At 34.0% G+C, this 144,179-nt stretch overlaps 2 protein-coding genes and 4 long non-coding RNA genes across 8 annotated transcripts; 2 read left to right on the plus strand and 4 right to left on the minus strand.

Annotated features, from left to right (window-relative positions):
- Positions 1 to 9,721: 9,721 nt before the first annotated feature.
- On the minus strand, positions 9,722 to 11,760 carry LOC133799674 (calcium-dependent protein kinase 1-like). Its single transcript, XM_062237672.1, has 3 exons — positions 11,650 to 11,760; positions 10,512 to 10,736; positions 9,722 to 10,119 (listed from the first exon to the last, which is right to left on the minus strand). Exons 1-3 carry the CDS (start codon positions 11,758 to 11,760, stop codon positions 9,997 to 9,999), a joined length of 459 nt encoding a protein of 152 aa, XP_062093656.1. The 3' UTR covers positions 9,722 to 9,996.
- Positions 11,761 to 57,245: 45,485 nt separating this feature from the next.
- LOC133801387 (uncharacterized) lies at positions 57,246 to 60,197 on the minus strand. Its single transcript, XR_009876855.1, has 2 exons — positions 59,836 to 60,197; positions 57,246 to 57,739 (listed from the first exon to the last, which is right to left on the minus strand). It is a non-coding gene; the product is annotated as an uncharacterized LOC133801387 (long non-coding RNA).
- Positions 60,198 to 76,988: 16,791 nt separating this feature from the next.
- On the minus strand, positions 76,989 to 78,617 carry LOC133801712 (uncharacterized). Its single transcript, XR_009876918.1, has 3 exons — positions 78,181 to 78,617; positions 77,764 to 77,872; positions 76,989 to 77,433 (listed from the first exon to the last, which is right to left on the minus strand). It is a non-coding gene; the product is annotated as an uncharacterized LOC133801712 (long non-coding RNA).
- Positions 78,618 to 82,255: 3,638 nt separating this feature from the next.
- LOC133802346 (uncharacterized) lies at positions 82,256 to 82,833 on the minus strand. The gene is made up of 3 exons (XR_009877251.1): positions 82,765 to 82,833; positions 82,639 to 82,672; positions 82,256 to 82,515 (listed from the first exon to the last, which is right to left on the minus strand). It is a non-coding gene; the product is annotated as an uncharacterized LOC133802346 (long non-coding RNA).
- Positions 82,834 to 91,897: 9,064 nt separating this feature from the next.
- Positions 91,898 to 99,662, plus strand: LOC133801124 (uncharacterized). Its single transcript, XR_009876742.1, has 4 exons — positions 91,898 to 92,509; positions 94,338 to 94,393; positions 99,274 to 99,518; positions 99,601 to 99,662. It is a non-coding gene; the product is annotated as an uncharacterized LOC133801124 (long non-coding RNA).
- Positions 99,663 to 102,263: 2,601 nt separating this feature from the next.
- LOC133801722 (uncharacterized) lies at positions 102,264 to 104,168 on the plus strand. 3 transcript variants are annotated; one of them, XM_062239983.1, is made up of 4 exons: positions 102,264 to 102,527; positions 103,349 to 103,423; positions 103,793 to 103,959; positions 104,099 to 104,168. In XM_062239983.1, the coding sequence occupies exons 1-3, from the start codon at positions 102,300 to 102,302 to the stop codon at positions 103,859 to 103,861; spliced, it is 372 nt and encodes a 123-aa protein (XP_062095967.1). In that variant the 5' UTR covers positions 102,264 to 102,299; the 3' UTR covers positions 103,862 to 103,959; positions 104,099 to 104,168. The 3 variants fall into 3 exon arrangements, 2 of the variants coding, with proteins under 2 accessions (XP_062095967.1, XP_062095968.1); XR_009876923.1 differs by lacking the exon at positions 102,264 to 102,527 and adding an exon at positions 102,655 to 102,687; XM_062239984.1 differs by lacking the exons at positions 103,793 to 103,959; positions 104,099 to 104,168 and adding an exon at positions 103,642 to 103,782.
- Positions 104,169 to 144,179: the final 40,011 nt, after the last annotated feature.

The raw sequence follows: 144,179 nt of genomic DNA on the forward strand, positions 1-144,179 counted from the left end.
GTTGGGTGCACACGACCCGCATAGAATTGTCCGTAAAATTCATTTATGAACATCTCCCAAGAAACAATACTTGTAGGAGGGAATTTGAAAAACCACTCCTGTGCAGCATCAGAAAGTGTTGCAAGAAAGATCCTGCACCGAGCGTCTTCGGACACTTTCTGAATGTCCATTTGTATCTCAAACTTGTTGACATGAGATACTGGGTCACCATACCCATCAAAGTTTGGAAGCATAGGCATCTTAAACTTGCTAGGAGTTTCTGCCATAGCTATCCTTTGAACGAAAGGAGTGCCCTTTCTCCTATCGTGATCGATATAAGACATTCTTCCCCCGACCAGCTGTTGCACTGCCTAGTTGAGGGCATCTATCTGGGCTTGCACGGCGCCAGGAATCGCCGGGGCCTCTGTTGCTAGAGGAATGTAATCATCGTGTCGTTCCCTGCTATCGTTGAGTACATCTCTTAAATCCTCATCTCTTCTCTGCTGCTCGCTGAATCTGAGCTGGTTGAAGACGTTATTTTGTCTGGGCTGCCCCCCAGCGTCACGTCTTTCAGGTTGGTCATCCCTAGGTGGTGGGCTTCTGCCCCCACCTCTTTCTTCATTTCTCCGACCGGCGTTTCCTCTGCTTGAGTCGACCTCATTATAACCATGGCCATCTCTGAACCTCGACTGGCCATGGTGGGATTGACTGTTCCCTCGGTTGCCTCCTCGGTCTGGAACGTCCTGAGCAATAGAGGGTGGCCTGCGTTGGTCGGTGGGTCCCCGTGCATTGTCATGCCGTGGGGGGCCCCGGACCACAGAGCCTGTCTCCGAGTTCCTTCTGTTACCAAAAGGATGCTGCCCTCTGCTCGGTGGGTTCGACTCTTTGCCGCTATGGCGTCTAGGACTGCAGGGCTGCTGCTCGACCCTATTCTGCCTTGACTGCGGGGGATTGCCGCGACCAGCCTGGGATGGAGGCTGCACTTCAGGATCCCTTAGAGGGACATCGTCTTGAGGCATTGGTGGCTGATCGGGCCTTTGGGGGCTCGAGGGCGAATCGGCGGGCTAGGATTAGGGCCCCTTTGGGGTGGCCCATTTGAAGGTTGATCAGGCTGCGATGCAGGTGTAGCCTGATTCCTAGCCAGCTGTAGGGCTGCTTCGAGGGCTACCATGGCTTCCCTCTGGTGACGATCCATCTCTGCCTGCCTTTCACTCAGTTCCAAGCGTTGTCACTCAATCTCTTGTTGCTGCCGTGCCACAATCTCGGCAGCACTTTCCTGGCTGGCCCTCAGATTGGCCAGTTTGTCCTGCAATACCCCCAGGGTATTCTTCAGCGTTTCGGAATCTAGTTCTTCCTCATCGAATTCCAGATGTGGCTCATCTTCAGTCACGTTTGGAGGAGGAGGCGATTGAGATGGTGCAGCGCTAGCTGCCTGTCCAGTCTTCTTTGTTGTTTTCGCCATTGATACTTCAACAATATTATATCAAGCTCTCAATGAAAGCACCAGAATGTTGACCCTGATTTTGGTCAACTGACACAGAGTCAAAAATGCTTGATGTGGACAAATATGTTGAAATGAGAATAATGACAAAAACAGTGAAGCACACAAGAATTTATAGTGGTTCGGCCCCAGAATCTGGTAATCACCTACGTCCACTTGAGCTGTTATTGATATAATATTTCAAAGGAGTGATCAAAGAACTAGGGTTCAATGAGTTTCACCAACCTCTGAAGAACAAAACAATATATCGAATGTGATAGCTCTAGCTCACTCGTAAATCTCTAATCTCTAGTAATTAGAAAGCAAAAAGTCCTTTCCTTGAGCTATCTTCTCATTATTTATAGGCTCAAGGAAGATTACATGAATTAGTTACATATATTCTTTCCTAATTAATTGGATCATCAGGAATTATTGGAGACAATCTCGGGATTGACTAAGATCTTTATAAAATTATCTTGAAATATGCGGAGTGTACGACCAGACTGGTCGTAGGAAAAACTCAACTGTTATGCATGCAATATCTCACTGGTCGATATACTAATAGAATTATGCCAGGTGTCAGCCACGTGTCCAGAAATCACTTGCCACGTCATCCGTGTTTGTTTTTTGGATAACAGTGTCCTATTTGTGGTGTCTCTGCTGAGAGTCACTCTCATCTGTTCTTTGAGTGATGTCTGTCGAAGAAGGTTACTGATTTAATCTTTGCTTGGATGGGATTTAAAGCTTGGCCTAATGAGTTTGCTGGTTGGACGGTTTGGCTTACTAGCAGAAGACCAGGAATCTTTTTTTCCATCATTAATATGATATTGGATGTTGTTATCTATAGCCTTTGGAGGAACCGAAACAGATGTATATATGATGGGGTTACTTGGACTTCTGATTGTCTAACCACTGAGATTATGACTATAATCCAGTACAGATTATTCATTGTAAAAAATAGAAATTTAACTTTACAGGAACAAAGATTTATAGACAAGATTACAATGTAATTAGATTAGGTGGGTTATTTTTTCTGTCTCTGTTTGCACAGAATTGGTGGGGTTAGTGCCTTGTTTAGTTGTATTGGTTGGTTGATTAATGAAACTCATTTCCTTCTTGATAAAAAAAAAAGATACATTTATTATTACGTTGTGGCACAGATTATAATTACGGACACATGTCATTCTGGAGGCTTTCTTTGCAATAATGTCATTGGGATACATCATAATTAACATTTGTGCTCCATGTGGTCTACCCTGAACTGTAGCTTTTAGGATGATACTACAAGAAAAAATGCTTTTAATAACACCGAAAATGTGTTATCAAAACATACCGTAACATTTTTTGATGTGTTAAGACCGACTATGTTATCGTAGGTCAGGGTACTTTACATAACACTTTATCATTGTTATACAGATGTGTTATTATACTGTCAACGATAACACAATTTGTGTGTTATTTTAATAAATAGATAAGTGTTTAATCATGTTATTTATAGTCGATTATATAACACATTTCAATACTTATAAATTTGTGTTATACTACACTTTAGTATAACACATTTTTTGTGTTATACTATACTTTAGTATAACACATTTTTTGTGTTATACTACACTTTAGCATAATACATTATTTGTGTTATACTACACTTTAGAATAACACATTATTTGTGTTATATAATGAAGTTTGCATAACACAATTCTTTGCATAAAAAGTGTTATTGTAATAGATATTATAACATGATTTTCGTATTATAACACTAATTTATTCTATTATATTTTAATTTTTTTTATATAATTAAAATTAGCTTTCTAATATATATTAGCATCATCAAATGAACTTGATTTTCAAATAACAAAAAGTAAAAACATTCAACATTGTATCAACAATCCACAAATTAGTTTAAAACATTCAACACTGTCATCAACAACAAAAGGTTCTTTAAGTATTCAAGGAGTCATAAATATTCAACATAGTAAAAAGTTACTACTTTCAACACAAAATATTCTACAGCTGCCCAACACAAAGCCTTCAAAATTAAGTATCTTTTTCTACTTCGCTTGTCACATCTGCATGAGAAAGTAGAAAGATAAGCAAAACAACAAGTGTGGTGGTCCTCGTAGTCACAGCATGAGTTATATCAATAAGATTGTCCATAATTTTTCAATCTATATCAAATAAATTTTATCATATAGATTATATACATTGGAACAAGCAACAAGCATCTTTCATTTTTATTCTTTTCCTTTCCAACTAGGGCTGCTAGCAATTCTTGGCTCAATTCAAAACATACCAAAAAAACATGGAAATAATTTGATTCCATTCTAATCCCAAGTAAGCTAAGTTGTCTAAACATGTTTTTTGTGGTGATAGGAGACCAAAATATCAGAGTATGCAAAACAAAAGATGATCAGTGATTGTTGAACCTTTCCAACAGCCTATAGTTCCAAAAAAATAAAATAATAAACATAATAATAAGAATAAGAATCAAACCACATTAAAACCAGCATTGTTTTTAGATTTCCCTATGAATTTAGATTTCACTACCTTTGCAGCACCAGTAGAACTAGGCATGATATTTTGTCCAGCTCCACGGCCTCCTCTCCAATCCTTCATTGATGGGCCATCAACAGTCTTCTGTGTTGCTAAACATTAGAAACAAGAGTCAAGTAACCAACTTGTAAACTATTCTCCTATTATAGAAACAAATAAAGTGAAAAACAAACCTGTAGTTGCATGAACAGTTGTCAGTAAACCTTCAAGAATACCAAATTCCTCATGAACAACCTGTGTAAAGTAATAAGAAAATCACTCACCGAATAACTAAAAAGCATAATAGCTAAAAAGCATATTATTCATAAATGTATATTAATTATTAATGATATCTAACTCCAACCATTCAATACTATTACTATAAAATACAAAAAAAAAAGTTTATTATATATTTATACTATTACTATAACTATATAATATATATTTATACGTATACTATTACTATATAGTATATTTATACTATTACTTGCTTGTCAACTTTAGGCAAACATATATTAGCAAAACTAGCTCACAAGAATAACAGTAACACAGTAAGAAGAATCAAATGTAATAATGCACAAGAATCTGAGATTACACCATAAGTCTTTATTAAGCATCAACAATCTGAGATTACACCCTATACACAGTTGAGAAGAACTAGCACACTCAAATTATAATAGTTCACACATAATAGAAGTTCTGAAGAAACTCTCTCACAAAGCTAGTTCTCTCTTTCTTAAAGTATAATCTCTAAAAAATATTGTATTATAGAATGAGGTATATGCCATTCTCTTTGGTTTTCCTTTGTTAAGATTTTTAGAGAACTTTTCATCCTCTGAAAAACAACTATCAGTATAATTTACTATTAACACAGTTAGAAGAATTGTCTATCAAAAAACTTGATCTTGAAAAAATATCCATAAAACAAATATTATCACTCAAAAGTTCTTAATTACAAGTGCCAAATGTACAACCACACATATTCTTTATCAACAATATTAACCACTTGTCAATTGAAAACATGCCAACAAATAATCTCATATTCTAGTTGTTGTATTATAAACCCCTGCAAAAATAGATTACAAACACACAGAAAAATGGCTAACAATATCAAAGACAAAGTCAGCTGACAGAAATTTAATCAAACACACCAGAAACGCCCAAGTTTTCTTTGTTCGGACTTAACCAAATCAGGTTAGTCCTACAGCCAAGGCAACAGAGGTCCTTAGTCAAATTCACTATCAAACATGAGATTACACACTCAAGGCACACAATGACAAGAAGTTTTCTCAAGTAAGTCATATTCTGTTATATTCCACACTAGTAGGTAAGACTATAGTCAAGTAAGTCAACTAGTCATCTCAACAAGTTTAATATCACTTGTATCAGCATACATAAAATAATTTATATTTAAGAAAGCCACTGTGCGGAATAATTAGAGTAAACATATCTTTCTAGTGTTGTTAGAAAGCTGGCTTATAAAGTTAGTTATGGTAGTTATATCCTACACATTGTATAAATGTTCCAGCTGTCTTATAAAGCTAGTTGGGTATTGTGAGGAAGAAAAAAAACTCAAGAAAAGAAGAGTGAAAACAGAGAAAAAAAAGCTGAGATGTGATATTCATTCTTGCAAGGTTGAGTTCTGTAATGGTGTGTGTTCTTTCTTACTTTCTTTTCTTGTTTCTTGCTATGATCATAAGGTGTTTGTGTGTGTTATTTAATTCTTTAACTGAGCTTTTTGTTTCTTATTGAAAACATTTGGAGGCTTGGAATTGGTGAAGTAATATCTAAACAAATGCATCAAGTTCATTTAATTTTTAAATGTAGAACATCATATTGCAGTTGATTATATATTTAGATAGGAAATAACTTGGCTTAAAATACACACTATATAATGCATAATCCAAATGCAATGACAAATGATGCCAAAGCAATTACTGTAGTTTCCACTGTCTTTTTACAGATCGAAACTTAGAATCAATAAAGAGATTGTCAAGCCCTTGGGGTTGGTTTTGGCTGTGGAGTAGAGTGGTGTCTAGCCAACACTCATTCGAACCACGTATGTATTTGTGTTTGTGTTCCTCTTTATGTTTCATTTCTGTTTTGATTTGATTCCTTGATTAAACCAGTTTTGTCTTTAAGATTGATTATTGATCAATTGTTTTCTGGTTTATGGTGTGTTGATTTTCACTACAATTTATCAAATATATATTATCATTAGGACTGTATTATTATTATTATTATTATTTAATTCATTTTCATTGGTGCATTTTTCAAAATTTGATCTCATTCACTAAACAAACAAAGGAAAACACTTTCTTAAATCTTAATTATAAGGAAGATCAATGATTTGGGTTTTGGAAAGATAATCTTCAGGATTACATTGACTAATACAATTTAAGAAAGATGAGAGAGAGAGAGAGAGTGACTTAATAAAATTTAGACATGAAGACTAGTAGCAAACACATAAGGAACTCTGAAGCAATATACAGAAAATAGATAACAAAATTAGATGCAAAATGAACAATAAAAGGCAACAACTAAGAGTAAAATGGGCCCAAAAAAACAGAAGTGATCTTCAATGAGAATATATTTTTTCATTTTCATTTTCACTATCACTAGTAGTATATATATATATATTTTGCTCTATACTATATAATGAGAATATATTAATAGAGATCCTTTATGTGTTTGTTTGTCTATTTCTTTTGATCATTATTTTTACTAGTAGATACTATACTGCTATATATAAACTATCATATTTAATGATATTCTTTTATTCATATATATATGTATATATATACCCCTGCAGCAGCAGCAGCTAGCTGCATAAGTGCAGTAGCAACAACACCCCACCACACAGCAGAGACACTTGTAGGTCTACTGATCTACTGGATAAATTTTTAGTATGTCTTCAAGTATTAAATTGTTGAATATTGTTTTCAATTGGGTCAGTTTCTGAGTTGAAAAAAATTCTGATACAGGGAGCTATGTCCCTTGACATGGGAAGACTATTCACATGATATGTGTTGACCCTTGTTTTGGTCAACTGACACGGAGTCAAAAAGCTTGATGTGGAAAGATGTGTTGGAATGAATATAATGACAAAAACAGTAAAGGACACAAGAAATTATAGTGGTTTGGCCCCAAGAATTGGTAATGACCTACGTCCACTTAAGCTATTATTGATATGAGATCTCAAAGGAGTGATCAAAGAACTAGGGTTCTCCGAGTTTCACAAACCTGAGAGAGATAAATAGTACAATCGTAATACAATAGCTCTAATTCCCTCGTAAATCTGTAATTTTAATTAAGAAAAAGCCAAAAGTCCCTTCCTTGAGCTATCTTTCTCTATTTATAGGCTTAAAGAGGATTACATGAATTTGTTACACATATTCTCTCCTAATTAATCGAATAATCAGGAATCATTGGAGACAATCTCGGAATTGATTATGATCTTCACAAGATCATCTTGAAATATGCGGAATGTACGACCATGATGGTCGTAAGGAATGTCTTACTGGTCGATACTCGAACAGAACTCTGCCAGATGTCAGCCACGTGTTCAAAATCGCCTGCCACGTCACCCATGCCTGTTTTTTGGATAACAATATGGCATTGGAATTTTCTCTTATGTGGTAACTTTTTTTACTACCACTTAATTGTTTATATTTCTAATGAAAATATATTCATATTATTTATACTAATAAGATTACTAATGAATGAAAACATGAACAGGTCCCAATAGTCCTTGGTAGCTTTCCAAGTACTGCAGTTCGTGGCCTCGTCACTTGCAAAAGAATTTTAGCAAGCGATAGAGAAACCTATAATATATATGCGCATATGGCACAAATAATTAATATTCATCATATATATACTTACTGTTAGCACTACAATACCAGCCACAACACCTATCCTAATATCTAGCATTTACTTACTGTTAGAGGAATAGTTCATTAGCTGAGGGTGGATTTATGCCCTTATCAATATGGCTCACCTGAATAGCACAGATCAGATGCATATTAAATTATTATTAGGCCTATTATTAAGACACTAAAAAGTAAACATATCAGATGCATACCTCTATGCTAACCCCATTACATCCCTACATGAGAACTCCTCCACCAAACTCAAAACACAACCCAAAAATAGAAAAACTAAAGAGAAGAAAGGGAAATTCCAGATACTAGCTGAAGCAAAGATGAAGGGAGAAATAAAGCATTGATTATTTTCCTTTTCTCATACGAAATTAAAATTTATTATTAAATGTATTTAAATCACGATAAAAATGAATGAATATTACACATGCTGTGAAGTTTCTATTTGAGAGAAAAGCTTATCTATACAGTTCCTATCTGAACACAATTCAAAGAATGAATCTCAAAGAATTGCAAAAGTTGAGCTAGTATATATATATATCTCACAATAAACATTAAACACGATCGACCGTTATCCAACTCAATCCAATTTCACACTAACCACATAATTTTGGACAACTACAAACCACATTTCTCAAAGCTGAGGAACACATTAGAGCCTAAAAAACTCACTCGGATATGAAAAATCAGAAAGTTCATTCAGAAAAATCTCATTTAGAAAGTTCATTCAATAGAAAAATCAGAACAACAATTTAAATGCAGATAATTCTCTCACCCAAAACTCTTTAAGAATGAAAGAAGATTCTCTTTAAAAACAAAGGAGCCAGAAAATTTCAACAGAAGAGAAAGTGCCCAGCACATGTAGTCTCTTAGCATTTTTCACAATTCAATCATGCGCCATTAAATTTAAAAGAGTCAATCCAAAAATAGAATCAGGTCTTGCTTTAAAATCTTTCCACAAGTTTTATGGAAAAGTAAAATAAAATGAAAGGCTTTCCAAAACAGAATCAGGTCTTGCATATGAACGTACCATACAACTCTACACCAAAGGCTTTTCATATTATGCATACACCAAAGGATTTTCATGTATGAAAAGTTAGAATATGATATTATACATAAAGCATTATTATACAAAAACCTGGCTGTTAGAAAGGAGAGGGGTCAATAAAAATCTGCTTAAGTTCATACGCCACGACAGAACCTCTTCCAGCCCTTCTTTCAAGCTTCTAGGGTTGTAATTCAACTCTACTTTGGCCTTCTCACAAGAATATGCCCACGAATGCCTTCATCACTAGCCAACTAAGCTTTGACCCAAAAATTTGAGTTTGCTACATATGCACCTAGAATGTGAGAATGGTTAGAAATTAAGAAGAATTTCTATTTTCATTACCCAGTCCCATTTTCATTCAATATGCCAGACAATAGAGAAAGTAGTTTCTTGAAAGTTTTAACTATATTGGTAGATATAATATTAGGAATTAAAGGTTGAGCAAATGTATATCTTGACGTGAAGAATTTTCTATTGCTGCTAAAATTTAAAATCTTATTCTAAGCTTGCTAAACTGACTTAAAAAGCAGGGTGAAAGAGGTCAATTCATCAAAAGTTTGCTGACACAATCAAAATAAAAAAGTAACATTTCAAGAAAAATGACATTAATAAAAATCCAAATGTTCCGAACTAAAACTAGACAACAATCTTAGGTACAAATCGAAAAATTGAAATGAAAAGTGAAAAACTGAAGATTCCAACAGCCAGAATGTGACTCAAAACAAATTAACAAAACAAACTAATAGTAGTACGACCATAGTTAATAGAAATCACAAGAGAAGTACATAATTTATTTTCAACGAGTTTCATAAATTAAACTAAAGGGTAAAGAATACAATTTTTTTTTTCTCTCATGGTGTACAAACTATGGTATGGCTGCAAAGGTCATTGCAAACACTAACAGAGTTCTCCATGAATTCAAAGAAAAGCATATATAACTGAGCCCTGGCTATACCTTAGGCCAGCATTTAAGCTTCTTCTTATTGTACAATCTTGATCTCTCAAGAAAATCTTGTAAAAAAATATAAAAAAAAATTTGAAGGATGAAAGAAATACGAACCTTGTTGCTAATTACGACACTAAAGTTTACGACCCTCTCTAAAAGCAATGCTGAAGGAATTTTGTAGGCCTTTCTTAGCAGGGCCACCAATAGTTCCTTTCTGCATCATCGCCACGAACTCGTTATAATCTATGTGCCCATCCTGCACGGAGAAAAAAACGTGGGAGAAACAGTAAGGTCTTGGAGATGAAACAAATAGAAGTGATAGCCATATCGAATTCAACCATGAATCACAAAAAACAAATGCAAGTCTTGAAAGAATGCAAGTTTCATTTTAGTAGACAGTAAGATGTTTAAGCCAAATTCACACTAGCAGTAGCAATTCAAGAAAAAGTAAATCCAACCACAGAAACAAGATCTTAAATTCTAATGAGTCCATCTTGATATTTTCAAAACAAAACAACTAATGGCTCAAAATAAAATTTGAATGATCATATGCCCTATGCAAGGAAAACAACTCTTTAAATCTCTGAATTTTAATTTACAGCCATTCAATTGGTGCAGTAACAGAATAATCATCAGAAAAATACTCACATTATCCTGATCAACTTCTTGCATCATTTCTTCTAGCCGGACGTCCTCTACACCAAACTCCTTGCAAGCATGTTGAAGCTCGTCTTGAGTAATGTAGCCACTTCCATCTTTATCGAAGTAGGAAAATGCCGCGAACAAATGATCTTCTCTCTCAATTTTGTTTAAATGAAAAGTGGCTGCTACAAACTCTCCATAATCAATTGTTCCACTGTTATCTACATCTGCCTGCAAATCAGTAAATAAGTTAAACTAAGAATATCTAATGTATTATTCTCCAAACAATTTATGAATTAGTTCTCTATCATATCCTTGAGTGATCACCATAATTGAAGAAGAGAATAGCATATTAAAAGGTGAGTAATCTCATTGCTTATGATGAAAGAATAATATTTCAATTTCAATGATTTCCTGCTGAGATTTGTCACCAAAGGTGAAATATCTTTTGAAGTAATTTAGAAATAGAACAAGAGTAAAGCAAATTGTCACATATAAGGATTTTTTATATAAAAAAAACATATATAATCAAGATTGAACAAATTTTCAACCTCTTGGTGCTTGGTTTAAAGTTGAAACCATACAAAGCCCAGAGACCATTATAAGGAAAAAGGACCTAAAAAGGCAACCCATAGTCCATACTAGTGTATATCTAATCTTAAAAATATATGCCATGATATACTAGCATATCGATCCAAACTACAGGGAAAATCTTTTTTAGTCCTAGATTTAAATCTTTTCATTTTGATCCTAAATTTTTTAAAAGTGTTCCCAATAGTCCTTATTAACATTAATTGTAAAATATAAAATGACGCTTTTAAAAGGCTTAGAGATCAATACTAAATATTAAGTTCTGTATGAAATTACAGCTGTGCCCTTAAATTAAATCTAACAACATGTGTGTTCAGGGGCTAAAGTGGAAAAGTTTTAAAGACAAAAACAATATATTCTAACGTTTAGGGTACCAAAAGGAGAACTTCACAGTAGTTTAGGTGTTTAGATTCATCTTTTAATATATACTTAGCTCTGGGAGAAGCATAGTTTTTTCAGCCTCTTCATTTGGAATCTTAATAAAAAGAACAAGGATATCCCATTTATAATAGTTTAGGTGCATAGAATCATCTTTAAACATATATGAACTTACTGCTTGCATTAAATCATAAATTTCAGATTCCTTAAGATTAGCTCCAAATCTTTTCAAACCAGCCTTAAGTTCTTTAAAAGTGATTTGACCACTACTGTCAGTGTCTATCATTTTGAGCATTTCTTTTAGGCTAGCAATTTATTCTTTAGATAAGCTCTCTGTAATTACCTGCCAAAAAAAGGGGAAAGAAATAAGTTGAATAATTACAAGTCATCTATTAATTTAATTTAGGTATATGACTATCAATTATTTGGCTTCAAACCATTCACTTATTTAATACATAAAGTGACTTACTCTAATAACCATTTTCTTGAGCTTATTCATTGCAGAGAATTGCTTCAATCGACTTAATATTGCAGAATCGAGAGGCTTGTCAGGAGCCACACCACCAACTTGAACCCAGGGATGGCCTACGAGACATATAAACAAAAGGTCATCAGTGCAAACAGAATGTTGTGCCTAAGAACACCTTGATATAGAATTATACATAAGCAAAAAAAATTATGACAATTGCTGAACAAAAATGATGAGAATAATTATTTATAAAGCAGCTGAAATGAATAACAGATGCTTTTCCAAAAAGCTTTGCTCAACAATAATTGCAACCCTTTAATTTCAGTAGCAACACAGGTCAAACACAAAAATTGTAATTATGAAAGCAAACCAGTGACAGAAACTCACACAAAACATCATGTGCAGATATCCACCTTTTGGGATCTCGAATAAGCATTTTCCTTACTAAATCTTTGGCACCTTCAGAAATACTAGGCCATGGGTCTGTTGAAAAGTCTAGGTCACCATGTAATACTTCTTCAAATATCCCTTGCTCACTCTCTATTGAAACCAAGGGGAAAGAAAAAAGGTCACAAAATACACATACAGAGACACAAATAGAAACACATATAATAAATACAACAATGACTAACAAGAATCCACTAGAGAAGAAACATAAAAAATGTGATGGGAGACATCAGGGCATTAATGGGATTACCAACTCCAAATGAATGTTATAATAAATTGTAACTGCCCATACAAAAACAAAGCCTAACCTTCTTGGAAACATTTTCATAGCTAGCTTTGCTAATGAGAGAGAATGCCAATATAAAAACATCTGCCCCACGATAACTCAAGGGTCTTAACCTGTTAAAGTCCTCCTATCCTGTTCCACATAAACAAATTTAGACCCAGAAAAGAAAATCTGTATAACACAACTACTTAAATTAAATTTTAATCACACACAGTTACCGACTGTATCCCATAATCCCAAGTTAACAGTGCTTCCATTCACAACAACATTTGCACTGAAATTGTCGAAAACAGTTGGCACGTAATCCTGTTTTCCACCAAAGAACAAAATGAATATGATTTCAATTGTAGAACAAGCCCAGAATTCGTCTTCCAAAACTTACAAATCAAAAAGGAAACCACCCTATTTTTTTGGAAATTTAAGAGTAGGGGATTGAAAACCCATAATCTTACCAACTAGCAGCACATTAATACAATTAAAAACAGTCTCAAAGGTTACAAAACCACAATCTAAATTTGGTCATTGGACAAAATGATATGCAATCGCATATCAGATAATCTTTCCAAAGAAAGATTAAACAACTAAAACCAAACAATTTTAGAAAGGGGACCAAAAACACATTCGAAGCTTTAGTTTATTTCTTGCAATTAAGGAAAGAAATTTAAACTGCCAAAAAAATAAAGAAAAAAAGAAAATCCAGGAAAGAATAAAGAAAACGATTAAAGGGGGTTGAATTTTCTCGAGCATTCTTTCCCATTACAATTCAAACCGAAGAACAAAAACTCAAACATGAGTAGAACAGCAAGCGAAGAAGGAAACCGAAGAACGAAAACAAAAGGCATACCCAAAATAAAGGCCTTTACTCAAATTCACAATGCACAAATCTAAGCCTAAAGAAAACCCTAAACATTTTGTCAATTCCCAAATCAATTTCTGAGTATGAAAAATTAAACAACTGTGAGAATAGAAATTTTAAATTAAGATGAGAAAGGGAATTGAAACGAACCAGATGCAGTAGCCATGGTTTCTCTTCGCAAAATAGTATCGAGCTTGAAGGTAGCTAAGAATTCGGGTTGATGATTTATGAGCTTTTACAATGAAAGAGGTTGATGCATAAAATATGGGACAAACGAAGGCGTCGTCAAGTTCAGAGTGAAAATGAGAGTCAAAGAAGTCGATGAGGCAAAGCCACAGAGATTGAGCCGAAGAGAAGTCGCCTCTCTGCCACCGCCGACGAACCAGAACTCCTTTATCGCCTTCGAATGTGGTGTAGCCCTTCTCATTTTTCTTTGAATGAAATGGGATTTGTCTTTCGTGAAGGGGAGTGAGAGACCGAGAGAGAGATAGGTCTCAGAGAAAGATGAAGTATGTAGAGAAAATGAAATAAAATGATAAATAAATATTTTATATACTTGGCGGAAAAATAAATGAAAAAGTAAACATATATGGCGCCTAAAATTTTAGTGAACCCGCCTTATAATTTTAACACATGCAGCATAATAATTTTTCATTACTGTTATAATTTAATGTTGTAGTAGTCCTAGTTTGTTGTAGTGGATGTCTATTGTTGCCCACATATTTATTGATACCTGGTCCAATATCTAGATCACTTGAGCTTATAAGGTGCATCACTTATTCTTTTGGCCACTCTGTTACACAATATGATCTGCTATTGATAAAGGGATACTTGGCTTATAAAGTTTATTAAATTGCATGACCATGTTATGTTAACAAGCTTAAGAATTGACTGCAATTTTGTAAATTAAATGTAGGTAAGATTGATGTCAAGAACTCCCTTTTAAATACAATTGCTGATGAAGTAAAATAAACTGAGGACATTGAGGGAATGGAGAAACCACATACCAAAACAACCTACAATATTGTTTGTGTTACTGCTGAAGCAACTCCTTATTCAAAGACAGGTGGATTAGGAGATGTTTGTGGTTCTTTGGCTATTGTACTTGCTTCCCATGGCCATCGTATCGTGGTTGTCTCTCCTGGATATCAAAATGGTACTGCTACAAACAAGAACTTTGTTGGTGCTGTCGATACTAGTTCTTGCACCGTATTCTTCTTTGAAGGAGGACAAGAGCTTGGCTTCTTCCATGACACTACAAGAAAAATAGTTTTTAGAGGCGGAAATATTACCGGCGGACTAACTCCGCCGGTAATGTGCAGAATATTAGCGGCGGAGTACTGGGTCCGCCGCTAATAATAAGGAAATCAAAATAAAAAACTAATTTTTTTATTAGCGGCGGACTGTTGCATTATTAGAGGCGGAATATCCGCCGCTAATACAAATGCCGGAGACTGATTTCAAATTTAATATCGGCGAGTATTTTACCGGCGGGACAATACCGGCAGACCCACCGGTATGTTGTATTACCGGCGGGATAATACCGGCGGACCCGCCGGTATGTTGTATTACCGGCGGGATAATACCGGCGGACCCCGCCGGTATGTTGTATTACCGGCGGGATAATACCGGCGGATCCCGCCAGTGATGTTGTATTACCGGCGGGTGATACCAGCGGAGCTGCCGGTGATGTTTTATTACCGGCGGGTAATACCGGCGGAGACCCGCCGGTAATACTATTATAATTTCTGTTAAGATTTTTCCCCACCCCATTGTCTCCCTCACCCGTTTTCTCTCCCTCATTCAAACATATTTTTTGATCATATCGTCTCAATCCCACGAGCCGCCACATCTCACCCACCGGCCGCCGCACAGCCTCGCGGTCACTGCCTCACCATCTCAGTTCAGATTTTATCTTCTTTTCAGGTATGTATTTTTTTTCGCATACCTAATGTCGAGTAGTTTCTGGAATCAAAGGGTACTGCTGCTCATTTCTTGTGCTTTATCAGGTTTGTTTGGTCGTTTTCCGAATTGGGTCTGTCAATTTTTAGGGGAAGCATTACTCTGCGAACAGTGTTGTTCATTCTTGCTCGTTTCTGAGGGGAAGTTGTTTTCTTCTCATTTGTACTGGTAATTTTTTATGTTCTTCAAAATTTTGTTTTCTACTTTATTGATCATGATCTTCTTTTCATTTATTAATTGTTTTTTGTTAACAAATCTCTCTACAATTTGGCATGTGTGCTTAATTTAATTTAAAAAATAAAGGTAGCTGTCCTTTATGAGCGACTTGTTACGCATATATTTCTATAGCAACTTGCTGATTTGATGAAATTAAAAAGAAAGAAACAAAGAAAAAAGCTCAAAACCTATCATATAATACAATTAATTAATATTGTATATTTCATGTAAAATAATACATGTATACATTATATATAATATTAATGAACTTGAGGAAATCAACAAACAAGTTAAATTAATGAAATGGTCAGCTAGGGAGTAGTTAAAACATTGGTGAAGAAAAATCATGTAGAAAGAACTACATAAGTACAGGTTATATTTATAAAGGTCATCTATTATTTACTTGCTAAGAAAAATGCCTTTATCGGTTTTAAAAAAACAAATACAGCCATATTTTACTTTATCTAATTGATTATTTCATTTAATTTTTCTTTCCCACTTATATTTAAGAGCCCACCATTACACATCAACCATTTTTTTTAATTTGAGCAGAATACCTCATTTGAACATATATGTTCGGTAAAATTTAAGAAAAGAATTAAAAAAAAAAACATTTTTAATTATTTATGGATTTATAAAAATTGATTGTGTGTATGTATTTTTATTTCAGACTTGGATCGTTTACAGTGTTGGGGTTTGAAGGTTTTACAGTGTTGGGGTTTGAAGGTTCTTTGAGGTTTTTGGCAAGTATGTATCTTTGTTTACTCTGTTTGGATAAATAGTCTGTTTGTCTATTTACTCTTTTTGTTTACTCTGTTTTTTGTTTATTCTATTTTTTATAAAATAAATTATTTTATAGTATTTGACTGGGATTTTTATAAAAAAAAAAGCATTGATAATATGTTTTTTATACAATTTACAGTTCGTGTTTTGCCGCTGTTTATTCTGCTAAGCTTGATAATGACATGAATATATTAATGGTTAATTATTATGAATGAAAGAGAAACTTGATAATGATGTTTTAGTCTTTTAGATTTGCATATATAAGCTTGATAATATTCTCAGACACTCAGACACTCAACCATTTGAGATAGCCTAACTTGTAGAATAAAACTCTTTTTTAATAATGTACAAATAATTTAAAATTTTGTAGGAAATAACTCAAAATTGATATCAACAAAAAATAAAACTAAAATTTTCGAAGTTAACAACACACAATTTCGAAGTTAACAAGAAGTTGATGATGATGAAGTTGACGAGATGATTCCCATAGTGGAGGACTTCCTCTTACCGACAACTGAGCAAGTAGACAATAGTGGCGCAAGTCAATATTACGACGAGTTATTTGAGGAGATTGAAGCCGAGTTGTATCCTGGTTGTGATTGGATTTCTTCCCTTAACTTCTTAGCTAAGCTATTACATTTGAAAGTTAGAGGGAAGATTCCTAACAACATATTCGATGAATTATTGAAGTTGTTAAAGATTTCCTTTCCGAAGGAAAATAAAATTCCATCAACGTACTACGAGGCTAAAAAGAGATTGAAGAAATTAGGGTTGGGATACGAGTCGATTCATGTGTGTCAATATGATTGCTGTTTATTTTACAAAGAGCATGCAAACAAAGAGGAATGTCCAGTTTGTGGAACTAGTCGATGGGTGACTTTTGAAAAAACTAAAGGAAAAAAGGTGCCGCATAAGGTGATGCGTTACTTTCCATTGACACCCCGGTTGAAAAGACTATACAGCTCAAGGCTTACAGCGAAGGACATGCTATGGCACCACACTGGGAAATCGAAAGATGATGGAGTGATGCGACACCCGGTGGATGGGACGGCGTGGAAGAACTTTGACGTCAATCATCCTGGATTTGCAAGTGATCCTAGGAATGTTCGTTTAGGCTTAGCTGCTGATGGATTTAATCCATTTGGCAACATGAACCTGGCATACAGCATGTGGCCTGTGGTGTTGGCGAACTATAATCTTCCACCTTGGTTATGTATGAAAGACAACAATTTGATGCTGACCATCCTTATTCCTGGTCCAAAATCACCGGGTAAGGACATAGATGTATTTCTAAGACCATTGGTGGATGAGTTGAAGGAGTTGTGGGCTAACGGAGTTGTTACGAGAGATAGTACGACCAACACTATGTTCAAGCTGCGCGCAGCCCTTTTATGGACAATCAATGATTTTCCAGCTCGAAGTAGTTTGTCTGGATGGAGTGGTTAGGGATACAAAGCTTGTCCTACATGTAATGAAGACACATCTTCCATTCGAGTGATCGGTAAGACATCGTATGTTGGTCACAGAAGATTCTTGCCCAGTACACATCGAATGAGAAGGAACACTGAGTTCGATGGACAAATTGAGAGAAGACGTCCTCCGAAACGATTTACTTGTGAGGAAATATTAGAACAAGTGAACAACCTTCCACCCCAAGTTCCTGGAAAACACTTGCAGTTTGGAGGTGTCAAACGTAGAAGAGTTGCGGAAGATAGAAATTGGAGGAAAAAAAGCATCTTCTACGAGCTTGATTATTGGAGTACAAACATTTTAAAACATAACATTGATGTCATGCATGTCGAAAAAAATGTGTGTGATAGTCTCCTCGGCACAATCTTGGACAATGATAAGTCTAAGGACACCACTAATGCAAGATATGATTTGAAGAAGATGGGAGTAAGGGAATCATTGTGGATTTATGAAGATGAGAGTGGAAAGTTGATGAAGCCACATGCTTCTTACGTGTTAACTCCTGATCAGAGACAACAATTTTGTCAATTTATTAAAGAAGTGAAATTTCCAGATGGCTTTTGTTCAAATTTGAAGAAAAAAGTAATAGAGAATGAAACAAATATCATTGGGTTGAAATCCCACGATTGTCATGTTATAATGCAACGATTATTGTCTGTGGGTGTTCGCAAGTTTCTCCCAAAAGATATATCGACCACCATTTCTGAACTATGTAGTTTTTTCAGGCAACTATGTTCGAGGACTATAAATGTTACAGATATGGAGGAAGCACAAAAAGACCTTGTTCTGATATTGTGCAAGATGGAGTTGATCTTTCCTCCGGCTTTTTTTGATATAATGATTCACTTGGTCTTACATTTTCCTGAAGAAGCAATTTTGGGTGGACCGGTATTTATGAGATGGATGTATCCTTTTGAAAGGTACATGAAAAAATTGAAGAACTACGTGGGAAATAAAGCTCGTCCTGAAGGGTCAATAGCTGAAGGCTATGTCGATGATGAGGCTATGACATTTTGTTCGATGTATTTCAAAGGGGTTGAAACTAAATTTAATCGTCTTGATCGCAATAAAGATGAGGTGTATGTCCCATGACACCTTACTGTGTTTCAATCTCAATGTCGTCCCCTAACAAAGGGATCTCTCAAGCCTCTAGATCTTGCGACTCGTGAAATGGCTGAATGGTTCATCATTAACAATTCACCCGAAATTCAGGGTTACTTAGAGTAAGTTTATTCCCTTTAAAGTGAAATTTATGTTTATTCCAAATTATTTTATCTAATAGTCAAAGCATTCAAATTTACAGCGAACACCTAGTAGAGATCAAACTGAAATTCCCAGATGGTGATCATAATCTTTTACAGAAGAAAAATTTTCGCCAGTGGTTTCATAAGAAGGTAAAATTGAGATTATTTTTAAACATTTATTATTGTAATGATATTTTTATCATTCTAATATAAGTTTATTAATTTATTTAGATATATGACTTGCACAAACAAGGATCTTTAGAGAATGGTGATGAGTTGCTAGCTTTAGCATCTGGGTCAGATCACTTGGCAACATACTACGAAGGTTGTATAGTTAACGGTGTTCGATTTATCGCTTATGACCGAGATCAAAAGCGCACCACACAAAATAGTGGAGTGTCTGTTGCGGGAACTGAAGGTTTTAACTATTATGGCACGCTTCAAGATGTACTGGTCTTATCTTTCACTGGTGCATATTCAGTTGCATTGTTTAGGTGTAAATGGTTTAACACTGATCCTAGCAAGAAGAAAACAATCACTGAAAATAATATCACCAGTATAAACGTCAGTAGTGAATGGTACAAAGATGAGCCTTATATACTTGCTAGCCAAGCTAAGCAAGTATTCTATCTCGATGATCTACTTAGAGGCCGACACTGGAAAATTGTTGAGGATGTCAATCACCGTCAAATTTGGGACATCAAGGATGATGAAGCTGATGCAGATGTTGATGTTGTACATGACATAAACTCATCAAATTTTTTGTTGACCGTGGATCTCGGTCAGTTGGTTATGGAATCTCATGAACCTGCAACATATATTGGCACTATACAAAATTCACCTGCTGATCAATTAGATGAAAATTTCATAAATGACGACTTAGGCGAAGAAGAAGTCGATGAAGAAGATGAATTGCTAGTTGATATTTGTGAAGATGATGTTAATCATGTGTCTCCGATTGATGTTAATTTAATTAATGATGAAAGTGATAGTGATTATTCTACTTAGTTTTTATATTTTTGTAATAAAGACAATTGTTTAAAATATAATATATGAGACTTGTAATCATGATGTTCATTTCCATTGGTGATATTTGATACTAACTAACAATTTAATACTAACTAATCATTTTTGTTCCTAAGTACAATGTCAGCAGATATAGCCACCTCTCACGGCGGAGATGGTGGAGGTCTAGACCCGCCAGATCCTAGTAGAGTACCCTCTTCCTGCGAGTCAGGTTAATAATAATTTTCAAATTTTGCTCATAGCTTGAAAGTCAAGCTCTACGAATGTTTAAATATAATATTAATATTTCAAATTTTGGTTATTCTTGAAAATGTGGATAGCTGAAGTGCCGAGAAGAAAGGGTCGTGGCCTGGCTAATTCGAAGCCACTTGAAATTCGAAGGCGAAATGCCGGGAAACCACTAGATCTTCAGCTTGATCCTAGGACGGACAAAGTGGTTGGCTTGGAGGACCAAGCTTTTGTCCGCGAGATAGGCCTCCAAGTCACTTTGTTGGTGCCAGGACATTACTTGGATTTCGCTGATGTACCTCAACAATTTAAGGAACAAGTCGTACAAAGGATGAAGGTACAAATTTAGAACAAGTCTTGTGGTATAGTTTTTTTATTAAAATCATTTACAAACTAAACTAACGTGTTATTTTTAATGTAGTATTTTTATAATGTTGATGGTCATCCAGAACTCGAGAGAGTTATGAAAACTATCTACACAGAGATGCACAAAAGATATTCTGAGAGAAAGAACATCAGACATACTCACTTCAAAAAATATTACTCTAATCCGGAAGATTTGCAGAGTGTTTTAGTTGCCCCACCTGACCATTTCTCCAAGGAGAGTTGGAAAGATATTGTTCAGTTGTTTTTTAGCCCAAAATTTATCGCGCGATCCAACCAAAACAAGAAAAACAGAAAAGAAATGAAGTATACATCGACGCAAGGCACAAAATCGATGGCAGCTAAGCGTCACCAATTTGTAAGTAAAAATATTAATTTAATTTAACAAAATTTTACATTCTAACTTCCTATCTCTAAATTTGTATAGGCGAACCCTGATGAACGTGTTATTGATACTTGGAAAGATAGCCATTTGAGAAAATCGACAAAAGTTTTTGTCAACGACACAGCTCGAGAAACTTTTGTAAGTTTAAACTTTTGTGTTATTATTTTCATTAAACTATGTTACTGATGTGTTTCTAACACTTTTTATGAACAGGAAAAAATGACGGAAGAGCTTGAGAGGGCACGACTTCAAAGCCAGTCTCAAGGACCGACGGAGGGATCTGAAACTGGATCTGCTGCTGAATCCTCGTCGATCGATCAGTATGAGATTATGAGTAAAGTACTTGGGGAGAGGTCTGACTTTCAAAGAGGAGTAGGTTACAGCAAAGGCAAAGGGAAAAAATCAGCTTCCAGCTCCACAAGTCAAAGTCAGTCACAGGCCCAACCTGCTCATACACCTCAGGAAGACATGGCTACTATGGCGGAAATGATGAAGTCAATGCGTGAAGAGATCCGGATGTTGAAATCTCAACAAGGTCCATCTGGTAATCCTCAGCATACCAGTATAGAAACTGAGTCGCGGTTTGAAAGCCTTCTCCAACAATATTTACCATCACAACCTGAAGGTGGTATATCTTCTCAAAGTCCACCTCCTTGGTCGATGCCACAACAACAACAACAACATGTGTATCCACCTCAACAGAATTATCCAAACACGTACGGACGTTCCTCCCAGTCCCCTCCTTTATATTACCCCGACGTCGCTACCGGATCTCAGACGTCACATCCTAGGCGTCGTGACTTCGGGGATTCATCGCAGCAGCAGCATCCACAGCAGATGTATGGTCAATTTGTGAGTCCGTCGCAGCAGCAGAGGTATGGTCAGTTTGAGAGTTTTTTGCATCAGTCTCCCTCGCCGCGACCACATGCTCGACAATTTAGATCATCTTCGCAGCACCACTCTACACAAGCACCACAGTTTGCTTCACCACCATTGCCGCGCCCTAATACTAGTGATCAAGATATTGATCTTAATGAGTATTTTACACCAAGTTGGCCAGATCAAAATAATAATAATTAGATTATGTTTTTTAATTATATTAAGACAATTGAAATTTTATTATGTTTATGTTATAATTACTTTATATGTAATTAAAATGAGACAATTTGTATTTTCTTATGTTAATTTTATGATTAATTACAATGTTAGTTTTGTTAGATGAATATTAATTGTGTTATTAATTATAATATATGTTAAATATTATTATTTTTAAATAAGTATTATATGTATATTTATTAAGAAATAAAATAAAATTAATTGTTTTATTTTAATATTAGTATTTTAATACCGGCGGAACCCGCCGGTAATAAACCGGTCAAAACGGTGTTAGCGTTGCACAATACCGGCGGACTCCCGCCTCTATTAATCCGCCGGTAATAGTGCAATACCGGCGGGTGGTGTCAAACGGTCGGTAATGGTGATAATACCGACCGTTTATTAATGGCGGGACTTTACCGGCGGATATACCATGTATTACCGGCGGGCTCCTCCGCCGGTAATAGTGATTTTTGTTGTTGTGTGAGTACAAGGAAGATGTTGACTGGGTAAGAACACTGCAGGCTTATATTAGGTTACTGATTTATTTCTATCAAAGCTATTCTTGTTTGGTTCTTCGCAACACTTTTCAATTGGGAGATTGTGTTTCATCATGATGAACTCTTTCCTTTCTTGATACATGTGTTTGTGGATCATCCAGCATACCATAGACCTGGAAATCCTTATGGAGATATTTATGGTGCTTTTGGTGATAACCAGGTATGCTTATTGTATATATTATTAGCTTAGTAGGAAAAGATCAATGAAGTAGCGTACTGTTATGTTCACCATTAATGATGGGTTGCATTCTTATTTGGTTTTACAGTTTCGGTTCACTTTACTTTGCCATGCAACATGTGAAGCTCCTTTGGTGATTCCATTGAGAGGTTTCACCTACAAGAAGAAATGTATTTTTCTCGTCATTGACTGGCATGCAGGACTATTCCAGTGTAAATTTTTATTACTTGTGCAATTGTTACATATTTCGCCTTAATTATTATTCAGGTTCTTCTTTGGATTACATATGAGGAATTCATTGTCATTGATTGGCATGCAGAGCTAAGTAGTGGGTATTATTGTTACAATGTTTCTATATATTGAAAGATTATATGCTCAATTATTATCATTTTTCCTTTTCATCTGTTATATATCTACTAAAAAATATACCAGAGACTTAACTCAAGTTTTACTGTTTGAATTTCTTACTCTACACTGTATGTTGGTCTTTGTTCTCTGCAATCATCTTTACTGTTTGTGTTATCTTATTGATAAATATTAAGTTTTGAAATTAAAAATTACTTGGATATTATTAATATGATCTTTTTTTTATTATAATTTTCTTATTTTTTATTTTAAAATAATAAATAGTGGTCACAAAAAATATTTTTATGTTTTAGTTTAGAAAATAAAAATAAAAAAAAATAAACACTCCAAAAAAAAATGTTTACCAAACATGTTTTTTATTTTTTTTATTTTTTAAACAAAAAATAAAAATAAAAGTTGCCAAATGTATTTTTATTTTTATTTTTATTTTTAAAAAACAGAAAACAAAAATAGTTTCCAAACACATATTTTATAAAAATCAAAAAACATAAAAAAAAAATATATTTTTATTTTTGAGTTTAAAATATTTAAAAACAAAATTTTTACCAAACACAACATATATTATTAATAACTACGGTTATTAATAATATACGCGTGCAAAATTAATAATATTAGGCGACATGGTTCATCGTATATATATACAATATGAACAATTACATTGCCCATGTAATCAATGGTATACAGGGTTATTATTACGGAAAATGATCACTACAACAAAATAAAGGTTTTATGACTATATTTGGGAGAGGTTGAAAGTCTACAATGTCTCCCAATTGGGAAGACATTGTAGGCGGGGTCATTGTAGGTATAGGTCTCACGTCTCCCACTGGGAGAGGTGAGAGACTTCCCACGTCTCCCACTGGGAGAGGTTGAAAGTCAAACGTTGACTTTCAACCTCTCCCAGTGGGAGACGTGGGAAGTGTTATATACATCCATATGTTCCGTATATATAACTACGGAACAATTAGTATATCGATTATTGAGGGTTATTACAAATTATAAATTTGTACTATTTATATATCCAATTAATGTATATTGAATATAATTTAAGATATATTACATATATCTTAAGGATAATATATCTATGAATATTAATATCAGTGTTGTGTCAATTATGTATTATTATCATGATGTAATTTAATATAACATTAATGTAATAACATTAATTACTATAATTATTATAGTAATTAATAATAATTTGTTAATGTAAGTATAACTTATTAACAAATTATTATCCTTGAGATATCTTAATTACGTAACAAGATAGTATATTGTTACGGAATAAAAGATACGAGACCCCAATTATAAGAAGATCATGTATGTGACAATGAGGATCTAGTAATATTGTTAGCTGGTAAATTATTATATGACCGTACATATTAGTAACAGATATCCAGTATTAATATATATCATGTCCAATACGGTATGAGAATATTGATAGACTAATATTCAGATGTCGGTTAAATGGTATACTAACTATAATATGTGTTTTCTGAACAATTATATATATATATATATTTATATATATAATAACTATATATATATAAATATAGTCAGTGGTATTATCTGGCAATTAATCCTAATATGGACACCACTAATCATCATATTGTAATACAATTGTAATATCATAGTTAAAACATTAGATTACCATATGAGTATATTCAACTTTGATTTAATATTGTAAATATTAAAATATGTGTTTAACTAATTATAACCTTACTTGTTAACTAATATAATATAATAGTATTATAGTGCATTTTTATTAGTATAATGACTTAAACAGTTTGTATTAATCACTACAAGAAGGAAGGCTTTTGCCGGCGCAATTCAGAATTGCGTCGGTAAAAACAACCTTTACCGGCGCAACCCCGAATTCCGCCGGCAAATGTCTATCGATTTTTTTAAAAAAAGATCATACACTTTTACCGGCGCATTTTACCTAATGCGCCGGCAAAAGTCAAACGTGTATTTTAACAAAATGCGCGTGTTCAAGAAGGTAGGTGGCTAGACTTTTGCCGGCGCGTTTCGTTGTATCGACAAAAGTCTAATTTTGCGTCGGCAAAAGTTGGACTTATTAAAATGGTGTCGTTTTGACGTAGGCATTTTGTACTGACTTTTGTTGACGCATTTTTAGACTTTTGCCGATGCAACAAAACGCGCCGGCAAAAATCATAACGATATCCTCAACCGCCCCAGCCCTTCTTCCCCATTTTTTTTTCTTCCTTTTCTTTTTTCTCTCTTTCTTCTTCTCTTCTCTCTGGTTTTCTCTCTTTCCTCCCTCACCCCACGAGTCCCATCACCACCAGCCGCACCCCGAGCCCACCCACCCTGAAGGCACCCCACCCCACTCGAACCCACCCACCCCGACAACACCCCACCCGAGCCCCCACTTCACCCCACCTGAGCCCCACCCCAACGCCACCGCCAGCCACCACTGCCGCCCCCCTCCTCCTCCAAGTCGCCCACTATAAGTTTTATAATATAGTTTTGTATTTTATTTTATTTTATTTATGTATTGAATTTTTTTTTGTTTCTATGGAGTCCCCGAGCCACTGCCGGAGTGGAGCCACTACCGGAGCAGTCAGAGCGGAACCACTGCCGGAGCGGAGCCACTTCACCCACTATAATATTTTTATTTTTTCTTGTTAATATTTATTATATTATATTTTGTGATATATGTGTTTTAGTTAAAGTATGAACTTAAACAAAAAATCATATTAATAATGTATGTTTATATTTTTAAATTGTTTTATATTAAGTGTGATATGTTTGTAAATATGTATTTAATAATTTTTTTTGTATTAATAAAAAAATCAGTTTTGGTATATGTTTTTTTTGTGGTTAAATATTTGTATATATGTAAATTGATGTATTTGTTAATGTATATATATATGTTTTGTATGATCTGGGAATATTCTGGTTATATATGTGTTTAATTTGTAGGTTTTTAAATTTTTGGGATAGTTTGAAATATAGTCGGTATGCTGCCCAAATGTTGTTAGAGTTAGTAAAATTAATAAAAGTTTAATAACTAATTAAATAAAAGTTTAAGTTTAATTAAAAAATACATCAAAAAAATAATTTTAACTATAATTTAAATAAAATAAAATTACCAATCATAATAATTTATAATTAATTTTAACATTAATATTGGATGTTTCGTAATTGAAAAAAGTTAAAAATATAAATGATTTAATAAAATATAAATATAATAAAATTGTTATTAATTAAGTAAATAATCAAATACAAATTGAAGAATTTAATAAAAAATTACAAAATGAAATTAATGTATAATTAAATTAATTTTAAAATAAAAGTAATAAATAAGTAAATGATTTAAAAAATTGTAATAATTAATTATTAGCTACATTTTCTTTGGTAATATAAATAATTATTTTTGCCAGAGAAAGGATATTATTATCACTTAGTGATAATTAGGGAGACAAACAGTCATGAAATATTTTGACTATCATTTTCCTCATTTTAAGACAATTATTAATATTTTATGAATTATTTCGCTTAAAGATGGCGAGCGATAGAAGCTCGATGAGTGCGGGGATTCGTTGGTCCCTGGAGATAGAAATGGTGTTAAGGAGTTCTTCGGGATCGCTAAAAATCAGGTGAACGATCGAGGTTTGGTTCATTGTCCGTGCAAGACATGTGGGAATGTTAAGTTCCAGCCTATAAATGCAATTTCGATGCATTTATTCAACAATGGCATCATACAGTCTTACAAAGTGTGGCATTACCATGGAGAGGCACTGCCGCCGCCACCAGATGTGGTACGAGATCAGGATAGAGATGAGATAGCGAATATCCTGGAGGATGTTTATGCTAAAGATGGCTTTCCCACTGGAAACTATAATGATCCTCCCCAGATGATGTTCAACATCGCGACAAGTATGACAATTTATTTAAGGAGATGTCAAGTGAATTGTACCTGGGTTGTCGAAAGTATTCCGCACTGAACTTCTTGGTGAAGCTGATGCATCTGAATGTTATTAACAAGTGCAGCAATCATTACTTTGATGGTTTGCTGGAATTGTTAGTCGACGCTATGCCTGACGAAACAATTTTACCTAAGTCTAACTATGAGGTGAAGTCAAAGTTACGGAGTATTGGATTGGGATATGAGTCCATCGATGCTTGCAGGCATGACTGTGCACTGTTTTGGAAGGAGAATGCGAATTTGGAATTCTATCCGGTTTGTGGTGAGTGTCGCTGGCAAGATAATCGTGGGAACAGGAAGAAAGTGGCACATAAGGTCATGTGGTATTTTCCGTTGACGCCGAGATTGAAAAGGTTGTATAGTTCAAGATATATTGCAGAGGATATGAGATGGCACCATTCTAAAAGGTCAAAGGAAGATGGTGTGATGAGGCACCTCGCTGATAGTAAGGCATGGAAGCACCTTGATGAGCTGTACCCATCTTTCGCAGCCAGACCTCAAAATGTTAGGCTTGGGTTGGCTATAGATGGTTTCAATCATTTTGGGAACATGAGCAACTCTTACAGCATGTAGCCTGTAATACTTGTCCCATACAACTTGCCACCATGGAAGTGCATGAAACCACAGTCATTAATGTTGTCTATTCTAATTCCAGGTCCTTCTTCACCTGGAAAAGATATCGATGTCTATATGAGACCTTTTCTTGACGAGTTGAAGGAGTTATGGGTGAATGGTGTCGAGACATGAGATGCATACAATAGTACCTTGTTCAATATGCGTGCAGCAATCTTGTGAACCATTAATGACTACCCAACTAATGCTATGATGTCTGGGTGGAGTACAAAAGGGTACAAGGCGTGCCCCACATGCAATGAAGAAACTCCCTCTCTAGGGATTAGAAGTAAAATTGCATACATTGTCCATAGAAGGTTTCTTGACATGGATCATGAATGGAGGAGTAAACGAGCACTATTCGACGGTAACAAGGAACTCAGGCCACCACCGAAAGATTACTCCGGTGATGATGTGTTGAAGCAATTAGAGAATTTGCAGATTAGACATCCTGGGAAACACAAATAATTTGGTGGTGTGAAACACAAAATGGCTCCGATTGAACTTAATTGGTCGAAGAAGAGCATATTTTTCGAGCTTGATTATTGGAAGGAATTATTGCTGAGGCATAACTTGGACGTAATGCACATTGAGAAGAATGTTTGCAACAGTGTCTTGGGAACTTTGTTGAACTTAGAGGGAAAATCTAAAGACACTGACAAGGCAAGACTTGATCTAGAAGACATGAAAATTAGTGAAAAACTCCACCTTCGCTAAGAGGGAAATAAGTGGAAGAAATTGCACGCCAGTTACACCCTCATTGTCCCAGAGCGTCGAGTTTTCTGTGAATTTATGAAGTCAGTTGAATTCCCGGACAGTTTTGTTGCAAACCTTTCGAAGAATGTCAATGTCAATGATGGCAAGATAACAGGGCTGAAATCACACGATTCTCACATGTTGTTTTAGTAGTTGTTGCCCGCCACAATTAGATCATTTTTTGTTCCTGAAGTTCGGAAGCCAATTATTGGGTTGTGCAGTTTTTTCAAAAAACTTTGTTCACAGAATTTGAATGTGAAAGACCTTGAGAAGATGGAGACAGACATTATCACCATTTTATGCAAGTTGGAAATGATATTTCCTCCAACATTTTTCGACATTATGGTGCATTTGGTTTTTCATCTTCCGAAAGAGGCAATTCTTGGCGGTCCCATGCACTTTAGGTGGATGTAACCCATGTTATATTATTTTATAATATAATGTAATATTATATTATATTATATAATATAATGTTATAGATTAAATAAATGTGACAAAGAGTGTCACATATTGTAACATATAATAGAGAGTTACAATATTTAGATATATGAGATATATCCAAATAATGTAACATATTTGGTGTTACAAATTTGTAACTTCCAAATATTACCCTTTATTGTGTAAATTTGGTGTTACACAATATTGAGATGAATTTCATAAAGCCATATGTGAAATGGCTGTTAGAGATATGACTTTAACCCCAATAATGTGTTTTGGGGGTTACAAAATAATTTGGGAGGGTTTGGAACCGTTTGGAAAAACAACACATTTTTAAGTGCTGAAAATGGTCAGTGGCCGCAGCCACTAAATGTTGGTGGCCGTGGCCTGGGGGATAGAAAGTAGTGGCCGCAGCCACAGGCCAAAACTGACCATTTTTTCAGTTTTTTCAATCTTTGTTGAACGGCTCAAAAAACCCAAATAACTCCCAAATCTCATATTTAACTCCATATTAATCCAATTAAACATTGGTAACAGCCATGGGGGTTGGTGGAATTTGAAATTCAAAGGGTGTCTCTAAACTCTATAAATAGGAGCCTATAGCTCACTTGAAAGACACAACATTTCTATCCATTAGAGCACTTGGCTAGAAACACCTTGAGGCTTGATAATTCCAGAAAGCATTTCCAAAATCTGAGAGAGATCCCTTAGTGCTTGAGTTAGGGGGAAATAAGCTTTTGGACAAAGGTTTCAAACCTTGTTCAAGTTGGTGATCCCCAACACTCTTCACTTTGGTTGTGTGAGTGAGAGTATCTTATTATTTTGTTCTTTTTCTTATTTTCTTCTATTATTTTTCTTCTTATTATTCTTGTTATATTTACTTGTATCTTTGCTTTAGAGTTGTAATCTCATCTACATCTTTCTTTCTACTACCTCAAGTTTATTTGTATTTTTTTGTCAAAAGTTGTATTTTCTATTTCAATCCTCTTCTTCTTCTTTCTCTATATTTATTTGTACTTTCAGTCATTGAGTTGTAACTTTATTTAATCAATCTATATTTATTTGTAATATATTGCCTAGAGTTGTAATATTCTTACCTATTTCCATTGAGGCAATCTATTTTTTCCTAACATTCAAAAGTTTATCCCTTTGTTTGTTTGTTTCAATGGAAGGTGAGACCATCAAGATAATGAATCAAGACCTAGTGAGGTTGGATAGGTTTGATGGATCCAATTTCACTAGGTGGCAAGACAAGGTGAGATTCCTTTTGACCACTCTCAAAATCGCCTATATTCTAGAATCCACTCTAGAACCTCTCCCAACGCCATCCGACAAGGACACTCCCAAGTAGGTGGAGAAAAGGAGGAAGAGAGAGGAGGACAATCTCCTTTGTAGGGGTCATATCCTCAACGCCCTATCCGATAGGCTCTATGACCTCTACACCGAGACCAAATCAGCCAAGGAGATATGGGATGCACTTGAGAAAAAGTTCAAGGCAGAAGAGGAAGGTACCAAAAAGTTTTTGATATCTCAATACTTCGATTTCAAATTTTTTGGTGACAAACCTATTCTTCCTCAAATTCATGAATTGCAAATAATTGTTAACAAACTGAAAGTTTTAAAGATTGAGTTTCCCGAGGCCTTTCAAGTTGGTGCTATAGTGGCGAAATTACCACTAACTTGGAAGAGCTATAGGAAAAGAATCCTTCATAAAAATGAGGATTATTCTTTGGAGGAAATCCAAAAGAATATTCGAATCGAAGAGGAATCGATATGTAGAGATAAACTTGTGGAGGGGTCTAATGGAGAGACTTCCAAAGAAAATGCGGTGTCACAACCAAAACATCCCAAAAACAAAGGGAAAAAGGGTAACGAGAAACCTTTGGGTCCAAAAACCAACCCAAACAAGTTTAAGGGCGAGAAAGGTCATTGCTTTGTGTGTGGGAAAAAAGGTCACTATCCTAGAGAGTGTAGGCATAGAAAAGACCAACAAAGACCTAAGGTGAACGCAACTCAAGAGGAAAACATAGTTGCTACCCTTAGTGAGGTGAATGCGGTCCAAGGCAAGGTGAAATGGTGGTGGTATGATACATGTGCCACCGTCCATGTCACCTAAGACAAATCATTGTTCAAGACCTTTGAAGAGTCAAATGGCAACCATGAGATTAAAATGGGCAATGAGGGAAAATCCAAGGTACTTGGCAAAGGTACCATTGAAGTCTTTTTCACATCCAGCAAGAAAGTTACATTAGTGAATGTACTTTATGTTCCCGAAATGAGTAGAAACTTGGTAAGTGGTGATTTTCTTGGAAAGCCCGGCATTAAAGCCGTTTTTGAGTCCGGTAAACTTATCCTTACCAAATCAAATGTATTTTTGGGAAATGGGTACTCTTGTGAGGGTATGGTTAAATTGTGCACCAATGATGTAACTTTCAATGTTATCAATAAAAATACTAATTATGCCTATATTGTTTAGTATGATTATTTATTTTTGTGGCATCTTAGACTATCGCATATGGGTTTTTCAACCATGAAAATAGTAGTAAAATGTGATATGATTGCATGCAATATTAAAAACTATGGTAAATGTGAAACATGTGTTAAGGCGAAAATGATTAAGAAACCATTTCCTAGTGTAGAAAGATCATCTAATTTACTAGATTTAATCCATAGTGATCTTTGTGGATTAAATGGTGTTTGAACTAGAGGTGATAAAATGTATTTTCTTACTTTTATAGATGATTTTAGTAGATATACTTATGTATTTCTTTTAAAGCAAAAGATGAAACTTTTGATGCTTTTAAAATGTATAAATTAGAAGTTGAAAATCAACTAAATAAAAATATTAAGGTGCTAAGAAGTGATAGAGGAGGAGAGTACTTCTCTAATGAATTCAATACATTTTGTGAAGAAAATGGTTTAATTTATGAGTGCACTGAACCTTATACACCACAACACAATGGTGTTGCCGAAAGGAAAAATATGACTTATCTAGAGATGATAAATTCTATGTTGGTGTTTTCTAAGTTGAACTTCAACTTATGGGGTGAAGCGCTCTTAACCGCTTGTCACATTCTTAATCTAATACCGATGAAGAAAAATGAGATATCTCCATATGAGTTATGGAAAGGAAGAAAACCCAACATAGGACACTTCAAAGTGTGGGGGTGTCTTGCATATTGCAAGAAAAATGAACCTAATAGAACAAAATTAGGTTCAAGAGCCATAAAGTGCTTTAGTTGGTTATGCCAACAATAGTAAAGCTTATAGGATATTAGACTTAAAGTCTAATATTGTGATTAAATCTAGAGAAGTTTAATTTTTTTAGAATAGGTTATGTGACAACAATTCTCAAGCTTCAACATCTCTAAAGGAGAATTTGTTATATGAGAACAATTCTCATGCTTCTACATCCAAAGTTGATTCTCAAGAGGAGAATTCTCGAAAGGATGTAAAGCAACTCTTTGAACCTAGAAGAATTCAAAGGCTTAAAAATCATAAAAGTCTAGTAGTGGATGAGATAAATTCTCAACGAATTTCATTCTACATGGTAGAAGGAAATAGAGAGGAAGTTATTAGGAAAATTCATATTGTACTTATCGTTGAGGATGATCCTAAGACTTATAGAGAAGTTATGCAATCGAGAGATAGTGCATTTTGGAAAGAAGCCATCAATGATGAGATGGATTCCATTCTTTCCAATAACACTTGGGAATTGGTAGACCTCCCACCAGGGTCTAAGCCAATTGGGTGTAAGTGGGTATTTGGGAGAAAATACCACACTGACAGCACTATCCAAACCTTTAAATCTAGATTAGTAGCTAAAGGGTTTAGGCAAAAAGAGGGTATCGATTATTTCGATACTTATGTGCTTGTTGCAAGAACAACTTCTATAAGAATTTTGTTCGCTTTAGCTTCTATACACAACTTGTATGTTCATCAAATGGATGTCAAAACGGCATTCCTTAATGGTGACCTCAATGAGGAGGTCTATATAGAACAACCCGAAGGGTTTGTCCTACCAAAATATGAACATAAAGTTTGAAGACTTGTAAAATCCTTATATGGATTGAAATAAGCTCCTAAGCAATGGCATGAGAAATTTGATCAAGCCATCATGTCTAATGGGTTTAGACATAACAATGGAGACAAGTGTTTGTATTCCAAAACTTGTAAGAGATATGTGATCATTGTTTGCTTATATGTGGATGACATGCTTATTCTAAGTAATAGCATGAAAGGGGTAGAAGAAACGAAGAGGTTTCTATCATCAACCTTCAAGATGAAAGATCTTGGAGAAGTTGATACCATACTTGGTATCAAAGTAAAGAAACATAGTGGGGGTTTTGCGTTAGGGCAAGCCCACTATGTTGAGAAAGTATTGAACAAATTTAACCATCTCAAGGTTAAAGATGCCAATACTCCATTCGATCATAGTGTAAAACTAGAGAAGAATGAAACAAGGGTGGTGGCTCAATAGGAGTACTCTAGTGCTATAGGGAGTCTAATGTACACTGCCCAATGTACTAGATCCGATATAGCATTTGCGGTAAGTAAACTTAGTAGGTTTACAAGTAATCCAAGTGTGGATCACTGGAAGGCAATTGGAAGAGTCCTAGGTTATCTCAAGAAAACCAAAGGACTAAGCCTTCACTACTCCAAATTTCCTTCAATTTAGAAGGATATGCATATGCAAGTTGGATATCCAATCTTGGAGACAACTTGTCCACAACTGGTTGGGTATTTACACTTAGTGGAGGTGAAATTTCTTGGGGTTCCAAGAAAAAAACCTGTATATCTCGTTCCACTATGGAAGCAGAGTTCATAGCTCTAGCTGCTACCGACAAAGAGGCCGAATGATTAAGGGATCTGTTGATAGAGATTTCCCTAATCAAAGATAATGTATCTACTATATCGATACATTGTGATAGCCAAGTGACATTGGCTAGAGCATTTGGCATAGTGTTTAATGGGAAGTCTAGACATATTAGTCTAAGACATGGATATGTAAGAGAATTGATTCAAAGAAGAGTCATCTCAATATCCTATATGAGAACAAGTGAAAATCTGGCGGATCCTTTCACTAAGCCACTAACGAGGGATTTAGTGGCTGCATCATCTCGAGGGATGGGACTTAAACTCCCTAAAGAGATTCACGATTGATGGTAACCTATCTTAACACTAGTTATTCAACTAGTGTTGGATTCAATAGGTAACAACAAGTGAATCAAGTGAATATTAGTTGTACTCAAAACAAGTCCCATCTGAGATATTGAGTACTTGTGTGTTACCAAGTTGAGGGTTAAAACTGAAAGGTTTTTTTAATAGAATTCAGTCTTGTGAAGACAAGTATTTTTGGTAAAGAAATACTGTAAGAATTCTACCTATATGGACCTAGGGGTGGTGCCACCTCTCAGGAGAATTGGAAGTATTCTCAAGAACGTCCATGAATGGAAAGGGCACATGGCCATTAACGGTGCAAAGCGAGACATAGAGGTCTCAAGTGAACATCGCAAATGTGTGTGTGTTATCACCGATTTGTTATCATGAAAAGATGGTTCAATGCTTAGTGCAACCAAATTTTCGATAAATTTTGTGATAATTACACTATAGTGAAGTTCAAGTTGAAAAACACTTTGCTTTATGCATAAATGCAATGACTCCTATAAGAGAGAGTTCTTATTTAATCAAGTGGGGGATATGTTATATTTGAAAATATAATGATTGATTAAATAAGTGTTACAATAGATAACTATTTAATCTATAATATAATTTAATATTATATTATATTATATTATATAATATAATGTTTTAGATTAAATAAATGTGACAAAGAGTGTCACATATTGTAACATATAATAGAGAGTTACAATATTTAGATATATGAGATATATCCAAATAATGTAACATATTTGGTGTTACAAATTTGTAACTTCCAAATATTACCCTTTATTGTGTAAATTTGGTATTACACAATATTGAGATGAATTTCATAAAGTCATATGTGAAATGGCTGTTAGAGATATGATTTTAACCCCAATAATGTGTTTGGGGGTTACAAAATAATTTGGGAGGGTTTGGAACCGTTTGGAAAAACAACACATTTTTAAGTGCTGAAAATGGTCACTGGTCACGGCCTGTGGGACCGATTGTAGTGGCCGCGGCCACTAATGTCTCTGGCCGCGGCCACAGGCCAAAACTGACCATTTTTTTCTTCATTTTTTTCAATCTTTGTTGAACGGCTCAAAAAACTCAAATAACTCTCAAATCTCATTTTTAATTCCATATTAATCTAATTAAACATTGGTAACAACCATGGGGGTTGGTGGAATTTGAAATTCAAAGGGTGTCTTTAAACTCTATAAATGGGAGCCTATAGCTCACTTGAAAGACATAACATTTCTATCCATTAGACTTGGCTAGAAACACCTTGAGGCTTGATAATTCCAGAAAGCATTTCCAAAATCTGAGAGAGATCCCTTAGTGCTTGAGTTAGGGGGAAATAAGCTTTTGGACAAAGGTTTCAAACCTTGTTCAAGTTGGTGATCCCCAACACTCTTCACTTTGGTTATGTGAGTGAGAGTATCTTATTATTTTGTTCTTTTTCTTATTTTCTTCTATTCTTTTTCTTCTTATCATTCTTGTTATATTTACTTGTATCTTTGCTTAAGAGTTGTAATCTCATCTACATCTTTCTTTCTACTACCTCAAGTTTATTTGTATCTTTTTGTCAAAAGTTGTATTTTCTATTTCAATCCTCTTCTTCTTCTTTCTCTATATTTATTTGTACTTTCAGTCATTGAGTTGTAACCTTATTTAATCAATCTATATTTATTTCTAATATATTGCCTAGAGTTGTAATAATCTTACCTATTTCCATTGAGGCAATCTTTTTTTTCCTAACATCCCATTGAACGTTCACTGGTGGTTTATAAACAGTATGTAAGAAATCGTGCACGTCCGGATGGTTCAATCGCAGAAGCTTACGTGGTCAACGAGGCCTTAACCTTTTTTTCAATGCACCTCCGAGGGGTTGAGACTCGATTCAATCGACCTGAGAGGAATGACGATCGCATTGAATCCCAACCAAATCGGGAATATTCTATTTATAAGGTTGTTGGTCATCCATTTGGTAAGAAATCAAGTATGCTCCTCAATCCGCAATTAAAGCAAAAGGCTGAGTGGTATATCTTGAACAATTGTGCCGAAATTAAGGAGTACCTTAGGTGTGTTTTCTAGTCTTTTTCAATAAATTTGTTTGGTTATGCAACTTACATGTTTTGTCGCCGCTGCATCACTAATCCACTTATCCTTCTTCTTGTGAAGGTGCTCGAATGTGTCGATCATGCTCGGGAGCTGGCCAGTAGATGGGTCCATCTAAAAAAGCAAATTATTTAAACATTGTGACATTTATAATATTTTCGTAAATGTAAGGATATAAGTTATTATAATTTACGTGATCATAAACATGGGCAACGATGGATTTGGAACCGTGTCCTCCTGGTATGGTCATTTTAGCTCGAACTTCTTTATTTTTCTTCGATATACGCTTCAAAAAGAAAACAGTACTCATTAATCTAAATTTTAATTTTATAATTAAAAATTAATGTAAAATCTACGGCATACCTGCTGAGAATCAGAAGCCCAAAAATCACACAGAATTGCCCAATCAGAAGAAGTAATCGACACAAAAGGTTTTGACTTCGCTCTCTCATTGTCCACCTCTCCTCCAACATCTACCCAGTGTTTCTTCATCGTGTGGCGCCAATCAGTCAGATGTTTTTGCATTTGTCTTACCATGGCATCATTGATTACTGGATTGTCTTCTGGATAAATGAATTTTTCCTAAAATCACAATTAAAATTGGAATTTGTTAAAATATTATGAAGATAGACAAAATATTTAATAATGAGTTATTAAAGGTTTAAAGAATGCTTACAGATAGTCTCTTTCGAATAACTTCGATATCAGCTGGTTTTACTTGTTCCCAAGCTAGTGTAGTTGTGGGTATGGTGCTACGCAAATAACGAGCCATGGAATTGTTGAACTACTTGCCGTACTTTTGAATAGCTTTTCCAGTTCTTTATCAAACTCTACTTTCAAATGACTAACTTTTTTGATGGCCAACTCCTTCTCGATATTGGCACCGTAATAAGCTCCCCTGCCTCTCTTGGAGCCACCACCTGTGTCATTACTTGTTTCGGCCATTCTACATTAAAATATTCATTAATTAACTAATTCAAATTATGTATGTCTGTTGTTTTTTGTTATAAAATTAACATTTATTCATTATGGTATTTCCAAACCTACCTTATTCCGACATAGTGGATCCCTTGGAAATAGTAAGGAGTCATGTACTTCTCCTCATTTTTTTAAGATGTTTCTCAAACATCTTGAAAAAATGAGGAGCAGTACATAAATACATTGGCTATCCCCAAGGCATCCACTAGGTGCATCACTATTGTTTTTTGTTATTAAATTAACATTTTATTACTTATTATCTTTCCCAACCTACCCTATTCCGACCTAGTGGATCCCTTGGAGATAGTAAGCAGACATGTGCGACTACCCATTTTTTCAACATATTTCATCAAATATATTGAAAAAATGAGTACCAGTACATGAATACATTGACTATCCCCAAAGCATCCACTAGGTGCGTGTGTACCATTGTTTTTTGTTATTGAATTAACATTTTATTACTCATTGTCTTTCCCAACCTACCCTATTCCGACCTAATAGATCCCTTGGAGATAATAAGCAGACGTGTGCGACTACCCATTTTTTCAACATATTTCATCAAATATATTGAATAAATGAGTACCAGTACATGAATACATTGACTATCCCCAAAGCATCCAATAGGTGCGTGTGTACCTATATCTGATACTATCATTAATTAATGATAATAAATAAAGTTTTCATTGAATTAAATAAAAAGTTACATACACTTGTTTAAATTACATATCACTGTCCTCATCATCACTAACTACAACATCATTACAAACATCACTATCACTATCACTATCAACTAGAACATTATCGTCATCCTCATCGTCTTCATACTCGGCCAACGTGTCGTCTTCAAATTCAACTTCATCATCGACAACAAATTCATCTGAACCTTCGCCAACCAAATCATCAACGTTGTGCACTTCAGTGACATTGACATCAACCCGATCATACTGAAGATTATCAAAAATTGGAAGTTCTACCCACAACTGAAATGAAGAAGAATTAACTTCTTGCAATATTGGTATATCATTTGTGGTCTCAGTATCATCAACATCGGAATTTGAGAAATCCCATATATTCCTTGGAATGTATTCATTAACGAGCCTCCAATCATCCCCATTTTTCACATCTCGAAGATAATACACCAACTTCGCTTGAGATGCGAGAACGAAAGGATCATCTTTATAACATTCTTCTTTCACATATACGCTCGTAAAATTGGATTCCACTTTAATTCAACTTGTATTGAACCATCTACACTTGAATAGGACAACACTGTAACCCATCAAGTAGGACAATTCAATTACTTCTTCCAAAACTCCATAGTAGTTCACTCCTTCCTCACTTGGCACCATTACACCGCAATTTTGTGTTTTAAGCTTCATATCATCACGACCACGAGTCACAAATTTCACACCATTCACTATCATCCCTGGATATGAATACACGGTACCGCTTGATTTGTTTGCGAGAGCATACAATTCATTATTCACTTCAGTAGGTGTTGACTCATGCAAACCGTTCACCTATCAACATTAACATTGAAAGTTAGTTTTGGATTGATTAAGTGGGGTTTCAGAAAAGAATTGACTAATATACATACTCTTTCTTTGAACCACTGAGGAAAATCAGTTTCTTGTTGAACTTCAAGATTCGAGCCCCCCCCCCCCCCCCCCCGTCTTCTTAATTCATCCATATGCTCACTACATATGAACAAAAAAAATTATGATTTTGGCATTTACTCGATATATAAACCAAACATCATTATTGAAAAAATACTAGAAAACACACCTAAGGTACTCCTTAATTTCGGCACAATTGTTCAAGATATACCACTCAGCCTTTTGCTTTAACTGTGGATTGAGGAGCATACTTGATTTCTTACCAAATGGACGACCAACAGCCTTATAAATAGAATATTCCCGATTTGGTTGGGATTCAACGCGATCGTCATTCCTCTCAGGTCGATTGAATCGAGTCTCAACCCCCCGCAGGTACATTGAGCAAAAGGTTAAAGCCTCGTTCACCACGTAAGCTTCTGCGATTGAACCTTCCGGACGTGCACGATTTCTTACATATTGTTTATAAACTCCCATCGAACTTTCAATGGGATACATCCACCTAAAGTGCACGGGACCGCCAAGAATTGCCTCTTTCGGAAGATGCAAAACCAAATGCACCATAATGTCGAAAAATGCTGGAGGAAATATCATTTCCAACTTGCATAAAATGGTGATAATGTCTGTCTCCATCTTCTCAAGGTCTTTCACATTCAAAGTCCGTGCACAAAGTTTTTTGAAAAAACCGCACAACTCAATAATTGGCTTCCGAACTTCCGGAACCAAAAACGACCTAATTGCGGCGGGCAACAACTGCTGAAACAACACGTGGCAATCGTGTGATTTCAACCCAGTTATCTTGCCATCATTGACATTGACATTCTTCGAAAGGTTTGCAGCAAAACCGTCCGGGAATTCAACTGACTTCACAAATTCACAAAAAACTCGACGCTCCGGGACACTGAGGGTGTAACTGGCGTGCGGTTTCTTCCACTTGTTTCCCTCTTTGCGGAGGTGGAGCTTTTCCCTAATTTTCATGTCTGCTAGATCAAGTCTTGCCTTGTCAGTGTCTTTAGATTTTCCCTCTAAGTTCAACAAAGTTCCCAAGACACTGTCGCAAACATTCTTCTCAATGTGCATTACGTCCAAATTATGCCTCAACAATAACTCCTTCCAATAATCAAGCTCGAAAAATATGCTCTTCTTCGACCAATTAAGTTCAATCGGAGCCCTTTTGCGTTTCACACCACCAAATTCTTTGTGTTTCCCAGGATGTCTAATCAGCAAATTCTCTAATTGCTTCAACACATCATCACCGGAGTAATGTTTCGGCGGTGGCCTGAGTTCCTTGTTACCGTCGAATAGTGCTCGTTTGCTCCTCCATTCATGATCCATATCAAGAAATCTCCTATGGCCAATGTATGCAATTTTACTTCTAATCCCTCCAGAGGGAGTTTCTTCATTGCATGTGGGACACGCCTTGTACCCTTTTGTGCTCCACCCAGACATCATAGCATAAGCTGGGTAGTCGTTAATGGTCCACAAGATTGCTGCACGCATATTGAACAAGGTACTATTGTATGCATCTCTTGTCTCGACACCATTCATCCATAACTCCTTCAACTCGTCAACCAAAGGTCTCATATAGACATCGATATCTTTTCCAGGTGAAGAAGGACCTGGAATAAGAATAGACAACATTAATGACTGTGGTTTCATGCACTTCCACGGCGGCAAGTTGTATGGGACAAGTATCACAGGCCACATGCTGTAAGAGTTGCTCACGTTCCCAAAAGGATTGAAACCATCTGTAGCCAACCCAAGCCTAACATTTCGAGGTTCGGCTGCGAAAGATGGGTACAACTCATCAAGGTGCTTCCACGCCTTACTGTCAGCGGGGTGCCTCATCACACCATCTTCCCTTGGCCTTTTAGAATAGTGCCATCTTATATCCTCTGCAGTATATCTGGAACTGTACAGCCTTTTCAATCTTGGCGTCAACGGAAAGTACCGCATGACCTTATGGGCCACTTTCTTCCCGTTCCCACGATTATCTTGCCAGCGACACTCACCACAAACCGGACAGAATTCCAAATTCGCATTCTCCTTCCAAAACAGTGCACAGTCATGCTTGCAAGCATCGATGGACTCATATCCCAATCCAATACTCCGCAACTTTGCCTTCGCCTCATAGTTAGACTTAGGTAAAATTGTTCCGTCAGGCATAGCGTCGACTAACAATTCCAGCAAACCATCAAAGTAATGATTGCTGCACTTGTTAATTACTTTGAGATGCATCAGCTTTACCAAGAAGTTCAACGCGGAATACTTTCGGCAACCCGGGTACAGTTCACTTGACATCTCCTTAAATAAATTGTCATACTTGTCGCGATGTTGAGGATCATCTTGGGGAGGATCATTATAATTTCTAGCGGGAACGTCATCTTCAGCGTAAACATCCTCCATGATATCCGCTATCTCATCTCTATCATGATCTCGTACCACAGCTGGTGGCGACGGCAGCGCCTCTCCATGGTAATGCCACACTTTGTAGGACTGTACGATGCCATTGTTGAATAAATGCATCGAAATTGCATTTATAGGCTGGAACTTAACATTCCCACATTTCTTGCACGAACAGCGAACCAAACCCCGATCGTTCAACTGATTTTTGGCGATATCGAAGAACTCCTTAACACTATTTCTATACTCCAGAGACCAACGATTCCTCGCACTCATCCAGCTCCTGTCGCTCGCCATCTTTAAGCGAAATAATTAAGAAAATATTAATAATTGTCTTAAAATGAGGGAAATGATAGTCAAAGTATTTCATGACTGTTTGTCTCCCTAATTATCACTAACTGATAATAATATCCTATCTCTGGCAAAAATAATTATTTATAAAGATATTTCCGGCTAAATTACTCAAACTTACAACTTACTAACACTTAAATGATACATGGCACCACATGATTGGTACACATTATTATTATTATTTTAAATAATTTTTCATAAAAAAAATCATTTTATATTTTTTATTTTTTTTAAAAAATCCAATTTATTGTTTTCCAATTTAAAGGTAACAAAAAATATTTTTTTTTTCATTTTTTACAAAAAAAAATCAAATTTGCTGCTTTTAATCAATTATTTAGGATTAAGTAAAAAAAATATTTAATCTTAAATTATTGCTTAGATTTTAAACAAAATTACTTAATCTTTAATTGCAAACAAGTAGACAAAATGATAAATAGGAAGATTTTAATAATAATAATAATAATAATAATAATAATAATAATAATAATAATAATAAATTAAAAAATTTGAGGATATTAACAATATAAAATTAAATTTTAAAAAAAATGTATTTTCATACTTAATCTTAAGTTGAAAAAAATTTTGAATTTTTTTTAAAAAAATGTAAATTTTATTTTTTTGTTAAATTAAAAAATATTTTAAGAATAATAACAATGTAGATCAATCATGTACTGCCACGTGTCCGTTGACTAGTCTATTTTAACATTTACTTATTTATTACTTTTAATTTAAAATTAATTTAATTATACATTAATCTCCATTTTGTAATTTTTTGTTAAATTCTTCAATTTGTATTGGATTATTTACTTAATCAATAATAATTTTATTATATTTATATTTTATTAAATCATTTATATTTTTAACTTTTTCAATTACAAAACATCTAATATTAATGTTAAAATTAATTATTAATTATTATGATTGGTAATTTTATTTTATTTAAATTATAGTTAAAAATTATTTTTTTGATGAATTTTTAATTATACTTAAATTTTTATTTAATTAATTATTAAACTTTTATTAATTTTACTAACTCCAACAAAATTTGGGCAGCATAACGACTATATTTTAAACTATCCCAAAAATTGAAAAACCTACAAATTAAACACATATATAACCAGAATATTCCCAGAGCAATATACAGAACATTCTCATAACATGCACAACATAAACCAAGATTAATAACATATATCAAATCTTTTTATATCATTTTATATCAGTAACATCAAAACAATTTATTTAATAAATATTTATAAACAAGTAATATTTAATATAAAAAATATAATATATTTTTTTTTAATATACATAATCTAATCTATTTTTTAATATACATATTAAGCATTAAAATTAAAAAATATACATACTCAAATCAAATTTTTTTAATAAATACTAAAATCATATTTTCTTTTTCATTATTAATCTCATTTTTATAAAACTACACATATTTATTTATTTTTTTAACAGAAAAATATAACTATAATACCAAATATCACACACATACATTTATATTAATCAATTTTCTAAAAAAATTTAACATTAAATAAACATATATACACACACATTTACACATATACATAAACATATATACACACACATTTACACATATACATAAACATATATACACACACATTTACACATATACATAAACATATATACACACATATACTGAAATGCATATATATATATATTCGGATATATAAATATATACATATACTCGGATATATAAATATAAACATATACTTATATATATAAATATATACATATATATATAAACTGATAAATATAAATTAATATATATAATCAGATATATATAAATATATATATATAAAACGAAATAAATATATATAAACCGAAATATATATATAAATATATATATAAACTAACCTTTTTAGACTTGTTTTACCGAGAGTAGCTACACACCTGTTTATATAGGGAGAGAATAACAAAAAAAATACAATTACAAAACAAAATATAGAGAAAAAAATCCAAAAATGTTAAAAAATCCCGAATACTAACTTGAGAGAGAAGCTTCACTAACCTTGAGAGAGAAGCCATGGCGGGATAATGGCTCACGGTGGTCGGAGAGTATATCACAGAGGAGAGAGAGAGAGAAGCTTTGTTTCAGAGAGAGAACTGAAATGGGGAAGAAGGAGGCTCGGGCAGCTGAGTATATCGTTATAACTTTTGCCGGCGCGTTTCGTTGCGCCGGCAAAAGTATTTTACTAAACCCTACACTCAAACGACGTCGTTTTAATTATTTCAACTTTTGCTGGCGCATTTTTTCACTTTTGCCGGCGCAACTAAACGCGCCGGCAAAAGTATACCCACCTACCTTCTTTGAAACGTGTGGAAATTTAAAAAACACGTTTGACTTTTGTCGGCGGGGTAGGTGAAATGCGCCGGCAAAAGTTTGTATGTTTATTTTAAAATCTGGTGACTTTTGCCGGCGCAATTAGGGGTTGCGCCGGCAAAAGTTATGACATTTTTTAACACCATACATTTGCTGGCGCAACCCCGAATTGTGCCGGCAAAAGTCACCTTTACCGACGTAAATTTGCTCCGGTAAAGGGGTTGATTTTTGCCGGCGCAATTCGTGAATTGCGCCGGTGAAAGTAATTTTTGCCGGCGCAATTACGAATTGCGCCGGCAAATAACTTATTTCTTGTAGTGTATGTATGTTTGGAGTGGTGAGTTTTGGGTTAATTTTGTTCTTGTTTCTTTTTTCTCACTGCCTCTCTCTTTCTCTCGCTCAGAGTTTGCTGGTCTCTGTTCTTCTCTCATGATCAGACGCCTGTTGGTGAGTTTAGGCTTATATTTTGGTTGCTTTGAGCTTTTTTGTGTGGTTTATGCAGTGTTTTAATTTATGGAATGATATATGTTAGTATTAATAATTTAATCTTATGCATGTATATGATGATCTCTGAAGGAATATATATATTGAACCTGAGCTTCTTTTTTTCTTTCTTTTAAAAAATGTTGGGTTCTGTTCTATTCAAAATCTATTAGATTTCTTTATAATTTTTTTTTTTTGCAAAGATAATATATTTGTTTCCTTGTATTTCTTAATTTGTCAAATAATGCATTGTTATACTTGGTGATTTTTGCTATGTCTCTCAATTAAACAGGTCTGGTTCTTCAAATCTTCTTATTTAGTTTTCCATTTTCCTTAATTGTTTGTGAATCCAATTTTAAGTCCAGCAAACAAGTTTTAAGTATCCTTAATATAAATAAATATATGTGTGGAATGTTAGAATATTATTTATTTGGTATATAAAAATCAACTAATTGATTTAATATATTAAAGTCAATATTTAATTTATTGACAAAATATTCTAATTAATGGTCAACATTGTTTATTACCTGATTTTGTTGTTACCCGATTTTTCATATCCCAACTGATTGAGGAAATATCTCAATCTATGGCAGAGACTCTGATGGTAAGTCTCACTCTATAAATATAGAGTACCGGTCCCCAAGCTCGCTGCTCATTCTGACTTTCAGTAACTCCATCTAAAAGAGTTAGTGAGAGCTTGGAAGCCCGTGTACTCGTTCTAACTTCTGTTCCTTTTCTTTTGTAGATCTAAAGCTAGATCGAGGTTATCAATAGCAATGTCTGGAGGTATACAATATTCGATCCTTCGTGTATATGTTCATTCTATATATTAATTCCGCCTACATGTATATAGAGTTGTTCATATGCCCACTTTCATATTCATCTAACATTTGGTATCAGTCGCCAGATTAATTTCTGCCTTGTTATTTTTGTATGCATATATACACATTTTTTTTTTTTATGATTTATAGATGTGCCTATGTCTTCATCTATTCACATATATTATATATTTGTGTATATAGTTTCCTATATTGTTGAAAATTGGAATTGTTAATTCAAATTTGTTTCTCAATTTTAGTTGCATTAGAAATCTTTGGTAAGTGTTTCTAATAATTTGTTATTTGAGAAACTAGTTTAAAAACAAAACAATGACCATATACATACACGTTCATGGCCTTAAGTTGAACTTATTTATTTATTTTTAATTCAAATATGTACTTTCGATCTATTTGAGTATTAGGACATCTTAAGATTATATTTTCTAATGTTTTGATGTATCAAAAACAAGTTTTGAAACTCAAAACAACTTTTGAAACCTTAAGAAGCCGGTTATAGTCAAATTTTTTATTTGATATTAATGCTTGATTTTAAGTTGTTATTTATAAAAAAATAAGGCTATGAATCTTCATATCTATGTATTTACATGATTTCTGGGCTTTAAAATCTTGAAATTCGACGTAAAAATGGGGTTTTCCAGCCGGGTACACAACTGGGTCCGAAGGACCCATTTTTCTGCAACCGGGTCAAAATGACCCGGATAGATGTTGAAGAAGGTGGAAAAACGACATGTCGTTTTCCACCATGCAGTGCCGAAAATGACCCGTCGTTTTACGGGTCCAACGACAATTCTAAGGGGAAAACGACATGTCGTTTTCCCCATGGCAGATTTAAAAAAAAAATTAAGAAAAATTGAAGAAAATTCCGAAAAATTACATTTTTTATTTATTTTTGGGATTTTATTATTTTCTTGATTTTAATGCTTATTTAGACACTAAATTTCCTTTTTTAATTCTTTTGCCAATTGAATTAAAACATATAATCTTGGTATATTATATATATAGAAATTAATTAAAATGTGCAATTACTTGATTTTGGTGTATTTATTGCATGTTATATTTATTTTATTCATGCAATATTAAATAATTGTGCTATTTTAAGAATGTAATTACTTTTTGTTTTACAATTAAGTTTGTACAATTATTTTATTAATTCACTAAATCAATATATGATTTTATTGTCTTATTTAGCATGAATATTTCTGCCAAGCATATATATGGAATTTTTGTATTTTCTTTCGTACATATAGTTAATTATGCTAATTGTATGATTATTTTGTTATTATTCATGCAAATTTATTTTAAGTATAATTATCTTTAATTTTATATGTATGGATTTATAATTTTAAATATATTATATATCTTCCATTATTGTGCTAGATATATTTAGATTATATTCAAACATTAAGATAGGTTGAATAATATATTAGCACATTAATCTTCATAATTTATTCATAAAATATTCATAAAACATTTAGGGTGAATAAAATTATGAATAATTCATAAACAATTTTGTGGTTGACATAAGAACGCATGAAACTGAGACAAATGCTCAATCTAGAACGGTTTTTAATGATCTTCGGACGACCACACTAGGAGCACTACTCTCTGTGATTGCCTATTATGTTATAACGAAATTGTTCTTAGGTCTTCCTAGAGCCTAAAACATAATGTCTAGTGAACCATATAATTTTACATAATTAGGGAGTAGCCACAGCATCTTTAATTATATAAAATTATATATTAATTTGAAAGGATCACATAATGGACAAAATTGTGATTGATTATATAAATATAATAATTTTACCCCACAGGGATTTTATTATATTTATATAATTAATTAGGATAATATATTAAATTAATTTTCTTAATTTACCCACAGGAGTTATGATAATTAATTTAATAGTTTTATCATAAAGTTTAAATAAAGATAGAAGTATCAAACCTTACTTTATCCCAATTAATTCGTTTGAATAATCTATCATCATTTACATCCAATTTTATTAAATTAAAAATTTAGCCCACAGGCAATTTTTGTTTAATAAAATTTCATTCTTCAGCATGTTATACATTGGTAAAACATGACTTCATTAAGCCTCAATCTTCTAAATCTAAGTTTGTAATCCTATTCATGCAGCTTCTTCATCATCCTCTAGTTTCGCTGAAATCCTTACCGAAATACCTGAGCTTAGGGGTGATAATTTCAAAATCTGGAAGGAACGAGTTCTTCTTCATTTAGGCTGCGCCGACATGGACTACGCAATAAGGAAGAACGAACCTGATGCAATCACTGTGACTAGCACTGCTGCTCAGATCGCACTATATGAGAAATGGGAGCGGTCCAATCGCCTTAGCATCATGTTCATCATGTCCAAGATCCCTCTAGGAATGCGTGGATCGGTGGAGCAACCTGAGAAAGTCAAAGACTTGATCAAACTGATCGATGAGCAGTTCGACACTTCGGACAAACCACTTTACAACAACCTCATCCACCAGTTCTCATCCACAAAACTCACTGGTGTCAAAGGAGTTAGAGAACATATTTCAAAGATGAGGGACATTTCTGCTCAACTGAAGAAACTCGATGTAGTCATTCCTGAAACCTTCCTGGTCCACTACATCCTTAACCATCTTCCACCTCAATATGGGCCTTTCAAAATTTCCTACAACACACATAAGGACAAATGGAGTATCAATGAACTGATAACCATGTGTGCTCAAGAAGAAGCAAGGCTCCTGCAGGAACAAGGTGAAAGTGCTCACATGGCCACCCAAGGCAAGAAACGCAAACCATCCAAGAAGGACAAGGGGAAAAATAAAGTGCCTCCCCAAGGCGATATAAAGAAGGATTCCATCAAATGTTTCTTCTGCAAAAAGAAAGAACATGCGAAAAAGGAATGCGCCAAGTTCAAGAAATGGATGGACGACAAAGGTAATCCAATTTCATTCGTATGTTATGAATCTAATATGGCTAATGTTAATATTAACACATGGTGGATTGATTCTGGATCGACAATTCACATTTCAAATTCCTTGTAGGGTTTACAAAACCTAAGGAAGCCAGTGGGAAGTGAGCAAAGCATCTTATCCGGAAACAAGATGGGCTCACATGTGGAGGCTATAGGAACGTGCCATTTAGTTTTAAGTAGCGGTTTTGTTTTAAAGTTAGAAAAGACATTTTATGTACCAAGTTTCTCTAGAAACTTGATTTCCGTTTCAAGACTTGTACCTTTTGGTTTTTCCTTTACATTTTCAGACAAATCTTTTAATTTATATAATAAATTTGAATGTGTTGGAAATGGTATTTTGTCTGATGGTCTTTACTGCCTTAATTTACAAAACAATACTGCTTATAATACTATGCACGTTCACGCTGGCAATAAAAGATGTGTTATGAATGAGAATTCCTCTACATTATGGCACCGGAGATTGGGACATATCTCTATTGATAGAATTAGAAGGTTAGTAAATGATGGGGTACTCAATACCTTAGATTTTACTGATTTTGATACTTGTGTGGATTGCATTAAGGGAAAGCATACCTCCAAGTCTAAGAAAAGTGGTGTCCATAGGAGTTCTGACCTATTAGAAATCATACATACTGATATATGTAGTCCAGACATGGACTCATATGGTCAGAAATACTTCATCTCTTTCATAGATGATTACTCACGCTACATGTATATCTACTTACTTCATAACAAAAGCGAAGCGTTAGATGTCTTTAAGATATTTAAAGCTGAAGTAGAGAAACAATGCAACAAGCAAATTAAGATAGTGAGATCAGATAGAGGTGGAGAATATTATGGTAGATACACTGAAGATGGACAAGCACCTGGTCCTTTTGCAAAGTTTCTTCAAGAAAATGGGATTGTTTCCCAATATACCATGCCTGGTACACCCGAGCAAAATGGTGTTGCAGAAAGGAGAAACCGAACATTGATGGACATGGTGCGAAGTATGCTTAGCAGCAACCCTAAACTTCCTAAATCCTTGTGGACTGAAGCTCTAAAGACATCCGTGTACATATTAAATCGAGTTCCAACCAAGGCAGTCTCCAAAACTCCTTTTGAATTATGGAAAGGTTGGAAACCGAGTTTGCAACATGTACGCATTTGGGGATGCCCATCTGAAGTTAGGGTATACAATCCACAAGAAAAGAAACTGGACCCAAGGACCATAAGTGGATACTTTATTGGTTACGCTGAAAGGTCTAAAGGTTACAAGTTTTATTGTCCATCTCATAGCACTAGGATTGTGGAATCAAGGAATGCAAAATTTCTTGAAAATGCCTTGATTAGTGGGAGTGATCAATCCAAGGACTTAGGTTCTGAGAAAGATCCTTCAGAACCCTCCACCTCAAGAGCAAGATTGATTGTGGTCGATAACACCCCTGCAGTCCAAATGGATGTTGAACCACCACAGCCAATTGTTGAAGATCCACAAGTCAATGATGAAGTTCAAATGGATCAAGTTATTCAAGAGTTGCCTATAATTGTTGAACAACAAGCTGAACCACCCGCTCCTCAAGAGCCTGCTGGTGTAGCCTTAAGAAGATCCACTAGGACAATAAAATCGGCGATACCTAGTGACTACATTGTGTATTTGCAAGAATCTGACTACAATATTGGAGCCAAAAATGATCCAGAAACGTTTTCACAAGCTATGAATAGCAAAGAATCGGAACTGTGGTACAATGCCATGAATGAAGAAATGAATTCTATGAAAAGCAACGGAGTCTGGGATCTTGTTGAGTTGCCTAATGGGGCGAGGGCTATTGGGTGTAAATGGGTCTTCAAAACAAAGAAAGACTCATTAGGAAACATTGAGAGACACAAAGCGAGACTCGTTGCTAAAGGATTCACTCAAAAAGAAGGAATTGACTACATGGAGACCTTTTCTCCGGTATCTAAGAAAGATTCCCTCAGAGTTATCCTGGCATTAGTTGCTCATTTCGATTTAGAGCTACAGCAGATGGATGTGAAAACTGCCTTCCTAAATGGTGACCTAGAGGAGGAGGTATACATGAAACAACCAGAAGGATTCTCCTCTAGTAATGGTGAGCATTTGGTGTGCAAGCTTAAGAAGTCCATCTATGGTTTAAAACAAGCGTCCCACCAATGGTATTTAAAATTCCATGATGTCATCTCTTCTTTTGGATTTGAAGAGAATGTCATGGATCAATGTATATACCAGAAGGTCAGTGGGAGTAAGATTTGTTTTCTTGTTTTATATGTGGACGATATTCTTCTTGCAACCAATGATAAGGGCATGCTACATGAGGTGAAGCAATTTCTCTCAAAGAACTTTGAGATGAAGGATATGGGTGATGCGTCTTATGTCATTGGCATTAAGATCCATCGAGATAGATTCAAAGGTATCTTAGGTCTATCTCAAGAAACCTACATTAACAAAGTTTTAGAGAGATTTCGGATGAAAGATTGTTCACCAAGTGTTGCTCCTATCGTTAAGGGTGATAAATTAAATTTGAGCCAGTGTCCAAAGAATGATTTTGAAAAGGAAGAAATGAAGAGCATCCCATATGCTTCTGCTGTTGGAAGCTTGATGTATGCTCAGGTGTGCACACGACCCGACATTGCCTTTGCTGTCGGAATTCTAGGAAGATTTCAGAGTAACCCGGGATTAGACCACTGGAAAGCTGCAAAGAAAGTTATGAGGTATCTTCAAGGTACTAAGGATTACAAACTCATGTTCAGACGAACCGACAACCTGGAAGTAGTTGGCTACTCAGATTCAGACTTTGCTGGTTGTACTGATTCACATAAATCAACTTCTGGTTATGTGTTTATGTTTGCCGGTGGAGCTATATCATGGAGGAGTAACAAACAGACCTTGACTGCTACTTCTACTATGGAAGCCGAGTTCGTTTCGTGTTTTGAGGCTACATCGCATGGTGTATGGCTAAAGAGTTTCATTTTAGGCCTTAGAGTTGTAGATTCAATATCTAGGCTATTGAGAATGTTCTGCGACAATTCAGCTGCTGTATTCATGGCTAAGAACAACAAGAGTGGTAGTCAAAGCAAGCACATCGACATCAAGTACTTAGCTGTGAGAGAACGTGTTAAAGAAAATAAAGTGGTCATTCAACACATTAGCACTGAATTGATGATTGTTGATCCTATGACGAAAGGCTTGCCACCTCATAAATTCAAGGATCATGTAGTGAACATGGGACTTGGTTCCCTTATGTAAATTTATTGTACAAACTGAAGTTATTATCAATGAAACTCTTATTTTGATGTTTTCTCATATTTATGCGCATCTTAATTTTATTTGAGAAAATTTTATCTTCATAGGACCTGAATAAACATAAGGTTTATTCGTTTAAGTATATAGCCACATAAATTACATTGTTATGTAATCAATATATTGTAATACATGGAAGATAATACTCGTCATAAAAAGAGGACCTATCGCCATGATTCATGTGTTTATTATCTAACAGGGATGATCGTCGGGCTTAAGTAATACATTAATTTAAATGTTGACCAAGTGGGAGAATGTTAGAATATTATTTATTTGGTATATAAAAATCAACTAATTGATTTAATATATTAAAGTCAATATTTAATTTATTGACAAAATATTCTAATTAATGGTCAACATTGTTTATTACCTGATTTTGTTGTTACCCGATTTTTCATATCCCAACTGATTGAGGAAATATCTCAATCTATGGCAGAGACTCTGATGGTAAGTCTCACTCTATAAATATAGAGTACCGGTCCCCAAGCTCGCTGCTCATTCTGACTTTCAGTAACTCCATCTAAAAGAGTTAGTGAGAGCTTGGAAGCCCGTGTACTCGTTCTAACTTCTGTTCCTTTTCTTTTGTAGATCTAAAGCTAGATCGAGGTTATCAATAGCAATGGCTGGAGGTATACAATATTCGATCCTTCGTGTATATGTTCATTCTATATATTAATTCCGCCTACATGTATATAGAGTTGTTCATATGCCCACTTTCATATTCATCTAACATGGAAGAGATTTACTTCAATTTTTTTTGTCTATGTACCTTTCAATAAGAAGTAACAATACATAATACATAAGTATACTGCTGTTTAAAAATAATATTATTCTCACTTAGTGATAATTAGACCCTTTTAGTGAAAAGTGTAAAGTATTATCACTTAGTAATAATATTCCCAAATAGGATAGGTATGAATCAAATTAATTTGATTAATATTTTTTTATTATGTTTAAATTTCGTTTATTCAAAAACCAACTTATATAACTCTTTTACATGAAATTTCAACTCAGAATATGAGAAATAGAAAGATGGCACCATTTGAAGAGGGGCAACTCTAAGTCAATCGTGATTTTGAGTATGAGAAGCTGAGAACAAAATGATTATTAATTCATTTTTGGTTTTAGGTAGGGTAAGTTGAGTGTTGATAGTTGGTAAAGTGTAGCCTTTTGCTAGGGTGGAGAACTGATTTTAGTCAGATTCTTTGGTTTTAACACCCTAATCTTGTTGTTTGCTGAATTTGATATAAATCTGAATATGTTTAAACCAGCTTGTATGCTTGTTGAACTTGACCTCGATCAGGTTGGTGATATATGTAATAAGCCAGCTTTGATGGCTCTTATGCTTGATCCTACCACAAAACTCATTAGGATTTAAACTTTGTTTATTTGTTTTACCGAGACAAGCTTGGAGATAATTGTATTTACATCCATCTCAGTTGCAATTCTAAGCTAAATCCCTATTTTTGTGGTGCTTCTCTTTTTCTCACAGGTATCCTATATAATATATATATTAAGTTTCTTTTTTTCAATGAAAAGTTTGTTTTGCCTCTAGTTGTGGTACGGCTCATAGATGTACTTGTTGATATTGTTGTATGTGTCTATATTTGATTATGTATAAATCTTGTTTGTTATATTTTGTTTGTTATGTGTTCTTATGTGTGACAATGTATATATTGGCTCATGAATTCTGATTTTTTTTGTGCTGAGATTTTGTTTGTGTTTTGGGGCAAAATATGTTGTCATCTTGCAATTTCTTTATCTGGTAACAAGACTTTAATTTGTTTATATTGTTTCTTTAATTTTTATTGTTGTTTCTTTATTTTCTGAAATTAGTGTTTTGGTGAAAATAAATAGGGGTATTTTGTTGATTTAATTTGGTATTAAAGAAAACAATTAATCAATTAACTTTTATTATACTCATATTTTTTAATTTTTAATTTATTCTATCTAACAATTGAGCGATCATAAAAGGTTGAAACTGTGGTTTTTTACTTTAATACTTGCATTGAGCATAAGTGACATAACTATTTTGTTGAAATTTTGGTTTTATTTTTGGATATTCTGTTTTGGTCGGACAAGAATAAAGTGACTACACTTAGTGCATTTATCCTAGAAACTTTTTAAATTATGGAGTGTCTTCTAGGTCCAATTTTTCTTCATATGAACTTGAGTATTTGGATAGAAAGTAGGTTGTATATGTTCTGTTTTTGTATGGTTGGGATAATAATTTTGACTCTGGTTTATAGTGATATTCTTGGACAATAGAATAACTTAAATTATCAAAGTTTGATGCTTCTAGCAATGGCAAGTGTAAATATATATATATATATATGCATAATTCATGTTTGTTTTCAATTTCAAAACCAAGAGCCACTGAGTGAGAAAATCTACCTTAAAGTGCTGAATTTGAATAATATTTGATAATTTGAATCTAATTATATGTTTATTGAGAATAAGTGTATGTAAATGAGGCTCTTTGATTCTCTGTTTGAGATGTGTTTTTTATTATATTTCAATTATTTCCTGGTTTAATTTGGGATAAGTTAAAATACTGATGCCAAAATGAAATGATAAACTTAGAAGAAAATGTAGAAGAAAATAAAAATAGTAGTGATAGTGAATATTATAGTGAAGATTATGTTATTTTTACATTGAAAGATTGTTCAAATGTATTGAATTTTTACAATATTTAAATTTGATTGTACAAATTTATCAATGAATATATATCATCAAATTTATTAGATATGTCTTTTGCGGTTATGCAACATCATGAAGGTGATGGTGGGGCAGATCCTCCTCCAGATCCAGCGTAGATACAGGCTGATTGTGAGAGAGGTAACACATGCAATTATTTTTTTGCATGAATATATTAAATTTATTTATTTATGTGTATATAATAATTATATGCATTTGAAAAATAATAGTGACGGCTAAAACGAAAAGGCGCGGCATCAACAAAGGGTTTTCAACCCGAGAAGCTAGAGTTGCATTAGGTAGACCACTACCACTAGAGTGGGATGTTCGAGGGAAGACTTACAAAGAAATTGGTGACTATTCCCAACATTTCTCGCGCGAGATCGACATTCTCATTCGACAATATGTCGATCCCGACTATGACCGAAGGGATAAAGTACCCAGTGAAGTGAGGGATCGCATACTTCCTCATCTAGAGGTAATTTATTTCTATAATTTTTATTGGGTTCACTTTAATATTAAATCTAACTAATTTTTTTTTATTCAGGATGATTTATTCGACATCGGTCAAGTCGATATGCCTTAGAGAACCTCCCCAACATCCTTTTGGGCATTCAACGGTCGTGCGCTGATCGTTACTCGGAGTGGAAGAATGACCTATCCACGCATTTAAAAAAGAATGGTCGAGCACATCCTCCTGGTGGTTTAGTGGTGGAGAAATGGCAAAAGGCGCTCCAGTATTTTAATCGCCCTAAAGTGAAGGTATTCACAAAAATATATTTTTTTCTAATTTATTTTTTGTTAATTTAACATATGATTAACACAAGTTCTTTGTAGAGGCGTTCTGAGCTTAACTCTGCAAACCGTGCAATACAAAAACAGAGAAGCGTGCAGGGATCACAGTCTACGCCAGCCCTTCGTTACAAGAAGGTACTTTTTTTTTACATAATTTTTATTTATATTTTTTTATAATGATTTTTTTCTTAACTTTTTTCAAACTTCTGGTATTGTAGCGTGATTTACAAACTGAGCGTCTTGCTAGTGTTCTAGAGATTTGAATGGCAACTAAGTTCATAGACGGGGAAGGTTGGGTGAGCAAGGCAGCAAAGGATAACTATGTAAGTAAATTTATATTTTATGATTTTCTTACTTTATTGTATTGTAAATTCTAATATTCTTGAAAATTGTGTGATACAGGAAAAGATGATGGAGGTACATGATACTCTGCAGTCACAATCATCTATGAGCGCCTCTGCTTCGAGTACTATCCCGAGAGAAGAGGATGACATTACTCTTGTTGAGATGATCTTTGGTCGTCGTCAAGGCTATCAGCCAGGCCTTGGTCGTAGGACTCACACGAGGGCGAATTGTGAAGCGGCTGATGTACTTCAACCAGCCCAACTACCTCCTACCGCACAGGACATGCAAGAGGTGAGGGAGCGACTCCGAGCCATAGAGGAGCACTTGGCTAGGATTGGTGGAGTCTCGGGATCCGGATCTTCTCAGCAAGCTCATAGTGCTGATCCTACAACACCTAGTTAAAAACATTCATATTTATGTATTTTAATTTTACTATGATAATTACTTTGTCATATAAATATTTATAGTGAAAATATATTTTTGTGCATAGTTGAAATTCTCTCCTATTTCAAATCTTTGGCAAAAAAAATATGTGCATGTATACAAAAAAAAATTAGCTTAAACGATTACAAAATTTTTTTGTAAGCTTAAATGATTAAAAAAACTGAAAGTTGTTGCTAAAAGGTCCAATGTCGTCGCTAATTCTCAACAAACTCTAACAAACTTGGGGCAAATTTCAAACTAACAGCGACGAATAATTAGGATTTTTAGCGACTACATGTCGTCGCTAAAAGACATAGCAACGACACACTTGCTTTCTTCCCTAATAAAATCCCTTTAGCGACCAGCATTCAGCAACGACATAGCGACGATTACATCGGCGCTAATACAACCAGTGACGACAATTTGGGTTTTGGCGACGAAAAATGTCGTCGCTAAAACCCCTCTTTTTTCGTAGTGAAAAGATATATCCAATCGTTGTTATAATATTTACAACTGCATAAACTTTTATAGACGTGGTTATAAAAGTGATTTAATCTTCTGTCACATTAATATATAAACCATTAGTTTAACAATGGATATTTTTACATGATTATAAATTATTGGGCCCTTTTAAATATTAATCACATATGTGTTAAATATATTTAAATCTGGTCCTTGGTCTGACTTAGATATAAGTAATATATAATATGTAATTTAATATATCTCCAATCATACTGAGGACGGAATATCCGCAGTATCACTGATGTACTTTGTGGATATTAATCAGTTTTGTACTTGGTCTATATCCATATGATTAATATGATTATTTGTTTAACATACATATTCAAAAGCTCACCATTCAATGTCGTTAACTAATATTAGTGTATTACACTACTACAAAAACGAGATTTCCCGACAGTTTTTAACTGTCGCTATTGAGCAACGACGACAGTTGACTAACTATCGTATTTTCCTATGTCGGCATAGGGGTAACTACGCCGATAGTTATTAGGTGTCATCGTTGCTGGCTACGCCGACAGTTTTTAAGTGTCGCTGTTGCTAACAACGCCGACAGTTATTAGGTGTCGCTGTTGCTGGCTACGCCGACAGTTATTAGGTGTCGCCGTTGCTGGCAACACCGACAGTTATTAGGTGTCGCCGTTGCTGGCAATGCCGACAGTTATTAGGTGTCGTCGTTGCTTGCAAAAAAATTATTTATTTTTATTTTAAATTAAAAATTATGATTTAAATGAAACATTTATATACAAATCTAAAAAATTATAGATTAAAATAACAAAACTTATACAAAGTATTTACAAAGAATCAATTACTCTAATAAAAATTACAGATAAAATAAAACACTAAATTCATTGTCCAACAACATATATTTCTTCTTTTTATCCTTGTACTCACTCTGAAGAACAACTGAAATGAAAACTACCACAACATATATAAAGTTGTTGTGATTAAGTTAGCTTAGCTTCAGATCTTTACCACAACCGAAAAAGGCCTAGGAGTTAGCGGATATTTAAAGTTGTAGCGATTAACTTAGCTTCAGATCTAGACAGACAACTTATGATGCGACACCTCTTATTCAGAATTTCATTCTTTTAGCTGGGCCTTGATCAATGATGGGTCAAGGGGAGGTGGTTGTGCCTCCCCCATTTGTTGGGTTTCAGGGCCATTTTCCGATTCTGTGTTCGTGAGGGGATGTAGCCTTCTGGAAATGGTGGTGGTGGGGCTGGCGCTAGCTGCATAAATGCCAAGTGACCTCTTAGTAACAGATTAGTTGTGACATAGTAATAACTGGACAAAAAAACTGAATTTTATATTTATCTACTTAATTTTATTTATTTAACAAACAGTAATAAATTAAAAGCCCAAGAGTTTACAGCAATTATCTTTAATCAAAGCAGAATTTGGGAGTTTCTAAAAGAAATATCACAGTATCATCTCAAATTTCAAGTCAAACTCTGCAACATGAGACAACAATATCAACAATGACAGTCCATGATAAGTAGACAAAAAATATATTACAACAAGCATACAATCTCAAGTCTCACCCCAGCAAATAGCAATGTGGATTTAAGCTTACGCTGAGTCAATCTGAACTCTAGACAAACTGGTAAAAATGGGATCTTAACAAATAACACAGTCAACATGTAAGCATCTACACTTCTTGATAACATTTCCTAGACTTTTCCTCTTAAAAGGATATGTCTTTTACTGCTATGAGTTTACAATACTTTTTCACAACTGTTATATGGGAGAATATATGATAATTACCCTGCATTGTCATTTTCGGAATCAACTGCATCACACATGACATAAGTTTAATTAAATCTTTCAACACAGAGCTAATAATACCTTTCAAATTCTACCACTTGCCTTAAAATTTTCACATTCAAAAAAAGCAAAGTACCAATTGAACTTGTTACTTGCTGATATTGGAAATTACAAAATATAACAGCAAATGAATACCACAGAATAAATACCATCAAATTAAAGTTAAACAACCTATGCACCCTTTCAAATGCCTAACATACCATTTGAATAAACCAATAAAAACCAATAACAACAACACAAGTTCCAATGAATAATGCTCTTCATACCCACATACAATTCATATCAACTATATGAATAATATAATAAAAGAAATGCTCATATAATATATAATAAAAGGAAGGAAACAAGAACATACAAAAAAATATTATAATAAAAGCAATGTTCTTATAAGATAAATGCAATATGATTTATGTATTGACTAAAACATAAACAAATAACGAGCATAAATTCTACACCTAGCAAGCAAAAATGCCTACAACAATCACACCATAAATACAAACTTTAATCACACTTTTCTCACCAATAGAACCTTTATCATTTTAAGTATTGCAGAATGTAACTATGAGATTGCTAACTAAGCAATCCTTAAATTTTTCAGGTAAAAAAAAGAGAGACATACCATTAGACCTTTGGAACCCCAGAATACATAATATTGTCACATTTGAGTCTAAAAATACGTAGCTTTGAAGGTATAATATCACAGAAACCTCAAAAGCCATTAAAAATATAATAAGAGCACACCAATGACATAAGAAAACTATTCTTGAGGTTCAGTCCAGCAAGGCGGAATATGTTCTCATGAACTCCCCTTGAGGATTTCAATTCTACACTATAAAGGAAACCAAAAGTTGCACAAATGCAGAGCACTAAATGATCAAACACTATGGCTACAAACCGACAGAACAACTTAACTAGCAGATTAGAATATATATATATATATATATAACTCCCCAAGAATAACAAAACCCATGCTTGGACTTAGTCTCTCACTTATTGTCTCTCTCAAGAAAACACATGGATTCTAAACTTTTGTAATACAAACAAAACCCAAAAGTGTCCCAATTTAATATAGCCATTCATATATATAAAGTAAGACAAACATGTCTTTCAAACTTGTTGAGCCTGCGATACTGTAAAACATGAATAGAATGTATATATATATATATATTTGATAAACTAAACTGCCAGAAATCAAAGTAAAAAGTGGAAATAAAAATGTTAAAATCAAATACATAGCCAAAATAAATAGAATTGTACACTAATTTTCTATAAACAAAACATAGAACGGTAAACGACTGAAGCAAAACTTGAACAAATAATGACTTTCCTTGAGAACACAATAGTTAATATGGTTTTTACACGACAACCTGGTATGATAAGAGAAAGAGGAATTTCAGAGAAAATCTGTAACAAAAATTTGAGGGATATAAAAAATATATTCTTGCATTTTACAAATATAAACCAATATTAGAAGAAATCAAAACTTGGAGAAATCACTTACCCAAATATAGAAAAAAAATGATTCCAAAAGAGAGATGATCAGATGAGTGTCGCCTCGCTACAATACGAAGCAGAATGGAGGATGGCTTTGGTTGGGAGGTCTTCAGGTTGTTGGGTTGCTACCGCTTCAGATGGCTAGGCTGCAACGGAGGGCTTCAGGTGGCTGGGCTGCAATGGAGGGCTTCGGGTGGCTGGGCTTTGACGGAGAAGAGAAGAGAGATGGGAGGAGGCGTCGTCGACTGAAGAAAAGAAAAGAGAAGAGGAGGCGTTGTCGACTGAAGAGAAGAGAAGAGAATAGGAGGCATAGTCCACTGGGAAGAGAAGAGAAGAGGTCTCGACTGAAAAGAGGAAAAAAAGAGGCAGCAGCTTATGCTTTTGGTGAAATTTTTTTATTACAATTAATTAATAATTTATACTTTAAAACTCTAATAATATAATACAAATTAGAATATCTTTAATATTATATTTTTATAATGATCTAAAAATTATTAAAAAGATACTCTAATTTTTTTAACTTTTTTTATTTTAAATTAAAATATTTTATATATATTATTTTAATATATTAATATGTTTTAAAATTCCAATAATATAAAAACAAATTAGAGTATCTTTAATAATATATTTTTATAATGACATGTTAAACGTGATCTCGCACAACCGACCTACTATGTCGCATGAAAAGTCATTTTTCACACAACCGACCTACCATGTCATTTAAAAAGCTATTGAAGAGATACTCTAGAGTATTTTATAAAGTTTTTTTTTATTTTAAATTATAATTACTATTAAATTAAAATATTTTATTGTTTATTAAAATTAAATTAGTTTTTTAATTACAAATAATTAATTAATTTATATTTCAAAAATTACAATATATGTAATATTAATAAGTATATATATTTTTATAAATTAATTAATATCTTACATATATATTTATAGTTTAAATAAATTAATATATTTTAAAATTAAAATAATGTAAAATAAATAATAATGTGACATGATAAGTCGGTTCACATACTACCGACCTATGTTACTCTTAATATCATAATTAATTTAAAATTTGATATAATAATTATTATAAATACAAAAGTTAATAATATGAAAAATTTAGAAACAAAAAAATCTAGTTTTAAAAGTTTTTAATAAATACATATTTACATAATTTAGTTATTTTTGAAATTATATTATTCATTAATTATAATTTTTTATTTGAATTTTGGCGACATTTTATGACTGTCGGCATTGAACTTTTATTAATTGTCGGCGTTGGAGTCAATAGCGACACATTTTAACTGTCGGCATTGGTCTCGAATTAACTGTCGGCATTGGAGTCAATAGTGACACATTTGAACTGTCGGCATTGGTCTCGAATTAACTGTCGGTGTTGGGGTCAATAGCGACACTCAAAAGCAACGGTGACAGTTATTAGCTGTCGGTGTTGATCTGTATGCCTACAGTTTTTAACTGTCGGCGTAGAGTCTCGCTAAGTAATTACGACAGTCAACAGAGTTGACTGTCGTTGTTGGGTGTCGGGAAAGCCCAATTTTGTAGTAGTGTTATGAGACTAATAATATAATATGAATTCCTAGTACACTATTACTGTTTACATTCACAACCACATATGTAATAGATATACGTGTTATAATTATTGTCCATTAATCCATATACACATATGTAGGGCTTAAGTCTAACTATATATATTAATAAAACTTAGTGAACATTATTACAGTCATATTATTGGATACATATATAACTATAAGTAGTCTATCATGGTTTACTGAATATTCACATTAACCACAAACAGTTTACATACTTAATTATATATATATATATATATATTACACAATATCAAGTAATTGCCCATACATGAAATTACCAAGTGTTATTGGTAACATAATCGATATAGTTGATACTAATAATAAATATTATCAGTTTACTAGGGTGTCATATGTAATAATACACTATTACTTATTAAAGACCGTGTTACACCAATTAAGTGATATTAAATATTCACTAAGTTGTATATATTATAATTTATATAATATATTAATATTATCAGTATATGTGGTTTATTGACGTTATAATTTACAAGGTTAAATTATTTAATATTTAACCTTATTATAATCATATTCACTTGTATTAATAACCTAACAAGTATATTAAGAGTATAATGTATAATCATAATTTGCTCCACATTAAGTTTATAAAATAGTGATGATAATATTAGTTATCTAAAATGATCTCAACACATTTAACCATTTTATATCATATGTGGAGCCTAGCTCTATGGGAGTTAAACCATTCGTCTATATGGTAATACAAGTGATATCACCGTAATATAACTATGTAATTTCACTACAAAAAACCAGATTTTTGCCGGCGCTGCGCCGGCAAAAGCCCCCTGGATTTTACCGACGCAATTTTGCGTCGGCAAAAAGCTACGACGTACCCCGTCGATAATGATACTTTTGCCGACACAAAACGTAATGCGCCGGCAATTGTATCTTTTGGTGACGAAAAAATGCATCGGGAAAAATAAGGATGCGCCGAGAAAAAAATTTGTTGCGTTATTGTGGAAAACACTTTTAGTGGCGCAAAAATGCGCCGACAAAAGATGATTCTTTTAGGAGCGTAAAATTGCGCTAGCAAAAGATGCGTCTTTTAGTGGCGCGTTTTTGCGCCGAAAAAGGTGGATATATGTAGTGACGCATTTTTGTGCAGGTAAAGGTTGAGACTTTTGCCGACGTAATATTGCGCCGATAAAAGTATTTTTTAAATAATTTTTTTGATAATATTATTAATTTTATTTTCAATATATTAATATTAATTAATAAATTTTGATTTTAATATATTAATAATTATCTAATTTTTTAGTAATATTACTTAATTAGAAATACAATTAAAATTAAAATTAAAATTTTATAAAAAAATAAAAAAATTACAACTATTAATATTTATTGTCTCTACCAAACATGAAAATATAAAAGTAGTTTATTAAATTAAATCTCTAATAAATTAAACTTTAAATAAATAAATAAAAAGTTCCACAAAAGTGTACTGCCCTCCTCATCATCCCCGCCCCCGTGAGCATCATCGTCCTTGTCCGGATCCTGTTGTGGTAAGTCGACAGTAAAACCAGGAGCCAATACACCAACCTGCTTCAACAAGCACTGAGCAGGACATCTTGACGCCGTTGACGACTCTCAAGTTTAGTCGTATACTTCTTTAGGTTCTGATTTTCCAACATAATGTGTTGAGTTTGTTGCAAAATGGTGTCCACTTCAGGTGGCAATTGCCCGGACATTTGAGAAGTTGACGAAGATCCTGCCCTCTTTGCGCTAATTGCCTTCAACCTAGCCCCCCAAACCCTTTCTTATAACGCGAGCGGGGTCCAAGGACATCCGTGACAATATCCATATCAGGCGGGAACTGACCATCGACATTATCGCCGACACAAGAAGCAGCAGATGAAACAAGGGTCGTACTCTGCGATGCTCGACGCTCAGTCATCTCAGTCTGCACAATAAAAAGCACGTATCTCGAATTCCAATATAACATTATTTGAAAACCTAACTTATAAATTTTTAATATAACAACATATAAAATATAACTTTATTATCTATCTGCCAACATCCTATGATTAATGACTGCAGACCAGTGATTGAAAAATAATGTAATTAATTTTGTTCATGTATAAGGGAGCAAGTGAGCTAAAGTTAATTTGGTCATGAAAATTCATATCTAAATAAAAAAACATGAAGATATTGTTGATAAATACAGTAAGAGCAGTTAATTCCATTAATGGGGAATTTACGTCTCTAAACATATACATCAACTATATTTGCATGTTTGTGATTTAGATATGGATTTTCATGAACAAACTAACTTCGCCCACAAGCTCCCTTATACGGGGACAGCATTAGTTACATTCTATTTTTATCTTAGTCCACAATCATTAATCATAAAAATATTGGCACATAGATTATAAAGATTTAATTGTTAAAAATTTAATTAATAATTAGTAAATAATTACTAATTGACACCAATCAATTAATAATTAATATTTATTAATTATTTACTAAACTTTTTTAAAGTTAAATGATCATAAATTAGTTAAGGTTATGCAACTTACATGTTTTGTCATCGCTACATCACTAATCCACTTATCATTCTTCTTGTGGAGGTGCTCGAATGTGTCGATCATGCTCGGAAGCTCGCCAGTAGACGGTCCATCTAAAAAAGAAAATTATTTAAACATTGTTACATTTATAATTTACGTGATCATAAACATGGGCAACGATTGATTTGGAACCGTGTCCTCCTGGTATGGTCATTTTTGCTCGAGCTTCTTTATTTCTCTTCGATATACACTTCAAACAGAAAATAGTACTCATTAATCTAGATTGTAATTTTATAATTAAACATTAATGTAAAATCTACAGCATACCTGCTGAGAATCAGAAGCCCAAAAATTGCATAGAATAGCCCAATCAGAAGAAGTAATCGACCCAAAAGGTTTTGACTTCGCTCTCTCATTGTCCACCTCTCCTCCAACCTCTACCCAATGTTTCTTCATCGTGTGGCGCCAATCAGACAGATGCTTTTGCATCTGTCTTACCATGGCATCGTTGATTACTGGATTGTCTTGTGGATAAATGAATTTGTCCTAAAATCACAATTAAATTTGGAATGTGTTAAAATATTATGAAGATAGACAAAATCTTTAATAGGGAGTTATTAAAGATTTAAAAAATGCTTACAGATAGCCTCTGCCGAATAACTTGGATATCAGCTGGTTTTACTTGTTTCCAAGCTAGTGTAGTTGGGGGTACGGTATTACGCAAATAATGAGCCATGGAATTGTTGAACCACTTGCCGTACGTTTGAATAGCTTTTCCAGTTTGTGCATCAAACTCTACTTTTAAATGGCTAAATTGTTTGGTGGCCAGCTCCTTCTCGATATTGGCACCGTAATAAGCTCCCCTGCCCCTCTTGGAGCCACCACCTGTATCATTACTTGGTTCGGTCATTCTACATTAAAATATTCATTGATTTACTAATTCAAATTATGTATGTGTCTGTTGTTTTTTGTTATAAAATTAACATTTTATTACTTATGGTCTTTCCCAACCTACCCTATTCCAACCTAGTGGATCCCTTGGAGATAGTAAGCAACCATGTACTTTTCCACATTTTTTCAAGATATTTCTCAAATGTCTTGAAAAAATGAGGAATAGTACATGAATACATTGGCTATCCCCAAGGAATCTACTAGGTGCATGTCTATTACTTTATATATATATATATAATTAACATTTTATTACTTATGGTATTTCCAAACCTACCCTATTCCGACCTAGTGGGTCCCTTGGAGATAGTAAGCAGTCATATAGTTCTCCACATTTTTTCAAAATGTTTCTCAAACATCTTGAAAAAATGAGGAGCAGTACATGAATACATTGGCTATCCCCAAGGCATCCACTAGGTGCATGTCTATTGTTTTTTGTTATAAAATTAATATTTTATTACTTATTGTCTTTCCCAACCTACCCTATTCCGACTTAGTGGATCCCTTGGAGATTGTAAGCAGACATGTTATAATACTCATTTTTTCAAGATATTTGATGAAATATCTTGAAAAAATGAGTTCCAGTATATGAATACATAGACTATCCCCAAATATACCACTCAGCCTTTTGCTTTAATTGCGGATTGATGAGCATTGCGGATTGATGAGCATACTTGATTTCTTACCAAATGGACGACCAACAGCCTTATAAATAGAATATTCCTGATTTGGTTGGGATTCAACATGATCGTCATTCCTCTCAATTCAATTGAATCGAGTCTTAACCCCTCGGAGGTACATTGAGCAAAAGGTTAAGGCCTCATTGACCAAGTAAGCTTCTGTGATTGAATAGTGCTTGTTTACTCCTCCATTCATGATCCATATCAAGAAACCTTCTATAGCCAATGCAATTTTACTTCTAATCCCTACAGAGGGAGTTTCTTCATTGCATGTGGGGCACGCCTTGCACCCTTTTGTGCTCCACCTAGACATCATAGCACACTACACCAATAACCCCTTTTTATAATAGATGAATATAACACTAATGAAACAGTATTATAATTGTGGCAAAAATATGGGCAGCAAGCACACACTAAAAAAGCGCACTAATTTATTTATGGGAAAGACACTGTTTTTCCTTTCATTTTTTATTTCTAACTTTACAAGGTCAACCCTTTCCATCTCTCTCACCTCTTCCCATTAACTCAACTAGGTCATCTCTTGAATCTTCTTAAAAATGAAATGCTCATTAGCCTGTATATTAAAAAAGAAATTGGGGAAGACCCGACGACTCTAGGTCCTAGATTGTTCTGGCATTCGCCACCAAATGGTTCAAGTCGTCAAAAATTGGGGAAGATCTGACGACTCTCTTCTTCCATCATCATCGCTTAGCTAGTCTAGAAGCCTCGACCAACCGGTTTGACTCTCTCTCTCTGTCATTCTCTTTCACCGGTTCAACTCGCTCGCTTCTCGTCTCTCACTAATTACAGTCTTCGGTCACCACCTTCACGGAGCCCTTCTTAGCTTCTTCGGTGGCGTGAGAGTGATGAAGGGGAATACAAAGAAAGGTCTGCTGAAATTATCTGACAAGGAAATGAGATCATTTTCAAGAAGAAAAGGATCAGGGTCTCAAAGAAAAATAGTCAGCTAGATGACTTAAGTAGAAAAGAGGTCTGGATATGAATATCAAGTTTGGGTTTCATTTGTGTATATATCGCCCTTTGAAGTGCTTTCTCATGTGGTTCGGCCAAGATTTAAACACTCAATCTTACTATTTTCGTTTTGCAGGATGTTGATAGGCCCACGTCTAATCCTCTTGCACCAGAATCTGAAACTTTTGCTAAGTATAGAAACTCATTGATGTCAGGACAACAATTGATTGAGAGTGTTTCCGAACAAGTACCAAATTTCGGAACTGAACTGGTATTTCTCCTATACTGTGTATCATGTCTCTCCAACACTATTTGTTATCAAGTTCTCGTCCATTAGGATCCATGAAAAAGGGTTTAGTCTCTTCCAATTACATTAATTCGAGAGTGGGATCTGTTATTAGTCTGTCTTATATTTTTTGAGTTTATCTATATGTTCAACTCATTTTGTGTTTGCTGGTATGATTAAGAGGAACATGGTCTCTAAGTATTTTTTTTTTTGTATGTATGACAGGATAGAGCCCATTGTCCTTTCCACTTAAAAACTGGAGCTTGTCGGTTTGGTCAGCGTTGTAGTAGAGTCCATTTCTACCCTGATAAATCTTACACTTTGCTTATCAAGAATATGTATAGTGGACCTAGCATTGCTTGGGAGCAGGATGAGGGGCTTGAGGTCTGTTAGCGCTACTTTTGTGATTCTCGTATCTTGCTAATGGCTATGAAATTCTTCTATTTTTCATTGCATAAAGATTAAACTTTTTTTTAATCTCATCTCACTTCGTATTGTTGTTTGACGAGAGAAAGCATTTATTAAGTTCCTGATAGTAATGGTTTGAGTGAGTCAATCCTTTTAACTTATACCCTCTTTGATTTTTTCTTTTCTTCACTCTGAATGCTAACATGTAGAACTTCTTTAGTTCCATACTATGCCTTGTCTGAAGCTTTTCTTCTATTGTTCTGGGAATAGCATTAGTCATTGGTCTGGCTCTTAGAAGTTTCCTTGCACAAGTAGTGTTTCTTGGTGTATGAAATGAATATGGTAATTTTGTCACATTTACACATCATGTATTATTTTCTTTTTATAAATTTGTACAACAGCCTGTTGAGAAGTTACCACATATTTTTCTCAAGAATCACTGTTTGGGAGGTAAGAATGATCAATTTATCTATTTCAGATATTTATTTATTGGTTAATGTCTCATTGGCCTTCTCAAAAATTGTTCAAGTGTTTAACTTTAAACTTAAAAAAAATGATTTGATAGGTTCCCCTACTTCTTACCTTGCTTGTTCATATGAATGATCGCACTAGTGATAACTATTCTGTGCTTTTGTCTTCCGGTATGTTCGTGTGTCTATTTTACTATTTTTTGTCATTATAACACTTTAAAATCTCTAAAACTACTGCAACATGATAGTGTTCGAAACATCGATATGAAATTTAAGGGGCAATATGAACATAAGACTCAGTTTATTTTTTCAATCTTATTCTTGATTGAAGACTATGTTCATCTGATATTCAACTTCCATGTCTAGTCTTTCCTGTAATGATCGACTCAAGATCATCTCATAAGCTGAATTATTATACTGATGTCACAGTTAAAGAATCACAAAGAAAATTCAAAGATTAGAAGAACCATAACTTTAGATCATTTAGCATGATTTTCTACTTACACATTTGTGGTTATGAAATATTGCTTGCTTATATTTGTGATAATTTCATAGAAAGATTCGGTAGCATAATACTGTAAACAGAAAAGGGAAGAATATGTTTGTTTGGATTATTTTGGTAAAAGACTCAGCTCATAATTGTACTTGCAATGAAGGGTCTAAAGATTAGGTACTCAATGTCATATTGGGATCTTTTAGCTCCAACTATAAGAGTGATATTGTTTGATCTGTATAGTTAAAAATTAACACTATAAAAAAATCTTAGTTTTAGTCATAACAAAATTTGTAACTAACAATGAAAAAAATGTGACTAAAAACGTGCCAATATATATTTGTTTTCATAAAAAATTCTGTGCTAAAAGTATTAGTTGCAAAAGTTACAATTTGTTGTGACTAAATGTATCTTTAGTAGTCACAACAAAGTTTATTATTATAAATAATAAATTGTGATTAAACCTATATTAGTGACAATTTATGACTAAAGTTATTTTTTTAGTTACAAACAACTTTTTGTTGTGATTAACAAGTTGTGACAAAATGATAACTTTTCTGTAGAATAAGTACAATAGAGAACAAGAAATCCTCGTAAAGGAATGTCGAAAGGGTAAAAAAGTGTAGTAATGAGTAAAAGCTTGATGGTAATAATTTTCATAGGTGTTAGAATGTTGGAGAATCACACTAATACTTGTCGATGGAGTTTCTCAGGCTTTAATCTGACTTGTACAAAAGGACTTTTTTTTTCTACAGTGATAGTTGTTTCAGGCTCCATCTAAAGAAATGCATATTGAGTAAAAGTTGGTCCACCACATACTCAAAAGTAGAAATAATAAAAGAAATTAATTTGACATTCAATACTATGTTTAGTATGATATCTTTCACGTTTAATATGTTTAATCTTTATTGATCAACATACCTAACTACTTGCATGTGGTCTCAGGAAACACTTCACTTTCATAATAAAGTTTATGAAGAAGAGAATGAGAAACTTTGTGATCGATTAGAGGTGAACACGAATGGATTTGATCTAAGTTCAAATTCGCAAAAATGTGAAGAAGACTGTCAAACTCCTCAACAAATTCTTTATAGGAACTGGCCCCTAATGTCATCTATTATTGTATTTTGTGTTTTCCAACTTCATGACATGGCTTATGCAGAGGTAGGCAAAACTTCTTCCACTAACTTCATTGAACATTTATTTTTAATCATCTCAAAAAAAAAATTCGATTTCAATGAATTTTTTTTTTATATTGGTTCTAGATTTTTCCATTATGGGCTGTTAGTCCAAAGAAGTTTGGGGGATTAGGCTACTCAAGCTCTGATGTTGGTGATGTTCTTTCAATTTCATGTACTCGTGACTAGAAAACATACATACACTCGTCACTTACGTAATTGGTATTGGTATGCTTATCTGACTTTCTTTCATGATGTTCTAGGCATTGGTGTGCTTATCTTTCAGTTATTTGTGTACCCACCATTAGAGAGAAAGTGTGGGTTTTTACAGATGACTCGAATTAGAGTTGTATGTCTAGCATTTTTTTTAATCTCTTAAACATGTTCAACACACTTTTGCTATGGAATTTATTTAAATGTCTTAAGTATTGTTGAAAACCTTTCGACTTGAAATTTTTCTTGGTTTCTTGTGAAGGTTGTTATAATAGCATTGCTATCAACTTACCCTTTTATGGCCAAGTTGCTGGCCTCTCGCTCACTCTTTTGATTGATTGTGAATCTGTGATGAAGAATATAATATCTGTAAAGGTTAGTACCATATTTGTAAAGGTTAGTTTTCTTTACAGTTGCATATTATAAACTAATCTTTAGAGCATGACATAGTATGTGCCTATACTGTGGTTGTTGGTGTTGTTGTCAATGGATTTTGCAGTATATTTCATAGACCTTCTCTTGTGCTTTTAATGTGGGTTTCATGCAATGCACTGGAGAAGAGCAACAGGTGTATCCTTTAGTTGGACTGTTAGGTTGTCAGTAGATTGACTGTAGCCATATAGCCTTGTTGTGCATTTTCACATTGTTTAATAATCTCCTTTACTTTGCTGAAATTTATTCCATATAAACTATTCTTTCACTGTGAAAAATGTGTCTTGCCTTAACATATCCCTGCATGTACTGGTTAATAGAAACACTTATGGTATTGGATTTATAATTATGTTTTTCTATATTCTTTTATTATTGTTTATTTATTTTATCACATGTTCTCCATCTGCAACCCTTTTGTCTAATTACTTTCTATTTATGCTGCTGGGTGCTCCTTTTGTATAGTTCTTTATTCTTGCAATTACATAGCCTCCATTATAGTTGCGTTTTAGATTTTTCTTTTTCTCTTATTGGTTGGATGTAGTGTATGTTGGGCAATTTTTTTTTACCCTTGTGGTTTTTCTACTATTCTTTTCTTTTTTATTTCCTTCTTTCTTGCTTTACTTATTTGTTAAATCAGAGATGCTAGGCATAATTGTAACTTTATTTTTCGGATATGAGAAAGAAAAACAAAATAAAAATCAATTCCATAGTTTGCTAACTAAATAAACAGAGTCATTTGGCTCTGTTTCTTTGATGTTGGGAGCTGTTCTTTTAGTTTTGTTCAAGTTTCTATTGTAAGTTTATTAGGTATAGAGTTTCTTTTCCTGTTGGAAAACTAGGTAAGGGTAGACTAGACTCATTTTCCCATACAGCTGCTTGAAGAAGACTTGAGATTCAGTTAGGTCAATCACTTTGGGGACTTTCTAGTCCAACTTCTTTGTTTGAATTCCATGGAAGAAAAGCTGCATGTAGAAATGCAACTTTTCATTTCTTGAGAAGAAAAATCATGACCCACCTTTGATATTTGGTGTCTTGCTTGGTCCCACCTTATGGTGCTTCAAGCAAGGCCTTTCTTTTGCTGTGAGTATGTTATGTTATGATGGATAATTTTGATTAATAAAATTTGAGTGTTGTATTGCGTGATTTTACTTCTCATTATATAGTTTCTCTAGAATAAAATTTGAGGGTAATTTTTGTGCTTTCTCTAGAATATAAAAAGCTTTAGCGATGTTTCTTCTTATTTATTGCAAAAAATTTGAAACCATAAGGACTGCTGGACTAGTACCACTACCCACAACATCTTTTACCAGTAATAGTTGATTTGATTGATATTTGTGATAGTTTGTTTCTTCATGCTCTTCATATCTAATAGCTATGTATAAATTTATCATCAATCCAACTTGCATTGTAATGACCGGGGATTGAGAATTTCCATTAGAAATCATGTTTGTTGCTATTGTTGGGTTTCTTTGTTATTTTGTATTTTTTTGCTGTATCATATCCCCTGTTTGCTATTGTTTTATACTTGCAATGAATTAGGCTGGACCTTTCTTATGTTCATAAAATATTATAGTTTCCCTCTTGAAATGAATTACCACATAGTATTATGAAAGCATCTCTTCCTGGCAGAATTTTGATGAGGTTTCCTTTTTTATAATGTCATATTCCCATATATGAACTTAAAACATGACAATTTCCAGAGTTTTTGTTTGATGCTTGAATGCGTTGAGAATGATGACCGAATTATCAAACACATTTTAATTTTTTTTTTTAGTTTTTTTGTCTCTTTTCTGGAATACCTTAGCCTTTTATAAATGTAGTCTTATTTTAATAAAATTCTCATTCCTTATTTATAATGTGTTGGGAGTTGTAACTAATTGGTTGTTTGGTCGAAAATGATTACTGGACAGAATTCCAGTTAGATGACCTGAAAAGTCTGTCACAGTAAAGTCTTCGTGTCAACATGAATTTTTTGAAGAAGCAAGTTCTTATGTACAGTGACTTTTGGGCCTAATGTCAGCTTAGCTAGTAGAATGGGTGGGAAAACTCATATTCAAGACTCAAGGGTTGATCATGAATAGAGAGGACCAAAAATAAACTTGGAGAAGGGATAAAGAAAATATTTTGATGTTGTCATTTTCTTTATGTATGTGTGTGTGTATATAATCATTATTGATGCTTAAAGCAGTGATATTTCATGTACTATATTTGAATTCAATGCTAAATATATATTTGAAGAAGTGAATTCAAACTCAATGATTGTCCAGTTCGAATTGTGTTTTTTACTTCTTGAGAAAACATAGTTTTCTGCACTGATGGAATTAGTTTGTTTTATATATTTTTACAATTTATGGGTTTTCTTAAATGGTAGTGTTTCTGTAACTGCATATCCACTCAAAATTAAGTTGTGGGAGTTTGTTACAGTCTGGAAAAAGGGTTATGTGTAACACTAGCATGATTTTTCACAAGTGGTAGCATAAATAGTGATAATGAAGAGAAATAGAACTAATAGTGGGACCTACCATAATTATTATTTTTTAAAAATGATTATAAGTTGCTAGCAGTAAGATGACCAGTGGATCATGCTGTTTGCTCTATGCCTTCTGAGTATGTGATTTTGTTTGTTTGCTCCCAGATATATGTTTCAACGAATCCTCATGGTGCTAAATTACTTCCTCCAGGGATTATTGTGTCAGAATCAGATTTATGTCTTCGTAGACTGTGGGGCGAACCCAGCGAGGTATGGTATAAATTAGTTGTAGTAAGTAGTAGTGGTAGTTCTTATTATTATTACTGATGTTAATTCGGTTGGCCTAATGCCTTTCCATCCTTAATTTCTTAGTCTGAGCTTGGGTAAATGTTAGGGTAGAGACAGATGAATGACTTTAATATGTTACATACTTGTATAAACTATAAAGTTTGTTTTTTGGTGGTCTTGAAATTATTTGCTTGAGGAAAATCCAGCTTAATTGACAAGCTTAGAAGCAACTTTAGTTTATCTTATACAAGACGTAGTAATTATCTAAATAATAATATATCAAATTGGCCTTTACCCAATTTTTTCTACAACAAATCCATTTGATTTTCAATATTTGATTTTTACTTATAAAATGAATTAAAGTCGTGTTTGGATGGTTTGAGCTTTTATGAATTGAGTCATAAGAGCCACTTGCATGAGATAGTACTATTGAGCAGATTTTCTTTCAACTACTGGTTTGAGGTAAGCTGTCATGTGCAACTACATAATAACTCCATAATACATGACTATTTATTAGATAATTTACTAATAAATCTTTCATTTTAGATTGCCATAAATATCTTTCTTTAGTGGAAATTGTCCTATCTAATTATCAACTTTCGACATAAAATCAAAGATAATTAATTCTTAGCATTTCTGTTCATTGTAAGTTACATAATATTAAGTGAAATTTAACAAGGATATATATATATATATATATGCAATTGTCATGGAGTGGAAGTTGCAGGTGTGATGGCAATTGCCCTTGCTAATGGTGAAGTGAGTAGATTAGTCCTTAAATTTATTTTCTGTTCATTCCACAATTATTTTCACCTAGTCTTGACATTTATTTCACATTTCAAGGGGAAGGTACATATTAGATATAGTGATATTTTATTATTTTGTTTTAGTAATCTTTTTAAGGGCTAGCAAATAATAAACTAGATAGATGCATATTCTTTTTATTATTGGACTTGTTTGTAGATGCTTTAGATGAGTAAAGATGATTGGTGTCAATATGTAAGCATGTCCAATTAATTTATCTATTTCTTGTTCTAGATTATCTATGTTAGATTTATAATTTGTATTCATTTTTGTTAATAATTATGATATTGTGTTGTATATTTGAGTCTTTGTTGGCAGATTAATTTATTATGTATCTATGTTTCTTGACCATTCATATATGAATATTGTGTAGCAAGGTGCACTTTTAACTCTGCTTTTTGATATCTTTGATTTTAGTTCTGGGATCTTCTTAGCTGCACAAGTGACATTCTTCTTTCTTTTTATTAGAAAGAGTTCTTTTTTCTAACTTTATTTTTAGTTTTATTGCAGAAATTGGGCTAAACCTTATCTTAAAGATGCTAAAGAAGTTTCCAGGTGCATTTTTATTTTATTGTTTTTCTTTATGATTTTGTTGTATAAGAAGTCAAAGTGTGATTCTATTTTTATTCTTTAATTTTTTTGGGGATATATTGACAGAATTTAGAGTTCTGGAATCAATTCTTCCTCACATACTTTTTGATCATTGAGAATGATATACTTGTTATCTTGATACATTTCACAAACCTTGTTTTAAGTTGCATGTTTTGTTGCTTCAGTCGTTGTTTTGCATGGTAGTACATCTTGCTATACCCTGCTGTTTCGTCAAGTTTTGGAGTTTTTACAAATTTAATTTAAACTTTATATGCTTACAGGTGGAAACTAGCTTAAGTCTTATGTTCTTAATAATAAAAGGACATTTTTTTTACAATGTGCAGGTATATTGAGATGATTTCTTTGGAGCAATTCTTGACAACATTTGTAGTTGAAGCCTTTAGAATGGAAGAATGTATTTCACTAATTATTGTATACATTTCTTGTTTTGTATTTAGTGATAAAGGAATCTGAATTTGGCATAAATTATGTTGTAATATGATTTCTTAAGCCTAGACTAGTAGACTATAACACATGTGTTATACTGAAGTGTAGTATAACACAAAAAATCTGTTATACTAAAGTATAGTATAACACAAAAAATGTGTTATACAAAAGTGTAGTATAACACAAATTTATAAGTATTGAAATGTGTTATATAATCGACTATAAATAACATAATTAAACACTTATCTATTTATTAAAATAACACATAACTTGTATTATCGTTAACAGTATAATAACACATCTGTATAACAATGATAAAGTGTTATGTAAAGTACTCTGACCTACGATAACATAGTCGGTCTTAACACATCGAAAAGTGTTATTGTATGTTTTGATAACACATTTTCGGTGTTATTAAAAGCATTTTTTCTTGTAGTGGCATAAGCTGGGTAGTCGTTAATGGTCCACAAGCACTACAAGAAAAAATTCTTTTAATAACACCGAAAATGTGTTATCAAAACATACCATAACATTTTCCAATGTGTTAAGACCAACTATGTTATCGTAGGTCAGGGTACTTTACATAACACTTTATCATTGTTATACAGATGTGTTATTATACTGTCAACGATAACACATTTTCTGTGTTATTTTAATATATAGATAAGTGTTTAATTATGTTATTTATAGTCGATTATATACACATTTCAATACTTATAAATTTGTGTTATACTACACTTTAGTATAACACTTTTTTTGTGTTATACTACACTTTAGTATAACATTTTTTTTGTGTTAAACTACACTTTAATATAACACTTTTTTTTGTGTTATACTATACTTTAGTATAATACATTTTTTTTCTGTTATACTACACTTTAGTATAACACATTATTTGTGTTATATAATGAAGTTTGCATAACACAATTCTTTGCATAAAAAGTGTTATTGTAATAGATATTATAACAAAATTTTCGTATTATTTTAATATTTAGATTCGTTTAAATTCTCATTATATATTCATTTATATAACACTAATTTATTCTATTGTATTTTTATTTTTTATTTATTTAATTAAAATTAGCTTTCTAATATATACTAGCATCATCAAATGAACTTGATTTTCAAATAACAAAAAGTAAAAGCATTCAACATTGTATTAACAATCCACAAATTAGTTTAAAACATTCAACACTGTCATCAACAACAGTGTACATAAATAATGCTCTCTCTTTAACTCCAACCTCTACAACTCACTGAACTCTCTCTTTCTCTCTTCTTTTTCTCTTAGTGCTCTCTAAATCTGTGTACATAAATAATGATGCAAGGTTCACTTATATACGTGCACCAAAATAGAAAAGAACCAACCCGAAAATAAAACTAAAAAATCAACTTAACTAACTCTGCAGCTGAACCAAAGTAAGTGAACTTGAGGAATCTTGTTAAAACAGTTATGGTCACTAGCTGTTTTAACCACTTTTTGATAGCCTAGATAACCACATTGTGAGACATACACAACAGATATGTTATAGTGATTCTTCTTATTACATGTTGACATAATTCTTTAGTACTAATAGTTTCTGCAACATGAAGTTTCTCAAATTTTCAGAAGCAAATAATGCAATGATAGCCACAACTCGATCATAAGAAAATAATGCAATGATAGCCACAATCAATTACTTAGCATCTGACTCGGGTACACCTTTAGCAATGATAGCCTGAACTCGAATGGTTGGCTGCTTTAGTGCAGACATTGAAGAGGCGGCAGCACTGAAAAGGAGAAATAAATAATGCATGTTCATTAAAAAGTACTTGTGTAGGAGTTCAAAATACCAATTGTTAATGAGCATAACAAGTACCCACCTTCTAAATGAAGCAAAGTTGATAAAGACATCAACAGTAGGGTGTGCGGCACAAGCTGCTTCAATGCTACATTTATTCAATTTATGATTGTCTAAGAATCAAATCAAAGCAAATAAAGATGTATGAAACATGAAACAAAAATAAAATTTGAGTTTGTCCCCAGAATGTTGCGTAAGCAAACTAGAAGGATAGTTTTAGGCATAACCATATAAAATTCTTATCAGTTACATAAATGCAGATAGTAGGAGAACATAATATCTAAATGCTAACATGATAAGGATCTGTAAGATAATATCTAAACAAAAACTAGAAGGTTCTTCAGATCAGCAACGGATAGTTTTTCTTCAATATTCTTCAATTAGCATATTCAAGTTTGAATGCCGATTGTTTGTAATGAGCAGACAACAGAAAAATCCATAACTAAATGGGTTTAAGAAAAGAACAATGCAAAGTGAAAACTATGCTCCACACAACAGCTAAGATGAGCAGCAGTTACAAAGCATTCTTCTTATCCTTGAAAAATACATTATTAAGGGCATTGAAATAATAACTTAACCCAATCATTGCTTACAAAGGCCAGTAAATATTTTGAGCTGAACTTAGTGCCTCAATTTGTAAATCTCTTCAGTTTAAGCAACAATTAAAATAACTAAGACATAGAGAGATGACCTTGTATGTGTTAAATATAATCTCCCTGAACTTTACCTTATCTTTTGGAATTTTCTTCTTCTCATAACCCCATTTCCTAGCCAACTTCAGAGTTGTTTCTACACCTTCAGCACCAGTGTTCATAGGCAGCACCATGTCATATCCGAACATTTCTGCTAGACGCTCTGCAAATATTGGAAATTTATCATTATGGAATGCTCGAGAGCTAAAGGTGAGCCTTTCTGCCTGTTCTTGTAATGCTTTCATAATTTTTGGATGACAATGTCCCTACAGCAAGAAGTTATGAAATCAAAACCCATAAAAGCTCATATGAAAAACACAAACGGGCACTGGTTATTCATATAAATTCGATTGAATTGAATATCAGTAAATTTCCTGCCTTACATCTTCTATGAATTTGCATTTCCTTGAGATAGAGAAAAAAGAGCAATCGTCACAGTAATAAGCAAGTTGGAAAATGGAAAATCATTGAAAAGAAAAAAAAGAACATTGAAATATGAATAGATAAAAAGCTGCAGCAGTGGCTCAGATGAAAACAAATTCAGTCATCAAGTAACAAATATATATATGAAAACACAATTTCCCAACATTTTCTACCTGATTAACTGCAGAATAAGCAAAGAGAAAGTCTAGATACCATTTGCCTTCAGGATCCCATATACATGATCCCTTTGCCTCAGAGAACACAACTGGTATTGGGTGATAGCTGCATTTCAACAGCTAAAAACTCTTAGACAAGTATTGTATTAGCATTTAGAAACTACTGCTCATTAGGTTGCTCTAGCAGAAGAAATTCAATACAAGGAAAACTATACACAAGATAATGTAAGTGCTAAACTTCAGAACATCAAAATGACACAAGTTGAAGAACATCAAAAGTAAAGTTTCTCTCTCTATCGCTCTCTCTCTCTCTCTCTCAAACAAAGATTTGGCACTCGTACAAATAAAAATTACAAAAAATCATATATTGGTCATCACTTGCCAAAGTGAATATCTTAAACATAAGAGAATTACCTCACTTCATCCAGCAACTGAGTGGCTATTCATTTTCTTCTGTTGACAGGAGACACCAAAATTGCTCTAATGCCACAGACAGCCGGCACTACTACCTCCTCGCAAACAACTGCGCTACCAAGGTCTCCATCCAACAGGTTAGTATTACTAGCAGAATGAGATCTTTTCACTGTCTCCCTCTGAAAACTAATATCCCCAAATTGGAGGATGGTTGGTTTGGTTCTTTGTTCTTTTGTGTTAATAGCATCATTGCCTGCTGAATTTGAGATGACTTTGAATGCCTTCTCTATTGGTTCGGCAATTAGGCATCTAGCTACCCTATTGGATAGAATTAACAGTAAGACCTGCAAGAACAGTAAAACAAGTCTAATTTCATGTTTAAACAAAACAACTCTAATTGCACATATCACTGACATTGAAGATTTCTTTAAAAAAAATCAGAGAGAATCCAAGTGCATTATCAATTAATACTAATCCAAAAACATGAACTTTTATTGTTATCCATGCAACTCTTGACCTAATAATGCAACAGTTGAAAAGTAATAAATATACAACAACATAGGGGAAATGGAAAAACAACCACATTCTCGTATAAACATGTTAACAAACACTTGAAAGGCAAATAAAAATATCTTACATTGTTGGTTTTCCTGCCACGTAACATATGATAATTTCAGATTTGAAACTATACATTTTCTTAGATCACAGTCTGTGAGTCATTTTAACAAATACATATTGAAATGTAAAAATAAGAAAAATGACAAAATTTATCTCAAAAGTTGACCACAAAATTTCGAATCATCACAAATCAAAATGTACTTTTCCAAACACCTCAAATAAAGTCCCAGGGGCAAATAACATCAAATATATTTAAAAAAATTAAAAATTGAAGAGCACAAAGCAAAATGGAAATGGAAGACTCTTTGGTAGATTGTAGTAACAGCTATCTGTTGGGTTATTTGACTAGAGAAGAATAAGAAAATCTTTGAGGAAATGGAAAACAGGGTGGAGAAATTTGGCTTGAATTTGCATAGTGTTAATCCTGTTGCATCATCATCATCATCATCTGAAATCATAATTGGGAATCAAGAGCTCCATTCAGAAATATAGAATTCTAAACAATTCCAATCTCAGATTTTCAGTGTACATAAAGCCTATTAAAACAAAGTGAGAAATGAATAAGAATATCAACCATAACAAACTATATATATTGAAAATAATATGCAAAAAATTGGACTGAGTTCATATTATAATACCTCATATAGAAGAAAAATGTGCACTTGAGCTAAAGCTTTAATTGAAAAGAAAAGAAGAAGAAAAACCATCTTTAGAGATGTAAAATAATCTCAAATTACGACAGGTCCTACCATACTATTATAAGTAAATATTTTTATAAAAATTGAATAATATTCGAAGACGTAAAACAAACCTGGGATTGTGGTAAGCCAGACTTGGAACAAGTATGGATTGGTTAGTTGGTGAAAGAATGGTGAATCTGGAACATGGAAATAAGCAAATCATAAATAGAGAGAATAAAACTAAACAAAATAAGAAGATCAAACACATACTTCAATAAAAAAAAGTCTTAGATTTGGTAGATCAATCAATGCCCTGAATAATAAGACTGTTTCTTTTTTTTTTCTCATGCACCTGTCCTTAGAGCCCTCAGAACATTGCTTGTTTCATGTTGAGAAAACTATCTTCTTCCTGCCTTTCTGAAGAACCTCCCTGCATCATAGAGACATTAAAATTGTCATAAATTGAAAGTGAAAAGCATGTTTTGGAAAAAGGTGTCAACCAAGATAGCAAAACTTACGTTAGTTATTGATGAATCGTGGTTGCCCTCGGCCTGAAGTTATGCCCCCAATGCCTTCCAAGGAGGATATAACACCGCTTTGCATATTGAATATCGTCCCAATCTTATAGCTTTTCCAAGGGTGACTTCCATCTCTTGAATTGAATCCATAAACTTGTGAACTTAAATTTTCTCCCTGATAGAAGCTAATCTAGTTGTGAATATATTGTTCTGCAAAAGTAAAGATATATACACATAAATTTTATCATGGAGTATTAATGATCATTCTTTCAATTTAAGTTGATTTTGGTAAGAACTTAGAATTGAAAATAGTATACTATTTTAACGGTATAAAATCATTATGATGGCAGAGATTAAATAAACTACCAATTCATTTACATAAAATCAAAACAAAAAGTGCCACTTGACATATGATCGAGATTCAAAACCATTGCAATATTGAGAATTTGGGAGCAAAAAGAGATCAATTCTCTGAAAATGCCCAACTCAAAAGCCATTGCCTCGCCCTCTGCCATTAAACAAACTGAAAAGCTCTAACAAAAGATTTCTTTGATTATCTAAAAGTTTCACATCAAACTGAGCAAAGATTAACTTTTTGAGGATCCCTTAAGCCTCCCAGTGAATTCTAAAGAATTCTCAAAGTTACAAAATAATTCCACAGCCACTACTATCCTATATCCCATATGCTAACAACACACAACAATAGATTCAATCCAATAAATATAACTAACTCTCAAAACAGTACACAACACATAATTTATCCTCATAACATATATCGACAGTTTGCGCACAGAAGACACATAAATAAATCCAATCCAATGAACTCTTTGGCCTACGAAAATAAAGTAATTACAAAAGAAGAAGCTTTAAGAAGCAAAGAAAATAAATATGGTTATACAGGGTCATCAACTTGCTTGTTTGGCTAGTTCTGAATTAAAAACACTACTGCAAAATAAATCATTGTGAAAGCTAATCAAATCAGGACTGAAAACCTAGATAATGGATTAAGAATTGTCAAGATATGTATTGGATTCCAAAGAAAGAATAGAACCTCATCATCTGCATGGCCAATAATTGCAGGTCCCCATGAACCAACATAATCAATGTACTCATTGCCATCAATATCCCGCATGTGAGAGCCCTTGACAGAATCAATGACAATAGGTTGTCCGCCGACAGATTTAAAAGCACGAACAGGGGAATTTACACCTCCAGGCATCAACTCCTAATAGGTGTTAACATGAGTAAATAATTAGAGAGAAACTAATGCACGATGTCTGAAAAACAGAAGGAAAATATTAACAATATGTATTTATATGTATGAGTGTATATGTGTGTGAGATAAAAAGATCTTATAAAGTCAAAACAAATAAATGTTGAAAACATTAAATATGGAAATCAAGCAAACCCCAAATATAAACAAACTAATAAAAAGGTTTATCTAATATACTCACTCCGCAGAAAAGAACAAAAACATTTTAATGAGAGAAATTATACCAAATGCAAAATTTATGTGCTGAAAAAAAATTGACTCTTTTGTGCAGCCATTCCTCGCTTAAAGCTTTGTATAGCATAGCCATCCTGCAATTAAAAAGTCCTGTGAGCATGAAAATAATTAAATAAGCTAATGTGTTATGGTGAAACATATTGAATGAAACTGAATATTGGAAATGTATAGTTTCTTATTGTTTTCTAATTTACATCTCTCTTCCAACTATTTAGATGCATGGTTTTTGGGAATGGTTACTAAACTAACACATGTAGAAAAATGAATCAGTTAAGAGAATTCATATTAGTTTGAAGGAGTTCATTTGATTTCAGAACTGAGTAGACTAGAGATCATTATACTCTCGACCTGACATTCAAACAGATCTTTGTAGAACAATACATGCTCTTCTCTCGAGATAGTATATCGTTCAGCACATATCTCTGCACAAACTCCCATTCCAAAATCAATATAGACATCCCACAGGCCATCTTTAAGCATGCCATCAATAAGTTGTTCATGTCCTAATCCTTTTCTAAAAACAGAATGCAAGTCAGACTGGTTTATGGAGACTTTCTTGCAATAAATTGATACAAAAGAGCTTATCAAACACATACAATAAACTTAAAAATCTCGTCATAAAGGTAAATGAAAGGGTTTAGATAAATGTACAATAAAAAAATTATTAAAGCAAGTCTTTCTTGTTGAATCAAAAACCACTAATACCATATAAGCACACTTTTCAATCAAGTGAAGTTGCAATAGATCCAAGACTCATGTACGGTCCATTTGAGTTGTTAATAATTAATTGCCATACATGACCAAGTTGAGCACATTGAACCATTTCGTAACTAGACTAGAGTTAAATATTAAGCTTCAAATTTTTCCAGTTCCAGAAGCAAAATGGGCTGACCTTACATCTGGAAGGTACTTAGGAGTATTAGACATACTCTCCATTCCACCAGCCAATCATGAGCTCCTCAAGCTTCGGCCAGTCCATAGGTGAGACCTGAATACACTCCACCAGCCAGTCCTGCCATATACATATATATATATATATCTATATATGTATAAGCAAGAACACAAACAGAGTGAGTTTTAAATGGTTTTCAAGTAATTAAGAACATTGAGCTAAAGAAGCTACTCTAACATTCACCCCATTGTAATGATTCTTTTCCTGTGCTCTTCACCTGGCAAAGTGCAGAATTATTAACACATATTAGTTTATATTAATAAGAAGATTAATGGAATATTTATGAGTATAAATGTACAAAGGACTCACCATGGCTTCAAGAGAATTTCTGTTGGTTTCACCTGAAAAGCTCAGAGTATCACCATCAAGAATAGTTGGTAATATTAGTAGCTTATTTTTATTGTTATATCTATCAATATGTTGATATGTATATATAACATACATCCAAAGCTCAAAATAGCAGTGCTCTGTAAGGCATCTCTTTTTGCAGCTAATGGGTTTGAAACTGAAAAATGATGAGAAACAATAGCCCCCAATAGTACAGAAGCTACAACTGCGCAGCTAATTCAATGCCCCAAGTACCTAGCAAGAAAGAAAATCGGAAACAGGTTACAAAAACTAAACCAAAACCAAGAGAGCATTAATTTGGAAAAATCTAACAGGCAATTACAAACCAGTAATGGACTCCAAAGCAAATGAGATTGCTTACCCAAAAGTGAAAGAATTCCAAGGCAGAAAAATGGTTGTCGGGGTTTAGACAAATGACCATAGGACCGTGCGAATGACTGAATATTCCTTGGTAGCTGAATTCTTCCCAAAGGCATTGAATTTATCTTGCTAAGAATCTGAAGGAGCTGTTCTTTGTTCAATAAAAGAGAGCAACTCATAGTTTTGCCACCGCTTTTCTCTATGTAAAAAACGCAACATACGAATTTAGCACAATATTAATGAAAATTTAGAACACAAAACACGGAAAACCCTTAGAGCATGATCGTTTACCTTGTGCGCGAGCCACAGCAGCCAACAAGTTAAAGATATCCAAGTGTCCATTAGTTTGATTGTCTCGATCTCCAGGGAGCACAAGTCTCGAGCTGACATCGTCTGGTTGAGTTTTCCTCCTACGCCGATTATGCCCAGCAAGCCTCCTTCTACAACTCCACTTGCCCTCGTCAAACTCGGAAAGGGGATGAAACCTGCAAAGAGCAAGCAAGAAGATGATGAACCTCGCCGTTCTAAACAACAGAAATCTACAGCACAAATTAAAAGAAAAAAAAATTGAGAGTTGAGATTTGCATAAACCTGCTACACTGCTGGCAAAATCTCTACATCTGGTCGGCAACATGGGATAGGTGGTGGTGCTACCGAGAGAGCCAGAGTGAACCCTCTTATTGGGTCTGGATCCAGGGTCATCCCCACAAGTGAAGCCGCCCCCCAGATTAAGGCGGAGAGTGGCATCGATTATCTCGAGGGTTTTCTTCTTCAAGTTAAAAGGAGTTGCAGGAAGTTCTTCCGTCTTGGCGTAGTCTGCAGCGTTGACGGTGGAGAGGCTGCAGAGTCAAGGGGCTTGGCAAGGAATCTAACCGTGTCCCAGTCCCAGACCTTAGAGTTCCAGTTATCGACGGGATTGGTATTTGAGAACCGATGCTGGTAATTAGGTGCCAGATAAGGGAGATCGCATTTTGAGAGAGATGAGCACAGGATCATTCTTCCCAGAAAATTATTTTACTGTAATTAAAAAAGGAAGAAAAAAAATACCGCCTTATAATTTAGCGGGCTCCCAAAAGTTTTACCGCTTTTTTCTTTTTTTACTTTGCCACCTACCATAATACTTTTTCAGAAGTCTTATATTCATGTGTTATGAAAATGGGTATTTGGTGTAGTGAAGATTACTGCACGCATATTGAAGAGGGTACTATTCTATGCATCTCGTGTCTCGACACCATTCACCCATAACTCCTTCAACTCATCAAGCAAAGGTCTCATATAGACATCGATATCTTTTCCAGGTGAAGAAGGACCTGGAATTAAAATAGACAACATTAATGACTGTGTTTCATGCACTTCCACGGCAGCAAGTTGTATGGGACAAGTATCACAGGCCACATGATGTAAGAGTTGCTCATGTTCCCAAAAGGATTGAAACCATCTATAGCTAACCCAAGCCTAACATTTCGAGGTTCGGCTGCGAAAGATGGGTACAACTCATCAAGGTGCTTCCACGCCTTACTGTCAGCGGGGTGCCTCATCACACCATCTTCCTTTGGCCTTATAGAATAGTGCCATCTCATATCCTCTGCAGTATATCTCGAACTGTACAGCCTTTTCAATCTCGGCGTCAACGGAAAGTACTGCATGACCTTATGAGCAACTTTCCTCCCGTTCCCACGATTATCTTGCCAGTGACACTCACCACAAACCGAACAGAATTCCAAATTCGCAGTCTCCTTCCAAAATAGTGCACAGTCATGCTTGCAAGCATCGATGGGCTCATATCCCAACCCAATACTCCGTAACTTTGCCTTCACCTCATAGTTAGACTTAGGTAAAATTGTTCCACCAGGCATAGCGTTGACTAACAATTCCAGCAAACCATCAAAGTAATGATTGTTGCACTTGTTAATAACTTTCAGATGCATCAGCTTCACCAAGAAGTTCAACGCGAAATACTTTCGGCAACCCGGGTACAGTTCACTTGACATCTCCTTAAATAAATTGTCATACTTGTCGCGATGTTGAGGATCATCTTGGGGAGGATCATTATAGTTTCCAGCGGGAACGTCATCTTCAACGTAGACATCCTCTAGGATATCCGCTATCTCATCTCTATCCTGATCTCGTACCACATCTGGTGGTGGCGGCAGAGCCTCTCCATGGTAATGCAACACTTTGTAGGACTGTATGATGTCATTGTTGAATAAATGCATCAAAATTGCATTTATAGGCTGGAACTTAACATTCCCACATTCTTTGCACGGACAACGAACCAAACCCTGATCGTTCACCTGATTTTTAGCGATCTCGAAGAACTCCTTAACACCATTTCCGTACTCCAGAGACCAACGATTCCTCGCACTCATCCAGCTTCTGTCGCTCGCCATCTTTGAGCGAAATAATTCAGAAAATATTAATAATTGTCTTAAAATGAGGGAAATGATAGTCAAAATATTTCATGACTGTTTGTCTCCCTAATTATCACTAAGTGATAATAATATCATATCTTTGGCAAAAATAATTATTTATATTTACCAAAGAAAATGTAGCTAATTATTAATTATTACAATTTTTTAAATCATTTACTTATTTATTACTTTTATTTTAAAATTAATTTAATTATATATTAATTTCATTTTGTAATTTTTATTAAATTCTTCAATTTGTATTTGATTATTTACTTAATTAATAACAATTTTATTATATTTATATCTTACTTAATTATATTTTAATAAATCATTTATATTTTTAACTTTTTTCAATTACAAACATCTAATATTGATGTTAAAATTAATTATTAATTATTATGATTGGTAATTTTATTTTATTTAAATTATCGTTAAAAATTATTTTTTTTTGATGTATTTTTTAATTATACTTAAACTCTTATTTAATTAATTATTAAACTTTTATTAATTTTACTAACTCTAACAAAATTTGGGCAGCATAACAACTATATTTCAAACTATCCCAAAATTTTTAAAACCTACAAATTAAACACATATATAACCATAATATTCCCATATCATACAAAACATATATATACATTAACAAATACATCAATTTACATATATACAAATATTTAACCACAAAAAAAAAAACATATACCAAAACTAATTTTTTTATTAATACAAAAAAAAAATTATTAAATACATATTTACAAACATATCACATTTAATATAAAACAATTTAAAAATATAAACATACATTATTAATCTTAAATTTTTTTAAGTTCATTCTTTAACTAATATATATATATATATATATATATCACAAAATACAATATAATAAATATTAACAAGCAAAAATACAAATATTACAGTGGGTGAAGTGGCTCCGCTCCGGCAGTGGTTCCGCTCTGACTGCTCCAGCAGTGGTTCCGCTCAGGCAGTGGCTCAAGGACTCCATAGAAACAAAAAAAATTAAATTCAATACATAAATAAAATACAAAACTATATTATAAAACTTACAGTAGGCAACTTGGAGGAGGAGGGGGGCGACAATGGTGGCTCACGGTGGCGTCGGGGTGGGGCTCGGGTGTGGTGAGGTGGGGTGGCCGTCGGGGTGGGTGGGCTCGGGTGGGGTGGGTGGGCTCGGGGTGCGACTGGTGGGGGTGTTGGTGGTGCGGCTGGGGGGGTGGTGGAGGATTGAAGAAAGAGAGAAGAGAAGAAGAAAGAGAGAAAAAATAAAAGGAAGAAAAAAAATTGGGGAAGAAGGGCTCGGGTGGCTGATGATATCACTATGACTTTTTCCGGCGCGTTTCGTTGCGTCAGTAAAAGTCTAAAAATGCACCGGCAAAAGTCAGTATTAAAACCCTAGATCAAAACGACACCGTTTTAATAAGTCCAACTTTTGCCGACGCAAAATTAGACTTTTGCCGGCGCAACGAAACGCGCCGGCAAAAGTCCCTCCACCAACCTTCTTGAAAATGTGGATTTTGTTAAAATGCACGTTTGACTTTTGCCGACGCGTTCGACGCGTTAGGTGAAATGCGCTGGCAAAAGTGTATCATTTTTTTAAAAAAAAAATCGATAGACCTTTGCCGGCGCAATTTTGCGCCGACAAAAGTCCTTGTTTTTGCCGGCGCGTTTCACTAAATGCGCTGGTAAATGTTTTTTTTGCCGACGCAATTCTGAATTGCGCCAGCAAAAGTCTTCTTTCTTGTAGTGTTTACTATATAATTACATATGTGAACTATTAACATATTATTATTAATGAAGATATTTATTAATATATGATATAATTAATGGGAATGCATAATAACTTATATGATATAGTATATTATATAATAATATAATATATTATATATTATGACTAGTCATATATAATATTTAGTCGCATAATGTATGTAAATATGTAATTATGTGAGATATATAAATTGTCATAATATATCACTACAACAGAAAGGAGTATTAGAGGCGGAGGTTTCCTTCGGTAATAATAAGGCATTCCGCCGGTAATACATATTACCAGTGGGGGTCCACCAGTAATAATCCGCCGGTAATACTCAGTCGGTGATTAGGGGTATTACCGGCGGACTGACACCCCGCCGGTATTCTATTATTACCGGTGGGTTAATAGGGGCGGGAGTCCACCAGTATAAAAGTCAACCTCGTTTGACTTATTTAATACCAGCAGGTCCCGCCCCTATTAATACGCTGCTAATAAATTAATAATATTAAAATATAATAATTCGTTTGATTTTATTTAATAATAAATATACATATAATACTTATTTAAAGATAATAAAATTAAACATAAATTAAAATTAATTATTAATAACACAATTAATATTCATGAAACAAAATTACATATAAACTAATCATAAAATTAATATAATAAAAATATTAATTGTCTTAATTTAATTACATATAAACTAATCATAAAATAAACATAATAAAATATCAATTGTCTTAATTTAATTAAAAAACGCAAACTAATTACTATTGTTTGGATTGGGCCAACCAAGCGAGAAATATTAATTAACATTCAAGTCAATATCTTGATCAATAATGTTAGGGCACGACAATGGTGCTGAAGCAAACTGTGGTGCTAGTGGTGAAGCAAACTGTGGTGCTGGTGGTGGAGGGTAATAAGCTTATGGAGACTGCTGCTGTGAAGATATCTCTATAATTGATGGTTGTAGTCAACAACCATCAATCATAAACATACTGAGACAGAAAAAATAAATTAACTTCTAATTAACTACTAATTACTTTATTTAATAATTTTCAATTAATTATAATAATACTAATTAACTAAATTAAATAATATTAATTACAATTCTCATTATGTTGACATAACATATAACAAAAAAAAAAAATTAAAACTACTTTACTTAATAAAATTTCACAAAAAAAATTGACAGCATAACAGTTTAATACGATCGTTTTAAAAAATTTTAAATCCTACACTCAGAAAATTCCAGAACATTTATTATAAGATATATAATTTTTTTTAAAATTTTGACAACATAATAACTTAAATTTGTCATATCCCAAAATTTAAAATCTCCAAACAACAAACCTAGAATAACTAGAACAACAAAATATTTATTAAAATAATATTACAACACAAATCAACATATTATTAATACAAAAAAACAATAAAAACATACATTAATAATCTGATTTTTTTTCTTTCAAAAGTTTGATGCTCTGCTAAAAAAATAAAGCAACATACTAATATTTTTTTAATTATAAATTTTTTAATAATTAAATCTCATTCTTTTAACAATAAATTAAATACAATATAATATAATACAACACATAAATCTATTTTTTTAATAAGACCAAAGCAATTTTTTTAATATATATTATGAAACCAATATCATTACAAAAATACATACACTGGTGGTGGTCCAAAAAAATAAACATAATTTAAGGAACAAAAAAATAAAATAATAACACCATTAAAGTAGGAAACAACTTATAAAAACACAAATAAAATTTAAAAAATATGAAATCCAGAAACAAATCCCATTAAAATAATTTATTAAACAACACAATAAACTTAAGAACGTCATAAATCTGAAATATGTGAAATCTGAAACATATACCATTAAAAAAAAATTCATAAAATAACATAACAAACTTAAGAACATCAAAAATCTGAAAACCTGTCATGAAATCCATGCTATGTTCAAACCCCATCAGTGGCCAAACTCTCTGCCGTGGTCAAACCCACAAACCTCACAGCCCCACTATGAACCACCACCACCTAAATATTAGAAAAACCAGTTAGAGAGAGATAGGTAGAGTGTGTGTGAAAGAGAGATATAAAGAGAGACTTACCATGTGTATCGTCGTCACATGCCTCGACCCCGACCATGAGCCAATGCACACCCAAAGGCCCTTAGCTTCGTCGACACCAAAGGCCACCACATTGGCTCCAGAGGGTGCTACCACCAGCAAGACACAGAGAGTGAAAAAGAGAGTGAGAACGAAAGAGAGTACCTGTGTTGGAGCCTCTGACCCCGTCCTTCCCCGTAGCCCAACAGTACAAGTGAGAGTCAGAGAGAGAGAGAGGGAGGTCTCAGACAAAGAGGCGGTGGTGGTGCTCGGACAGAGGGGTGGTAGTGGTGCTCGGACAGAGGGGAGGACTGAGAGAAGTGTGCGTCTAAGAGAGGGAGAGAAGAGAAATGAGAGGGACGGACGAAACGATGTGCAAAATTTTCAATATGTAAGATTATTAGAGGCGGGGACCCGCCGCTATGAATATTATCCCGCCGGTAATAAACTATTAGCGACGGAACTCGCCGCTATTAATATATCCCGCCGGTAATAGGCTTATTACCAGCAGATATTTACCCGTCACTAATAGTATTAGTGGCAGATAGTCCGCCTCTACTAAGGGAAAATACTCGCCGCTAATAATTTTGAAACTTAATACCCTTTCGTTTCCCGGGCATTGTATTAGTGCGCGGACTACCCGCCGCTAATAATTGGTAAGACCGCCGCTAATAAAAAAAATAATTTTTTTATTAATTTCCACATTAGCGGCAGACCCAGTAGTCCGCCACTAATAACCCGTATATTACCGGCGGACTAAGTCCGCCTCTAATTGTTCCGTCTCTAATTTTAGACTTTCTTGTACTGTATGGTTTAACTCATGTATACTAGCGGATATATATTAATATTATATGTACAATCCCCACTGTTCAGTATATTGTAAAGTTAATTGTAAAGTTATCCTCATAATACACAGTCATCAAACTAACGTATGACTAGTCATTATCATCATTTATTAATGGTAAGTTATCCTACAATTTATGTTAAAGAGAATTCATGTATACAATATAATATGATCCCAATAAGATGTACATAGTGATATACTATTTACAATATGTCATATCACATATAACATGGGCTAATAATATATAACGGTATATTGCTCTATGATTAAGTATTTTAATATGTAGATATTGCTACATGATTAATTATATAACGCGTTGTGATATTATAAAGTGTAATTACCCATTTATCATTGATATATTGGTATATACAGACTAATAAGATTACAAACTAATATATATTTGTAAGTTGCATTCAGTCTAATAAATGTATTGGCAGAGCATTGGGAGGGTTATCTGTGGGCAATAGGTTTTAATGAACCATTTAGTCCATTGTATAATAATCACTGTTATATGTAGTGATACTTACAAGATAGGTTGTCACGCAGAGCCCATGTAATATCACTTAGTTATAATATGATAACTACGCCGTGTTATCACACATGGTAATCATGATTAGTTCATATGATATCATAAAACATAAATTAGATTTATGTTATTTTACTTCACACTATCTATTGATAATCAGGATCACGTCATACAATATTCAATATGGGCTACATGTAGCCATATCTCATGATAATTAGTGATGTAAATATTAGTGTGTTAATATTTATAATCACTAATTACGTTACTATGTATCATAAATCTAATTTACTATAATTTGAGTACATAATCATACAAATTGGCAATCTCAATGCTCGGTAATCATAATATTTATTAATGTATATTATCATATGTATCGTTGAGTAATTACTAATATGGTCATATATAAATAGATTATTAACATACGTATATATTAAATAAGATGACATTATAACAGTGTTAATAACCAGTTCTAACATATCATAATCCACATCCTATTGAGTATTTATATTATGTTCATTCCATTTACTAGGCATTAAGGTATATATTACTATTTGAAGTATTATAATATAAATCCAGTTATAAAATTAGTATGTAAATTTAATGATTACATATAAATAATATACATATATTAAATATACGTATATAATTATTGCATACTATAAGGATACAATATGATTAATCCATAACAATATAATTTAATATTTATATTATAACATAACCCAATCAATAGTAAATATATGAGTATACAATTAATATTCCAATAATTATGGGTTATATCATTTTGTTATGATATGTATATATCATAACTAATAGAAATACTAATTTTTGTTAATATATACATACTTCTATATGTAATTGGAATATTTGATCCAGTCCTTTACACAATATGAAGTTACACATATTTGTTTAATATGTTATTATAAATAGAATATATGATAAACATTATATAAATATGATAAACACTAGTTACACTATTGGGATACACCAATTAAATCATGATTCACACTACAAGAATAAAGCCTATTAGCGGCGTTATTATTAGCGGCGGACTAAGTCCGCCTGTAATATTCAGTTTATCAGCAGCAGACTTGGGGGTCCGCCGTTAATAATAAGGGAGTATTTAAAAAAATATTAAAAAATTTATTAGCGGCGGACTGTACCACTAGTAGCGGCGGACCTCCGCCGCTAATATTCCAAAATAAATGCCCGGGAACAGTTTTTGAAAATTTATTAGCGGCAGATAATCACCTATATTAGAGGCGGACTATCCGCCGCTAATAGTATCAGCGGCGGGTAATCACCTTTTATTAGAGGCGGGCCCCGCCGCTAATAATATTAATGGCGGCGGGAGACGATAATAGCGGCCGGTCCCGCCGCTAATGCTCAACAATAATAGGCATTTGCACAGCCATTTCTTCTCCGCGTCTCTTCTCTTCTCCGAAGGAAAACTTCTCTTCTCCGACGAGAAATTTTGCACAGGTTTGTTTTGGGTCTATTATATATATATATATTAATTCTCTTTATTTCTTTTCTTTTTTCGTTTGGTTTTGATAAACAAACTCCATTTCTTGTTTTCTTTTTTGATAAACAACTCTATTGTTTGTTCTTTTCTTTTTTGGGTTTAGCAGTCGGTGAGCATTCCGTGAGGCATCTTCCGTGAGCATTCCTGTGGCTCTTCCTGAGGTAAGCAAGTCATTTAGTTTTAAATACAATGGTTTTTCTCTATTATTGATATGCAAAATGTTAGTTGTAGAATGTTCACTTTAGACACTTAAATTTTGAAACTGGTATATGTTTTTTGCACTTTTACTAATAGTGTTTTCAAATAATAATAATTTATTTTTAATTATTTTTTACTAATTTAATTAATTAAATAATAAAAAATAACAAAAGGGTATATGTGTGTGTGTTGTTTAAGGTCGGGGGATTGAGATTGTGGGTGGACCGGGGGCATGGGTTTGGGGTTGGACACTTAAATTTTGAAACTGGTATATTTGTTTCTTCTATTTTAGACTTTAAGTGTATTAGATTATTATCTGTAAATTTTGTGTATAAGGTTTTAAATATTGTATTGTGGAAATATTAATTATATTTCATAAAAGTATAAAAAATTAAGAATAAATATAGAAATTGATAATTATATTTCATAAAAGTATAAAAAATTAAGAATAAATAATTATATATATAATAAATTATTTGTTGATTAATTTTTAATAATTTAATGAATTAAATAATAAAAGTTTGATATAATATTATCTAAATAAATAATTTAATTTAATTTGTTTATTGAATAATATTGTTAAATATAAATTACATGAATATAGAAATTGATAATAATATTTAATAAAAGTATAAAAAAATTAAGAATAAATAATTATATAAATAATAATTTAATTTTTGATTAATTTTTCATAATTTAATTTATTAAATTATAAAAGTTTGATATATTATTATTTAATTAAATAATTTAATTTAATTTGTTTATTGAATAATATTGTTTAATATAAATTACATTAATATAAAAATTGATAATTATATTTAATAAAATTATAAAAAAAATTATGAATAAATAATAATTATTTTTTATTAATTTAATTAATTAAATAATATCTAATTAAATTATATAATTTAATTTGTTTATTGAATAACATTATCCAATATTAAATAGTTATAAATTACATGAATATAGAAATTGATAATTATATTTAATAAAAGTATAAAAAATTATGAATAAAAAATTATATAAATAATAACTTATTTTTTGATTAATTTTTAATAATTTAATGAATTAAATAATAAAAGTTTGATATAATATTATCTAAATAAATAATTTAATTTAATTTGTTTATTGAATAATATTGTTAAATATAAATTACATGAATATAGAAATTGATAATAATATTTAATAAAAGTAGAAAAAATTAAGAATAAATAATTATTTAAATAATAATTTAATTTTGATTAATGTTTAATAATTTAATGAATTAAATAATAAAAGTTTGATATAATATTATCTAAATAAATAATTTAATTTAATTTGTTTAATTTAATTTCTATTCATGTCAAGTTTTTATTTCATATATTTGTTGGCAGCTTTCATTTATATCAACAATAATAAATTTCTTTATAATTTTTTTATGTAACTTATCCATATCATATTTTATACTTTCATAAACTTAATTCCTAGAATTTAGTTACTCAATGTAATTGATTTTATTTCTTAATTTAAATCAAACAAGTGCATGCATTTTAAGCACTTGCAAAAGTTAGATTAATAAATTGACTAAAATAAATATACTTGTGTATGTCATTGTTGTAAGTGGTATAGAAACACGTGTTTTATGCTAGCTACTTTTGTACTCTCTACTTTAATCATCTTCAATGGTGTATTTTATACTTATTTGCAATGTAATGCCTAACCAACATATTGCATTTTTTTTATACTTAGTTTTATATTATTTTGGTTTGAATTTTTTTCGTGTATCTTTTGGTATTAATTTTTTTTTATCAGGACAGCGACACACCCACGACCCCGACACACACACGACCTTGGCACACCCTCAACAGGTGTGGATATATTTTTTGTAATTAATATCTTTTGTATTTTTTGAATAATTTATTTTGTATTTGTTTAGTGTATAATATTTGAGTTTTGAGTCCTTTAGTTAGTATCCTTGGTATGTAAATCTTGACATCTATTGTTAAGATATATGTGTTTGTTCTTACTTTATTTTTTAATCTTGGTATGTAAATAATTATAGGACTGTTTTGGTTAAAAACAAAATTTAAGTGATAATTTAAATTAATTTATAAAATATAATAATAGATGATTTATTATTAAGTAAAATATAGTGTTTTTGTTAATATTGAATAAAGAAGATTTAAACTTAATCAATCAGATTATTAGCACCCATATTTTCTTTATCACCATTTTCTTAATTATATAATATTAATTAAACTAAGTGCTAGAAAAATATAAAAATTCAATTAAAATTAATTTAAAATTTAAAATATATTTTTAATGTTTGAATCATTTTTAAATTTTAGTAATAAATTTTGAATTATTTTTTATTTTAAAAAAATTTGTAATTATTTTTTAAATTAAAATTGAAACAAACTAATTATATCACGTCTGTGTTACTCCATTGCCATTATTAGCGGCCACACCAAATTTTTTGAACTACTTATTAATTTTTGTCAAAAAAAAAAATGTATTTAGTCAAATAAGTGAAAGCTTTTATACTACTAACTAATTTTCACCGCAACTTGATATTTTTAATAGGGAAACTAATTTTGTTTAGATTGTGAAATTTTTTGAAACAAATTTAAGATAGTTTATTTAATAAAAAAAGTGAGTATAGAAAAAAAAAAAACAACAATAATTGCATATTATCATGTTATTTTGTTCTTTTTTCTCCTTTTTGCTTGAACATATATTATTATTATAATTTGTAAAAATAGAACAAAAAAATTAATTAGTAGTTAATTTATTTTCTTAGTCTCGGTATGTTTGTGATTGATGGTTGTTGACTACAACCATCAATTACATGGATATCGGCACATAAATGATAAGTTAAAAATATTATTAATAAAATTTATCTAATTATTTAAAAATATAAATTAGTCTTAAAGTCAAATAATAATTAATTTATAAAATTATTATTATTATTACAAATTAAAAAATTATGAATAAATAATAATTTATAAATTACATGAATATAGAAATTGATAATTATATTTAATAAAAGTTTAAAAAATTAAGAATAAATAATAATTTATTTTTTAATTAATTTATAATAATGTAATTAATTAAATAATAAAAGTTAGATATAATATTTAATAAAATTTTAATAAATAATAAATTAGTTTAGGAAAAAAAATTAATTTGTTTATAAATAACATTATCAAATAAAACATCATAAAATAGCATAAGATATTATAATATTGCATAAGATTTCAAAAATGATAACAAATCTCCTTTGTTATCCATTTCTATTCACATTACTAAAACTCACACTCTTATAACACTTTAGATGGCGATTGACAAGACTTGGACAACATTGAGAAATCGTGGTTGTCAAGAATATTGGAATGGTCTGCAAGCTTTTTTGAGGATGGCGTCGGAACATAAAGATTCTGATGGAAGAATTAGGTGCCCGTGTGTAAGATGCAATAATAATATATTTGAATCTTTGGATGTAGTTCGGGCACATGTATTCGATAGGGGTTTTCATCAAGCTTATGATAAGTGGATTTTTCATGGTGAGGTGGAAGAAATTGTTGCTGATGAGGTGGTTGATGAGAATGAAGACGATGAGATGATTCAAGTTGTGGAAGACTTCCTTTTACCGACAACTGAGGAAGTAGAAAGGGATCCCGGTGGGAGTCAGTATTATGACGAGTTATTTGAGGAGATTGAAGCGGAGTTGTATCCTGGCTGTGATTGGATTTCATCCCTGAACTTTTTAGCAAAGTTATTGCATCTAAAAGTTAGAGGGAAGATGCCTAACAACATATTTGATGAATTGCTGAAGTTGTTAAAGCTTGCATTTCCTAAGGAGAACAAAATCCCCGGATCGTACTACGAGGCGAAAAAGAGATTGAAAAAATTAGGGTTGGGATACGAGTCCATTCATGTGTGTCAGTATGATTGCTGCTTATTTTACAATGAGCATGCATCTAAAGAGACATGTCCAGTATGCGGAAGTAGTAGATGGATTACTTCCGAAATGACGAAAGGAAAAAAAGTGCCACACAAGGTGATGCGTTACTTTCCGTTGACCCCTCGGTTGAAAAGATTATACAGTTCAAGGATTACAGCAAAACACATGATATGGCATCACGCCGGGAAATCAAAAGATGAAGGGGTGATGCGACACCCGGTGGACGGCTCTGCGTGGAAGGACTTTGATGCCAAGCATCCTGATTTTTCAAGGGATCCCAGAAATGTTCGTCTGGGCTTAGCTGCTGATGGATTTAATCCATTTGGCAACATGAATCTTGCATACAGCATGTGGCCTGTGGTGTTGGCAAACTATAATCTGCTACCTTGGTTGTGCATGAAAGACAATTATTTCATGTTGACCCTCCTTATTCCTGGGCCAAAATCACCCGGTAAGGACATGGATGTATTTCTGAGACCATTGGTGGATGAGTTGAAGGATCTGTGGGTTAACAGAGTTGATACAAGAGATAGTACGACCAACAGGATGTTCAAGATGCGGGCAGCCCTTTTGTGGACAGTGAACGATTTTCCAGCTCGCAGTAGTTTGTCTGGATGGAGTGGTCAGGGATACAAAGCTTGTCCTACGTGTAATGAGGACACAACTTCCATCCGAGTGATCGGTAAGACTTCTTACGTTGGTCACAGAAGATTCTTGCCAAGTACTCATCGAATGAGAAGAGACAAAGAGTTCGATGGAGAAGTTGAGAGAAGACGTCCTCCGAGACGGTTTACTTGTGAGGATATACTAGAAAAAGTTAATGCTCTTGCAGCGCAAGTTCCAGGAAAACATGTCCAGTTTGGGGGTGTGAAACGTAAAAGAGGAGTAGATGAAGGTAATTAGAGGAAAAAAAGTATTTTTTACGAGCTTGAGTATTGGTGTACAAACAAATTAAAACACAATATAGATGTCATGCATGTTGAGAAGAATGTGTGTGATAGTCTCCTTGGCACCATCTTAGACAGTGATAAATCTAAGGACACCACTAATGCCAGACATGATTTGAAAAAGATGGGTGTGAGAGAATCATTGTGGATTTATGAAGATGAGAATGGGAAGCTGATGAAGCCGCACGCTCCTTATGTGTTAACTCCGACGCAGAGGCAACAGTTTTGTCAGTTTATAAAAGGAGTTAGATTTCCAGATGGTTTTTGTTCAAATTTGAAGAAGAAAGTGTCCGAGAATGATACAAATATTCTTGGGTTGAAGTCACACGATTGTCATGTGATAATGCAACGATTACTTTCTCTCGGTGTTCGTAAGTTTCTTCCAAAATCTATATCGACCACTATTGCAGAATTGTGCAATTTCTTCAGGCAAATATGTTCGAGGACTTTAAATGTTAAAGATATGGAGGAAGCACAAAATGATCTTATTCAGATATTGTGCAAGATGGAGTTCATTTTTCCTCCAGCTTTTTTTGACATAATGATTCATTTGGTATTGCATTTGCCAGAAGAAGCAATATTGGGTGGTCCGGTATTTATGAGGTGGATGTATCCTTTTGAAAGATACATGAAAAAATTAAAGAATTATGTGGGAAATAAAGCTCGCCCTGAAGGGTCGATCGCCGAAGGCTATGTTGCAGACGAGGCTTTGACCTTTTGTATAGTCAATGGTGTTCGATTTATTGCACATGATCGAGACAAAAAGCGCACCACACAGAATAGTGGAGTGTCTGCTGCCGGAACAGAAGGTTTTAATTTTTACGGCACGCTTGAAGAAGTGGTGATACTTTCTTTCACTGGTGCATATTCAGTGGCATTATTTTGGTGCAAATGGTTTAATACAAATCCAAGAATGAAGAAAACAGTCATTGAAAATAATGTCACCAGTATAAACGTCAATGGTGAATGGTACAAAGATGAGCCATACATACTTGCTACTCAAGCTAAGCAAGTTTTCTATCTCGATGATTTACTTAGAGGTCGTGATTGGAAAGTTGTAGAAGATGTGAATCATCGACAGATTTGGGACATTAAGGACAATTCTGATGAGGTTAATGATGTTATTGATGTTGTACATGAAACAAGTTCATCAAAATTTTTGTTGACTGTGGACCTCGGAGAGTTGATTATGCAATCTGATCAACCTGCTGCATATGTTGGAGCTGATGAAGATGGTGACGACGAAGCTGAAATGTCAGAACATGAGGACGTTGCAGATGCAGAAGATGAATTGGTTGTTGAACTTTGTGAAGATGAAAATGTGTCTCTGATTACTGATGGAAATGATAGTGATTACTCTGTTTAGTTTTTTTCTATTTGTGTAACAGAACTATGTATTTAAATATAATGAAGTGTTTTTTTGTAATTATAATATAAGATATTTGAGCTTTGTGAAGATGAAAATGTATCTCCGATTACTGATGGAAATGATAGTGATTACTCTTTTTAGTTTTTTCTATTTGTGTAACAGAACTATATATTTAAATATAATGAAGTTTTTTTTTTTGTAATTATTATTATTATGAATTCAATGTGATATACTTCTATTTAATGCTAATTACTAACTAATAAATTTTAAACTGAAGTATAATGTCAGCTGATATAGCTACTTATCATGGCGGAGATGGTGGGGGTCAAGACCCGCCAGATCCTTCTAGGGTACCAACATCTTGCGAGTCAGGTTAAATATTGCATATCAAAATTATTTTTAGAAATTATATTGTTAGATAAATATAACATCAATACTAATACTGATTATTGTTAATAAATTTTAAAGCCCCGTCGACGAGAAGAAAAGGTCGTGGCCCTGCTAGTAATAATGTTCTTGAAGAACGAAGGAAAAAAGTTGGGAAACCATTGGATCTAGAGCTTGATCCTGTGACCAACAAAGTGGTTGGGCAGGAGGATCAAGCTTTTATTTGCATGTTGGGAACTCTAGTTTCCATGTTGTGTCCGGGGCATTATTTGGATTTTGCTGATGTACCTCAACAGTTTAAGGATCAAGTGCTTGATCGTATGAGGGTAAAAAAATTACAAATCTTGTACTTTTCATTATTTAATTCCATTATTTACAAGTTATCTAATATTTTTTTTCCTAATGCAGTATTACTATAATATAGACGGTCATCCACAACGTAAGTCAGTTCTGACAACTCTCAACAAGGAGATGGGGGAAAGATATCGCGAGAGAAAGAACTATAGACATAGACACTTCAAAAATCATTATGCTGGACCAAAAGATTTGGAGAATGTCCTCTCTAAGCCACCTAACCATTGCACTAAGGAGGCTTGGCAGCTTATTTGTGAAATGTTTTTGAGCGAAAGATTTTTGGCTCGTTCCGCTAAAAATCAAGCAAACAGACGACAAATGAAGTATGTAACAACACAAGGCACAAAGTCGTTGGCAGCTAAGCGTCACGAATATGTAAGTGAAGATGTTAATTTAATTTTATAAAATAACACATTCTGAAACATTTTGTTTACATTTGTATAGGAGAACCCGCATGCGCATGTTGTTGATACTTGGAGGGATGCTCATATGAGAAAATCGACAAAATCTTTTGTCAATGAGGCAGCTCAACAAGATTATGTAAGTGAATAGTATTGTTTTCTTGTTTCTAATATTTATAATGTTTCTAATTTTTGTTTATAATGTTATCTTTATACAGGAAAAAATGGCGGCTGAGGTTGAGAGGTCACAGAATGAGAGGCAAAGTCAACAGCAGAGTGAGGCATCTCTAAATGTATCTGGTGTTGATTCGTCCCCGGTCGATCAATACGAGATACTAAGTAAAGTACTCGGGGAGAGATCTGACTACCAAAGAGGAGTGGGTTATAGGGAGAAAGGGAAGGCAAAAAGGACATCCTCTAGCTCTACAGATCAAAGTCAGTCCCAAGCAAATACTACTGCTTCGCCTAATGAAGATATGAGAGTTATGGCTTTGCTGGTGAAGGCAATTCGTGAGACGTTTGAGACTTCGACAACTGTGCATCCCAGTAAACTGTATAACCCAATGTTTGACAGTTTTCTGCAGAGGCCTTTGCCACCACAATCTGAAGGTGCTTCATCTTCTCAGTCTCCGTCACAGCAGTATCAGCCTCCATCACAGCAGTATCAGCCTCCTTCACAGCAGCAGTTCCAGCCTCCTTCACAGTATCCGCCGCAGCAACTGTGCCAACCTCATCCAATGTATCCGCCACATATGTCGTCGCAACAACCTCCTCAGTATCAAAACCAATACATTTTTGGACCCCATTCTCAGTCTCCTCCACAATATTTTAGTTTTACCGATTTTCCAGGAGGATCGATGCAGCCTCCGCCACAGCCACAGCTTCGAGATCTGTTTGGGGACCTCACGCTCGGACAATCATCACAACCACCATATATTCCTTCACCGCCACCGCCACCGCCGCCACAGCCACCGCCACCGCCATCGTCACAGCCATCATCCTCACAGCCAGACCAAAATGTTGAAGATGAGGACAATTTCAATATTAATCTTAATGACTTTCTTTAGTTACTAGTTTATATATTTGGACTGAATTAATACTTTATTTATTTTTAATGACTATAGTGATATTTACTAGGTTGATAAATATTAAAACTATTTATATTAATTTTAATGTTAGTTATGTTTAAATTAATTAAATGTTTATTTTTATTAAATTATATTATAAATTATTTTTAAAAATAATTAAATTTAATAAATATTAATTTATTAATTTATTTAAAATTTAATTTAAAAAAAATTATAAATACAATAATAGCGGCGGACCCCGCGGCTAATATTAATGCCTCGGACATAGTTATTAGCGGCGGAACCCGCCGCTAATGTCCGCTGCTAATAATTGCTTATTAGCGGCGAGTGTGTCAGTCCGCCGCTAATAATCATTATTAGCGACACTTTTTTAGGCGCGGGGTATTAGCGGCGGAGGCTCGCCGCTAAAGCCTATTAGCAGCGAAGTCCCCCGCCGCTAATAATGAAATTTGTTGTAGTGTCATATATTACATGTCATTGTTGTTAATATAACAATGACAATTATTAATTATCAATAATTTTCATATAATTATCATTATATAAAAGACTATTACATAGTTATTAAAACTTATCACTCACTACTACAAAATAACCTTTACGGGACACTTTTTTAGGACACGCACATAAATGCAAGTCCTTAAAAATATTTATGAAGTTTTTAGGACACTCATTGAGAGTCCTGAAAAAACACAATTTAGGACTCGCAATGAGTGTCCTAAAAGAAAATGCGAGTCCTAAAAAAATCTGGGCTATAAAAATAAGTGTTTTACTTAATATTTTTAAGGACTTGCTTTGGGAGTCCTTAATACTCTTTTAGGACTCGCAATGAGTGTCCTAAAAGAATTTGCGAGTCCTAAAAAATCTGGGCTATAAAAATAAGTGTTTTACTTAATATTTTTAAGGATTTGCTTTGGGAGTCCTTAATACTCTTTTAGGACTCGCAATGAGTGTCCTAAAAGAATTTGCGAGTCCTAAAAAATCTGGGCTAAAAAAAAATATATCTTACTTAATAATTTTAAGGACTTTCTTTGGGAGTCTTTAATATTTTTTTAGGACTCACTGAGAGTCCTAAAAGTATTTAAGACTCCCAAAGCAAGGCCTTAAATATTTTAAGTAAAACTCTCAAAAACAGCCATATATTTCGGGTTACACATATATATACTTAAAAAAACTATACACATTTGGGGTTTTATAGGGTTACATATACTCACAGCAGCCACACAAGGAGATGAACGGCTGAACGGCATGACCAAGGCTGAAGGAGATGAACGGCAGCAGGTGGTGCTCGACGGTAGTGACGTTCCAGCATTCTCGGCGGCGTCGACGGCGGTTCCAGCGTTCCAGCACTCACGGCGGCGCACGGCTCCAGCACTCACGGCGGCGCAGGTCTCGGCTCCAGCAGGCTCTCTGGCGGTGCAGGGTCTCGGCTCCGGCGGTGCAGGTTCTCGGCTCCGGCGGTGCTGGTTGCTCACGGTTCCAGCCGTGGGTTGAGGTTTGTATATTGCTTCTTTTTTTTATTTGTTTGCTTATATAAATATATATATATTATAATTTCAGAGATATATATATATATATATGATATATCAATCAAAATAATATATATATATATATATATATATACTAGAGAGCTTGCTCAACAAATTGAGAAGGAGGTATTCTAGTTGATTTTTAGATGGAGCAAACCAGTGAGATATTTTGTAATCTGTGGTCCTAATTATTTTTGCCACTGGCACTCCATTGTACTCTATTAAATAATCCAATGCTGCTATGAATGAGATATTTGTAATATGTGGTAATAAGTGGTTTGATAAATATAACTGCAGTTAAGCCTGTTTAGAGTCATCTGATCTTAGATGGTAGTTGTAGTTGATTTTAAGATGGGAGCAAACCAATGACCTATTAATAAGATGTGGTAATAATTATTTTTGGAACTTCATAGTAAACTATTAAATTATGCAATAATGAATGAGATAAGTGGTTTCGATAATTATAACTGCAATTGAATCTGTTTAGAGTCATCTTATTTTACATATAATTGTATAAGCCTGGGTGTGTATTCCTTTCCTCATTGCATCTTATGTGAGTAGAACTGTTTCAGGTGTCTCATTATGGTAGTTTCTATTTTCAAGTAGAATTCCTACTTTACATTTTGTAGATTCTATATGTTTCAGTTTTAAGCACCTTTTCCGTTCGCCATTTGGATATTAATGTTATTGAACATGATATATTTGTTCAAGATAATTGAGTATATTGTGTTGTCACTGTGTATTGATTCTGTGTCATAATAATGAGTTTCTGTTTTTTACTTTACAGGTTAAGGCTTTTAGCAAATCTCTCGAGTCATTTAAAACTGCAATTGTTGTTGGTGGAACTAATATATCTGACCAGGTGACTGATGTGGATTTATAGTTTTATTGTTTACTTAAGTTCTCCCCTGTGTGGTCAAAGGGAATACTGTTGGGTGGATTATGTTGATCTATATTGTTTATTTATTTATTTTTGACATTTCTCATATGTTGTGGTTATTTTCCTATAATTTAAATTTTATGTTCTAACAAATGAGTTATTAATTAAATATTTAATTGATATCTTATTCTTTATGGTAGGATGTGTACCCTTAATTTCAATTTCGACTTCTCTTTTATCTTAAGTCTGAAATACACCGTTCTTTGGGTGTATGGAATGTACTTTCTGTCCTCGTGAAAAAGCCCATATCAATATGTGTTTGACTGATTTCACTGCTGGATGCCAAAACAGAGGTCTGAGCTCCGTGCTGGAGTTGATATAGTTGTTGCTACTCCTGGGAGATTTATAGATCATTTGTAGCAAGGAAATAGTTCACTTTCAAGAGTTTCATTTGTTGTTCTAGATGAGGCTGAGCTGACAGAATGCTTGACATGGGGTTTGAACCTCAGATAAGAGAGGTACGCTCCCTTCCTACCTCAAATATTTCTATTTTTCTCTTTTACTTGAGATTTTTTCTGTTCCATCTGTTTGTATGCTCCATCAAAGCCTGGCTATTCATGTCCCCCTTTCCCTGTTGCACAACTTATTCCATCGCAGAAAATCACATGCCTCAAGAGATTGACATTTCTACATTACAAACATTAGGCAATTGGGATCTTTCTCCAGCTTGGAATAGACCTTTTACAAGCCATCCAAAGGTATATATATACATATATATCTATGTATAGCTAGTTTGAGAATGTGCTTAATTATTATATATGTTTAAGGGAGTTTCTAAAAATTAATGACGAGTATACATATAAATATTATATATACAAAATGCAGAGAGTTCCAGACACTGGGGAATTGGTTACAATCGGAATTGCCCCAACGAAGCCTTATCTTGAAATAGGAGTAATTTCAGGTATATATATATATATATATAGATGAAAACACACACACACTATATATATATATATATCTTAATTATTAGTGACATTGGAATCACAAAGAGGTAATTATTAATTAATCAAAGCTTAATTAATTAATTAATTACAAATATCAAATGTTAAACTAATATATAAGCTTTTCATACAAGTTAATTGGTTTCATTAATTAATCATATATATAATATTGGGGATGCTTCAGGTACAATTTGATTATGGATATTCCACTTACTATAGACATAATTAATCAAGGCTCTTAAATGTATACGAGTTGATAAATTTCGGTTAAGACAGTTAATGCCTGTAACATTCTAATTCCACACATTATCTATAAATTTCATTCTCATTCCTTCTAGAGAATGATTCTTCCTCGAGCTTCCTCGGGCTGTTCCACCTTGAAGTGAGGCTAGATACAATATTTTTAGAGTTTTCTTGTATGAATACTTTAATTGTTTGGATACATTTCATTGTTTTCCCAGAGAGTTTAATTAATGGTTATATAAATAAATAATATAGGGAACTAGAATGTTTAAAACACTAAAAATAATATAGGCTAATAATTTTTTATTTATAATATAGGGTAATAATATCAAACTTTTGTTGTCGAAACAGGTAATAAACAATATACAACTACATAGTATTAATTTAGTACAATTTTTATATATGCTTTGAATTTATTACCACTAATATAATTATAATTAAATTTTTGTTTTTTTTTTTCAGTTCACCTCCGACAAACCATATGATACTCAAGAAATTGACGAAGTTAGAGAAGAATGGGTAATGTCATTTTTACAATTGGTTAGAGCAAAATGAATGATATTATAGCTAGCTAATTACAATACATGTTTAGAAATTTTAAATTTATTTCGTAAAATTTTTTTGCCAATTTTTTAGTATTTTCTTTTCAGAATTCTTTTGATACATATTCGACACTCAAATGGATATATATTTTTAAATAAAAATTAAAATTGTAGCTGTATTTTTTTTTAAAAAAAAATTACTTTTAAGGGCATGCAAATCGAGTCCTAAAAAATTACCCGCGAGTCCTAAAAAATTTGGTTGAGTGCCTTTAATTAAGTTTTTAGCGAGTCCTAAAAAATTTGATTGAGTGCCTTTAATTAAGTTTTTAGGACTCGCAATGCGAGTCCTAAAAATCCCGGTTAAGTGCCTTTAATTAAGTTTTTAGGACTCGCATTGCGAGTCCTAAAAAGAATGTTTTTAGGACTCGCAATGCGAGTCCTAAAATCTTAATTAAAGGCACTCAACCAGATTTTTTAGGACTCGCACAGATTTTTTAGGACTCGCATTGTGAGTCCTAAAAAATCTTAGTTTTTAAGGCTCTCAAATAGAGGACTCGCGCCCCGCGAGTCCTAAAAAAATTTTTAGAACTCGCAATGCTAGTCCTAAAAAACCTTTTTTGTAGTAGTGACTATATACTATATCAAGTATTTAGTATATAGTGATAAGTCAATTGGTGATATTATGGGATTATTATAGTAAATACTTAAAATATCACAATAACCGTTATCTATATATATATATTTATATGCTGACTATGTTAATTCACATAGTATTGACCAATATATCGACTTTATGTATAATATAATAGTGTCCATAATAAGATAATAACACATATAATAAACCGCAGATTAAATTAGTCAACACATGAAAATGTGTTGAATATTAGTGTATGGAATATCTCCTATTACAACATAATTTGAATTACTCATTTTGCATTAGCCATTACTTATATAGTGTAAAATAACAAAATAGTATATTACATCATGGTTATCTATGATATATGTTAGAGTTAATTCTAGATAAGGTTTAATTACACTATGGCAAAATAGTAATTGTGATCGTCAACTAATATGGCATATATGTTCATAGGCTCGTAATATTCACTTGTTACTGAAATACAATAACTAGTTTTTTACCATATCTAGAATACTTATATGAATATATAATAGTACTTTGTTCACGATATCACCAACTATATATACATTAACCTGGATGTATAATGACACTGTAATACGTATATATCCTGTGGATAGTATAATACATGTAATCTAATTGTATTTAATAATAACAATAACTACAAAAAACCTCACTTTTGCCAGCGCAAATTTGCACTGACAACAGTGAGGTTTTGCGCCGGCAAAAGCCATATAGGTTTTGCTGACGCAAATTTGCGCCGACAAAGGTTCGCGACGTATCCCCGTCGCTAATTTCACTTTTGCCAACGCAAAATGTAATGCACCGGCAATTGAATCTTTTGGTGACGAAAAAATGCGCCGGGAAAAATAAGGATGCGCCGGCAAAAAATTTTGTCACGTTGTTGTGGAAAACACTTTTAGCGGCGCAAAAATGCGCCGGCAAAAGTTGACTCTTTTAGTGGCGCGTTTTTGCGCCGGGAAAGGTGTATATATGCAGTGAGGGTTGAGACTTTTACTGACGTAATTTTGCGCCGGTAAAAGTATATTTTAAATAATTTTTTTGATTATATTACTAATTTTATTTTCAATATATTAATATTAATTAATAAATTTTGATTTTAATATATTAATAATTATTTAATTTTTTAGTAATATTATTTAATTAGAAATAAAAATAAAATTATAAATTTTATAAATAAATAAAAAAAATTACAAATATTAATATTTATTGTCTCCACCAAACATGAAAATATAAAAGTAGTTTAGTAAAATAAATGTCTAATAAATAAAACTTTAAATAAATAAATAAAAAGTTCTATAAATGAGTACTGCCCGCCTCATTATCCCCACCTCCGTCAACATCATCGTCCTCGTCCGAATCCTGTTCTGGTAAGTCCACAGTAAAACCAAGAGCCATTTCACCAACCTGCTTCAACAAAGCACTGAGCAGGAGATCTTGACGTCGTTGACGACTCTCAAGGTTAGTATTATGATTTTTTAGGTTCAGATTTTCTAGCATAATGTCCTCACTTCGCTGCAAAATGTTGTCCACTTCAGGTGGCAATTTCTCGGACATTTGAGAAGTTGACGAAGATGCTGCCCTCTTTGCGCCAATTGCCTTCAACCTAGGCAACCCCCCAAACCCTTTCTTATAACGCGAGTGGGGTCCAAGGACATCCGTGACAATATCCATATCAGGCGGGAACTGACCGTCGACATTATCGCCGACACAAGAAGCAGCAGATGATACAGGGGTCGTACTCTGCGATGCTCGACGCTCGGTCATCTCAGTCTGCACAATAAAAAGCACGTATCTCGAATTCCAATATAACATTATTTGAAAACCTAACTTATAAATTTTTAATATAATAACATATAAAATATAACTTTATTATCTATCTGCCAACATCCTATCATTAATGACTGCAGACCAGTGATTGAAAAATAATGTAATTAATTTTGTCCATGTATCAAGGAGCAAGTGGGCTAAAGTAAATTTGGTCATGAAAATCCATATCTAAATCAAAATCATGAAGATGTTGTTGATATATACGGTAAGTGCAATTAATTCCATTAATGGGGAATTTACGTCTCCAAACATATACATCAACTATATTTGCATGTGTTTTGATTTAGATATGGATTTTCATGATCAAATTTACTCTAGTCCAAAAGCCCCCTGATACGGGGACAACATTAGTTACATTCTTTTTTTATCTTAGTCCACAATCATTAATCATAAAAATATTGGCACATAGATTATAAAGATTTAATTGTTAAAAATTTAATTAATAATTAATAAATAATTACTAATTGACCACAACCAATTAATAATTAATATTTATTAATTATTTACTAAACTTTTTTAAAGTTAAATGATCATAAATTAGTTAAGGTTATGCAACTTACATGTTTTGTCGCCGCTACATCACTAATCCACTTATCCTTCTTCTTGTAGAGGTGCTCGAATGTGTCGATCATGCTCGGGAGCTCGCCAGTAGATGGGTCCATCTAAAAAAATAAATTATTTAAACATTGTGACATTTATAATATTTTCGTAAATGTAAGGATATAGGTTATTATAATTTACGAGATCATAAACATGGGCAACGATGGATTTGGAACCGTGTCCTCCTGGTATGGTCATTTTTGCTCAAGCTTCTTTATTTTTCTTCGATATACGCTTCAAACAGAAAACAGTACTCATTAATCTAGATTGTAATTTTATAATTAAAAAATAATGTAAAATCTACGACATACCTGCTGAGAATCAGAAGCCCAAAAATCACATAGAATTGCCCAATCAGAAGAAGTAATCGACCCAAAAGGTTTTGACTTCGCTCTCTCATTGTCCACCTCTCCTCCAACCTCTACCCAGTGTTTCTTCATCATGTGGTGCCAATCAGTCAGATTTTTTTGCATTTGTCTTACCATGGCATCGTTGATTACTGGATTGTCTTGTGGATAAATGAATTTTTCCTAAAATCACAATTAAATTTGGAATTTGTTAAAATATTATGAAGATAGACAAAGTATTTAATAATGAGTTATTAAAGGTTTAAAAAATGATTACAGATAGCCTATTTCGAAGAACTTGGATATCAGCTGGTTTTACTTGTTCCCAAGCTAGTGTAGTTGGGGGTACGGTGTTACGCAAATAATGAGCCATGGAATTGTTGAACCACTTGTCGTACGTTTGAATAACGTTTCCAGTTTGTGCATCAAACTCTACTTTCAAATGACTAACTTTTTTGGTGGCCAGCTCCTTCTCGATATTGGCACCGTAATAAGCTCCCTGCCCCTCTTGGAGTCACCACCTGTGTCATTACTTGGTTCGGCCATTCTACATTAAAATATTCATTAATTAACTAATTCAAATTATGTATGTCTGTTGTTTTTTGTTATAAAATTAACATTTATTCATTATGGTATTTCCAAACCTACCCTATTCCGACATAGTGGATACCTTGGAGATAGTAAGGAGTCATGTACTTCTCCTCATTTTTTTAAAATGTTTATCAAACATTTTGAAAAAATGAGGAGCAGTACATGAATACATTGGCTATTCCCAAGGCATCCACTAGGTGCATCACTATTATTTTTTGTTATAAAATTAACATTTTATTACTTATTATCTTTCCCAACTTACCATATTCCGACTTAGTGGATCCCTTGGAGATAGTAAGCAGTCATGTAGTAATTCTCATTTCTTCAAGATATTTCAGCAAATATCTTGAAAAAATGAGAACCAGTACATGAATACATTAATTATCCCCCAAGGCATCCACTAGGTGCATCACTGTTGTTTTTTGTTATTAAATTAACATTTTATTACTTATTGTCTTTCCCAACCTACCCTATTCCGACCTAGTGGATCCCTTGGAGATAGTAAGCAGACATGTTCGAATACCCATTTTTTCAAGATATTTCATCAAATATCTTGAAAAAATGAGTACTAGTACATGAATACATTGGCTATCCCCAAGGCATCCAATAGGTGCATGTGTACCTATATCTGATACTATCATTAATTAATGATAATAAATAAAGTTTTCATTGAATTAAATAAAAGGTTACATATATTTGTTCAAATTGCATATCACTGTCCTCATCATCACTAACTACAACATCATTACGGACACCACTATCACTATCACTATCGACTAGAACATTGTCGTCATCCTCATCGTCTTCATACTCGGCCAACGTGTCGTCTTCAAATTCAACTTCATCATCGACAACAAATTCATCTGAACCTTCGCCAACCAAATCATCAACGTTGTACACTTCAGTGGCATTGACATCAACCCGATCATACTGAAGATTATAAAAAATTGGAAGTTCTACCCACAACTGAAATGAAGAAGAATTAACTTCTTGCAATATTGGTATATCATTTGTGGTCTCAGCATCATCAACATCGGAATTTGAGAAATCCCGTACATTCCTCAGAATGTATTCATTAACGAGCCTCCAATCATCCCCATTTTTCACATCTCGAAGATAATACACCAACTTTGCTTGAGATGCGAGAACGAAAGGATCATCTTTATAACATTCTTCCTTCACATATACGCTTGTAAAATTGGATTCCACTTTAATTCTACTTGTATTGAACCATCTACACTTGAATAGGACAACACTGTAACCCATCAAGTAGGACAATTCAATTACTTCTTCCAGAACTCCATAGTAGTTCACTCCTTCCTCACTTGGCACCATTACACCGCAATTTTGTGTTTTAAGCTTCATATCATCACGACCATGAATCACAAATTTCACACCACTCACTATCATCCCTGGATATGAGAACACGGTGCCGCTTGATTTGTTTGCGAGAGCATACAATTCATTAATCACTTCAGTAGGTGTTGACTCATGCAAACCGTTCACCTATCAACATTAACATTGAAAGTTAGTTTTGGATTGATTAAGTGGGGTTTCGGAAAAGAATTGACTAATATACATACTCTTTCTTTGAACCACTGAGGAAAATCAGCTTCTTGTTGAACTTCAAGATTCGAGCCCCCCGTCTTCTTAATTCATCCATATGCTCACTACAAACGGATAACAATGTTATGATTTTTGTCTTTACTCGGTATATAAACCAAACAAATTTATTGAAAAAAGACTAGAAAACACACCTAAGGCACTCCTTAATTTCGGCACAATTGTTCAAGATATACCACTCAGCCTTTTGCTTTAACTGCGGATTGAGGAGCATACTTGATTTCTTACCAAATGGACGACCAACAGCCTTATAAATAGAATATTCCCGATTTGGTTGGGATTCAACGCGATCGTCATTCCTCTCAGGTCGATTGAATCGAGTCTCAACCCCCCGGAGGTACATTGAGCAAAAGGTTAAGGCCTCGTTGACCACGTAAGCTTCTGCGATTGAACCTTCCGGACGTGCACGATTTCTTACATACTGTTTATAAACCGCCATCGAACATTCAATGGGATACATCCACCTAAAGTGCACGGGACCGCCAAGAATTGCCTCTTTCGGAAGATGCAAAACCAAATGCACCATAATGTCGAAAAATGCTAGAGGAAATATCATTTCCAACTTGCATAAAATGGTGATAATGTCTGTCTCCATCTTCTCAAGGTATTTCACATTCAAAGTCCGTGAATAAAGTTTTTTGAAAAAACCGCACAACTCAATAATTGGCTTCCGAACTTCAGGAACAAAAAATGACCTAATTGTGGCGGGCAACAACTGCTGAAACAACACGTGGAGATCGTGTGATTTCAGCCCAGTTATCTTGCCATCATTGACATTGACATTCTTCGAAAGGTTTGTAGCAAAACCGTCCGGGAATTCAACTGACTTCACAAATTAACAGAAAACTCGACGCTCCAAGACACTGAGGGTGTAACTGGCGTGCGGTTTCTTCCACTTGTTTCCCTCTTTGCGGAGGTGGAGTTTTTCCCTAATTTTCATGTCTGCTAGATCAAGTCTTGCCTTGTCAGTGTCTTTAGATTTTCCCTCTAAGTTCAACAAAGTTCCCAAGACACTGTCACAAACATTCTTCTTAATGTGCATTACGTCCAAGTTATGCCTCAGCAATAATTCCTTCCAATAATCAAGCTCGAAAAATATGCTCTTCTTTGACCAATTAAGTTCAATCAGAGCCCTTTTGCGTTTCACACCACCAAATTCTTTGTGTTTCCCAGGATGTCTAATCTGCAAATTCTCTAATTGCTTCAACACATCATCACCGGAGTAATCTTTCGGTGGTGGCCTCAGTTCCTTGTTACCGTCGAATAGTGCTCGTTTGCTCCTCCATTCATGATCCATATCAAGAAACCTCCTATGGCCAATGTATGCAATTTTACTTCTAATCCCTACAGAGGGAGTTTCTTCATTGCATGTGGGGCACGCCTTGTACCCTTTTGTGCTCCACCCAGACATCATAGCATAAGTTGGGTAGTCGTTAATGGTCCACAAGTTTGCTGCACGCATATTGAACAAGGTACTATTGTATGCATCTCGTATCTCGACACCATTCACCCATAACTCCTTCAACTCGTCAAGCAAAGGTCTCATATAGACATCGATATCTTTTCCAGGTGAAGAAGGACCTGGAATTAGAATAGACAACATTAATGACTGTGGTATCATGCACTTCCACGGCGGCAAGTTGTATGGGACAAGTATCACAGGCCACATGCTGTAAGAGTTGCTCATGTTCCCAAAAGGATTGAAACCATCTGTAGCCAACCCAAGCCTAACATTTCGAGGTTCGGCTGCGAAAGATGGGTACAACTCATCAAGGTGCTTCCACACCTTACTATCAGCGGGGTGCCTCATCACACCATCTTCCTTTGGCCTTTTAGAATAGTGCCATCTCATATCCTCTGCAGTATATCTGGAACTGTACAACCTTTTCAATCTCGGCGTCAACGAAAAGTACTGCATGACCTTATGGGCCACTTTCTTCCTGTTCCCACAATTATCTTGCCAGCGACACTCACCACAAACCGGACAGAATTCCAAATTCGCATTCTCCTTCCAAAACAATGCACAGTCATGCTTGCAAGCATCGATGGACTCATATTCCAATCCAATACTCCACAACTTTGCCTTCGCCTCATAGTTAGACTTAGGTAAAATTGTTCCGTCAGGCATAGCGTCGACTAACAATTCCAGCAAACCATCAAAGTAATGATTGCTGCACTTGTTAATAACTTTCAGATGCATCAGCTTCACCAAGAAGTTCAACGCGGAATACTTTCGGCAACCCGGGTACAGTTCACTTGACATCTCCTTAAATAAATTGTCATACTTGTCGCGATGTTGAGGATCATCTTGGGGAGGATCATTATAGTTTCCAGTGGGAACGTCATCTTCAGCATAGACATCCTCCAGGATATCCGCTATCTCATCTCTATCCTGATCTCGTACCACATCTGGTGGCGACGGCAGAGCCTCTCCATGGTAATGCCACACTTTGTAGGACTGTATGATGCCATTGTTGAATAAATGCATCGAAATTGCATTTATAGGCTGGAACTTAACATTTCAGAGACCAACGATTCCTCGCACTCATCCACCTTCTGTCGCTCGCCATCTTTAAGCGAAATAATTAAGAAAATATTAATAATTTTCTTAAAATGAGGGAAATGATAGTCAAAATATTTCATGACTGTTTGTCTCCCGAATTATCACTAACTAATAATAATATCATATCTCTGGCAAAAATAATTATTTATTGGGATATTTGCGGCTAAAATACTCAAACTTACAACTTACTAACACTTAAATGACACGTGGCACCACATGATTGGTACACATTATTATTATTATTATTTAAAATAATTTTTCATAAAAAATATCATTTTTTATTTTTTATTTTTTTTTAAAAATCAAATTTATTATTTTTCAATTTAAAAGTAACAAAAAATCATTTTTCTCTTTTTTAAAAAAAAAATCAAATTTGTTGATTTTAATCAATTATTTAAGATTAAGTAAAAAAATATTTAATCTTAAATTATTGCTTTGATTTTAAACAAAATTACTTAATCTTTAATTGAAAAAAAGTAGACAAAATGATAAATAGGAAGATTTTAATAATAATAATAATAATAATAATAATAATAATAATAATAATAAATTAAAAATTTTGAGGATATTAACAATAAAAAATTATATTAAAAAAAATGTATTTTTCATACTTAATCTTAAATTGAAAAAAAGTTTGATTTTTTTTTTTTTGAAAAAAAATGTAAATTTTATTTTTTGTTAAATTGAAAAATAAATTGAAAATTATTTTAAGAATAATAACAATGTGGACCAATCATGTAGTGCCATGTGTCCTTTGACCAGTCAACTTTAACATTTAACATTGTGTATTTCTAATTGCAAGTAAATTTCACATTTTGGTACTTTTGCCACCAAAAAATCAGTTTGGGTATTTAAGTGTTAGTAGGTTGTAAGTTTGGGTATTTTAGCCGCAAATATCTCTTATTTATATTTACCAAAGAAAATGTAACTAATTATTAATTATTACAATTTTTTAAATCATTTACTAATTTATTACTTTTATTTTTAAATTAATTTAATACATTAATTTCATGTTGTAATTTTTTATTAAATTCTTCAATTTGTATTGGATTATTTACTTAATCAATAAAAATTTTATTATATTTATATTTTACTTAATTATATTTTATTAAATCATTAATATTTTTAACTTTTCAATTACAAAACATCTAATATTAATGTTAAAATTAATTATTATGATTGGTAATTTTATTTTATTTAAATTATAGTTAAAAATTATTTTTTTGATGAATTTTTAATTATACTTAAATTTTATTTAATTAATTATTAAACTTTTATTAATTTTACTAACTCTAACAAAATTTGGGCAGCATAACGACTATATTTCAAACTATCCCAAAAATTGAAAAACCTACAAATTAAACACATATATAACCAGAATATTCCCAGATCATACAAAACATATATATACATTAACAAATATTTAACCACAAAAAAACATATACCAAAACTGATTTTTTTATTAATACAAAAAAATTATTAAATACATATTTACAAACATATCACATTTAATATAAAACAATTTAAAAATATAAACATACATTATTAATCTTAATTTTTTTTAAGTTCATTCTTTAACTAATATATATATATATATATCACAAAATACAATATAACAAATATTAACAAGCAAAAATAAACAAATACATATAAAGCATTCAAATAAAAAAAAAATACATATTCAAATTTGTTTTTTTATTTTACAAAAAAAATTAATAAATACAAAAAACATATATTATAAAAATATCTTAAAAATAGTTGTTATTAAGATAAACAAATAAATATAAAGCATTAAAATAAAAATTAATGTTAATGGCTATAATTTTTGTAATTAATGTTAATTTTACTAAGACTAACGAAATTTGGCGAGCATAACGGCTATATTTTAAACTATCCCAAAATTTTATAAAACCTGCAAACTACACACAATATACAGAATATTCCCAGAGCAATATACAGAATATTCTCATAGCATGCACAACATAAACCAAGATTAATAACATATATCAAATCTTTTTATATCAGTAACATCAAAACAATTTATTTAGTAAATATTTATAAACAAATAATATTTAATATAAAAAAATATAATATATATATTTTTTAATATACATAATCTAATCTATTTTTTTAATATACATATAAAGCATTAAAATTAAAAAATATGCATACTCAAATCAATTTTTTTTTAATAAATACTAAAGCCATTTTTTTTTCATTATTAATCTCATTTTTCTAAAACTACACAGATTTTTTTTTTTTTTTAACAGAAAAATATAATTATAATACCAAATATCACACACATACATATATATTAATCAATTTTCTAAAAAAAAAATAACATTAAATAAACATATGTACACACACATTTACATATATACATATAAACATATATACATATATACATAGACAAACATGTATACATATATAAAAAAAAAAAACAGACATATAAATATAAATATATGTATATACGGACATATAAATATATATACATATATGTAAACATATATATATAAACTGATATATATATATAAATAGATATATACATATATATAAACTGATATAAATATATATAAACCAAAATATATATATGTATAAACAAATATAAATATATACATAAACTAACCTTTGGAGTTGTTCTACCGAGAGATTGGAGCTGTAACACCTGTTTATAGAGAAAGAATAACAAAAAAAAATACAATTACAAAACGAGATATAGAGAAAAAAATCTAAAAATGTTAAAAAATTTCCCATTGGATTTACTAACCTTGAGAGACAAGAGCTTCACAAATTCAAATGAGCCACGGTGGGATTATGGCATGGGGTGGTCAGATTCCATTAACACAGAGGAGATAGAAGCTTTTTTCTGAAAAAAAAAATCTGAAATGGGGAAGAAGGGCTCACGGCGGGTCTAATATCGCTATGACTTTTGCCAGCACGTTTCTTTGCGCCGGCAAAAGTCTTTAATAAACCCTAGGACAAAACGGTGTCCTTTTACTTAGTCTGACTTTTACCGACGCAAAATAGACTTTTGCCGGCACAACAAAACGTGTCGGCAAAGGTCTAGCCACCTACTTTCTTGAAAACGTGCACAAATTAAAAATACATGTTTGACTTTTGCCGGCGCGTTAGGTGAAATGCGCCGGCAAAAGTCTATGGTATTTTTTTTTTTAAAAACTGATATTACTTTTGCCGGCGCAACCCCGAATTACGCCGGCAAAAGTAACATTTACCGACGCAAAAACATTGTTTCTTGTAGTGAATATATTATTAATAATACATGTATTAATAAGAACACATATAAAATTGTATATTACAGCCTTCCATTATAACATATGTACTAAGTGTTACAATGTATAATAATGATAAACTAATATATTGCAATATGGCCATTGTATTACAGCTCATATAAATATAGTATCCAAATAACGTTATCACAACAAGGTTGTATTAGTGTTACAGTATAATATTTAGTATGATCACATATGGTTATACTTCTATCTAGTTTAACCACTAATTAATACCTTGGGTAATAATCATAGTATGGCCAAGTCTATTATAATTGAGTTATGAGTATATAACTATGTTAATAAAATGATGTAGTCATAAGACTGGATATTAGTTTTCTAATATAACTATACACTACTGTTGTAAATTATCACATGTAAATTATATCATTTATATTGATATTACATATTATTTGACTAATTTTATGAGTATATTAATTCAGTTACTCATATATATGTCAACAACATATTCTAAAAATAATATATGGGTAATTTAATATGGAAATTATAACAGCGTTGAAATAATATCATTATGTATTGATATAATATCCATATATATAATGATATAAATAATATGGGATATCCATATTATGCAATATCTGCCAACCTAAATAATTATATCTTATATTAATATTAAAAGTTATAATTACTATATATACTGATTATATCAACTTTATAATCTATAATTCAGTATTACTGGTTGGACCCCTATTAACTATGTTATCTATATAATATAGATAACATATCATGACCATTTTATTAACATAGTTATTCTTATAATATAATGTATACATTATTACCGACATAATGTTATTATTAATTGTGATTATATCACATGGCCAAATCTCTATTTTGTTCAATTATTAAGGGACATAGATAACATATATAGCATAATTATAAATATATGATTAACACCTTGGTTATTAAATTATAACTATTAATTGATGTAAATTAATACTAATTAACCATAGATATTAAATTATTTGATAATAACCTTATTAATATAGGATTATAAGTTATTATAATCCTACTTATTGAATTGATTAATCAGTATTATCAAATATCAAGGGTATACGATAAATGTTACAATATCATAGCTATAAGGATAACTAATAGCATGTTAAATTGTTGAGTATTATCAATTCATTAAGTAGGATTATTATTATAGAATGACTAACAATTAGCAGTGATAGGGGTTAATATTTATCACAACATGTATTATTACGGCGAGCTATGATATTATAAAGTTCATAGCTTGTGTATGATGGACATATATATATATAAATACGTATATGGTCGTGTATATGTATATGATATATTGGATCATTATTAAATATGGTTACTATATATTTAATATAATTATATAAGTGACCTGATAAATTGTTGTGATCACAGTATACCATTATATTATCAGTGTCCTTATCATGCATAAATTTATTTATGTTACTAACGTACATATATAAGGTACATATAAATTAAAAAAACAATCGATGACCTTACACATTGTATATGTAATTATAGGTGTTCATAACCTAATGGTAACCTACCGAATATTAACTGGTATCATAGCTAAATGCTATGTTTTATTAATCTACCCATATATATTTACTAACAATATATTGTACCTATGAACATATGCCATATTAGTTCATAGCAGGTAACATAGACTAAGCAAACTAAGATTGGTTATACTAATTATAAATTATAATACATTAACATTATTCTTAACATAATATTAGTGGTCTAATATATATATACTGAATATTTATATGTCATTATATAAAATATCCCTAACGTAAATAATCATTGTATATATTCTCCAATGTATTCACTATACTCATGGTATTGGATACAATATATACTACTAAGGGTTATTAATATGCCATGGTATTTCTACTAAATTAACACTTTTTATCGGGCAACATGACATAATATTAACTATTTAAGGTTGATCTATAATAACATATATATCAACCTCAATTATTGTTGGCATATTATGGTTATCAATATACAGGGTATATTACAAGTATCATTTATCAGTTATACTTGATTAGTATATTTAGTTGTCAATTGATATATTAATATAATATGTGATCAATAAGTTAGGGTGATAATATTATATTGCTCATTAGTACGTCAAGTCAATAAAACTTATTATATGTACAAAAATGGTCGTAAACCCTATAAATCATACCAAATCAAGTTACTTATATTGTGAGTTTATGTCAAATAACTTATTGATTAATCCATAATTCAATAAGTTCAACTAAATTGATATAACTTATATAAATTTTATTTATGTGATTAGTCCTTATACTCAATAAGTATAAACTACTTATGTGTAACATAAAATATATATGTTTATTACTCACAATATCCACATTATAATAATTAAATGACTGTAAATTTTGAAATTTAAACAATCTAATAGTATGAGAATAATATCATACATGTTGTGATTAATCATATGTCCGTTTAGCGATTAACCATAATGGTTTATATAAATTATTAACATGTTAGGCTAATCCCCTAGTATGGTCATTAACCAGGTTACAATCACTATACATATTGTTCATACAACATATGTAACCAAAATATATCATATAAAATAAATATACCCGACTCTTTATTCTTACTAAATATTGTAGAGTGTACCTCATATAGTTGTGCCTAATCATAACAAATTTTTGGTTAGTGAATTGGTTGGATCATATATTTTTTATTATATTGTTGGAAATAATACGCAGAACACTAACTGGTCAGATTAGTGATTTCGGGGTGTATTAAAATTGAAGTTGATAAAAACTCTGTTCCAATGACTAATTAATGCACAGATAAGAACATTCAATGGTTGAATAAATTAATATACATATTTATACTTGGAGTTTGTTACTGTACGAGTTCAGAGAACTCAAGAACAAACCAGAGAAAACAATGGTAGAGAGAGAAGTAATTGAAGAAATGGAGAGCTCAACTCAACCGATTGAGGCTCACACCAATATATATATATATGAGCTAAACAGCTCAGAAACAGTTACAATTGAATTGATGGCAAGAGCAATTCGTACAACTAATACATAACAGATTCTGTTATAAAACAGTTATAACAGAGCAGGAAACACACTACGTACATTGCTCACTCATATACTCATTCCTAACATCCCCCTCAAGTTACACGGGGAGATTTTAAGTGTTAACTTGTTACAAAGAAAATGGAATTGAGTAATGTGCAACGGTTTTGTAAGTAAGTCAGCTACTTGATAAGCAGAGTTTATATATCGAACATCAAGCTGCTTGGCTAGAACATGATCCCTGACAAAGTGTAGATCAATCTCAATGTGTTTCATACGTGCATGAAAAACTGGATTAGATGCTAAGGATCCAACTCCCATATTTTCACACCAAAGTATTGGACACTAATGTAATCATATATCCAACTCAAGGATGAGAGATTGAATCCAAATTAACTCAACAATAGCTAAAGCAAGTGACCTATACTCAGACTCGGTACTTGAACGGCCAATGACTTCTTATTTCTTGGAACACTATCTGATCAGATTACCTCCAAGAAAAACACAATAGCCCGAAGTTGATTTGCGATCATCGAGGCATCCAACCCAGTCGGCATCAGTAAAAGCTTGTAGACCCAAAACTGAGGCAGACTTGAAACATAAGCCAAGAGTTGGAGTACCAACTAGATACTGTAAGATCCTCTTGCAAGATGACCAATGTGTAGTAGTGGGAGCTTTTAGATACTGACTTAGACAATTAACAGCAAAGGCTATATCGGGCATTGTCATTGTGAGATATTGAAGAGCACCAATTACACTTCGATAGAGTTTGGGATTAGCTAGGAGAGTGCCTGTGTTAAGACTTAGCTTGGTGCTCGGGCACATTGGAGTAGGTTGAGAATTAGCTTCTGTTGACCCACGATTTAGCCAACTGACACGAAGTCAAAATATGAATGATATAGACGAATATATATAGAGAATAACGTAATGACAAAAGTAAAGGAAACACAGTAATTTATAGTGGTTCGGCCCCAGGATCTGGTAATGACCTACGTCCACTTAGAATGATATTGATATGGGATGAAAAGCGTGATCAGAGAACTTGGGTTCAATGAGTTTCAACACTTCTCATAAACAATACAAGTTTACTCAGATAAATTCTATAATCTCTATGATTTCCGGGCTCCAAAAGTCCCTTCCCATGAGCCATCTCCTGCTATTTATAGGCTCATGGAGGGTTGCCCAATATTGTTACAGATATTATCCCCTGAATCATGGGATATTCAGAAGATTTCATAAGATAAATTCGGGATTCATAAGATCTTCCCATAAATATTGCTTTGTTACGGAACCATCGACCAGACTGTCGCGAGTAAGGCGGGCTTATCTTACATCTGATGTGTCTCCTGGTCGATACTCTAGCAGACGCTCCAGGTGTCAGCCATGTGTCAAGAGATTATTCGCCACGTCACAAATGCTAATTTATTGGATAACATTTGCCCCCCAAAGTTTATTTACCACGAACAGTAAATAAACTTTGAACGAACGACCCTTCGGTAACCCCTCCTGACGTGTCAGAGCCCTTCGTGCGTTCTTGAAAAAAGCAAACCACTCCTGTCTAATCAGGGCTTTTCAGTTTCCCAGAAACAATTTTGACGGCCATCACGCTTCCCCATACTTCGAAAATGGAAAACTAATGATCACGCCCTTTGAATACCAAAGACAAACTTATATAAGGTTACTTGAGCCACTTCTTTCCTTTTTACGCACGCCACCTCTCTGTCGAAAACCCTAAAAACCAGAGTTTTACTTTCTCCGGCGAACCTTCCTTTGTGCTGTAGGATCAGACGGTGGGCTCATTGACTCCCGAAACTCTCACTTCCATCTTCACGACCATTTTCCTTGGTAAGTTACTTTGAAACTCCATGCTTCTAACTTTTCGTGGTGCATGCTTTTAAATGGTGTACTGTTTGAATCTCTTGGTTTCTGGTTTTTTGAACGCCTGTAGATAGGATGTTTTTGTAGGCAAAGTAGGCTTATGAGTAGGTTTAAAACCCAGGATCAATGCTTTTTAGGACGTAAGATCAAAGTAGCATTTCGATTTTTTAAGCCAGTTAGAAATAATTTTTTCCCGCCGTAAGGGGAGTCGAAAAAGCTTTTCAGGAAAACTTTTCACTTTCACCCTTTGGTCCGTTTTTTAAACTGTTTGCACAGAGAGACTTAGTTAGAATGCTGTTATATAAAGGCTTAGCTTTTATACTCGACCAGCGTTATTCTAAAAACCTCCTAGATTCCTCTGACCTCGCCTCCCCATTCTTCTATTTGCAGATTTTAATGCCAGATTTGTGGGGAGGTGAGAGACCCATCGACGACGACCTCCTCGCCCAACTGCTCGAGGGAGAAGAACAACCAGCCGATCGCATCCACCAGATACCTTTCTCACGAGCCTCTTCCAGACCGCACCCTTCTCCTTCAATGGCCCGTTCAAAATCCTCTGGCAAGAAAAGGCCCGAACCTGAAAGTAACCCTTCTTCTTCTGCCCAGCCTGATTCGCAGGCGGGGGCTCCCTCGACCAGTGGTCGAGAGAATCTTGTTCCTGAACCCAATATCCAAACTAGGGCTCGTCCTCGTCATCGCAATCCGCCTGACGTCGAGTGGTACACTCCTCCAGTCAGTTCGATGACCCCTCGGATGGTCGCCAACTGCTTCAGAAAATACCCCCTAACGGGGGTAACCATTACACGTCCTACTGCGGAGCAGAGGGCTAACCGTCCAGGAGGAGCAAACAACGCCTGGTCCCGGTATCACATTGAAGCGGGGGCTTATCTCCCTCTTCATCCTTTCTTTGTGGGGGTGGCCAATTATTTCAGCGTCGCTCCCTTTCAAATAACCCCTAACGGATACAGGATGTTGGCTGCACTCTATGTCCTGTACAAACTTAACAAATGGCCAGAACCTTCTCCTCATGAGGTTAACTACCTCTTTGACCTCAAGTCCAATCCTTAACACAACGGGACGGGCTTTTTTCACTTCTGTCATCAGGAAACTGGCCGGACGTTTTTGAGTGGCACTACCCATATATCAAACGTGGGACATTACAACAAGGAGTACTTCTTTACTCCGGATATATCCAGTAACAACTTGGCCTTCGCGAGAGGAGGTACAAATTTTTCTTTGCCTTGGTCGATACTTTATCATAGAGTATTTCCTTTCGTCATTTCTCAAACTTGATCTGCTTTTCAGGCCCCTGGTTGCGTCCGACCCCAACACCAGACATGGTGTTGAGGTCTAACACTCTGGCCAAGATGTCTGCCGCAACCAAATGTGTCAAGACCTTGACACTAGAAAAGAATTTGAGGTCGTCTGGCCTTCTGGCTCCTTGCCATGAAAATAGAGGTTCCGTAACGGACGAACCCACTGCCGGGGGGGTTCCCGAGCAGCAACCTCCTGTGCCCTCTTCAAGGAGGAGGCCAACAGGAGTTACGATCAGGGAACCCACGGGCAGCCCTTCTGCAGAAAGGCCTTCTGCTCCCCAAGGCAAGGGGAAAGAAAAGGCCACAGAACCAGTTGTTGACTTGGAAGAGTCTTCTGATGACAATGGTAACGTTATTTCGCTTTTAAATGGTCTGCCAATCCCTTGTCACATGTTTGACGGGGATGGTAACTTTACATATGCTCCACATCTAGGGCCAAACTTCTTCATGCCAGAAAATGAGTATATGATTAATAGAGTCAATAGTATAGCGACCAGTAGTTGTAGCTCGGGTATTCACTTTATTATCTTCTTTCTGTTGTATTACTTACTTTCACCTTTTTCTTCCCTTACTAACCTCTTGTGTTTATTTTCATGCAGACATGTCGACTCCCAATATCTTTGACATGTACCAGGCCGAAGAGGAAGAGGAAGTCCCTCAACTTCAACGGAGGTCAAAGAAGCGAACTGGTGAAACCAGTCAAGGCCCTTCAGCCAAGAAGAATCGACCAGAAGACCTTCCTCAGGGCACACCAACCGGGCAAAGTCCTGCGCCAACTGGGCGAACTCCTACCCCTCCTCCAGCTCCTTCTGAACAGCAAAACACTCCTGCTCGGTCCAACCCTCCACCCGCGCCTGCTAGGGAGCAGCTTTCTCGCGAAGAGGCTCATGAGGCCAGGCTCGTGAGCCATACCATCCGATCCGCTAAGGATCGAATTGAACGCATAGGCAAAGGTGGGCGTGTTGGGGCCGCCATGATCCAAGCTGAAGAGTTACCAGTCGATCAGATCCTGAACAGGGCTCTGAACGAGATCTCCAGAGTAAGTATTTTTTTTATTCCTCAAGTCTTTGTTTTTTTTTTCTTTCTAGCCCTTGTGATAAGTCTTGACTTCTTTTTCTTTCGTTTACAGGCCTTACTTTCTGCCATTACTGCTCGTACCCGAGCCCAGGCCTATTTTGAGCAGATTGAGGCTAAAGTTCTCGAGAAGCATCAGGTGAAGGCGGCTGAGGAGCTTTCGGCTGCTGAGGCCAAACATGCTAAGGAGTTGGAGACGGTGGTTCGAGAGAGGGATGCAGCGGTGACCAAACTGTCCGCGGCTGAAGCTGCAAAAGATGCAGCGGTTAAGCTGAGGGAAGAGTACCGGTCGTACAACAAAACTCATCTCCGCGAAATCAAGCATCTGGAGGGGGTAGTCAAGTCTAAGGACGAGACTATTGCCACTCTCGAGGGCAAGGTGCAGCAGTCGGAGCTTGACAAATCCAAGAATCGGGAAAAGTACAAAAGGACGACACTCCGATGTTTCTATAACTTCTGGAAACACAATCAGGGTGCTGACTTTAGCTACCTTTCAGAGGAAGTCAGAGTTGCGGAGTTGGCTCGGTGCGCTGCTCAACTGGCTGAAGAGGAGGCAAGAGCTGCAACTCTTGCAACCCCAAGCGTCGTTGGTTTGGATGAAGAAACCATCGAGGAAGAGACTGACCAGGTTGTTGCCCAGGATCCTCCTGCCCCCCATGCCTCTTAATTTATTTAACTGCTTTTCTTTCTTTTTGAACATGCGACCCACGGGTCGCAATGTAAAGACAATAGTTTCTTTTTAAACTCTGCTGCACGGGCAGTAAATCTTTTTGTTCGAACAATTACATTCAAGCAGCAATGCTTGCGGTGTAAAAGCTTAACTCTTGGTGCTATAATATTTTTACTTATTATAACATTTGTCCGTATGACCGAACTTAGCATAGTACTTTGGCCTGATTTAGCAAAACATACGTTTTGAAAAATACTCTAAGTACTTGTAGCATGCTTTCACTCATTTTGTTCATGTGTTTACATACCTTGAGAGTATGCTTTGCTATCGATGTGCCTTATATGCCCCCCAAGTGATCGAGGAGCTTTAGGTCCTTGGTCACTTGCCTTGACCATGGCCTGTCCGAACATTCCTGTTCGTGCGGAAAAATGATACTTGTAATACAGCAAAACAACACACGTAATGAACAAATACTTGTAAATGTAAATTCACAAAGGTTGGCAAGAACGACTGGCTGAGCACAGTCCCTTATAGTTTCGTATTAAAAATAGACTAATCATGTCTGTACGAATGATTCTGAAACAGAATCTTACATATACGAGCAGTTAGCCATACACCGTGGCTAACCTTCTTTGCAAAACTTGTAAAAATTAATAGAAAAATTTGAACAAGCCAGTCCTTTAAGAAGGGCTGTTTATTGATAATACTTGCGCAGGTGTTCTCCATTCCAGTAACGCGGAACGAGATCTCCGTTTAAGCGTGCAAGTTTGTAGGTGCCTGGGTGAAGGACTTCTTCAATCTGGTAAGGTCCTTCCCAGTTAGGTCCGAGCACGCCAGCAGTGGGGTCGCGGGTATTCAAGAAAACTCGCCGTAACACCAAGTCTCTGACGTTGAATCTTCTTTCTTTAACTTTGGAGTTAAAGTACCGGGCGACTTTTTGCTGATAAGCAGCAACTCGGAGTTCAGATTTTTCTCGTATCTCGTCAATTGAGTCTAAGGACTCCAGCATTAGCTGGCTGTTTTGGTCTTGATCGTACGTTAAACGCCGATGTGAGGGGGGATCTATCTCGACGGGTAACATGGCCTCATACCCATAAGCTAAGGAAAATGGGGTACGTCCTGTGGCTGTTCGATGAGATGTTCTATACGACCAGAGGACTTCAGGTAGTTGTTCTGTCCATGCTCCTTTAGCTTCTTCAAGTCTTTTCTTCAGGGTGTCCTTGAGGGTTTTGTTTACAGCTTCGACTTGCCCATTCGCTTGGGGGTGTGCGACTGAAGAAAAGCTCTTAATTACCCCATGCCTCTCGCAGAAATCGGTGAACAGGTCGCTGTCAAATTGGGTTCCGTTGTCTGATACTATTTTTCTGGGCAAACCATACCAGCACACAATGTTCTTGATGACAAAGTCGAGAACTTTCTTGGTTGTGATGGTTGCGAGTGGTTCAGCTTCGACCCATTTTGTGAAGTAATCAACTGCCATAACTGCGTACTTTACTCCTCCTTTTCCTGTTGGCAGTGATCCAATTAAGTCTATTCCCCATATTGCGAAAGGCCACGGGCTCTGCATCTGCTTTAGCTCGTTTGGAGCTGCTCGTGGGATTTTGGAGAACCTCTGACATTTATCACACCTTCCTACGTACTCCATTGAATCCTCGTTCATCGTTGGGCAGAATTAGCCCTGTCGGAGAATCTTTTTCGCCAAACTCTGCCCCCCAGCGTGATCTCCGCAGAATCCTTCATGCACCTCTTTCATGAGTTCCTTAGCTTTTTCTGATGTTATGCATCTGAGCAGTGGCATTGAATATCCTCTTCGGTACATAACACCGTCGAGCAGTATGTACCTAGCAGCTTGTCTTTGCAAAGTTCTGGCCTTGTTTCTATCTGCTGGCAATGTCCCATTTGTCAGATACTCCAGGTAAGGCGCCATCCATGTATCTTCTATTCGAATTTCCATGCTGACTTCGGTCGCATCAATGCTTGGTTCACTTAATCTCTCTACTGGGACTATGTTCAAGGTGTCAGCATCTTTAGCACTTGCAAGTTTGGCCAAGGCGTCTGCATTCGAATTTTGGTCTCGCGGAATCTGCTGGAGGGTGTATTTTGTAAACTGTGCTAGCAAATCTTTTGTTTTGTTAAGGTAGGCCATCATTTTTAACCCTCGCGCTTGATATTCTCCCAGGACTTGATTCACGACCAGCTGAGAGTCGCTGTAAATATCGAGCGCTTTTATGTTCATATCCCTGGCCATTCTCAGTCCAGCGAGGAGTGCTTCGTATTCCGCTTCATTGTTTGACGCTGCGAAGTCAAACCTGATTGCGCAGTGAAATCGATGCCCATCGGGCGTTATCAATATCACTCCCGCTCCAGCGTGAGATTCATTAGATGATCCATCTGTGAATAGTTTCCACGAAGGAGTCTTGTCTTGAGGCATGGGCGCCTCAGGCTTTTCGCACAACTCGTTGCTGGGGAGTTCGGTGAACTCCGCAATAAAATCGGCTAAGGCTTGTCCTTTTATTGCTGCTCGCGGTGAATAAGTTACGTCGAACTGTCCCAATTCGACCGCCCATTTTAACAGTCGTCCAGCCGCCTCAGGTTTTTGGAGGACTTGCCGAAGGGGCTGGTCGGTCAGAACCGTGATAGGATGGGCTTGGAAGTACGGTCGCAACTTTCAGGAGGCTAGAATTAGGCAATATGCTAATCTTTCGATCGGTGGATATTTTAATTCTGCACCGATAAGCCTTTTGCTGACGTAGTAAACAGCTTTCTGCACGCCTTCTTCCTCCCGTATCAGTACCGCACTAGCAGCAACTTCGGTAATCGCCAGATAAATATACAAAGTCTCTCCTTCGATTGGTTTTGATAGGATGGGAGGTTGCGACATATGAGCCTTTATTGTCTGGAATGCTTGCTCGCAGTCTTCCGTCCATTCAAACTTCTTATTTCCCCTGAGTAGATTGAAGAATGGAACGCACTTGTCAGTTGATTTTGAGATGAATCTACTAAGGGCAGCTATCCTTCCGGTCAGGCTTTGGACATCCTTGATCTTTTCTGGCGACTTCATATCGATCAGGGCTTTTATCTTGTCGGGGTTGGCCTCGATTCCCCTTGAATTCACTATAAACCCCAAAAAAATTCCTGACCCGACTCCAAAGGAACATTTGAGGGGATTCAACTTCATATGGTACTTGTTTAACACATCAAAGCACCTTCGCAAATCCCTCACATGTCCTTCAGCCTTCTTGGACTTTACAAGCATGTCATCCACATATACCTCCATGCTTACTCCGATCAGCTCCTTGAACATGTGGTTGACCAGTCGTTGGTAAGTCGCACCTGCGTTTTTTAGTCCAAAGGGCATTACTTTGTAACAATATAAGCTCGTATCGGTCCGAAAGCTGGTATGATCCTCATCAGGGGGATGCATGCTGATCTGATTGTAGCCTGAATACGCATCCATGAACGAGAGGGTCTCATGCCCAGCAGTTGCATCGACTAGCTGGTCGATCCTCGGGAGTGGGAAGCAGTCTTTTGGGCAGGCTTTATTGAGGTCTGTAAAATCCACACAGGTCCGCCATTTGTCGTTAGGCTTGGGGACCAGCACCGGATTGGAGACCCATGATGGATAAAATGCCACCCTGATGAACCCATTTTCTTTAAGTCTTTCGACTTCTTCTTTCAAGGCTCTTGATCTGTCTTTATCGAGCAACCTTCTTTTTTGTTGCACCGGTGGAAAGACTTTGTTTATGTTCAGGACATGGCTGATCACTGCAGGATCTATTCCGACCATGTCTTTATGCGACCAGGCGAAAACTTCCTGGTTCTCTTGCAAGAATTCCACCAGCGCCTGCTTTGCGGTAGGTTCTAAATTCTTCCCAACCCTTACGATTCGGGTCGGGTCCTTTTCATCGAGCTGGACCTCCTCTAGGTCCTCGATGGGTCCAACATTTTCTTCAAAATCCCCAAAGCGAGGATCCAAATCTATATCCTCACTTTGGGCAACACCCTATTTGGTGACTTTTCCACCTGATTGGGTTTTTCTGTCTTCCATCATCTGCAATCGTTCTGGGGTAGCGCTCCTCGATGCTCCACTTTTTGCCTTTGTGATCGAGGCGTTATAGCACTCCCTGGCTTCTCTTTGGTTTCCCAAAACGCATCCTACCCCTACGTCCGTTGGGAACTTCATGGCTAGGTGCCATATGGAGATGATGGCCCTCAGTTCAACCAGTATGGGCCTTCCAATAACGGCGTTATACGCTGAAGGACAATCGACCACTACAAAAGTGGCGAGTAATGTCCTTGAGGCAGGCGCTGTACCCGTTGTCACTGGGAGTTTGATCATTCCGGCTGGTGCGAGTCCTTCTCCAGAGAAGCCGTATATGGTTTGATTGCAGGGCTCCAAGTCCTTCACGGACAGCTTCATGCGTTCCAGCGTTGATTTATACAGGATGTTCACTGAACTTCCTGTATCGACCAGTATTCTTTTTACCATCATATTGGCCATTTGGATATCCACGACCAGCGGATCGGAATGTGGGAACCGGACGTGTTGGGCATCGCCCTCAGAGAAGGTTATCCCGCACTCCTCTGAGCGGGCCTTTTTCGGCGCTCGGTCCTCCACAGTCATCATCTCGATATCCTGGTCGTGGCGTAGAGTTCGAGCATATCGTTCTCTATCCTTTCCGCTATTTCCTGCGAGGTGCGGGCCTCCACAGATGGTTAAAAGTGTTCCGGCTACGGGGGCAGGCTGTAATGGTGGCGAGCGTTGGCGTGTGGACGTCTGCTCGTTGCCACCTGGAGCTTCTCGTTGGGAAGTTCCCGAGGCCCGTACGTACCTTCTCAAGTGTCCTTGTCTAATGAGGAACTCAATTTCGTCTTTTAGCTGGTTGCATTCATTAGTGTCATGTCCGTAGTCGTTATGGTAACGACAGAATTTGGTAGTGTCTCTTTTTGAAATGTCTTTTCGAATGGGCCCAGGTTTCTTGTAGGGCACACTAGAGCTTGTGGCCTGGTAAACCTCTCCTCGAGACTCAACGAGGGCAGTGTAGTTAGTGAACCTAGGTTCATAACGATTACCCTTGGCTCATTTATTGTCGGAGGTGGAAGGCTCATTGTGTGGCCGTTTCCCACCATTCTTGCCATTACCATTGCCGTTTCCGTTGCCCTTGCCGTTGCCATTTGGTTTGGTGCCATTGGCGGCTTTGGCGGGTTCGGCAGCCTTCTTACCCTTGTTCGAGGGTTTTCCATCATCGGCAATGGCTTCTTCGAGCTTGATATACCGATCAGCTCGGTCTAGGAACTCCTGGGTGGTTCTAACCCCATCCTTACGAAGACTTTTCCATAGGGGCGAACGGCGCCTCACTCCCGCGGTTATAGCCATCATTTTTCCTTCATCCCCGACTGTCTTTGCTCCAACTGCCGCTCGCATAAAGCGCTGGATGTAATCCTTTAGTGATTCTCCATCTTGCTGGCGGATCTCAACCAGTTGGTTTGCTTCGGTCGGGTGGACACGACCTGCGTAGAACTGTCCGTAGAACTGTCCGTAGAACTCCCTTACGAACATTTCCCAGGAAACTATGCTTGCAGGTGGGAACTTAAAGAACCATTCCTGTGCGGCTTCAGAAAGTGTTGCAGGAAAGATCCTGCACCGAGCGTCTTCGGACACTTTCTGAATGTCCATCTGGATTTCAAACTTATTCACATGCGAGACGGGATCCCCGTATCCATCAAAGTTTGGGAGCGTAGGCATCTTGAACTTGCCGGGAGTCTCTGCGTTGGCTATTCTTTGGATAAATGGAGTGCCTTTTCTTCTATCGTGATCGATGTAAGAGGTCCTTCCTCCGACCAGCTGTTGCACAGCCTGATTTAGTGCGTCTATCTGGGCTTGCAACGCAATAGGAATAGCTACGGTCTCTGCTGCTGGGGGGATGTTCTCACCATGCTTCTCTCGACGATCATTGAGTATGTCTCTTAGATCTTCCTCTCTTCTCCGTTGCTCGCTACCTCCGAGCCGGTTGAAGACATTATTTTTCCTGGGTTGCCCCCCGGCATCTTGTCTATTTGGTTGATCATCCTGAGGTATTTGGCTCCTGCTCTTACCTCTATTTCTGTTCCTCCCATCAGCATTGTCCTTGCCTGAGTCAGCCTCGTTGTAGCCGTGGCCATCTTTGAACTTTGACTGGCTGTGGTAAGACTGGTTGTTCCCTCTATTCCCGTCTCTGGCAGAAACACCCTGAGCGTTAGAGGGTGGCCTGCGCTGGTCGCGATTTCCCCGTGCATTATCATGCCGTTGGGATCCATGGACCGCAGAGCCTAACTCCGAGTCTCTCCTGTTACCAGGAGGGTAGTGACCCCTGTTCGCTTGGTGTGGCCCATCATTCTCGCGGCGTCTAGGACTACGAGGCTGTCGCTCGGCCCTATTCTGCCTTTGCTGCGGGGGATTACCTCGAGCAGCGTGGGATGGTGGATCTGCCTCGGGGTCCAGTGGGACGTCGTCATGGGGCATCTGGGGCTGTTCAGGCCTTTGCGGACTTGAAGGATGGATCGGTGGGCTAGGATTGGGACCTCCCTGGGGTGGCCCATTTTCAGGTTGATTAGGCTGCGAGGCAGGCGCGGCCTGATTTCTGGCCAACAACAAGGCCGCTTCAAGGGCTGCCATGGCCTCGGTCTGGCGGCGATCCACCTCCGCTTGTCTCTCGCTTAACTCCGCCCGCTGACGATCAAGTTCCTGCTGCTGCCTTGCCATAGCTTCTGCGGCAGTCTCTTGATTGGCTCTCAGACTAGCCAACTCTTCCTGCAACGTGCCCAAGGTGCTCCTCAAAGTCGCATCGTCCATTTCCTCCTCTTCAAAATCTAGTTGCGGCTCATCTTCCGCCATGCTTGCAGGGGGAGGAGGATGTGGCGGATTCGACGGTGCAGCGGCGGCGGTCTGAGCAGCTTTCTTCCCTGCTTTCGCCATTAGTTTTATCAACAACGATGAATCGTCCTCTCAATGAAAGCACCAGAATGTTGACCCACGATTTAGCCAACTGACACGGAGTCAAAATATGAATGATATAGACGAATATATATAGAGAATAACGTAATGACAAAAGTAAAGGAAACACAGTAATTTATAGTGGTTCGGCCCCAGGATCTGGTAATGACCTACGTCCACTTAGAATGATATTGATATGGGATGAAAAGCGTGATCAGAGAACTTGGGTTCAATGAGTTTCAACACTTCTCATAAACAATACAAGTTTACTCAGATAAATTCTATAATCTCTATGATTTCCGGGCTCCAAAAGTCCCTTCCCATGAGCCATCTCCTGCTATTTATAGGCTCATGGAGGGTTGCCCAATATTGTTACATATATTATCCCCTGAATCATGGGATATTCAGAAGATTTCATAAGATAAATTCGGGATTCATAAGATCTTCCCATAAATATTGCTTTGTTACGGAACCATCGACTAGACTGTCGCAAGTAAGGCGGGCTTATCTTACATCTGATGTGTCTCCTGGTCGATACTCTAGCAGACGCTCCAGGTGTCAGCCATGTGTCAAGAGATTATTCGCCACGTCACAAATGCTAATTTATTGGATAACAGCTTCAAACATATTGGTTTTCTGTAGTAAGTCTTGTATATACTTCCTCTGGTTTAGGTAGATATCGGTTGCATTTCGAAACACTTCAAACCCGAGAAAGTAATGCACAGAACCAAGGACTTTCAAGGCAAATTGAATATTTAAATCCATGATAAGCTTGTGGACTTGTGTTGAGTCATCACTATGTCATCAACATAGACTAAAACAAGTAACAATTTACCATTTCGTCTAGAGAAGAACAAGCTAGTATCTGACTTAGAGTTGGTAAAACCCCATTGTAACAGAGAATGTTTCAACTTGTCAAACCAAGCTCCTGGAGCTTGTTTGAGGCCATACAGTGCCTTATTAAGTTTGCAAACATGTGTAGGGAATTGTGAGTTTATAAATCCTTGTGGTTGATGCATATAAACAGTTTCATGAAGCTTTCCATTTAGAAATGCATTATTCACATCTACTTGTTGTATATCCCATCCAAAAGTAGCTGCAAGTGTAAAAATCATCTGTATTGTTTGATAACAGGGCTATAGGTTTTAAAGAAATTTAACCCAGCAGTTTGTTGAAAACCTTTAGCAACAAGACGAGCTTTGTACCGATTGACAGTCCCATTTGCATTGTATTTAATCTTAAATATCCACCTATTATTGACAATAGCCATCTCAGGTGTGAATGGGACAAGAGTCCAAGTGTTGTTGCTCTCCAAAGCCTTAAACTCATTCTGCATAGCTTGTTTCCAGCAAGGGTTAGCAAGTGCATCTTTAACACTTATTAGTTCTAATTCAGTTAAAGTATGAGCAATATAAGCTTTAGGTTTGAAAGTGCCAACTTTGGACCTAGTGACCATGGAATGTTTATTTTGAGTGACTATAGGAATAGGCAAGTGTGTCTGTAAATTAGAGATTGGGATATATGGAGGAGTGTCATTAGCAACTGGTGTGGTTATGGAAGACTCAGATGAGGATGAGACTAAAGGTGAGACACTTGGTGTGTGAATAACAAGTGGTGACTGGTTGTGATTACTTGAATCAGATAGTGATAGAGTATTTGTGGGAACACTTGGGACAGTGGGCACACGAGAAATAGGAACACTTGGGACTTGGTATGATTTTACATCTACAAATTGAGGTTGAGATATGTGAGAATAAGTTTGTGGAGAAAAAAGAGTAGAGTAGGGAAACTCAATTTCATTAAAGGTGACACTCCGAGCCACATAGGTTCGACCACTTGGATGCAAACATTTGTATCCTTTGTGAAACAAGCTATACCTAATGAAGACACATTTTGATGATCTAAAGGCAACTTTATGACTTTGATATGGTCTAAGTAAGGGAAAACATGAGCAACCAAATACTTTGAGCAAATTGTAATCTGGTTTATTATGAAAAAGCTTTTCATATGGTGAGACAAAGCCAAGAATAGGAGTGGGTAATCTGTTAATTAAATGAGCAGGTGATGAAAAATCTTCCCACCGAACTTGAGAGGCATATTGGCTTGAGCAAGTAAAGTAAGACTAATGTCAACAACATGCATGTGTTTCCTCTCTAGACTGCCTTGTTGTTGATGAGTGTGAGGGCATGATTTCTCCTAACAATACCCAAGTTTTTAAACAGACTGTAGAGAGGTTGGTACTCCCCACCTAAGTCAGTTTGCACACTCTTACTTTTTGACTGAAAACATCTCTCAACAAAAGCATTAAATTGCTTGAAAATTATTTGAAGCTCAGATTTTGTTTGCATGGGAAAAATCCAAACATATTTGGTAAAGTCATCAAGAAAAATGACATAGTATTTATAGCCAGCAACAGATGAGTAAAAAGATGGACCCCAAACATCAGAATGTATCAACTCAAAGGGGTGAGCGGTTTTATTTATTGAGCTTTTAAAGTTGAATTGATGTAATTTGCCTATTTGGCATGCATCACAGAAATCAACATTAGTACATTTAACAATAGGTGTAACTACAGAAAGTACTTTAGCTAGTACAGACTTGGAAGGATGACCAAGTCTACAATGCCAAACAGAAGCAATCTTGGACTTGTCATGGACTGGGTTGCTTGTAGTGGTGCAGTTTAGCACATACGGAGTTGAAGAATCAGTGTTGTTGGACAATGACTTCAAACTGGATAGAGCAGTGGGAATGGTTGATGTTTAACGCCCAAATGTGACTTCCACTTAGTGGTTGTCGTAGTATAGATCGGGCAGCCGATTCCACAAGGAAGCAAAGAAATAAAGTTAATCAATAAATAAATGTTAGAGATAAATAATGTGAGGAAAATAGAACAAGTGATATTTTTGTTGTTTTTGAAATTTAAAGATTAGAAATAAAGATAGAATAAAGTTTGATATAACAATAGGTAACAAGTAGGAAGGATCAAGAGTCACCAATATGCATACTTATTTATTTGGATCTTTGATTCATAAAAGTTACACAAATGAGAAGTTCACATGCCAACTATTCATTTGGAAGATTTAACATTGAAGCACAAATATGTTTTACAAAAATGTATTCAAGTGATTATTATTCTTTACCATGGAAAGATGAGATAAATCTTATGAGAAATCTAAAAATGACATTATACCATTGGCAATAATGCAATAAAATATTGAACATAAAACCTAACACAAATATTACTTTTACTATTTATAAAATACATAGAAAGAACATGACTAATTCTATATAAATTTTAGCAAAAGTACATATATATATGAGTGAGATGGAGAAAATAATAAAGATATTATCTATATTATTTTCACTAATTTGATAATACATAGAAAGTGCATGACAAAATCTATATACTATTAGTAAACATAAATATAGATAATAAGATGAAGAAGTAGAGATGAAAGAAAATAAATCACTCAAATATATAAACTTTAAGCACATGGTGAATCAAAAATACCAAACAAAGTCATAGTGCATATAGGATCATCCTAACCTTCCTAAGAAGGTTATAGCCTATTATGCTAGACATTCTCATGAAATTCTAGAGAGAAAATATGAGAAATGAGACTAAAATTTGGTAGAGTTTTGCTACCTAAAAATTACATAGAAAATGTGAAGAAAATGTCCTTATTTATAGATGGAGAAAATGACTAAAAATAAATTAAACAACAATTTTGGGTTTACAAAAGAAATCTGAAATATTAACAATAAAATATGATTTTGAAAAATCAAATCTTATTATTAATATTAACTTAGCTATTTTGGTCTATAGTCAAAATTCTCTTTTTCAAAAACACCAAAAAAAGATGAGCTTTAAAGCTCAAAATGGTAATTTTGCAAGGCCCAACACCCACAAAATATGAGTTGAAGGTGGTTGATGGTACAAGAGGGTTTTGACCCACTCCCAACCAATGGGAAGGTGCCACGTGGCACTAGGCTGAAGAGAAGGCTAGCTGAAGCTTGAGTGAGGCGTTGGGTTGGAGGAGACTTTGCTGGGCCTGGAGCTGCGTTTGGGTTGGCTGAAGCTTGGTTGATGTGTGCTGAAGGGAAGAGAAGTTGTTGGAGATGGGCCTTCAGCTGAAGGAGAAGGGAGTTGGGACATGTGGCGCGAGGTGGTTGGTTGGCAGGCTGGCAGCGTCAGGTGGCTCAGTGGCTCGGCGGCTCGGCTCAGCTCAACAGCTCAGCTCGGAGGCTAGAGGAGAAAATGGACTTGGGCTGGGGCCTTTGGATTCTTGGGTCTTTGCCATTTTCAATTTTGCCAATTTTCTTTTATTTATTTCAGATTTAATTCTTTCTTTCTCTTCCATTTCAAAATACCAAAATACAACTTTAATTCCTACAAAATAACAATAAATTAAATCATGATCAAATATTTTCATCCATAAAATATATCATATTAATTCTATGAAAATATTAATTAAAACTTAATTTATTTTGACATTTAAGATCAATAAAGTTGCATTTTTCACCTCTAACCAGTTGATGACACATGAAGTTGGTAGTCCTTCACTGAGGGAACCCAAAGAAGTACTTGCCTCGTGATCTTGTCCTTAACAAGACAACAAGTAGAGTCAAACTCTAAGACCACATTATTATCACTAGTAAATTGATTTGGCACATGAAGAATATCTTTAAGAATTAAAGACTCATTAGCATTTAATGTTTTAACTGAATTAGAACCAATTTGCAAAATAGGTAAAGTGTTACCATTACCAACGATGACCTTGGCCTTGCCTTTGTAATCAATTTTGTTAGTCAGATGCTGAGGTTCATTAGCCATGTGATTAGTAGCACCACTGTGCAAGAACCACGAACTTGGAGAAGCATCAGAGATGCTTGACTCTGTGATGAAGGCTGGTTGTGATTCAGCTGCACTTGTGGGAGATGAATCTGTAGTAGATGAAGTGCCTGTGTAATTGATGTCGAAACGATGGTAACACTTTTGGACAGTGTATCCAGGACAACCACACAGCTGACAAATCACCTTGTTACCACGACCAGAAGTGCGTCCACCATAATTGGACCGACCTCCTCTAAAAGAACCACGATTGGTACGAACATAGCCTCTGTTATTTCCTCGAAGAGACGGACTAGCAAAATTTTCCTGAACATGTTCAAGAGTTGAGCTGGTGAGTTGTTGAAGTCGCATTTCCTGACTGTGTAGACTAAACTGCACATCTTGAACATTGAGAGGCTCAGATCTATTTGTGAGATTGACAACAGTAGCTTCAAACTCAGGACCAAGGCCTCCAAGAATGTAGAGACATAAGTTGTCGTCAGAGATCGGTTTACCAGCTTCAGAAAGATTATCTGTGTACTGCTTCATCTTCAAGATATACTCATCAATGGAGGAGGAGCCTTTCTTGGTTGACTGAAGAAGGCCTTTGACTTGGAGAACCCGAACCTTGGATTTAGTAACAAACAGCCGAGCAAATACATTCCAGATCTCAGCAGACGTGCGACAATTGATTACATGACCAAGCATAATTTCAGTGACAGAATTCATCATGCAGTGCATTATAAATTGGTCAAATCGAAGCCATTGAGATAAGCAGGATTAGGTTGGTTACCTGCAAGATTGATAGGAGGTGGTGGTGGTGGATTTGTACCGAGCATGTAACCATCAAGGTTGTAGGCACGAGTTGCAGCAAGAACCAAGGCACGCCAGTACGAATAGTTGGTTCGATCAAGACGAAGATTGAGAGGAAGAAGATTGTTGTTGGGAAGGCCAACAGGATCAGCGGTGATCGGAGAAGCAGGTGGAGGAACTCGTTGAGCATTCTCAGCTACAGAGTTGTTAGTACCATCGGATGCCATGGCCAGGGGCTCTCATACCATGTACGAGTTCAGAGAACTCAAGAACAAACTAGAGAAAACAATGGTAGAGAGAGAAAGTGTAAAACTAGAGAGAAGTAATTGAAGAAATGGAGAGCTCAACTCAACCGATTGAGGCTCACACCAATAAATATATATATATATATATATATATCATGAGCTAAACAGCTCATAAACAGTTACAACTGAATTGATGGCAAGAGCAATTCGTGCAGCTAATACATAACAGACTATGTTATAAAACAGTTATAACAGAGCAAGAAACACACTACGTACATTGCTCACTCATATACTCATTCCTAACAGTTACTTAGTGTACGTATAAATATTGGATTATTAATATGACAATTTTCATGGATTAGATCAACTTATCCATCATATATTCTACATTAATAATGCAGAATATTTTTACAATATTTGGGCCACCAATGTAAAAATGGCCATTATGTAAAAGTTTATACGTAAAAATATATATTATGGTGTTACATGCAATGTACAAGAAAGAATACCAAACAGTGAGAGGGAAGGACAATTCTGATAGGCCTATAATATCACTGTTAATAAGGACAAGTAAACTAGCACTGAGAGTATTAGGTCATGATAGTGGTGGGCAGTCATTTTCAGAGTCTACTTATAAATATATGAAGATTGGGTGAACCTCACCATCATAAGCCTCACCTACATGGTCGATTCAGTGGTGATCCTATATACACATAATCCCGTAGATATAACATATTTATAACGGTATATATTTAAATGATTAATACATTGAATTAATATGATTCAATAATGTTAATCAATCACTAAGGTTACATCAACACTAATGTTAATTGATGTACTTATCAATTGGTTGATAAGTTCATTATTAACAAGTATCAGTAAAAATAACATATGCAATAACCAATTATACTATCAATAATAACTAGATTAATCAATACACAGTATATTGTAAATATACAGTAATTGATAAATAAAGCATACCTATGGTTTAAAGTTAAGTTTATGATAATATGCACGTAACTATATTATAATTAATAATTCATTACCATAACTATAACTGCAGTATGGCCATAATATTAACAGTAATTATATTACTTAACTTTATAGTAATTCATTTATGATTATGTTATTATAAAAAATGAAAATTTGATTAATATGCACTTTATATTGAATCATGTCACTGGTCATATGGACAACCCCCCTGTGGCAATCTACTCATATATTAAACCTAAGTATAACATATTAACAGTGCATATTAATCAAATTTAACAAATTCAATTAAGAGTAAAATTAGAAATACACATGGCCACCAGTATATGTGGAATACGTCATATAATAACACTGTGATATATTAACTAGACATTATTAACTCCAGTTAATTAATAATGATATGTTATATATTTTCACAGAAATAGGTATAATTAATGGTCTTGTACAATATATCACAGTGAGAACTGAATATATTATTACCCCAATATTGCATCAACCCCCTTATTGTTCTACTGTTGACCAACTCTTAATTGAATTACAAAAATAAGCTATAAATATATTGGGGTATTGTTTATAACTGTATGACGAATTGGTCTGTATTAACCAATTCTATATGTTATAAGAATTGATGGTGTGTTCATAGGCCGGACAATGAGATGGATATTACAGTTAGAATAACTCTAATCTTGACGATAGTATAGGTGAGTGATTAATATTACATATGATATGACATATAGAATTGATTACTATAAATAAGAACTAAGTAAAAAACTTTATTACTTATATGATTAACTTTTTATTATAAACTATGTATTAATAGATAAATATATACATATGATGGGTATATTAACCAAGATATTAATCATCAACACGTTAATATGTTACCCCTATCATATATTAATAACTATTCAACATTAGTAACAATTGACCGTAATTATAATACATAATGATTGTATTATGTAATCATTATTATATTCCAATTTGATACAAACGAGTAGTGTGTCCTTATGCTTCAATTGATGTTACTTTGAACCAGTAGAACTATCATTATCCAAACAATCATTATGTAAATTTACAACTAATATAAAATTCAATTAATTGGTTATATCAACCACATATTGTTTACATACTGGTAATCATATATCATAATATAATAATATTAACTAGGTATAAAAATAGTAACTTATAGATTGTGTATTCAATATGTGTTGATAAGTATCTCGGTAACTCTATTATTATGTTAAAGGACCTTGATAACATACAGTATTCAATTTTATCCTTAATATTTTATGGTCACTATAAATTAACCAATTTATATCACTGTGAATCAAGTCAAAACAATGAACGTATTTACAGTTACCGAGATAATAAAACACAATCTATATTAAATTAAATTAACATTTATAGTTAATTTAACCATTTTTATACACTTAAATAGTGTAGTCTATCATTGGTGGCCGTGAACACATATAATGTGTTTATGCCTAATTAATATATTCATCACACATGTACAAATACGTTTTACGTATGAAAATGGTATACTGGTTTGATGTAATTTAATATTATAGATTATGTACGTATAATATTAGAATGTTAACTCTGTTATGAAATCTCTATATTAGATTACTAAAATATTAAGATTATAAAGAAACTTTTCTTTATAATCAATGAGAAAAGTATATTAACTCTTCTCAAGGCTTTTCATTTTAATATGACAATTTAAAATGTAAACAATATATTAAACTCAGGAGTGCAAACAGAAATGTCCAACATGTCGGCCTGAAATTAATGGTCCAACACAATTATACCTTTTGACATTTCAAGAGCCCACACCTTAAGCAATAAAGGTGCAAAAGACAGGGTATTTATTCACCAGTTAAAACAGCACAGCCAGCTGCAGCAGCTTCTGATATGTTGTGACCAGTAAAACCAGGCAGGAAGGAACCCCCGATTACAGCTATAGGAGTTATTCGATATAATTAAGTGTCTCAATTCACCTAGAAATTGAGTCCACTAATTTCAGTGGACTCACCTAGAAACAGCACTACCTAACATTTGTGTGGTATCTAGTATTCTTAATATTAAATACTAGATATTGTAACCAATTTTTAACTAATATGACTAACCCAGTGTGCTTAATACTAGTGTGAGTTATGATTTAATGACTAATTGCAACACTAAGTAGTATACAAGCTTAAGTGACTTTGGGCATAACAAAGTCAATCAGCCACAAGTTCATACCTATGCTATAAATACTTATACCTAAATCAAACTTATTGTTAAATAACCTCTGTTTATAGTCTATTAGTTAGTTTTAGGCCTTGATATATTTCCGGTTATATTTTCTGTTCAGGTCTCTTGGCTAACTACCTTTCTTTCTGTTTCTCTTTTTCTTGTAATTGTTTGGTTATAAATAAGAGGTTTCTCTCTCAGGTCTCTATTCATTCGATCTGAGGTTTTTCACATAAATATCTCTCTTACTTTCTTCTTCAGTTATATTCTTTACATGGTATCAGATTACACTTATCAGTTATTGTGGGAATTGTAATCCACAGAAAACATATTTAATAACTTGACAGTTAAAGTTGTTTTGTTGGTTTTGTATTCAGTTAAGTTAGTTTATGTGCACCAAGGTTATTTTAGTCTTTTCTTTCAGCTGTAATACTTCTATTTAAATCTTGTAATCTCTTGTAATTAGACATAGAATAATTCATATTGAATTAGAGAGAGAGAGAGAGTGTTCAGAGAGAAGAAAAGAGTGTAAGAGAGTTTGGGGAAATCTGAATCCAAGATCAGTGTTCTTGGAAGAAAACTCAAGTTGAGTTTTTTGAGAAAGGATTTCATCTAGGTTCTTGGGGTGCACTAAACTGATTTTCAGCATTGTAATCAATTGATTAATGGAGAAAACAACTCAGGGGAGTAACAGGAAGTAGGTCATTTGTTTGGCCGAACCTGTATAAAATTTTGTGTTCTTTATTTTTCAGTTTTATCTTTTTAATTTCTGATTTATTGCTTGAATTGGTTTGATCAAATTTAACTTGTTGAGTTCTGTGTTGTAAATATACAACAGTCATAACGGTGTTGTTAAGTAACTCTCCTCAGATGTAAACCCGTTATTTACAACTGGGAACTAATAGCAAAATAACTCCAAATCACTAGTATTGAGATAATTTGTTTCCTTAATATTAAATACATACCTAAATCAAACTTATCAGTTTGTATCCATTGATTATCAATATTAGTCACTCTGTCACTAATATTGATCCAATAATGATGTTATCTGATATGTTTTCATCTTACGTATTTCGATGTGAATTCATTTGATTGATAATCAATATTCTTAATATTGTCTAATATTAAAGGCCTTTTTTACTATCGGACACATATCAGATATGGAGATGGTTATACAAGAACAATTAATATTCTTTAATTACCATTTTTCATAATTCATGCTATGTTCTAAAGAATCTGCACTCCACTTGATTACATCTGAGAGGTAATGGGTTTAAACGGGGTTGTTTAAAAATAAATTATATTGCTTTTGTTTTTTTAAACAAACTTCTTAAAAAAAAAATTAGCAATAAACTTAAATTTAAAATTCATGTATAATATTAATATTATAGTAATCATATAATATATAATCTCTTGTTGTCACTGTCAAATTCAAAAACTAGAACAAATATATAAACTTAAATAAAAATATATAAATTAATTAATTAAAATGGGATATTTGTAAGATATTTTATGATAATTTAACTAATTAAATCATATTTATTTAAAAATAATAAAGTCATGCATATCATTTTTTTTATCTTATAAATTTGTGTAATAATTTATTTTTTATCAAGTGATTGAAGCTTTTTTTCTTCATCAAATTCAAATAGTTGATGCATGTATACTACTCTACACTATGACTTTTTCTATTCTTATTTTATTCTATTATTAATTTCTTTTTAAATGTTATTGTAATTTATAGATATGTCATGTAGCCATGTAAATATCTTTTTTATATAATAAGTGTGTAGATAACCGAAATTCTTGGTTTTAATAATTTTTTATTTTTTTTCTATTAACTTTAACAGAATATTATTATATTTAACGGTAGTTTGTAAACACTTAAACATAAAATAAAATAAATAATTAAATAAATTAAAATATAATATTTTTTAGATATTTTACAATGATAATTATTAAAAAATAATAAAATCATATATTTTATAACTTAAATAAAATTTAATTAAACTTGAACATAATATTATATAAAACATATAATATATAATCTTTTATTGTCACTGTCAAATTAAAAAACTAGAAAAAAATATAAATTTAAACAAAAATAAATTAATTAATTAATTGAAAAAGAATATTTTAAAGATATTTTATGATCATTTAAATAATTAAATTATATTTATTTAAAAATAATAAATGCATATATCATTTTTTATCTTATAAATTTGTGTGATAGTTTGTTTTTTGTCAAGTGATTGAAACTTTTTTTCTTCAACAAATTTACCAAAGTACATTATGAGATACATTAGAAACTAAAATTAGTTGATGCATGTATATTACTGTCTACGTATACTATGTCTTTTTCTATTTTTATTTTATTTATATTATTAATTTCTTTTTAAATATTAATATATTTTATATATATGTTATGTAGTCATGTAATTATATATCTATGTCAACGTTATGTTTAGATGTCATATATGTATATATAAATATTTATATATATTATAGAACTATAATTCATTCTATTATATATATATATATATATTTAAAAAAAACAGAGACAATATTTACAATTTTAAAACTAAACAAACGTGCATTGTACGTTGCTTCTACCTAGTATATATATATGTGTGTCAATGTTGTGTTTAGATGTTATATATGTAGAGATTATTGATATAAATATTTATATATAGGGAATATACTCATTTGGTACCCTGTGTTTTTGCAAAGTATCATTTTGGTACCCTCTGTTTTCAATAATGCTCATATGGTACCCTATATTTTAAAATCGTACATATTTGGTATCCTAAACTCAGATTTGATAGATAAAATTTTGTCAATATGATCAAACTGTCATCAGTTATATGTAATTATGTAATTAAATTTAAATTTGTAACTTACATAATTGACAGCAGTTTGATTAAATTAACAAAATTTTATCTATCAAATCTGAGTTTAAGGTATCAAATATGTACGATTTTAAAATACAGGGTACCATATGAGCATTATTGAAAACAGAGAGTACCAAAATGATACTTTGCAAAAACATAGGGTACCAAATGAGTATATTCACTTATATATATTATAGAACTATAATTCATTCTATTATATATTGAAGAAAAAGAATGATTTTTATTAAAATTATAGACAATGTTTTGCCTTAATTTTTTAATACATTTATGTCATACATTATATTAAACATATTTTATTATTTTTATGATATTGTTTATTTGTTTAAAATTTATATGATAATTAAAAATAATAAAAATAAATAAATGTTTGAATTAGTAATATTACTAATAAAAAGCACACTGGAAGACATTTGATTAAATTAGAAGCCTAAACAAATGACAAAGTTAT

This window comes from Humulus lupulus, chromosome 9 (genome assembly GCF_963169125.1).
Source record: "Humulus lupulus chromosome 9, drHumLupu1.1, whole genome shotgun sequence".
Taxonomy (NCBI): Eukaryota; Viridiplantae; Streptophyta; class Magnoliopsida; order Rosales; family Cannabaceae; genus Humulus; species Humulus lupulus.

Coding starts and splice junctions, on each gene's coding strand:
- LOC133799674 (XM_062237672.1), bottom strand. CDS start 11,760: ATGATAGACACTGACAGTAGTGGTCAAATCACTTTTAAAGAACTTAAG. Junction 10,737..11,649: donor TTTATGATTTAATGCAAGCA/GTAAGTTCATAT, acceptor ACTGATTTGCAG/GCAGATGTAGATAACAGTGG. Junction 10,120..10,511: donor AAGAAGTTGATCAGGATAAT/GTGAGTATTTTT, acceptor TTCTCCGTGCAG/GATGGGCACATAGATTATAA.
- LOC133801722 (XM_062239983.1), top strand. CDS start 102,300: ATGAACGGCAGCAGGTGGTGCTCGACGGTAGTGACGTTCCAGCATTCT. Junction 102,528..103,348: donor GGTTCCAGCCGTGGGTTGAG/GTTTGTATATTG, acceptor TTTACTTTACAG/GTTAAGGCTTTTAGCAAATC. Junction 103,424..103,792: donor GAACTAATATATCTGACCAG/GTGACTGATGTG, acceptor ATGCCAAAACAG/AGGTCTGAGCTCCGTGCTGG.